General features: G+C 41.3%; 3 protein-coding genes across 4 annotated transcripts; 2 read left to right on the top strand and 1 right to left on the bottom strand.

The window, feature by feature from the left end:
- Positions 1-3,728: 3,728 nt before the first annotated feature.
- glg1a (golgi glycoprotein 1a) lies at positions 3,729-41,147 on the top strand. 2 transcript variants are annotated; one of them, XM_062389382.1, is made up of 26 exons: positions 3,729-4,096; positions 15,795-15,824; positions 16,267-16,353; positions 16,686-16,901; positions 19,142-19,345; positions 20,254-20,325; positions 20,589-20,775; positions 21,146-21,360; positions 22,925-23,046; positions 23,703-23,804; positions 25,562-25,715; positions 27,917-27,958; positions 28,743-28,967; positions 29,795-29,857; positions 30,172-30,285; positions 30,583-30,671; positions 31,599-31,716; positions 31,867-31,959; positions 34,221-34,358; positions 34,571-34,694; positions 34,793-34,935; positions 35,505-35,606; positions 35,863-35,970; positions 36,309-36,429; positions 36,993-37,099; positions 38,428-41,147. In XM_062389382.1, exons 1-26 carry the CDS (start codon positions 3,764-3,766, stop codon positions 38,593-38,595), a joined length of 3,477 nt encoding a protein of 1,158 aa, XP_062245366.1. In that variant the 5' UTR covers positions 3,729-3,763; the 3' UTR covers positions 38,596-41,147. The 2 variants fall into 2 exon arrangements, with proteins under 2 accessions (XP_062245366.1, XP_062245368.1); XM_062389384.1 differs by lacking the exon at positions 27,917-27,958.
- Positions 41,148-44,984: 3,837 nt separating this feature from the next.
- si:dkey-234i14.3 (fibulin-7-like) lies at positions 44,985-50,616 on the bottom strand. Its single transcript, XM_062389769.1, has 6 exons — positions 50,415-50,616; positions 49,806-49,976; positions 49,393-49,695; positions 49,181-49,318; positions 48,974-49,109; positions 44,985-45,345 (listed from the first exon to the last, which is right to left on the bottom strand). Exons 1-6 carry the CDS (start codon positions 50,614-50,616, stop codon positions 44,985-44,987), a joined length of 1,311 nt encoding a protein of 436 aa, XP_062245753.1.
- A 10,416-nt stretch (positions 50,617-61,032) lies between these two features.
- On the top strand, positions 61,033-123,393 carry LOC133955393 (RNA-binding Raly-like protein). Its single transcript, XM_062390216.1, has 8 exons — positions 61,033-61,164; positions 72,654-72,726; positions 89,023-89,073; positions 110,377-110,561; positions 113,014-113,127; positions 114,910-115,049; positions 116,733-116,784; positions 121,206-123,393. The coding sequence occupies exons 1-7, from the start codon at positions 61,128-61,130 to the stop codon at positions 116,769-116,771; spliced, it is 639 nt and encodes a 212-aa protein (XP_062246200.1). The 5' UTR covers positions 61,033-61,127; the 3' UTR covers positions 116,772-116,784; positions 121,206-123,393.
- The last annotated feature ends 20,786 nt before the right edge of the window (positions 123,394-144,179 follow it).

Raw genomic sequence — 144,179 nt, 5'->3', positions numbered from 1 at the left:
CACATCAAAAATTGTATTTAAATCATCCTGCAGCGCACATCATCCTGGGGCGTAGCCCACATCATCCTGCTGCGCACATCATCCTGCTGCACACATCATCACCGCACATCATCCTGCGTGCGGTGCATATCATCATCACCGCACATCATCATGTGGTGCACATCATCCTGGGGCGCATATCATCATCACTGAACATCATCGTCTGTGCTCCGTCGGCGCACATCATCCTGCGGCGCACATCATCCTGCAGCTCACATCATCCTGCGGCGCATATCATCATCACCGCACATCATCCTGCACACATCGTCCTGTGGCGCACTTCATCCTTTCGGCGCACATCATCGTGCAGCGCACATCCTCCTGCGCAGCACATCATCACTGCACATCATCTGCAGCGCACATCGTCCTGTGGCGCACTTCATCCTTTGGCGCACATCATTGTGCAGCGCACATCATCCTGCCACATACATCATCTGGGGCGCACATTGGCTCACATCATCACCACACATCATCCTGCAGCCCACATCATACTGCAGCGCACATCATCCTGAGGTGTACATCATCCTGGGGCGCATATCATCATCACCGCACATCAGCGGCGCACATCATCATCGCACATCAAAAATTATATTAAAATCATCCTGTGTCACACATCATCCTGGGGCGCAGCACAAATCGTCCTGTGGCTCACATCGTTTTGCGGGTGCACATCATCATGACGTGCACATCATCCTGGGGCGCACATCGGCGCCAATCATCGTGTGGTGCACATCATTCTGCGGTGCACATCATCCTGCTGTACACATCATAACCGCACATCATCTTGCAGCACATCATCCTGCGGCGCATATCATCATCATCGCACATTATCCTGTGGAGCACATCATCCTGCATCGCACATCATCCTACAGCGCACATCTTCTTGCTGCGAACATCATCGTGCGGGGTACATCATCCTGCAGCGAACATCATCACCGCACATCATCCTGCAGTTTATTTCATCATCACCACACATCATCGTGGGTGCACATCATCATCGCACATCAAAAATTTTATTTAAATCATCCCGTGGCACACATCATCTTGGGGCGCAGCGCACATCGTCCTGCGGCTCACATCGTCCTGCTGGCGGACATCATCTGCAGCGCACATCTTCCTGTGGCGTACTTCATCCTTTGGCTCACATCATTGTGCGGCGCACATCATCCTGCCACATACATCATCCTGGGCCGCACATTGGCGCACATCATCACCGCACATCATCCTGCAGCGCACATCGTACTGTGGCGCACATCATCCTGCGGTGCACATCATCCTGGAGCGCATATCATCATCACCGCACATCATCGTGGGTGCTCCATAGGCGCACATCATCCTGCACCGCACATCATCTCCGCACATCATCCTGCTGCATACATCATCCTGCCACATACATCATCCTGGGGCGCACATGGGCGCACATCATCTTGCAGCGCACATCATCATCGCACATCAAAAATTGTATTTAAATCATCCTGCAGCGCACATCATCCTGGGGCGTAGCCCACGTCGTCCTGCGACTCACATCGTCCTGCCGGTGCACATCATCGTGCAGTGCACATAGTCCTGGGCGCACATCATCGTGCAGCACACATCCTCCTGTGGCGCACTTCATCCTTTGGCGCACATCATCATGGCGCACATCATCCTGCCACATACATCATCCTGGGGCACACATCATCCTGCTGCACACATCATCACCGCACATTATCGTGCAGCTCACATCATCGTGCAGCGCACATCGTTGTGGCGGCGGACATCATCCTGCAGCGGACATCATCATGCGGCGCACATCGTCCTGGGGCTCACATCATGCTGCGGCACACATCATCCTGTGGCGCACATCATCCTGCTGCTCACATCATCATCGTGCAGCGCACATCATCCTGCAGCCCACATCATCCTGCTGCGCACATCATTCGGGGGCGCACATCATCCTGGGGCGCAGCGCACATCGTCCTGAGGCTCATATCGTCCTGGGGGTGCACATCATCTGCAGCGCACATCGTCCTGTGGCGCACTTAATCCTTTGGCGCACATCATTGTGTGGCTCACATCGTCCTGTGGCGCACATCATCCTGCTGCACACATCATCCTGCGGTGGACATCATCCTGCGGCGCATATCATTTTCACCGCACATCATCGTGTGTGCTCCGTAGGCGCATATCATCCTGCAGCGCACATCATCCTGCAGTGCACATCATCCTGCAGCGCATATCATCATCGTTGCACGTGGCGCAGATCATCATCACACATCAAAAATTATATTTAAATCATCCTGCGGCGCACATCAACCTGGGGCGCAACGCACATCGTCCTGTGGCTCATATCGTCCTGCGGGCGCTCATCATCGTGTAGCTCACATCTTCCTGTGGCGCACTTCATCCTTTGGCGCACATCATCGTGCAGTGCACATCATCCTGCCACATACATCATCCTGGGGCGCACATGGGCACACATCATCTTGCGGCGCACATCATCGCACATCAAAAATAATATTTAAATCATCCTGCAGCGCACATCATCCTAGGGCGCAGCCCACATCATCCTGAGGCTCACATCGTCCTGCCGGCGCACATCGTTGTGCAGCGCACATAGTCCTGCGGGCGCACATCGTCCTGTGGCACACTTCATCCTTTGGCGCACATCATCATGGCGCACATCATCCTGCCACATACATCATCCTGGGGCGCACATCATCCTGCTGCACACATCATCACCGCACATCATCATGCAGCGCACATCGTTGTGGCGGCGGACATCGTCCTGTGGCTCACTTCATCCTGCGGCGCACATCGTCCTGCGGTGCACATCATGCTGCGGCACACATCATCCTGTGGCGCACATCATCCTGCTGCTCACATCATCATCGTGCAGCGCACATCATCCTGCAGCGCACATAATCTATTAACTGCTAGAATTGCTGTCACTCTTTGTGACATGTAGGTGCTCGCAGGCTATTGGACAATTAGGCCTAAAGTATGCATTGCTAAATCACATTGTGCCCTTACATCTTGCCACTGGTGTAATTAAAAAAAAGAATTGAAGTTGGTGCCTCTCTGTCTGGCACATCTAAATTAGATATGAAAGTCCCTAAGCGTGGAAACTATAATGTACTGTTGTAGGTCCTTTATCTATAATCTGACCTTGGGTACTGCTTAGAAAGAGAAGGAACTATTTTAGGAACTAGAAAGGCACTCTTCTCCTAATGGTGTACAGATATAATATACACTTTATACATTATATATAGTGGCATTTATAGTAATGTGGGAGGATGGTCAAAAATACTTCAAAAACTGTGACCAGAGATCAGTAGCTGTAAAACAGGCCTCCAAACGAACCCTTCGGACACAAACACTATTATTACGTAAAATTAACTACATCTTCATTAACTTCTGTTGAAACCAGTTCTAAAATATTTTCTAATTTGCCTCATCTTGATTTTTTTCTCATGAATGACCCCAACACTGTTGTTGCTTGTCCTCACATTATCACACATGAAAAAGCTGTCCAGTTTCAGATTAATTTGCAGAACACGTATTGCTGGTGGTTATCTGACAGGGATGCCGCAGAGCACGAACCAAAAATTAAATCGTGAATTATTCATGAGCTGTCCACGGTCATACCGGAAGTAAAGAAAAAAATCTGAGTGCATCTTTATTCCTAGTTATCAGAATTCAGACAGCCCCTGAAGGCAGCAGCAGGCTGACTGGCTCTGTGAAGATGGCGGACTGTATACGTGTTCCTCTGCTCCTGCTTCTGATGTGCATCTTGTCGGCCGTGCATCATATTCGAGGAGACAACAGTGTTGTCTCCAGACTTAATGGTAATGCTGATAACCTGCAGAATCCCGCCGGTGGTCCGGGGCCAGTTGCGGTCATCCCGGTAGCCGCTGATAGGAGCCTGGCTGCTGGGGCCTCGCTGCCTCGGAGGCGCTCTGCCGGCTGGAAGTTATCAGAGGAGGCGGTGTGCAGGGAAGACCTGACCCGGCTTTGCCCCAAACATTCTTGGAACAACAACCTGGCAGTGCTGGAGTGTCTCCAGGACAAGAAAGAGGTAAGCTGGTGGGACTGGGACCTGTGGCTGCTGGGGAAGAAGCGGGGTGTGACTGACGAACGAACCTGCTAATGTTAGCTGCAAGTGTTAGCCAGTCGCTAGCCCTGGTATTGAGAGAACGTCACGACAAAAAGTCTTCCATTTATTACTTATGATATCATCCCCAACATGGCACAGGCCCCAGTGCAAGGCTGCAAACAGATTAAAAGTTGCCAGGATCCACTCTTTAATTCGTCATGATGCAACTCCGCTAAATGCGCTTGCCTTCCCAACGACTTGTGAGTTTTGAATCAAGTCGCCTCATATTTCTCGTCTCACCTCAATACATGGAATCTGAGAGGCGTGATACTGATCATGAGTAGGAGAAGTGGGTCCCACTGAAGTCGAGCTGCTCAGTGCTACTGTTGTCAGCCGAAATGAGCACAAAGGGCAGCTGATGACGAATGACTAAGTTCTGCTCAGCTTGTGGTCTGTCATATCGCTGTGAGTAAGATCATAACAAACTGGTACAGTATCAGGGCATTTTCTATCGTTGCAAGGCGACGGGCATCTGGACTAGAACTTGCCATGGGCTAAATGTCCAATTGTCCACATTTGTTGAAAACCTACAGGCGCGACAAATCAGAGGAACGATCCAACACCAGACGTTTTAGATAGACAGGTAACCTGTTAACCTGGTAACTTGGCTAGTTAAGCATAAGGGAGCTTATATTTATATTCAGTCTGTTAGCCATGCTAGTCTAGAGAGCCACCTCAGCCTCTCGCTGGGTGATGTTTGCCCAAGTGTAGAAACGGTAATGAGAGGGGTTCACTTGCGTTAAGACCATAGTGTTACGCAGCACTAACCCCTAATGACTGGTTGCTGACCATAGCTAGTTATTGATGACAGGCGGGATAGACCAGGTCTAGGTTGGTAGGTAGCTAACGTTGCTGTGAGGCAAACAGCAGTTTGAACCCATGTATCTGCAGAGGCTCTCTCCTCCCCCCGGGGAAAGGTGTCCTCCCCCTTCGGCCGGGGGCTGCACCACCATCTCTCGTTTACTCGTCATTATGGTTCAGGGGTAGTAAATGTTGCCCTGACATGTTAAGGCAATAAATGCCCAGAAAAAGGAAGATCTACACTGGACTTGCCCCCTCCCACTGTCGAAAGCAGTACCAAGGCTGTTTTTCTTTCTTTTTTTCATGTAAGGAAATCACACATTTATAAAGAAACCATAACAAATGGAAATATTGCACAAAGTGACCTATACCTAGATTAACAGAGTTGTGACTCGGCTGCAGAACCAAGTACCACCTCATTTGCAGAGTCATTTTTATCAGCAATCATTGCTTTGATTAATCAGCTCAATTTAGTCAGTGTACTCACACTAAAAGTGAAAAATATCTCTAAATACCAGAGGCTACATTCACCAGCAGCCTCACCAGTAAACAGCCGATAAGAGTTCTTTGTAGCTATGCCACATGTTCAACAAGCTCCATGTTAACTGGCAGCTTCATCTGCACTATATCTTGTCACATGTTTGTAAACTTGTAACCACAGGCTGAGAGAGCCACCGCCCCCGTTGTCGCAGCGTTACCTACTGGGATTTGATGACACTGGCAGAGGGAGGATGGAGGAGATGACCCACACTGACTGGTCTCTTTCCTCAGTTCAACTTCACTCAGTGTTTTCATTAGTTATTTAACTAATGATATCATTGAGTTTTTACAGTATAGAGACCCCACTGCTGTCTAGGTTATTGTTGCTGCTTGAGGAATTCAGGCATGCTGTATTTTTTTGAACTTGTAATGTCAGGACACTAGGTTGTTGTTGTGTCCTTTAGGCCCATTCAAGCACATCCTGCGGGATCAACCTTGTACTGTGGCTGATGGCTGGGTGGCAGCTGACCGCTCACTCACTTCTTTAAGCTCATTAGCCTCTTGTCCACAGCAGAACTGCAGCAGACCCAGATCTCTCTATACACTGCAGCAGGAGCTTACAGCAGCTAAGACAAGCCGCCTTGGTCTGTGCCCATTATCTGCTTAGTCATAATCACAAGACGGCGTCATCTCTGCTGGGAACAGTTTTCATGAAATACGTACAACTACAGAAGAGTAGCTGCTAATAAAAACTAGTATAAGTATATTTTTAAAGAAAGACGATTTGGGTCAATGAAAAATACAAACCTTCGACCAACCTTCGTTTGGTCAAACTTCTCAATGCCTGCATCTATGCCGCGTATAAGAACACAAAATGTTGTCCAAATGATAAGGAAAGAAATTAACAACAGGGCTTATTATGAAACATTGTTCTTTTTTTTTATATTATCAGACAATATATATTATCGAATTGCACAATCCTGGTAGTTTGAGGCTGCAGACTGAAGACCTTTCTTATTACATTTTGAATATTCATTCAATAGTTCTCTTGATTGTCATCTGATGTAGCCCCAAATTATTTTTCTAAACCTTGTCTATAATCTACAAAGTCTATTAACTGAAAATAACATTTTATTTCTATACTTGAGCAAAAGAAAAATATAAAATATATTATATTATTATATTTGTTATTGATTTAAAAGAAAAAAAGAGCCTAAACAATTTTAAAAGAAACTACAATAATAAATAAAAGACTACAAAAGGAATCAGTCCTTCAGTTAAACACCTGCCACCTCAAAAGGATTTTCCAACCTCAAAAAATTTGATATTACATGACTCAAATATATAAATAGGTTGTTCAGAGCTTCTTTTTTTTTGTTTGGGCCCAAAAAGAAAATTTAACAGGTGTAGTCACCAGACAAAAACCTTCAGTGGGTGTTGTTTTGGATGAGAAGTGTCATTGTGAATGCCCCGAATTACCCAGCTGGCTCTATGCTGCTGCTGTTCCCTGGTTCCAGGGTGAGATTAAGAGCTGCTTTTAGAATTGTAACATTTTTGTGTGTCTCCGGCCTGCCCACTGTCAGTTTTGCTGGTGGCTGTGGTTTTGTGTACGTGGTGCAAAGCCTCGGAGTCCAGAGGGTGGAGGCTCTGGAGATTGAAGCCGGTCGGTTACGTTCAAACCATTTTGTTTACAATTTAAGTAATTATCGATTAGCACAAGTTGCAGCATATTGCCTTTATAAAAACAGAGTTGTTTTGCAATGCTCAGCCTGTTGAGCAACACAGGGAGTGGAACCCCTAAAACTGGGCAGTGTCAGTGCCTTGCCTAAATCTCTCTTGGAGCTTTGATCCTGACTTTTTCTCTGATAGCCAGGAGTTGTAGTTTACATCCCAAAGAAACTGCATCATAAACCGCATCTGCCAAAACAGCGTAACACTTTGAATCTCCACTTCTGTAAAACTGTGAATAATAACTGAAGCAAAGAGTATGTGGACACCCTAACCTGGGTACCAAATGCAATCCTTGAACAGGTTACTCTAACACTATGAACATTTATATACAGCTTTCTCCTCTTGGCTCAGTGTTTTCATCCGATGTTTAACCTGCTGTAGGGATTAGCTCTCATTCAGGCCCAAGAGCATCAGTGAAGTCCAACGCTGAGGCTGGCTGATAGGCTCTGACTCACAGTTGGAGTTCTAGATCAACTCAAGGCTGTTAAATGGGTTGTTGAGGTCATGGCTCTGTGCGGGCCAGTGGACTTCTTCACATCAAACCTGGCTGAAACAGGGAAGTGCAGTTCCCAAACCGAAGTTGAAACAGCAGTGCAAAACATCACGTTAGAGATCTTATCTTATTATAAGAATTGTAAAAATGTTTTGGATATAAAACTGGTGGGCTACCAGAGTCAAGGTAGTAGATGGTAAACATGTTGTCAGTCTCAGAGTCAGTTTCCTGATCTGAAAAAACCTGTGAAGCAATGATTGAGCAACATTAAGCATCTCTGGGTCCTGAATCACCAAAAGTATACTGACCTATAATTTGTTGTGACATTTATTTTGAAACTGGGCCAAGAAGACAAAAAAATTGTTCCTGGTTGCTAAGCAACACCCCTTTAGCCTGACGTTGTCAGACCCACAATTCTAGTCAGAATGTGAGTCTGAGACCGCTCCATTGGGCTGTGATTATGGGGCGTGTTTCAATTGACCAGGAAATAAAATTCCTCTTCGCTCAAGACCTACAACCAATCAGAGCAACGTGGTATGTGACGTATGTTAAGCAACGCATTGGGAGTTATTTACTAACGCCGGGTTCACACCGGACGCTTCAGCGCAGCGCTAAGCCTTAAATAACAGCTGGCTCCCATCCACTCCCATGTTAAACCTTTGTGCGGGTCACATCGGAGGCTGAAGCACCGCGCTGCGCCAAGGCTGCCTTGCTCCGTGCAGCGATCGTTTCGGCGTCGAGTCTATTTTTTGCGCTTGACCCGAGTGTATCGCACCAGGAAACACACTGAAAAATGATTTTAAACTATATTGATGACATATCTTATTTGATATAAATGATCAAATATGCATCCCATACTTTGAAGTCCCCTTCTGTTGTCCTGGAGTTTTAATTTGACCAATGACATTATTAAATGTCCCCCTCTGCCCATCCACTACAACCACACAAGCAGTGATACAGAAAAAAAGAGAGGGGGGGCTACGTATTCTCCACATAGGCGTGAGTGGAGAATACGTAATTTACCCCCGACACCCGACATTTAACGGAGCAAACAGTGAAGTTCTTCAACATGGATGACATTAAATTAATAATTGAAGTGGAGAAGTACAGTGAGTTGTATAATCCTTGTATAAAGACAACACCAAGAAAGACAAATGTTGGGACGCTGTTGCTTAATGTTGGAGCAACAAGTAAGTATATGCTTTTAATCTACTGGATCAATGGGTGATATTATTAGCGCTGCCCGGCGGTTCAGCGTCGCTTCAGTGTCCGGTGTGAACAGCCAAGCGCCGGCGCGATATGGATTAGCGCGGTGCTTTGGCGTCGCTTCAACGTTCTCTGTTCCTCTTTCAAAATGAATGCGCTGTCGATGTCTTCTAAAACAGACTCAATGGCAGCATCTACACATCTCAGCTCTCCAGCGGCAGGCATGTTTGTTGAAAACGAATTCAACCCAAGGGCACTTTGATGACGTGGTTGATACGTTACCATTGATCATCTGTCCATCATCGTATAAAGCCCGCCCTGACAATCTGATTGGTCCGGATGATTTCGAACCGGGCATAAATTCTCCCCAACGGAGCGATTCCAGACCGAACTTCCCGACCTCAAATGTTGTGGGCAAGGCTATGTTCATTTGGCATCCAGGCTTACACCCCTTTGCATCCTCTCAGCATCAAGTGTTTTGGGGTCCCGTTTATCCACGCTTACTGTTGATATTTTCCAAAACCCGTTCAAGTGATCATCCAACTGCAGCTTAGTTTTAACACCATCATCACCAATATTTAAAAGAGAGGCTCAGACGCCTCAGTGCCTGTGGTTTAGCTTTATCGGAAGAAAGACACTCACTAGTATCTTCAGTCTAATATCACTCAACTGGATCGCTGCCGTTTTATTTTGTGACTCCCTCTCAAGGGTCTTGAGGATTTTCTGTTGTTCTGACTTGATTCAGTTTGAAAGTTAACTAATATACATTTGTTTGAAGGGATAACAGCTGCCAAAGCAAACAGGAACCTGAAAGATTATCACTTACCACAGGCATATGTTTTAACATGTTAGAGATTAAATGAATTAATTCAACAGAAAGTGATCAATTAAAAGGTGTATAATTATTGTGAGGCTTTATTCTGTGTTTGCGTCTCTGCAGTCTATTTGGTTTTCCTGGTTGTGAAGATTTATTATTTTTCTTCTGGATTTCACAGTTTGATGAAATGTCAGAATCACCCGCTCTTCTCTCTTCTGTGTGTGCTTGAGTGGGGAGAAAAGCTCACACACCTGAACTGAATACTGCCCTCTGCAGCTGTTGAGTAGGAAAAAAATAGCTGTGTTTTCTGGGTGGAGAGTCAAATAAAACTGGATAGTGTCAGCTGAAGCTGGAGTGAGGTACAGGCCGACCTGAATCAAGAAAAGCGGTTGAACACTTTCTGTTTGCTGATGTGCTGCCTCCAGTCAACCATGGGTAGTCTTTAATTACCTAATTGAAAATGAAGCATGCGTTGCTCAGCGTTTATCAGTGTGGCTGCACAAAGTTGCCCCGAAGCAGCTCCCAAAGACGATTTGCTGACTTTCCTGCTGCTTTGCTGTTCACCAGAGCGTCGCATATGTGGCTCTTTATTCTGCTCTGTTATCTTCATGCAAATGGAACAGATTTAGCTGAGCCTGCTCATTTTTAAATATATATAAATTATAAGGATTAGAATTGAGAAGTGGCTCCAATTGCCCTTGAGCTCATACATGTCGCAGTTTTTCCATTTGAATAACAGAACATCTCGTTAAGCCAGTGTGTGAAGCAGGGTGGAGAAGTAGACTTCCAAGTCAGAAGAAAAAGTTTCTTAGCGACCACCATCAAGAGATGAAGAGCAGTTTGTGTGTCATAAGGAAGCTTAAGAGTGTCTGCTGAGAATCCAAGGATGGCAAGATCGCAGCTTGGCTGAATGTCTCCAGAATATGCTGTTGAGAGCCACTGAAAAATGTTACTCCAAAAATTATACAGTTTAGGGCAAAACCAAAAAAGGTGCGCCAGTGAATCCCCAGCAGCGCAACACTTATCATATTGAGAGGAGACCTATGGGAAAATGCGGCTCAGCTTTGTTTTTGAATAGTGCAGTCTATGCAACACCTTGTACTGGATTAATCTATAACGTGAATTTATAGAAGAGTTAATCCGAGTCATTGCCACCTCCCAGAGCCCAGCTGATACATCTGAGTTCAAGTCCCTAGTCCAGGCCTCCCTAATGAGGTCAGAAGAAACATGATCAGCCAGTATTTTGAAAAGCCTTGTAAAACTCTGGTCCATACCCATCCGGTCCGGCTGCCTTTCCAGAAGGGAATGCGTTTATTGCCTCCTGTACCTCAGATGTCAGAAGAAATCCAAGTCCAAATTGTCCATGAAGGCAGCATCCAATTGTGGGAGTTGAAGTGGTTCAAAAAAACGATCTAAGTCTTCCTGTGTAGCTGTCGATTTGGATGTGTAAATATCTGAGTAAAACTCCTGAAATCGATTGTTGATATCCTCTAAGTCAGTAAGCATAATGCCAGATTTGGATTTAATTTTATAAATTAAATCTGTGTAAGTTTGAGAAGTGTTTTACCAATCTGTTCCCCCAGGATGGAATTGTACTCATATTTCAATTTAAGTATATTCTTATGATCTGATTCGAGCAAAGAGTTTTTATAAACCTGTTCAGCAACCAGCAATTCTCCATCTATCTCCTCCAATCTCTTTCTCCTAGCCCTTTTCAATGTAGCTTCATAAGAAATAATGTAGCCTCTAATATAAGCTTTAAGTGTTTCCCACAATGTTGAGTCACTAACCTCCCCGTTGTCATTGACCTCCAGAAACTGAGAGATATTAGTTGTTATGTATTTTTTAAATGCTTGGTCTTGGAGTAAGAGGTGATTGAAACGCCAGGTATAGGCTTGTCTGGGGAGGGACATTCGGAGGTTCAACTCAACCGGACTATGGTCTTATATTATTATATTGTGATATTTGACATTGTCAGCATTAGAGATCAGTCTAGAGTCGACTAGAAAATAGTCAATCCGTGTATAAGACTTGTGTACATTAGAATAAAAAGATTAATCACGATCAGATGGATGTTCCAGTCGCCAAATGTCTACCACCTTCTTTGACATCATCAAATTATTGAGAGTTTTAACAGCCACAATACTGGGGGAAGGAGCTGAGGATAGTCTGTCCAGATATGGGTCAAGATAACAATTAAAGTCACCTCCAATCATTATATGGCTCAAGTCGTTATCAGGAATTAAATTGAACAATTTACGAAAGAAGGCGGGGTCATCTGTATTTGGCCCATAGACATTAACCAGTGTTACGGAGAGTAGATTTATATATCCAGTTAGAATTAAATACCTGCCATTTGGATCAATTATGGATGACTGAAAACAGAAAGGTATATTCTTACGGAAAAGGATGGCCCGGCCTCTAGCCTTAGATGTGAAAGGAGAATGATAGACCTGTGAGATCCAGTTAGCCCTCAGTTTCCTCTGCTGGGTGGCTTTATAATGCGTTTCTTGTAAGAAAATTGTGTCGGATTTCATCGCCTTTAAGTGTGCAAATACTTTACCACGCTTAACCGGGTGACCTAACCCACAGACGTTCCGGAGAGCAAGGATATAGAATCAAGCATATTACTCATTTATGATACCTTAAACACAGGAGATTGAATAGCGACCAAGAAAATAATAATTAAGTGAACATAAACTTAGCACTCGGCCTGGCAGGCAGCATCAACAAACACAAAATACAATTAACAGTTAACAAGAACATGAACATAAACAAAACCCCCACCAAATGCTTCCCCAAACGAAGCAGAGCTACCCTCATCCTCATCTGGGACCACCGGCTGAAAAAGCAGGGAGAAATTCTCCAAAACACAGCCCCTCGTTGGCCCACACGGCACAGAACAAATTACACATTAAGAAGAAAAAAGCAAAAAGATCGTCGTGGTAACAGTTCAGTGATCGTTGAACATACTCTACGTTTGCATTTCGCATAGTAGCCTTTCAAAGTTTTTGCTCAATAAAGTTCTTCGCTGCAGCCGGGTCGTTAAATACCTTCACTTGCCCCTGATGATGAACGTGGAGTTTGGCAGGGAACCGCAGCGAGTGCCGGATCTCCTTCTCTCTCAGCACCTGTTGAACTTCGCGGAAGCCCCGCCGTTGCTCCATCACCTCCGCTGTATAGTCGGGGAAAATCAAGATTCAGTTTCCTTCGTATTCCATTGACTGCTGCCTCCTGATTTTAGTGGGTGTTATAGTCCAGGCAAAGTAGCTTTTTACTTAAATAATTTTTTCCAGCATAGATAATTTCTATTAGGTGCCCAAAACAACATACTAAAAGTCCTAAGAAATCCTAGTTGAGGAAACAAGTTTAATTCTCATCAATGTGTGCCAATAAGGCCAGGCAACAATACACCCCAATGGGGCTATTTTTCTCCTTTACTCCTATCAAAATGAAACTTTACACACTGAAAGTACCCATGAGAAGTAAACAATTTTGTATAGGGCAGCGCAGAGACAAGAGTTTGTCCACCAGCAGCCGCGCCCGACTCATGCAGGGGCCCAACGGGAGGCGCCCCTTCCCGTGAAGGAAGGAGTGGAAGTCTGAGGAGGCGGGAGGAACGAAGACCTCAGTCTTCAATTGGCTCAGGCACCGAAATGAAGCACCGAAATCTGCGTTGCATTTCGGTCCGGGTAGGTACTGGTTGTATTGGAGCCGGTGCCATATTAGAACCGGTTCTCGGTACCCAACCCTACTCAAGAGATTAATATTATCTCAGTATTTATATAAAAAGTGATTTAAAAAGTATTATGTAACTGTTATTACTATTTTGCTGCAATTTACAAGATAAGGTTTTCAATTCAAATATCTGACTACAATAGTAAGTCTATGACAGTGGTCACACTAATTTGACGTTCATTTAGTTTAGACAACCTAAGGCTTAAAAGGACAAACTCTGTATTAAGGTGTCTTTCTCTCTCTACTCCTCTTCCTCTCACCTACTTCCAGTTAAAGCTCAGCCTCATGGTTTTCCCAAGAGGAGAAACGATTAGGTTTAATTTAGCTGCAGCTATTAAATGAGAGGAAGATCTTGAAAGATTTTTCATGTTCACTGAGTGCAGCTGGAAAGATGGCTAACAAAAGGAGGCAGAATAACTGCCTGATATGAATGGGTTTGTCAGCTGTGTTGGTTTAATTTCCTCCTCATGTGTGTGATTACAGCTCCAACAGCTGGACAGCGATTTTGAGTTTGAACATGTTGGGCCGGAACAGCTAATTTAGCCAGTAAACTCAGAATTTTCTCAGTTTTCATCAGCTACTTGGGCAGACAAAATCTTGTTTCATCATTGTTTATTTGGGCTTTAAAATCAGTGTTGTATTGACTAGATAAGAAGTCTTTGTTTTCTTAAACGTTTACTTCCCCTGCCGAGCTGGAAACTCGACGTTCTTTTTACCCTCTTAAAGGTTTTTTTTTTTTTGGTAGATTTTCCTTACTCTGGTTGAGGGTTAAGGACAGAGGTTGTCACACCTTGTTAGAGCCCTATGAGACAAATTGTGATTTGTGAATATGGGCGAGACACACCAAATTTGATTTGATTTGACGCACGCCCACAGTAATGTTTTCTCTAAAGACAAGAAATTGAAAAAAATTATAATATCTCATTAATTTTATACTTTTTCATACACAGACATGAGAGCCCAATCCAATGATTTTATGGGTTATGTATGTAGGTATATGTATGTACGTATGTATACAAAGACATGCATACATCCATAGTTTTTTTTGTCCTTCTGCAAACAGAACACATGCAAGTGTAGCCAGCTGATCCTCCGCCATGTTGTATTTGTTTTTTATGAGGTCACGTTTTATCACGCCAGTTTTCCAGACCCCAGTTCAAAGTTGAAAGAAATGCACCTGAAAATTGTACTATAATAAAAGAGAAGTAGAAGAATCACATGAGTTTGTGAGATCCCAAGTCATTGGAATTGCCACTGTGAAATTGTTTCCTACAGACGGTAAGTGTCTTACAATTTCCCCAAAACGTCTTGTTTATGTGTTCTGAAGATAATAATATCCAAAATCAGTTAAATCTGTTATTATTTTGGTCTCATGTTTTTAAAATCAGTTAAGAGTTGAACATCCTCTCGTGTGCAGCAGTTCTAAAAGATCCTACTGAAAATTCACACAATAATGAAAGGCCCTTTTTCTTTTAGCACTGGTGGTGGCGGGTGTGTCAGCTGTTTCTGGTCACATTTCCAAAACCATTTATTTATTTGTTTCTGCCCAGTTGACCCACTGAGTCTGCTCAGTGCAGTTCATAACATCGGTCGGTCCTCTTTCCACCCTACTTACACCCTGTTGTCCTGTTCCTCGGTTTGACCAGGCTGAGACCTGCTCGTCACGGTGCGTTCACTGTCAGTATGAAGGGCATTGTAACACTAGTGTGTAAAATACACTGTAAATAGGACCTACTAAGCATGCACACTCACAGACACAAACACACACAGACAGACCACCTATTCCTGGCCCATGCTGTGGCTGCTACGTGGTAAACAGTCAGAAACTCTTCATCCATTTGCAGAGTTGTTATTTCAAAGACACTCACACACACACAGAAGTTGGCCCTCCTTTGGGAATACAGCTATGATTTGGGGTTTTCTCTGGTTAAGGGGGAGGGGAACCATTGGTCAACAGGGGCTTGGCCGCTGATCAAGGCAGAAAGCCAGACATGTCACCTCAGGTCAACACAGCACTGCATGAAAATAACACAGAGGCCACATTGGACCCGAAAAGCTGTGTCATGACTCAGGGGCTGCCTCACTGGGAGGTGGCCACCTATGAAGGTGGACTCGATGACAAACACCTAAACGCACCAACACTCTACAATAAGCTTGCAATGATGATGGGATGTGGGGGAAATTGATAACTTGCGAAATGGCAGTGTGGTTGACCCACTGCTCTATATTTAGTGTTCAACGACCCCATAAGACATGAAAGTTCAACAGAAATAAACTTAAACTTGAAAGTATGTCGCACGTTGCACTGTAAATCACTTTCTTTCTTTCTTTCTTTCTTTCTTTCTGTCTTTCAGGAAACTGAGATTGCTGCCGAATGCAACCATGTAAGTGACTTCTGGTGCCACACCCTAAAACACAATTCCCAGCATGCATCATGTTATCCTTTAATTTCCATGTGCCGTATATGTGTAGTCTAGAATATCAGACATTTCCAAATACATAAATATCGTACTTAGCTATTTGTTGTATTGCAGTCAGTGGATGTTTAGACAAGTGGGTTAAATATGGTGCAGGGTTAGGTACAAAATTAAGACTACTTAGAAGCCAGTTACTAATCTGGCTGATGCAGTGCTGGAAGCACTATCAATATTGAATTTCAGAACTTTACATTTGTATTGGTTTGAATGTTAACGATGATATGTCATCAACTACTACATTTTTTGTAGTAGTTGACAAATAAAATTTGGTTGATTGATTAATACTGGACATGAGAATAAGAAAAGTGTAATGAGCCTGCAGTAGTCTGATGTGTCATCTTTCCTCTAGCTGCTGTGGAACTACAAGCTGAACCTGACTACCGACCCAAAGTTTGAGTCTGTAGCTGTGGAGGTCTGCAAGACTATCATCCCTGAGGTCAGTTTTTTATTTTTTTTATTTTATTTTTTTGCAGGGTAGTGTTTGTCATTGAGTATCAAAGAATCACCCCTTATCTCAGTGATGTTTTCTCCCTTCACTATTAAAAGGAGCCTCAGTTTGTTTTCAGTTTTTATAGAGCTGCTATTTTTGAAGCATCTGAAACATGCCTCAATGGCATCTGAAGCTTTCTGGACACACTGTTTTATTAAACTCACTTCTGGGCTGTATCCTTTATTTATTATAAAGGATACGGCAAAGTTTATTTGTTCAGGACCTTTCACTAACAAGGCAGTTCAAGAGTTGTCACATTGTCTGCTCTCCTCGCACAGATTAAAGAATGTGCTGCGGAGGAGCTGGGTAAAGGCTTCCTAGTGTCCTGCCTGGTGGATCATCGCAGCAACATCAGTGACTACCAGTGCAACCAGTACATCACCAAAATGACCAGCATCGTCTTCAGTGACTACCGGCTCATCTGTGGCTTCATGGACAAATGCCGCGAGGACATCAACACACTGCGCTGCGGTAGCATCAGCATAGGAGAGAAGGTGAAATTTAAAACCTGAACTTAATGTGTTTAAAGATAAGAATTCGACATAGCACTTACTGCATGCATTCACTCTAATTATATTGGGGTGCTATATAGGTTATTTTCTGTTGAATTGACTACAGCTCTCATTGAACTGTTATGAATCTTTTTCAATATTTCTGATAAGGTATTTTGTCTTTTTGTGTTAATAAATGAAATATGTATATATTACTGTACATATACAGTAATGCTAATAAGTATGAGTATTATACTTATTTATAAAATACAGTGATAGCATAGCAATGATAACAAAAATAATAACACTAATATTCTAATGGTAATAGCATTAATAATGCACTAGTAATAATGTAATAATAAAGCCAGAAAGGGATTTATGACAAGCACCATATACAAACTTATGTAAGAGATTTATACATACATACACACAAGCAACAACATATTACTACATAGATATGATATATAGTATGGTAAATAGTCTGTATTTATAAAGAGCTTTTCTAGTCTTGACCACTCAAAGCACTTTAGAGTACATTTATGCTATTCACCCATTAACCCAAACATTCATAGATACAATGCATTTATGGGCAGCACAAATCATATCCATGTATACATATGTTGTTGTTTTTGTTAGTTTTTAGTCTTGTTGAGGTTTAAAGGTATAGGATGTTGCTCCTTGTAATCCCTATGAAGCGATTGTAATCTGTGAATATGGGCTAAACAAATACAATTTAATTGAATGATTAACAGTTGAAACTTGCTCCAGTTAGTTGTATTGTAAATAGTGTACAAATGTGTTTAGGCCCAGGATATGGGCAAGCAAACTTAAGCTTTAGTCTTAATACAGCTGCCACCATGATTCATTATTTGGCCGCATCTGTGATCCTGGATCTGGGACAATGAAGCCCAAGGCCTCAGGAGAAGAAGTCAAGTCAGAAACATGTCACAGGTCATGGACAAGTCCCTGAGTTGTCTGAAAGGATTCAGACACTTTGGTCAAGATGTGGTGTGCTGCTTTAGTGCAATTGTAAAAGATCTGATGACCTTCAACAGATTTCTGTCAAGGACCATTGTCAAAAATTGATGCACCAGTAGAGCACAATGATTTCTTGATGGGTTTCTGACCAAGTGACTGACTTGTAGATTTCCTCAGCAGGACAGGTGAAATGAAGTCTGAACCACAAGCAGTGAAAGTGTTTCGAGATTTTGTGATGGGTCTGATGAACCTTTGTCGCTGCTTCCACTTAGAAAAAAGCTAGACCGTGAAAAGAGAAGTTTGATTGCAGTTTGTGAGCGACCAGAGCAAATTAATCTTTGAACATGTTTTCCTTCTGCTGAGCCAAGCTAAACCCTGATAAATATGTTAGACATGCAGTTATTATGGGATATCACATCGTCACAATCAGAACTCAAAGCAAAATTACTCATTTGTCAGGGGGAGCGAGATGGTTTTCATTATCAGGAATTTGTCACAGCGGCTGACTTCTATGTGATCGAGATGAGACTGACCAAGCTCGCCCCCAACCACACTGAGAAAATGTAATACATATGGTCGTGGTGAAACTATAATCCACACAGTGGAACATTTGTGAGATTGTGTGTTAGGCACTTAGATAATTATTGTTTTCTCTGTTTTGGTTTTCAAAATGTCAGGACAATTGATGTATACAAACAAAAGATATTTAGTTTAAAACCACAAGGGATAAAGCAGACAACAGATCATGTGGCTGATGAAATGATCATGCAGTAGCTGCTGTTGTACCAGGAAAGATATAGACACATCAGAAATGTTGAGTTGAGTTAAAAATGGTTGCCTGGTGGATTTAAATGAATAATTTTTTTAAATAAAGGTTATTGAATTTGGTTACTAAAACACTCAAGTAAAACTTCAAGCCACTACTATTCCCCGGTGTTGCTGAGCACTAATGCATCTTAAGGACACCTTTTGTTATTGAATTTGGGAAATGTGACCCTATTAATAAGCCTTGTGAAGACGTCATAGTTAACAACAGAAGCTGCTGTGATGTACTGTAGCTGTTGAAAGTAATAGTTTAAAGAGTGTCTGTCTGTGTCTTTACACGAATCATGAGGCTGATACAAACAGGAGTGGATGAAATGGAAGAACATAACAGAAATGATAATCTGTTCTCCTAAAATGAATCCTGGTTGTAACCGAGCTAAACAACATGACCGTGACACTGAAATTTACCTGCTGTTCTTGGATCTTTGACCACCTTGCAGGACATCCACTCTCAGGGTGAGGTGATCGCCTGTCTGGAGAAAGGTTTGGTACGGGAGGTCGAGGAGCAGGCTGGGGCACACACCATCAAGGACGACTGTAAGAAGGCCATCATGAGAGTGGCTGAACTGTCTTCAGATGACTTCCACCTTGACCGCTACCTCTACTTCTCCTGCCGCGAGGACCGGGAGCGCTTCTGTGAAAATGTAAGGATTTATGCAAATCTCCACAGGACCACCTGATCTTGAGTTACAGCTTTGCAAAAGAGCCGACTACCACCATAGCATTAATTCTTATTTCCCTTCAGTTAGACTAATTTCAGCTTATGCTCCAAATAGTTCAAATTGTCTATCCTGCTTTACAATAATAAACAATGTGTTTCCCATTGTTTTTATAGTTTTAAGTCGCTTTTGGTCGCATCTTGTTAAGCCCTATGAGACAAAATGTAATTTATGAATATGGGCTATTCAAATAGAATTTGATTGATTTAGAATTTAGAAACTTTACCTTTTCTTTTTCTTATCACTTTATTTTTATAAACGAGTAAATCAGTTGCCTACATTTTGAAACTCATTGGTTTTTAGCAACTGTTCTGCTTCATTTTGTGCTTTTTAACTCAGATTTCAGGTCAGAAAAACGTACTGAATATATTTTTATGAAACGATCAGATCAAGTTGGAATTACTATAGAGTCAGTTCTAATCAGAAACTCCTAATGCTGGTGATATTTTTGTTTGTTAAAATTTTCTCTTTGACAGATTAGGTGATTATAGAGTCATGTCATAGAGATGACAGACAACAAATTATACCCCAACCAATCAAGAGAGTAATCAAACAAACACGCCATCAGAAGCAGTGTGTCTGGCTGTCTTGTGCTTGGAAAAGCCCAAAATATTGTGTGTAATCATTATTCCTCTCATTTATGTACAGTTTCTTCTCTTCCGGCAGAGCATTGTTAGCTTTGATCCGTTGGTTAACGTCACAGAGAGAACCCATCGTGGAACTTAAAAAAAAATCTATCATCATCTGTGACATCCCCCTCGCGTCTGAGTTATTGACTTAGTAAGAAACTCAAGCTGTGATGAAAGAAATGTTCTTTTGTTTTGATTTTCCAGACACTGGCAGGAGAGGGACGAGTTTACAAATGCCTCTTCAATCACAAGTTTGAGGAGACAATGACTGAGAGGGTGAGAATTTATTTTCTTCACTGTCTTTGAGAGAAATTTTGTTGATTAACCAGCTCTCATCTGTGAAGAGAACAGGGTGCCAGTGGCAGAGTGGCCATATCTGTATATCGTCATATATATATATATATTATAAGTTATTTTGTTATGTTGATCACCGATTGTTAACATCAGATTCTGTGAGTAAATGACCCACATTAGATTGTCTGTCACATCAGAGGCAAATCATTGTTAGCTCTGTTGTAATGCTGATGTTGGCTCCTTAGTGCCGTGAGGCGTTGACCACCAGGCAGAAGCTGATTGCTCAGGACTACAAGGTGAGCTACTCGCTGGCCAAAGCCTGCAAGTCAGACCTGAGGAAGTACCGCTGCAGCGTGGACACCAACATGCCCCGAGCTCGAGAAGCTCGCCTGTCCTACCTGCTTCTCTGTCTGGAGTCCGCTGTGCATCGAGGTGAGCATCTCTGCCTCATTGTGAACCTGTCAAACACTCTTAGTCCCAACCACCAATCACTGTCTTTGTTTGTTTGTTGGGCAGCCAATGGCCACTGTTAGCTGGATTACCTGTCAGTCACTGGTGTGTTTTCACCTGAGATTTATTTACTTGTAAAATAAACAATGACCATCTGTCTGTAAGTTTGGCTAATGTCTTATCATTAGTCAAAACTCTAAGAGGAAAAAAACCTTAGGCTCTGAATGTGAGCAGCTCAGAGACAGTGGAAAAGAAGAAATATTCCTGATAATCTGATAATTCTTTTTATTTTATACTTAAACATGCCCCCAAAGTCTTAAGTGCATGTGTGTGTATGAATGTATGTTTTCAGGTCGTGTGGTCAGTGGCGAGTGTCAGGGAGAGATGATGGACTACAGGCGGATGCTGATGGAGGATTTTTCTCTGAGCCCGGAGATAGTGCTGCAGTGTCGCAGCGAGATTGAGGGTCACTGCTCCGGTCTGCACCGAAAAGGACGAACATTGCACTGCCTGATGAGGGTCGGCCGAGGAGACATGGGAGCCATCGACCCCAACTGTCAGAGGGCGGTAAGTCTACATTAATATGTACTATAATCTAGATTGGGTTAGGAATAATAAATTACCTTCAGCAACAGCACTACTAGTCTGGTAAAGACATTTAAATATTTTGTTAATTTATATGTATCATATGGCTGCTCAATTATGGAAAAAATCATAATCACAATTATTTTGGACAATATTGAAATCACGATTATTCAAACGATTATTATGTGCCCTTATTCTGAACTCTATGCTTTATTCTTAAATTGACTCTAACCGGAAGTATCCCTCACATCCGGTTCAGGTAAACACCAATGCCGGCTGCATGTCTTATTCCTCCGTGAAACCAGGATATCGGTGCCGGTTATTCAAACCCTTAATAATGGCAACCCTAACATTCTCCAAAAAAAACACATTGTCACTGAGAACTTTGAAATTTCCTCTCATTATTAAATGTCCCCAACTTCCCCCCCCATTATAAGCACACAAGCAGACAGACAGAGAGAGAAAGAGAGGGGTGGGGATGGCTATGAGGACCATCATCATTACCCACGATTCCTACATTGAACGGGATACATACAACAGCAAGTGGTGAAATGCGGGCTGACCGGCGCGGGTCCGGTGTTAGCAGCCAGGCGGGAGTACGCTTGAGAATGGACGCGGCTCCTAGTCGGATTCCTTCGAATCCAAAGTGTTCATAGAAGAGTATTTTCTCTAACCTTCTTGTCGATCAGACGGGGCTGCCCTCCCTCAGCCATTTTCCACTTTTTTAAATACCGCCGGTCACCACACACACAACTCGCCTCCTTAACTCTACAGCTGCTTGAGAGAGAGTGCCAGGCAGCTTGGCCGCGTTGAATGCTTTGGGGGAAGGACTGAATTGCGCATGCGTCTCTTTCGAAAAAAATGCCAAATAATCGTTTCAACTCGATTATAGTAGTTTGGAGATCGTTTGACCCCATAAACGAAATCACGATTAAAATGATTAATTGAGCAGCCCTAATGTAGCCATAATGTGTCAGGATAAACCGATCTGTAACCACTGGACTGAAGCAACATTCAGTTAAGGCATGATGTATTTATCTATGTATCCAAGGAACGCCTTGAGAAAATTCCATTATTTGGCAGAAACAATTACTCGAATTCCAGCGTGACCTGATTAGAATATTGGGATCAAACGTCTAGGTCACTGTGACCTCACAACACACATTTCATTTCAATAACTCCTATGCATATTATGATAAAAATACAATATGTTTAATACATACATGCTCCTAAGTCATACATCTATAAAGTGAGTCTGGAGAGACATGGATATAAACAGAGCCTCCGTGTTGACGTGGCTAGTTCAGCAAGTCAATTCTGTGACATTGAAAAGATGTTTTCAGGAATATGTAAGGACAAAGTTAAAAACCATGTTTCTTAACAATTTTCCAGATGTCTTACATTTAGTCAGAGATCACTGGTTACGCTGCCTGTCTAATTTTAGCAGTAAATACTTAATTTCCCAGAATGTCTTTCAGCACTCCACAGAGCCGAACCCAAGCTGGTTCCTTTTTTTCTTGATGGGAATTTTCCTCTCTGTCCTTAGCTCCAGACTCTGATTCAGGAAGCCGATCCAGGAGCCGACTACCGCATCGATCGAGCACTGAACGAGGCGTGTGAGTCGGTCATCCAGACTGCCTGCAAACACATCCGCAATGGAGACCCCATGTGAGTCGTCCTGCCACTCTTCAATGCCTTAGTTTCACACTTTCTTGGTGCTGTGTTCGTTGTAAACCCGCCTGGGGGTGGAATGTGGGCTGTTTGCTTGGCCTGTGGTAATGCTCCGAAGCTACTTCAGAATTAAACCTATAAACAGTGAATGGTGCAGAGTAAAGTTAGAAAACATTGTGTTCATCCTACCTGTTTTTTCTTCAGTGAAGATTTTATGGTTAATGTTTTTCATAAAATGTAACTGTATTTGCTCTATAACACGTGTGTGGCCACCATATAGGTTTAAATCATTTACTTAACTGGTGTTATTGTTTTCATACATTGTGTGTCGGCTATTTCAGAGGTCTAGTAAGCAATTGACACTCGTATAATCTTCAGAGTTCACACCTTTCCATTTTATACATATATATATATATATATATATATAAAATCAGATGTAAAGAAACTATCAAAAGTTTAAATGTTAAGGTAAAATGACCTCTGTTCATTGCAAATAATCATGAATTGATGATCATTCAGACGAGCAGGTTATACTGTGTGATAAACTTTAGATTAATATTAAGCTTCTAATGATGTCTGACATATGAGTCTTCAATCTTGTGCTTGTTGTGCAGAATCGGTTAAACGTGAATATTTTGGTGTTGTTCCTACAGGATCCTATCATGTCTGATGGAGCATCTGTACACTGAGAAGATGGTAGAGGACTGTGAACACAGACTGCTGGAGCTGCAGTACTTTATTGCCAGAGACTGGAAGTAAGATGTGCTAAGTGTATTTCTGTTAAATTTTTTATTCCGTTCGGATTGTTTTTTAAATCAAGCGAGGTAAAACAACAGTATCTTTGCTGGTTGATAACCTTCCAACAGTAAATAGTCTGTCTTTAATAGGTATTAATGTATGTTTTGAGTTTATACTGTATGTGGTTATTGTATGTGCAGTTAATGTGGTAGTATGAAGCCGCATTACTACGTAACGTTAGCATACTGACACTTGAGGTACCCTCAGTGAACAACCCATCTGTTAATCATGGCATGTGAAGCAGAGGATCACAGGCCTTAATGACTACAGACCAGTCGCCCTGACCTCTGTAGTAATGAAGACCTTCGAGCGACTCGTGCTGACCCACCTCAAAACTATAACCAACCACCTCCTCGACCCGCTGCAGTTTGCCTACAGAGCCAACAGGTCTGTAGACGATGCAGTCAACATGGGACTCCACTTCATCCTCCAGCACCTCGACTCCCCCAGCACCTACGCCAGGATCTTGTTTGTGGACTTCAGCTCCGCATTCAACACCATCTCTCCAGCTCTTCTCCGGGACAAGCTGACCCAGCTGAGCGTGCCTGACCCCACCTGCAGGTGGATCACCAACTTCCTGACCGACAGGAAGCAGCGCGTGAGGCTGGGGAAGCTTGTCTCTGACACCCGGACCATCAGCACTGGAGCCCCTCAAGGTTGTGTGCTCTCTCCTCTCCTCTTCTCCCTCTACACCAACAACTGCACCTCCAGCCATCCCTCTGTCAAACTCCTGAAGTTTGCCGACGACACCACCCTTATTGGATTAATTTCCAATGGGGACGAGGCCGCCTACAGAGAGGAAGTTAACAGCCTGGCTTCCTGGTGCAGCCAGAACCACCTGGAGCTGAACGCTTCAAAAACTGTAGAGATGGTGGCAGACTTCAGGAGGAGCCCAGCCCAAACCGCCCCCCTCACCATGTGCGACTCCCCAGTTAAAACAGTGGAGTCATTCAGATTCCTGGGGACGATCATAGCACAGGACCTGAGGTGGACGGAGAACATCACCTCCATCACCAAGAAGGCCCAGCAGAGGATGTTCTTCCTGCGGCAACTGAGGAAATTCAGCATGCCGCGGAAAGTGATGGTTGAGTTCTACACAGCCATCATTGAGTCCATCCTCACCTCATCCATCACCGTTTGGTTCGCTGCCTCCACTGCCAAGGACAAGGGCAGACTGCAGCGGATCATTCGGTCAGCTGAGAAGGTCATCGGCTGTGACCTGCCGGCTCTCCAAGACCTGTTCCACTCCAGGACCAGAAAGAGAGCAGGCAAGATCATCGCTGATCCTTCCCATCCCGGTCACCACCTGTTCCAGAGACTTCCATCTGGGAAAAGGTTCCGGGCCGTCAGGACTAAAACCTTGCGTCACCTGAACAGCTTTTTCCCCATGGCAGTGGGGCTCACAAACAAGCCCCCCCCATCACACTGACTCTGCTGACCCCCCCCCCCCCACCCTCGCACATAATTTATAACACTACATTATTGGCACTACCACCAATCTTTGCACCTTAAAACCGCACACAACACATTTACTGTATATATTATTTTTTCGATATTGTTGTTTTTTATATTGATGTTTATATTGCTCTATATTGTTGTTTTTATATTGTTGTTTGTAAAGTGCACCAACCACACCAAGGCAATTTCCTGTATGTGAAAATATACAAGGCAATAAAAAGAATTCTGATTCTGATTCTGATCTGCTGCTGCTCAGGCTGGATCCTATCCTGTATAAGAAATGCCAGGGTGATGCAGCTCGGCTCTGCCACACTCACGGCTGGAACGAGACCAGCGAGATGATGCCGCCGGGTGCCATTTTCTCCTGCTTGTACCGTCACGCTTACCGCTCTGTGGAGCAGGGGCGGAGGGTAAGTCTCTACTGTGATCACTCCGGTACAAGAGAGACTTTTTGTCTCTTTGCTTTTTAAAATAATTTAAAAGGATTTGTTCACCCACATGATAATACTGTTGTCTGTTTATACAGATTCAAGTTTGATATATACCTGCTCACACAATTACAATTAATTGCAGTTCTCATTCTGAACTATTTTATCCCACAGAAATAAAATTCAGGATCTATTCACTTGGTCATAACCAATTATTCTGTGTTATAGGGACAAAATGTGTTTGAAACTGTCACAGTGGATCAACAGCAGAAATGTCAGCAATGGAGATCTCAAAAATCATTGTTGAATTTAATAAAAAAAAAAAAATCAGCTAAATGTTTATAACCAAAATATAGATATTAGGGTCTGGGACGATCAATACTAATTACTACAATACTAATAATCTATGCAAAATCTACTACAACACTATGTTGCAATTTGATATGACCATTTTAGTGCAATTGTTAGTACTTTTATTCAACACTAGACAAAGGCTAAATTGTAATCATACACTTCGATAGAACATCTAAGTCATATTTCTACTAGTGCTGTCAGTTTAACGGCGTTAATTTTTTTATCGCGAGATTAACGCAGAGCTGCCAACTCTCACGCTTTCGCCGTGTGACACACGCTTTTGCATGTTGGTGGTTGACTGAGTCACATACATTTTTTAAAACATCATCGTATCAGGCCGTCTTGAAGTACAAGGAGGGGGCGAGTGTGTCTGTGTGTGTGTGTGTGTGTGTGTGTGTGTGTGTGTGTGTGGTTCCAGATAGCGCCCCGCCCCCTGCCCCTGCGCACTCGCTCAGAGAGACACAGTGAGATCAGAGCTCAGTGACTGACTGCTTCTTAACTATGGAAACAGTGAAAACACAGTGTTTCTCTGGTCTCAGCTGATCAGAGATCAGCGCCTCAGCTTCTCGATCAGAGCAGAAGCTGCAGTTAGTTTCTACCGAGCTTCAGTATCTGTGTTCACCTGCAGTCTGACCTGCTCTCGCTTTTTGTTTTAATATTTCGCCAACTAAAATATATATTTATAAGCTATTAGGTTGCATCTATATGTTTTTATTTATTTCAAAATAGGGTACTTCTTATTTAATACATTTTCCACAAATATGGGGAGGACTCAAATAGCCCTACACAGTTCTGTGTTTATTTTGTTTCAAAGTAGGCCGACACTTGCCTGTGTATTTTGTTTGTTTGTTATTTTGTTGCTTGTCTGTTTGAGAGGCCTGACTGCTATGTTCACAGCAAACTTGAAAAAAAGAAAATATTAAGCAATGGTTTAACTGCGCTATAGGCTCCTTAGAGTCCTTGTTTACCTGAAATGTGCACTTTATAATTTTATTTTGTAGCGCCCTGTTTGGCAATGTTGTTTTTCAATAAAATAAAACATTTGCATGAATCAAGCCAATCCACTTTTCACGTTGATAGCGCATTAAAAAAAAAAAAATGATGGGGAAAAAATAAATGAAGGGACATTTAGAATAGATACAAATTTGCGATTAATTTTGAGTTAACTATGACATAAATGCGATTAATCGCGATTAAATATTTTAATCTTTTGACAGCACTAATTTCTACAAATAAATGCTCATCACATGTCAGTCAGTCTGTAGAGTTTCATTTAAGTAGCATCCCCCTTCGTTCTGGCCTCAAGTAATGTTAATGAACAATTTGGATGTAGGATAAACTATGAGGATGTTATTGACTGATACAGAAGTATTCTTCCTTTTAGTGAAATTAAGCACTTATAGTAAAATGTATTTCTTCCATGATTAAGTAAAATTTAGTACTTTTATAAGGAAGTAAGTGTTCATGTTGTTGCTGTGAACTTGAAAGTCTCAATCAAGACATCCACACAACAACAGTTAGTTGTTAGCAGAAGTCAAACTGTTACTGGTCAGCGGTGCTGTTTTAAATTGTCGATTCGATTTATTCTTTGACTGTTACAAAAGACAGACTAAGAGCTCTCCACTTCACATGCTGAAGCTAACAAGCTAATCAGCTAGCATCAGCATGGTCATTCTTAACTCTGGTAAGTTTAAGTGAATTATTGTTATTGTTTTTTGCCCCTGTCAAATATACATTTATTACAGCAGGTTGCTGTATGAAAAAGAAAATACAGCCAATGGTAAATACAGTTTTTGTGAGCTTTCTCACTGACTATAATATTCTCATAGCTCCCTGGTGGGCCATCTGAAGCAGGAAACCAAGGTTTTACTGTGAGTATGTCCTGTCGCTAACAATCACAGTAAACTGGACATCTATCAAGATGACTGGTGGTTTGTTGGGGGAAGTGATTATATTCTGGTAATTCTTCGCTGGTATTGGTGCATGTGGGAGCTGATTTTCAAGAGTAATTGGTAAACTGAAGTAATCTACTGCACTGTGTTGTGAAGAATCAATACTTAGCTCCAGATAATCTTAATGTGCTTATATGTATTAATCAATTGCAGTGAAACAAGTTCTTGGTAAATCATCAGTATTGCATTTGCTTTGAAATGATACTCCAAACCTAAATTATCAGCCTTTGTATAAAGGTCTGGGCACACCAGAATTTATACTCCTAGATTTTACAGTGAATTGAGCTAATTTGAGTGGAATCATGACAAGCAGTGGATTAATGTTTGTGTTAACGTCAATCTGTGCAATTCATTTGTTTGAAGTTGATGAACTTTGACATATCATTTTCATGTCATTGCTCCACAGAGGAATAGGGAGTTAACAAGACATCAATCACATGTCTTGTTAAAGGCGTACATTTTTTGGTTCATATATATATATATATATATATATATATATATAAAGCTTTTCTTTTATTATAAATCACTTAATAAACATACAAATCTGAATATTTGAAAGGGCGCCCTTTGAAACATGTCTTTGTAAAGGATGGAAATACAACAATTCTGGAGTGGAGTATCAGTATAAAGCTTCAGTGAACAGTTAAAGGGAGCTGTTTCTCTGGTCGTTTCCTAACTGAACATGGAAATCATTCTCTTACAGCTCTCTCGGGACTGTAAGGTGGAGGTGCAGAGGATTCTCCACCAGAGGGCACTGGACGTGAAGCTGGACCCTGAGCTGCAGAAACGCTGTTTGACCGACTTGGGAAAGTGGTGTAGTGAGAAGACTGAGGCAGGACAGGAGCTTGAGTGTCTGCAGGACCATCTAGAGGACCTGGTGTCCGACTGCCGAGATGTCGTGGGAAACCTGACAGAGCTGGAGTCTGAGGTAACTACCACAGCTGCTGCAACTGCTGCTGCATTCCATAATATTCTGGTTCAGTGGCTATTGACACATTAAAACCTTTGGGTAGAGCAGGCAGGAGGCTGAACGTAGCATAAATTATGTTGTGGAAGTCTTGTTTTAATTTACTGCTCCTGCAGCAGCCCTTATTGTCCATAGCTCATTGTCTTTCATAGTTGACATCTTTGTCAGAATATTCTACTTGTAAGTCTCCAATTTTTAACCCTTCATTGTTTTTCTGCTGTATTGTCACATTTCCCATTTGACTAGGGGATTCATTGCATGTCTAAAAGCAACTTAAATTTAGACTACATAATCATTCTAAGATGGGTTTGTGCCCAAAGTGTGCAGTGCTTGTATTGGGAATGTGTCAAAATAAAGTAGATCTAATAATAATAACCAGTACTCTACCAATACAAACATGTAATGTTAACAATAAAATGTATAAGAAACTGCTTTTGAAAAAGGTACCTCATGATAAAGGGCTTGCTTTTCAGAAAAATTTATTAAAATTAGCTGATTTTAACTTTTATTTACCATTTTCACTTGCAAATGTGAAGTATTTCATATATGTTTCTCTTCAGTTCAAATGATATTTATAATTTACCTTTTCCACTGAAATCATGACTCCTCCCAATCACATTATCTGTCAAAATAATCATACTACGATTAATGCAGACCCCCGGTTTGAAACTTCCTCTAACCAAATCTAATTCTTACAGTGACTATATATCAGCATCATCAGAGCTGACTGATCTGATCTTACTGGATATTTTGTGTTAACTGCATTGCTCCATTTGTTCTGTGCTCAGGATATTCAGATCGAGGCACTGCTTATGAGAGCCTGTGAACCCGTCATCCAGGCCCACTGCCACGTGAGTCTTTTCCACCGACTACTGATAGCAGTTCTGAAATCCATTTTAAGTAATAGGAAGAATTTTTGAAATTTTTAGCACCTACAGAAGAGATATGCTCGCTTGATATAAGGAAGTCCACCGTGTTAAAACTGGCCTCTAAAGCCAGTGTACTGAAGAAAGAGTATCAAGCAGGAAGGATTTCAAATTGACTCTAAATGCATGATGAATAAACATTTTATTACACATCTGTAAGAGATTTAATTGTTGCAAATGATTCAGTTCTAAAAAAAATACTACCTCTTTTTGAAAGTCTACATGTCTCTGTTTGTCAGGAGGTAGCTGATAATCAGATCGACACTGGTGATCTGATGGAGTGCTTGGTTCAAAACAAACACCAAAAGGAGATGAATGAGAAGTGTGCAGTGGGAGTGACACACTTCCAGCTGGTGAGCAGGCCGGTCAAATTATGTTAAGTCTTAAAGGTTCAGTGTGTAGTATGCAGTGGGTTTGAGTGGTGAAGCGTATAGCAGAACCAAAGGTCCTTGAGTAAGAACAAAGGCAATAATCCCTTTCAAGAGCAAGTTTTTGGTTTGTCCGATGTTTGCTGATAGATCCCCCTAAATCCTCCACACTGGACGTTTAACCCAATTCTCAGTTATATCACTTACAATGAAGATGCAACTGTGTAGGCACTTGTTTTCCATTAAATCTGTCACTAATAAATACTGTGTTTCTTTCCTCAGATTCAGATCAAGGATTTCCGTTTCTCCTATAAGTTCAAAACAGCCTGCAAGGAGGATGTCCTCAAACTGTGTCCCAACATCAAGAAGAAGTAAGACCCACATACTCAATCATGAGAAAAAAAAGAGGCTTCAGACAAATACAGCAGAACTTTATACACACACACACACACAAGTTATTTCTATAAAGCCATCAGCTCAGTTATAAAGTTTTGCTCATGAACAACCTGTCATTAGGATTGACTGAGCACGTAGATCATGATATCGAGGTCCTCTACCTGTCTCTTGCAGTACTATTTGAATTAAGTTATGTAAAGTACTGTTTTACTTAACTTAAATATGTTATTACAATAGCTCAGTGTAAACTATAAATGGAACATGTATTTAGGAGTAAGGGTGATGAAATAAACAGAAACTGTTAAATATGTGAATTATGCGTTGAGAAAATCTGTCTGTTCACAGCTCAGTCTCAGGATTTCATTTTGAGCCACTACATAAAAAACAGAAATGTAAAACAAGCTTGGTGCAGCTTATAGCAGATATTTTTGAAAAACCTGAATGATGTTACAAAAAATCTGTGAAATGTCCGAAATCCAACTTAATTTCCAGAGGCAGATCGTAGCTCAGGCGTTGACTCCTATCAAATAGCATTGCCTAAACCAAACTCATACATAAACAAATGATGTTGTAGTGGTTGGAATTAATGTAGAATTCAGACGGTAAAGTTACAAAAGTGATGTTTTTAAACACGTGCGCACACAACACGAGAAGCGCACAGTCAGGACATCAGGGTTAAAGTGAAGTTTCCCTCTCCAGTTATCTAAAACAGCTCATAAACACTCAAAACCTGGGATGAAAGGGACAACGGTTAGCTCTTTATGGGCTCACAAGACAAAATGGTCGGAAGCCAAACACTCTCTTTTTGCTGTTATTTCCACAACTTATTAACAGACTCTCCATAGCGAGAAGTAAAAACAATCAGACTGAGGTGAATAACCCTATGTCTTTCTGTCATTCAGGGTGGACGTAGTGATGTGCCTCAGCACCACAGTGAGGAACGACACGCTGCAGGAGGCCAAGGAACAGCGGGTGTCTGTCAAATGTCGTAAACAGCTCCGGGTGGAGGAGGTAGAGATGGTACGTTCACTGACACAGCAACATCACAGTCGGTCACCTGATGTCTCACTGAGACAAAACAGCCGCACAGAGAAACGGATTAAATGTCAGCTTTTGTTTGTGTGTCCATGTTTTCTCTATCTCTACTAAATCCTCTTTGAATCTCTGCAGTCGGAGGATATCCGTCTGGAGCCGGAGCTTTACGACTCCTGTAAGCAGGACATCACCAGACTGTGTCAGAATGTGGCTTACGGCAACGCACAGGTCAGGAGACATGCATACAAAAGCACGAATTTCTGCACGTCCACTTCAAAAAGACACATTTTACTTTTAGTCAAGTTATCAAACCTTGACATCTTGCTAAAATGTGTGTACAACATTTGGTAGTTTCATTTCAGTTGAAAAATGTTTCAGTCAGTACAAGTACTGTGACAACATTTTTAGCATTGAAGAGCTGAAACAGTTGTGGATACTGTCATTTCCGAGCAGATGGCAGGTCCCTCCCTTCAAAAATAGTTTGTTTGTGAGCATTTATGTAACATTATTTTTGGCTGTAAATAGGTATATAGTATGATATGGATTTTTCCTGCCGATAGCATAACTGATATTGGCCTGTTTAGAATGGCTGGTACACATATTAATTTCACATTTCTGTATGATAAATAGATGTTCATAGCGTGTAGCTTATTCACACCTGAGGGTTAAATGGCTAAGATATAGTAAGCAAATATGGATGATTTTGATATTCCTTTGTTAACGCAAAAAAACTGTTCTGACTCAGATCTGAGTTTTTTTGTCGATTACATCAGAAAACTTCAAACAAATTTAGGTAAGAACATTTCCCCTTCAAATTAATTTAATGTACTAAAATAGTAGTTTAAATCAAAATACGTGCATTAAAAACAAAGGCTATTATAGACTGACAATATCTCTGAGCAGAAATGTAAATTATTAATCACAATTAGTTGAAACAAAATATGAAGCGCACCCTTCATTGAAAACATAAAGGGAGCTCTTTACAACACACTGTAAAGTGTGCGCCATACAGCCCAAGCTTGCAAGCCCACAGTCCTCCATAGCCATGGTCATAGTGCAAGCATTGTACCAAAGTACACAGTGAGCCCTCTCCTTTGTTATTTTCCAATGCTTGAACATAGTTTCAAAAGCTTAACAACTGCTGCTCAATGTGACGCGGAACACTCCTGCGCTTGAGAACACATCCGTTTCATTTTTAAATCATCATCCAGCCACTGAGCCGTCAAACTTCGCATACTCACTGGACTGACGACTGGGGTCGATATGTAAATAGTAACTTATGCTACTTACATTGCTATCTATCAGAGTATGAATGTGTGCGACGAGCACATCATATAGTTCCGGCAGGGACACATCTGAAAAGTAGTGGCGACTGGGCCGAGTCTGCGCGAATGTGCCATTACCGGCAAAATCCTTGGTCTTCTAGCACGGAAAATGGCTGGTCAACAAGAGCGATACATTCTGTGATTTTGTTATTAATTTCTTTAGCCTTTGGACTGTCTCTAGCAAACCTGCAGTTCTCAAATGCCTGCTGGATAGGCACTGCCACACTGACCCTCGCTGTGGCCTTTTTCCTCGTCATGATGATGGACTCTAAGGTGACTTATGAGATTGGTAGTGATAGAATTTGCAAATGTTTTTCTCCCTCTCGGAACCTTTGTAAAACATTTATTGCAAATTGTAAAACTACAGTCACTGTCAGAAACTGTGAAAAACTAATTTTCAGTTCCTATGTAGCACGGGTATGGACCGGTATGGACGGGCGCGGTATAATGTCATCATGACCTTCGTTTATCAGACATTTAATCGGCTGTGATTTCATTAATCATCAATAAATAATAATATAAACTTCCCATTATCAAGCAGATAACTTATCGGGTTGATATTTATATTGCGCATCCTTAGTTTTAAATGATTGACCAGGGAAAAAATATTCTCGATTTGTTCAGTATTTATCAAGTATGGTGAACCAGGCAGCTGCAGAACGGTACTGCATTGTAAACAGCTTTTGTCTATTTTACAAGATGTGGATTGTTGTTTTTTGATACTAACAGACTCAGATTATAACAGACAACATAATGGACAGGATTACTACAGTGACATGATGTTATGTTGGAGAGAGGGATTTTCTTGTTGAACCAGAAACGGCTGTTGTTTATGTTCAAAGTAATTAGCCTCCACTGATGATACCATTAAACTGTTTTGTTGATATTATTATTATTATATTATTTACCCAACTTATATTGTCCCATAACACAATTTGGATGAGGAGTCAATCACCTGATTGCATTTCATTTGATGAAATAAGTACATTTGATCAGCAGTGTGTGCATTATACACAGTTAATACTTCATTATGTGCATGTACATTTTAAGGTTTTAAAACCGCTTTGCCTGTCTGCTTTCCTCATCAGTCCACTCTAAGGAAATTTCTGTATTAAATACAAATTACTCACCAGTGATCGAATCTGTTCATGTGTGTCCCTGTAGGTCATTGAGTGTCTGAAAGAGAATAAGCGTCAGTTGACTTCTCGCTGCCACCAGCGGATATTCAAGCTGCAGGAGGTGGAGATGGTCGATCCTGAACTGGACTACCAGCTGATGAGAGTCTGCAAGCACATGATCAGGGTAGGTCCACTAAATCTTTGCCAAAACGATGGACCTGTGATACCACATCTGCTGCTGGTAATTTGTCACTTCCCAGTTAACACATGTCAATTTGGGTGAGCTGAATATTTTTGTAAACATTCCACCAAACTGCATGTGTAACCTGACTATTTTTGGTCCTATTATGTTTGTTTTTATGTACGTAACATGGGTGTTTTTGTTGTTGTTTTCAGCGGTTCTGTACAGAGTCAGAGGGGAAGAACGTTCTTCAGTGTCTGAAACAGAACAAGAACAGTGAGCTCATGGATCCTAAATGTAAACAGATGATCACGAAGAGACAGATCACCCAGAACACAGGTAAACAATCTCACAATTCTTTTCTCTCTGCATCATCAAGACCACAAGTAGGACTGCTGACTTTTTCTGAATGTGTACGTGTACGTGTCCCTGTCTAGACTACAGGCTGAACCCGGTGCTAAGGAAAGCCTGTAAAGCAGACATCCCTAAGTTCTGTCAGCCCATCCTGAACAAAGCAACCGCAGACAGCGAGCTGGAGGGTCAGGTCATCTCCTGCCTCAAACTCAAATATGCCGACCAGGTCAGAATCAATATCTATAAACTATACAAACATTAGGACTGTGGTGCGGGTTGTTTTTTGAATTGTAGTTTGTACAGTGATATTTTGAACATCCAACAGTAAAATGGTTTGTGTGGACATGAATTAATAGGGGGAAAACATCCCCTCTGCCTGGGAGAGGCGGTGGTCTAGTGGCAGAAACTTGGACTATGGGCAGAGAATGTCTCTAGTTCGTCTCTGGTTCGACTCCACGGAGAGACAACAAAAGATGAACCTGGATTGATCTGTCCAAAAATCCAAGAGAATCCCTACCCTGTCTAGTGCCCCTGAGCAAGGCACCTTACTCCCCCAACATCTGCTCCCCGAGTGCCGTACATGGTCGCTCACTGCTCCGTGTGTTCTGCACCAGATGGGTCAAAAGCATAGATTAAATTTCCCTACCTGCATGAGTGTGCCTTTGCATGTCTGTGCATGTGTTTGGGACTAATAAATGCATCTTAATCTTAATCTAGTCACAAGGCTCTATTATTAATTCTTCAAGTGATATTTACCACATACGTATTAATGCCTGTATTTGTGTGATGTGGCAGCGTTTGTCTACAGACTGTGAAGATCAGATCAGGGTCATCCTGCAGGAGTCAGCGCTGGACTACAGACTGGACCTTCAGCTGCAGATCCATTGCACACAGGAGGTTTATAAATTTCTGCTTTCAAACAACACACTGTGAAAATGCTGATAATTCTGAGCATATGTTATGGTAATTTGATTATTCAAAATTATAAAATTGAATAAAAAAATGAAGGCTTTCAGTTCTTTAATGCACACTAAAAAACTGTGCTACCGATCATACACAGCATTTTGACAACAGAATGTTGACGTAAAATAGAAATTCATACAAACAATGGCACCAATGTGAAAACAATGACAAGATGTCATCTGGTGTGTAGATCTCCAGTCTGTGTCCGGAGGAGGCAGCAGCTCAGGAGCAGACGGGGCAGGTGGAGGAGTGTCTCAAGGTCAACCTACTAAAGATCAAACAGGACCCCTGTAAGAAGGTAAATCAACCCACTGCTGCCGTCACTGAGTACTGAGCAGAAACGTTTACCCCAGCAACATGACGTTCAGCCAGCACAGATGCTGATTTATTATATTTAAAAACAATTCCACATATCAGCTTTATATAGAATAAGAGGAAACACATTTAAAAAATTTTACCTCTCTGGATTTTAGTTCTAACATATAACATTTTCCTCTTTCTTACTCATTTACCACATGCTGCTTATTCCTGCTGACCTTCCATTTCCTCCTCCACATCTTCATCTTTTTTGGCCTTTTCAAAAATATTTCACCTTCCTTCCCCTCTTATTCCCCTGCCCCCTTCATCGTCCTGCAGGAGGTGTTGAACATGCTGAAGGAAAGTAAAGCGGACATCTTCGTCGACCCTGTCCTCCACACAGCCTGCGCTCTGGACATCAAGCACCACTGTGCCGCCATCCCACCTGGCAGGGGGCGCCGTGAGTTCACAAACTACCAAACACCTCAGCTGTGAAGTAAACACGAAAAATATAATGTCCCCATTTTATTACTAATATTGAAGGTTCTGGTGATAAAAGATCTAGATTATTGCCCCACAAAAAGTCTCCTTTTATAAATTGATATTATTTCAGGGACAAGTTATTGATCCCTTTAATTTAGAGTTCTCCTATCCTAAATAGCCATTTAGAATAGAACTCCTACAAACATCCAAACACTATGAAAGTGGTTTAAAAGAAAAACTCCAGTTCACATCATCTTTCCAACTTTCTGGTTATACTACCATATTCCACAATGCCATATTTGGTAGTCATAGGGAAGACAGAAACAGGAGATGCCGGGGAAAGACGAGGAAGCAACATGCAGCAAAGGCCCCAGCTGAAACTGTCACAAGTTTAATTATATATAATTACACATAGAACAATTTCAAAAGTGAAGACTGAGTGGGTTGTAACCATAGACTCTAAATCATTTAAGCTCAAACAATGCAGCTACAAGTCAAGATAACACATCCATGTTGTTAATGTTGGGTTTGTTTTGTCAGAGATGTCTTGTCTCATGGAGTCGCTGCTGGACAAACGCATTCGTCTGCAGCCAGAATGCAAGAAGAGACTTCAGGATCGCATAGACATGTGGAGCTACGCTGCCAAGGTACGTGACCCCCGGCTTCCTCGCACTGTCAGCGAAACAGTCCAAACACTGAAAACACAGGCGCCGGTAATGTGACAGAGCAAGAGAAAATCTGAGCTTCTCACACCACAACACAAAATAACTACAAAAACAGGAGCTTTGCTGTTAGTTTTCTCAAGTCAGTGGAGACAAACTTAAGTAACAGTATCTATTTATCAATCCATCAGAGGAATTGCCGAAGTCATTCAGCTTCATTAACCTCACTCTCAAGGCTCATTGTTTCTGAAATTGCTTGATGGAATTAGCTGCAGAAAATCTTAGATTGCATTCATTGAAATAAAGTGAACAAAATAAATATGTATAAACAATAGAAATAGTGAGTAAAAATATATATATATATATTTATTTTTTTATTGCTTTTCTTATGTGTGTTGTATTTATTGGGGCTTTTATGTTTCTATGTTCATTGTTTGCACCAATAATCAGAGCAAATTCCTGGTAGGTGTAAACCTACTTGGCAATAAATACCTTCTGATTCTGAAAACAAACATTTTGAAATTGATTTAACAAGCTGCACAAACCTTCATTAGTTTTTTCGTTAGAGAAACTATATATTTGTTTACAGCATATATTGAGACTTAATATACAATATAGTACAGCTGCGTTAATCAAAATATTAGTTATGAGAGGTACCCCACTATCCCCCACTCTCTTCCATCCCCTCTTGTTCCCTTGAAGTCCATGTCCACCAGATTTACAATGTAGTGCAGTGACAATTTATCGGGGATAAATGAAGCAGTGCTATTATAATACAAACAAACAGGTGAGAAAGAACATTCAAATAGAAATCTAAATAAATACATACATAGTGGAGGAGATACAATTTCAACGATATGTAATAAGCTGTAGACAAGCTGGTGAAAATGGTATTTCATTTTAAAGTTGTTTTTAAAACATCGCTTTAGGGGGAACTTTCATTTAGTTTTTTTACTGAAATTTGTTGTTGTTGTAAAATTGGGTCTTTTAGTTTCCTCAGTGGCAGAGATAAGGCAAAGCATTTCCTGTTCCCCAGTTATTACAAGCTCCAAACTTTCTCCATGTTTACCTGAAAAAAATCCTGAGTGCTAATTTGTCAACAGGGCAGCTTCTTTTGTCCTTGAACATTGTAAAGCCGCCACGAGTTTTAAATTCAGAAATCTTGTCGCCTTCTGTTTATAGGTATTCTTTTAATGTGAGAAACTACATGTAGTATTGAGGTTTTTTTTTTAACAGGAGCTTAGTATGAAGACATTATTTCTGTATAAGAGAGTATGACATGACTGTGCTGTCTTGTCCATATGATCCACCAGGTGGCTCCCGCTGAGGGTTTCTCAGACCTGGCCATGCAGGTGATGACATCACCATCCAAGAACTACATCCTGACTGTGACTGGTGCAGGTGTTGCACTGCTCTTCTTGATGGGGCTGCTTTGTGGCCGTTTCACTAAGCGTGTCACTCAGGAGCTGAAGGACAGGTAGACCACGCCAACTCTGGGGTCTGGACACACCCACAGGAGAAACGACCGCAGCTGAAATAGGACCACCCCTCCCCATCATTTAACCCCCCTGACGGCCACAGCTACTCTATCTCCTTCTCCATTTTGCACCCCTGTTTCATTTCAAATCACTTCCTGCTCTTCTTGAGTGACATCACTCACAGTCTCGCAAATGAAAGTGGAAGTCCACATCCATATGGATTTTTCTTCAGATCTTTTCCAACATAGGGCGCTGGGTCATCCTGCTGTTTTAAATGCGCTCACCCGATGTAGATGCAGTATTACTTGACTTTTTTTTTTTTTCTTCCTCCCCCTGCCCCCATTACCATGGTTGGAGGGGTGGGGTAAGGAAAGGAGAGGGAGGGGGATGAGTTAGTCTGGGGTTTAAGGATACGGGGTCAAAGGTGAAACTTAAGGGGAGAGGGATGTGGATGAAAATGTAAAGTGTAAATGTGTAGAAAGTGGGATGGGAAATGCTCATGTATAGAGACTACAGTGTATGTGTGTGTGTGAGATTCTATGTGTGAGTGCAGGTTTGTGAATGTGTGTAATGTAAACTGTCTTTGATCCACCAAATTATTTTAGTTTGTCCTCCTGCTTAAAGGTTTTTGGGATTGTTTGGTTCTGGATATATCAATTTGATACCTTTTTTTTTGGGATGATGTGCTAGAATTTATTGCCATGGGACTGCCAGGCGGGTGGTGCCAACCAGCCAGCCCTCCACCAAGCCACAAAGATGAGAAAAAAGGAGGGTGGGAGCCAGCTCGCTCAAAGCGGCACTACAACAGGGATGACTTGTTGATAAGTTTTCTTTCTTTTTTTTTATTTGAAACAACAGACCTGGCAACCTCGGCTCTCCTTTGATGCAGTTTTTAAAAGCCTAATCTGTGCCGTAGCGCACCACATCCACCTGCCACTCCCAGTTTAGCTGATGTCACAGTCTTAGCAGCTGCTTGGGAAGTTCTGGCCTCGTTCCATCACGCCACCGGATAAATAGTGATCCCTGACTGAATCTGAACTGGCTGGAGCAGACATATTGGAAAAACAGGCAGAAGCTGAGAGCAATGCAGGAAAAAAAAGAAGAAAGAAAGACAAAAAAATACTTTACATTATCATGAAGATGTGAACATTTTGTGTAACGATGATACTGGAATCATAGCACATTCTTAGTTCTTTTTTTATATCTATAAATATATATATATATATATATATATATATATATTGTTTTGTCATAGCCTTATTTATTTGTTTACTAATGGACAAACTTTTTTTTAATGATTTGAATGTTCTCTGGTTGCCTTTTCTCCAGCGAGTAAGTGTGGGATGGAGGGGGGAAGGTGTCTGCGTCCTCAAGGTTTCAACTTACTCCAGCAGACTGCTATTTCTTTCCCACAGGGGGCAGCAAACGCCTCTTTGGTCAGCAGGGTGAGTTGTCACAGTAACCAGAACACTCAGTGACTGTTGATCAGTGAGGCTCCACATAATCTGAGCTTGTGACTGAACTAGACAAATCCAGTCGTTACATGGATGTCTCGAATGTGATGATACTTTGGGAATGACCACTGCTGCTTCACTTTTGAAACCGATCGGTGATTTGGACATTAAGACCAAACAGGAAGTTTGATTAAACTGTTACGTATTGTTCGGATCATGTAAGAGATGTTGATTTGACTCTGTACGAAACAAAACAACTGGGCTGATTCACATAATAGAAAATGCAATGTTCAAGTTTGAGGCGTTAAAGCAAAGCAGACAACTGTGTGATATTTAGCATTTTAATTCTGAGTCATTAAATTCATTGGCTGTTTGGCTGTGTATTTGATGCATCATTTGAAATATGACGGTTAAAGTTGGCGGAAGAAGGCAGTCGAGGTTTCGCTGTCAGCTACTTTGCCGACTGTAAAACCACCAGAGGGGAATGTGTCCCCTCCCAGCTCGAGCCTGTCATGTGCACTCGTGTGCACTGTACTGCGTGACAAACTGTAAACTACTCACCCTGCAGTTAGGCTGAACTGCAGATTTTTGTCTCTAGTTGTTGCAGCTTGGTGAGGTGAGCGCTGCCCTCCCTGCTTGAAAGTGAGATGCTCCGATTCATTCAACTGCCTTTGCGGTTTTTTTTATCCCTCATTTGACATCCGTTTTATCAAAGCGTGCCTACTCACCGTCCCGCTGAGGGATCCCACTGTACAGAACATCCCAGAACCCCCTGAGGCACCAAGCAGAGGGCCTTTGAGTGTGTGTTGGTGTTTGATGGATGATGTGCGTTTGTGTGTGTGTGTTGCCCACAGATTTCAGACAGAATGCTGCGTGATCTCTAGTCGATTCCTTGCGGTCTTAGTTGTCCCAGGTGATGGCGACCAAAACGTTTGATTTAAAGTTTGTGATGATAAAGATGTTTTTGTAAACTATATTTTGTGTCTGAATCCGTGGAGCTCCTCAGTCATCTTCTGATTTATTTTCTCCCTGTACAAATTTTTTGTTCTGTACAGATGAAAATTGGAAAGTTTGTTAATAATAAAGTCTGCAAGGTTTCTATTCCACTGTCATGTCTGTTTATTTCATTTTATTTCAACGAGAAGTATTTTGCGCAAGTGTGTATTAATTATTAAAACCGAAAACTTGACACACTTACCTACCTAAGGTGTATTAATTCACCTCTGAAAATATCCCTAACAATATCATATAGTTTGATTAAAAGCTACAGCGACAGCTGCTCACTGTTAATGACCCTTTTAATGAGCTGAAAGAAAGAAAGAAGATAAATAATATTACATATATTAGGAGACCCTAAGGTTTTGGTCTCTGTTGACAGTGAGAAAATTGAGATGCCGGTGTTGTTCACTAAAAGAAAATTGTTTGTTCTTTTACTGCAAGTAGAATGACTAATGATACAAATAAAAACATAATTGTGCTATATCACTAAAAATGAAGCCAACATATCATGAGCGCTGCCATATTGAGCTGAAAAAATATCTTACATTTGGAGCCAGAAGGTGCACAGTCGTGATCAGGAAGTGAGGCATGTATACATGCTGATACAACTCAACATCATACATGACACAGGTCTTGGTTGAATGTGAGAAAGTTTCATATCATATCTTCAAACAACTTTCTTATTCTTACCAACAGTGAAGGTGTCACTGGTGTTACAGGTCAATGGGACACCATCTGATGTGGAGGTGGAGAATTAAACACTGAGTGAAAACTCTGTCATCAACATCAAGAGTCTCATGTTAAGTCTGCTGGGCAGCGTGATCTCTGATGTAATAACTAAATATATGTTTATATAACACATTTGAGATCATGTTTACCATCAACATATAAGTTATATTTAATCTCTAACTCAGTTCATATCTGTTATATGTTTTGCACGAGTGAACAGGTCGAGTGTCTGGATTCCTTCCTTTTTCATCCTCTGGCATGTGAAGGTGATAAGTGTCTTGTTAGCTCGTGTTGGCTGCGATCCTTTACAAATATTGACTCACTCATATGATGTGGTCTCTGTATGCTGACATGTATGGTTCGCTTTTTCTCAGAGGATTTGTCTAAAAATATAGATACCATATGTATGTATGTTCTCCATGCAGCCATACATGCGTGTGAGATGGTATCTGCAGACATTCAGTGTAAACAAATGTGTCTGTATGTCTGGTCTGTGCCTGCTTCAGGCCATCTCACAGATCTGTGTTAAATTCTTCAGTCCGACAGACTGAAGCGCATCGACCTCACAGCTTCTGTTGAACACAACAATGTAAATGCCTTAAAACATCCAAATTTGCATCCATGTGACACGATGTTGAAAAAGGTCATTTTAGCAACATAAGAACTAGGCGAAGCACAGATTCTCAGCACTGTGGGGAAAAAAATAAATATTCATAATTTGTGACGCTAATGCATTTTCACATTCATCCGCGGATCATACAACTCACTAATAATAATAATACATTTTATTTGTAAGGCACTCTTTATCCGAGAATGTCAGAGTGCCACAAGTACATAGTCAAAAATCAAAAATCAGAGACCGTTCCATAGGCGGGGCGCTGCTGAGCAAAAGGCCCGGTCGCCCATGGTGCGGAGCTTGGTGTTGGGAACCCGAAGGAGCGAGCTACTGTGCTTCTCAAATTCAATTATAAATTTAATGTCATCCATGTTTAAAAATTTCTCCGCTGTTTACTCCGTTAAATAACGGGTGTCGAGGGTAAATTACGTATTCTCCACTCAAGCCTATTTGGAGAATACGTAGCCCCCCCCCCCCCCCCCCCCCCCCCCCCCCCCTCCTCTCTTTTTATCTTTATGACTGCTTGTGTGTCTGTAGTGGATGGGCAGAGGGGGACATTTAAGAATGTGGTTGCTAAAAGTGGTAAAATAAAAAACTCCAAGACAAAGAAGGTGATCACAAAGTATGGGATGCATATTTGATCATTTATATCATGTAAAATATGTCATCAATATCATTTAAAATAATGTTTTAGTGTGTTTCCCGTCGCGATACGCTCGCGTCAAGCGAAAAAAATAGACTCGCTAGGCAGCCATTTTGCCAGGCCTATTCCATAAAACAATCTGAATATCTTCAAGGGGGGGCTGTTGATACACATATGTAGTTTGAGGGCGATGGACCCATGATCACGGAAGTTACAGCGATTTTGTGTGTCATGGCAAGCTGATGAACTTTGAGCCACGCCATTAATAATCCGTCTGATGAAAAGTCACAGTTACCTTATGCCTACATTATCAATGTCCTGAGACCCATTTGACACAGTTTGACATGGTTTTTCAAAGTGGATGAGGAGAAATACATCCAAGTGTAAGACGTACCAAAAACAAGACATTTCCTGCTGCCACCAGGGGGCGCTTTGATTTTAAGTCACGATTTCTGTATAGATGTCTTCAGGTCGCGACTCTTCTCTTACATGTCTAGTTTGGACTCGATTGGACCAAATATGTCGTGAGGATCAGTGGAGGCTAAATGAGGGGCATTTCCGTAGGTGGCGCTGTTGAGCCATTTTCGCACGCCCATTTCCAAATACTCTAGAATACATACATTTTAACCACTTTCGAATTTACTGCAAACTTTTAAAACTTTATGAAAACGTTAAAAAACGCTCAGAATAATCTTTTCAATTTAAATTCCCTTTAAAAAAAATTTGTGACTTATTATAACAGTAAAGCTCGCCTGACAATCAAGTTTTCCTCAACGTGAGAATAATGAGACACTGCAGCAAACAGCTGCTAATTCAGCAACTTACATTTGGAGCCAGAATCTGAGCATTGATTTCTCAATCCAGAATTAATCATTTTTAGGAGTCTCTTTAAAACTGTCCATCGTCAGCTAGGGTTCGTTTCTAATGACGAAAGAAAATCTGAAACACTGTGACTTCTACAGAGAATATGATTAATAGAGATTTCAGACCGATCTGAAGAGGGCTCAGTGACTTAGACAGAAAAGAGTGTAGCATGTTTCCTCACTATGATTTAGAATCGAATAATTATGAAATGTATTTATTTCATTTCTCCTCTTGGTCCTATTGAGATAAAGTTTAAAAAATAAATACAAGCAGTGACACATTCAACCAAAACACCCACTATAACACAGAAGCACAGAACAGACACAGAAACACACAGGCATTCAATAGCAAACATCAATGAAAATACAAATCACAATTGAAAACCATTCTAAAAGATACATGAGTCTGCGTAACAAAAGAACTTAACCCCACACAATTATAAGATTACAAGAGCATAAGATACTGAAGTTGTCGTTAAGGAAATATATTCTTTAACATGTTTCCGTACCATAGTGCCAAGATTACATGAACATGTAAGAACTCATCTGTCGATCCCAGCCTCGACCAGTGGAACAATTTACGAACTGGTTTTATTGAGGTCATGGAAGAGAAATCTGGAAATCCTCACATTTACTCACCAGTGAATTCCTCCAAATTTTGGCTAAAGATTCAAATATAAATTCTATATTGATAATTGAATATGTAAGATTAAACAACTCATCATTTGAGCTCTGCCAACAATGTCCCTCTTTCTGTTTTCCAACCAAACAAATCTGTCTGTGTGAGTTTGCTGCCTGGACTTCTTCAGTTGTAATCGCATCAACTGATCAAACAGAGACACTGATGCACCTCTAGTGTAAACTGCTGTTGCACTGTGGGGACTGTCTCTCGCCCTGTCAGTCTCACTTGGACCACCATGGGCCCTTTCACTGCTCTCGCTCTACATTTCAATAAAGGCCAAAAATATCAATCAAAAAGAAAGAGAAAGAAAACAATCTGGTCTGAAGAGTTCAACAGATACAGTAATTACCTGCAAAGGGGACGAAAACACTCAGTGGTTTGACACCCCCACCCATCTATGCTCTACTTAGAACTCGTACGGAGAAACAAACAGCGTGACCTTTGTGAGGTAGCGGCCCAGCAGGGCGTTGCGCTCCAGCTCACTCATCTCCACCTCAGCCTCCAAAGTGGCAGGACCCTTTATTGGCGTCACCAGGAGGAGGGTGCCTGTCTGTCGGCCTGAGCGCTGCACGCTGAAGTGGCCCCGTCCACGGCCGCCCGCCAGGCCGAAACGCAGAGTGTCGCCCAGCACGCGTGCCGCCGAAACCCGGAAGAGGACCCGAGGGGCGGACATGTTGGACCCCACAGAGAGGAAATGGAAAGAGATTGAGTTTGGTGCCTGAGTGCAAGCCTTGTCTCCAAGCATGCACGGGTTCCTCTCACAGCGCCTGGAGACAGTGAAACATTAAGAAAGGTTGTTACAGAGGAATAAAACAATCAAAGCTTTAATGACATAAACATATCTGTCAGTGACAATGGTAGTGTAGCTGGAGCAGCGACAATTACACTCAGAAAATGAATACACAAAAAAAAAATATACACATAATAATAGTACTAGCATGCCAAACATTTACTGGTTTTAGCTACGAAAATTTGATAATAACTTTCATGACTGAAATATACCATAGTAATTCAGCTGCCAGAATAAATCAAAACTCAGACGACTATATTTAGTTGCCATCCACGACGATTATGCTTTATGCCTCTCGACCAATCATTTGATCACCTGACTGGACTCCCAGCAGGGCGTCTGCAGGGCGCCAAACATCAGTCTGACTCGCTGCTCGGTTACTGCTCGTGGAGGGAAGCTAAATGATGGGTGTAGAAAGGAGGTGGCCGACAACAATGTGAAAGTCATTGTTTTCTTAACTTCTCTCCATATCTGTCATAAATTAGATCTGTGTCTTTGAGATGACAGGTTTATGGTTTTCTATAGCTCCTCTGCCTGTTTGCATTCTTCACTAGTTGCTTTGTTTGCAGTTTCATTGTTACAGTTTATTTTAAGGTATTTGGGCTGTCAGAGGCTTACATGTTGTCGACCACTGTCTCCAGGGTCAGGGGATGACTCTTGTAGACTTAGCGAAAGCCTCAATTCTTATTTCTGTGTAATTAACAGTGACTTGACATTAGACAGTTTACTGAAGGTAAATGGTCTGTATTTATACAGAGCTTTTCTTTCATGTTCTGTCAGTTTAGATTGTGTATTTCTGCCTCTGTGTTTTCTGTTTCCTGTTTTATTTTGTAGTCTCTGTTCCTTGTGGGTTGTTTCTGTGTTCACTTCCTGTCTTGGTGATCATCTTTCTAACTACTCATGTGTTGCACCTGTTGTCAATTACCCCTGCCTTCCCTGTGTGTATTTAAGCCTCTGTCCTTCCCCTTGTCCGCTGTCGGGTTGTCTGTTTTACCTGCTGTGTTTCATGTTACTGTTCTCGCTGTCTTCCTCTTCTTGCTGTCTTGTTGTTCTTGTTCTGATTCCTCTTGTCATTCTTGTCAATGTTCCATGGTTTGGTCCTTTCCTGCGTTCCTTCCCTGTCCTGAACTCCTCTTGTAAGTTTCCTTGTGTTTTTGTCCTCTTGTTCTTGTTCATGTCTTTTCAGTGTTTCAACTCCTTTAGTTTTTGTGTTTGTGTAGTTAAAGCCTCTTTTTATATTAAATACTCTTTTGTTAAACTACCTCTGCTCCTGGGTCCATCTAACTTCACACAACCCTGACATTTTCTAGTCTTGATGACCACTCAAAGCACTTTACATACAGTTTATTGCCATTCATCCATTCACACACACACACTCATACATGGCATCTATAGGGGCGGCTGTGGCTGAGGGTTAGAGCGGTCGTCCTCCAACCTGAAGGTCGGCAGTTCGACCCCCAGTCGGACCCATCTGCATGCCGAAGTGTCCTTGGGCGAGATGCTGAACCCCGAATGGCCCCCCATAAAATAACTAAGTGCTGCTTATAGATGCACTGTATGAATGTGTGTGTGAATGGTGAACCTGAATGTAAAGCGCTTTGAGTGGTCATCAAGACTAGAAAAGCGCTATATAAATACAAAACCTTTTACTATTTATCTATGTGTAGCTCCTTCTCTATCATACATCAACCAGGTTGTTGGTTCAATTCCCTGTCTCCCCCATCCCGCATGCTGAATTCCTTGGGCAACATAGAGAAGCAATATATAAAGATTTACCATGCGGAATGGTTTTTTGGCAAGTAGACAACATGCCCCAATTTATTACTGGTTTCTTTTGGAAGGAGATGGAAGGGATTGGGTCACGGTATCATCAGATCAGCATGCTTCGTATGAACGCAGATTTTCATGATATTTAAGGAGTGCTGTGAAACCTACCACAGGAGCATGCTGGGTTATCTATCATATTTTAGGGTTGACCTTACTATGTAAAGCACCTTGAGAGACTGTACGTTGTGATTTGGCACTACTCAAATAAAACTGAATTGAACTGAAATTAATTTCTTTGTTTGGATGTCTTGTGAATCCGTTTCGATGAGATGTCTTGTTTGTAACTCTGAAATGCTGAATGTTGCACCGACACTGAACCCCATATTCCCACGGAAGTGCAGCATACAGGCAATGTAAGAATGTGTGTGTAGATGGCTGAATGAGAATTGTACTGTTAGTTGTATTTACTATATACAAGAGTGAGGCGGACTGCCAAATATAACATCAATCATCAGAGTAGGAACTCTACAGAAACTGAGCCAAAGTTGTGATAGAGGACGAGATCTGTGTTCTTGGAGTCCTGGTTACTGAAAGCTATATTTCAGCCTTTTTACTGGATAAAACCAGTATCGCTTATTTACCATAGTTGTAGACAGTTCAAGATACAGGAAGTTTCCATCCAGGACTTTGGGGCAACATTAGCCATTTTCAACTCTGGAGAATGTCCACAGAATTGGATTCAGATTGGATTCAGACTATCTTGGACAATGAGCACCACCCAATTCACAGAACTCTCATAGTACAGAGGAGTCTATTCAGTGCCAGACTCCTGTCACTGTCATGCTCATCCGAAAGGCTGAGGAGGTCCTTTGTCCCCAGGGCCATTCGGTTTCATAACGGCACATAGAGGGGGGAGGGAGATCTTCCCCGCATGAGTCAACCGATGAGTCGACCATATTTGTGGCATCTATTGCACTTCTGTCCGTCCTGGGAGAGGGATCCCTCACATGTGACTATCTCTGAGGTTTCTATGTATTTTTACCCTGTTAAAGGTTTTTTTAGTAGTTTTTCCTCACTCTTGCTGAGGGTTAAGGACAGATGGTGTCACACCATGTTAAAAGCCCTGTTAAAGCCCTTTGAGACGAATTGTAATTGTGAATATGGGCTATAAGAACACTTTCCTACTGGACACTGACACAATCACATCATTGCATTCCATTCCTGTATCTGTAAATATGTTCTCTGTATGTGATTTATGTGATTTATGTATGTATGTCAATGTTGTGTCAAGTGTACAAGCTACTGGATGATCTGAATTTCCCTCTGGATTAATAAAGTATCTATCTATCTATCTATCTATCTATCTCTGGAGTTTGCCTTTCACATATGATGAAGACAACGAGGGTTATTCATTAAGACGCGTTCACAACAACACAGACATCTACAGAGCGTTCAGGTGAGGGGTGGTGCAGCAGGCTGGGCTGAAGCAGGACGTAACGTATTGATTCCACTGCAGAAATCAGGTGTTTTTGTTCAGTTCAGTTCGACACCGGTGTTGGTCCTTTTATTTCCTCCGCTCTGAAATTTATGTTTCATATACAGCGCCTCTGGTAAATGACAGGATGATACACAATGATTGGTTTAAGAAATTGACAAAACTCAAAGGTTTTTTTGAGCTTTCACTTGTTCTGTGATACAGTACGTAGTTCATCGTTGTTGGAAAAGACCTTCCTGTCACCTCTGTGGGTGTTGGTAAAGGCCAGAGAGAAATGAAGAGCTCAGATGAGGTAAAGATGATTTGATCCCAGAAAGTGTGTGTCAGAATGACATGATCTTACATTGGTGATGTCTTGATGTACGTGGCATTTTTCATGTGAGGACACTCCACTGTCACGCATTGGAACCCCCCGTATGTGTTCACACACAACTGGTTCCCTGTGCAGTTGTGAATGTGGTTTTCACACTCGTCGATGTCTGGACAAAGAAGAGCAGAGATTACAACCACAACTAACTAGTAACTGATAAGATCATCAGTGAACGCTAACCTCTGCAGCTACGGCCATCAGCGGCGAGGTCATATCCTGCTGGACAGAAGCAGTGGAAGCTGCCTGGAGTGTTCACACACTGATGGACGCAGAGCCGGCCGGGCTGACCGAGAGGAAACAGACGACACTCGTCGATGTCTGGAACATGGGACACAGGGCGGTTAGTGGTAATTAAGAACAAATTGGTTGTTTATATGAAGAAAATATATCACCTGTGCAGATGTTGTTGTCGCGGCCTGATATGGTGAAACCCACATCACAGGTGCAGCGGGTGGAGCCCAGGAAGTGGGTACAGTGAGACGGTCGTACAGAAGAGGAGGGAGAGGAAGATGTGGGTGATGAGGAGGAGAGAGTAGAGGCTAGAATTGCTGAGTGGGAAGAAGAGGTGGAGGAGGACCCTGACAGAGCAGCAGAGACAGGGAGGGATGACGAGGTAGATGAGGAGGAGGAGGAGGAGGAGGAGGAGGGAGCAGCAGGAGAGAAAGAGGCCAGGGAGTTAGCGGTGCTGTTGAAACCTAAGAAGAAAAAGAGAAAGATAACTTTAGAGAATCAAATTATAAAAAATAGCTAAACTGCACCCATGAAACCAGAGGGAGTTGTTAATTTAGCTGATCGCTTGACTCACTTCTGCACTTTGGCTGTTGGCCGCTCCAATTCAGAGACTCCAGACACACCCGGGTCCTCGGGCCGATCAGCTCATAGCCGGGTTTGCAAATGAAGTGAACCTCGTGTCCAACGCCAAACACCCTGCCCAGTCTGAGGCCGTGAGAGGGGGGCTCTGGTTTTGGGCAGGATCCTGGACCAGATAGAGACATATTGATTTACATCCTGATTATTGTTGGTTTGGTGCAGAAGTAAAGTGGGTCATCCACTAATCCGGAGGTCAATCAATCAATAAATACAGTTTTATTTATTTCGCTAATATTCACAAATCACAGGTCTTGATCCCAGTTTCCCCAATTCTGTGTGCCGAGGTGTCCTTGGGCGAGGTATTGACCCTAAATAACCCCTGGCAGTGTGTGAGTGATGTATGATAGAGAAAGTGCTGTACACAGATGCCCTGTATGAATGAGACTGTAAATGGAAAGACATATATATAAAGACCAATGCGACATCAACTTCCTCCTCCTCATGGGTCACTGAAATGGCCTGAGATGAAGTTATTATCTGCACCTCCTCCTACCAGGTAATCCCCAAGACAAACCTAGTCACAGAGTGTCACCGTATTTCTCACCATTCCTGGTGGTCTTAAAGATGGCGATGGTGCTGTTGTGCAGGGCGCTAATCTTTTTCCTGAGGGTGCGGAGGCCCTGCTGGTACGATGCCTCATGGACTGCCAGCATCTTCTCCACCTGTTGCAGCGAGGTCAGCAGGTTGTGAGTGGACGCACACTCCTGTGGGATGAGGACAAGATGACTGATTCTCTGATGATGCATTAATTGGTTCTATTAGGTTGAGAGAACTGTGAACCATAACAGCAACAGCTGAAATTGGTTGTTAGATCCACCATCAATATAACAGCTTTAAAGATAAGGAATCATAAAACGAACATGCAATAAAAAAAAAGTCTGAACTACAACAACACAAGAGTGTCGCTACATTGTGTTATTAAAGGGACTCACACTGTCGACATGTATTTCTCCACTACTCCAGCAGAGGAAGAGGACGATGACACCAGACTAACTCCAGTCTGTCTCCAGTTTCAGGTGTGAGCTCCAAACATAGAGGTGAGGTTTTCAAATGCACACTAACACCCGGGTGAAAACTGGCCCTGAGCCCGCCGCTGACCTCAAACTACACAACACAACACACCGCTGCCATCAACACAACGTAATGCAACGCAACACACCACTACACACTGCTATCATTAAAGCAATGCAACACAAACACTGCTGCCATCAACACGACATAACGCAACACACACACTGCGGCCATCAACACGACACAACACACTACTGCCATCAACACGACACAACACACTACAGCCATCAACACGACACAACACACTACTTCCAGCAACACGAGACAACACACTCCTGCCATCAACATGACACAACACACTATTGACATCAACACAACACAACACAACACACTACTTCCATCAACACAACACACTTCTTCCATCAACACGAGACAACACACTACTGCCATCAACACGACACAACACACTACTGCGATCAACACAATACATCACACTGCTGCCATCAACACAACACAACACTATTGCGATCAACACAATTCCATGTTCATTTAAGAATGTACTGTTTTCATGTCTGCATACAAAAAACTGAAACTTCTTCCAACTTCTGACAAAGTCTGTCAGCGAAATACTTACATTTGTGTATCCTCAATTATAAACGGTGTGCAGCACCAAACACTTTGATGTCTCCTTGTTCCCCCTGTTCCTTTTCTGTCTAAAGCATATTTTAGTATTCGGTCAATCATTTCCTTATTATTATTTATCATTTTTAAACCAGCTCGGACTGATTTAATCTTTATCAAGTATCATTTTCAGAAAATCATTGGATTCAACTGTTTTGTCCCTTTGATAATTTGTATATCAGACATAAATAAAATATATAACATATACAGCATATATCAGCTACTACAATACAGACTCGTGTGATGTGTCATTTCATTTTTCAGTCTTCAGATTCAAAATCTTTACTGAAAAAGAGATTTACATCTCTTATAGACCTTAAGACTCTTAAAAAAGCTTGCAATTAGAAAGACATTTGCATTTAAACATTTTAACTCAATTTTATACAGAGTATGTATTTTCTCTTGATTTAAAAGGCCAGTCTGCTCTAAAATAGTTTTCTTGTGAAGACAAGACCATAACAGCATTACACCAGGTCAGTAACAACAGTATTACCCATTCAAAATCGATTGGGCGATCAAGTCCCCAAAAACGAAACTCTGTTTATTATCCCTCTTGGCATATGATAAATTGTTTTATTGACTTTATTAAATTAAATGTAAAAATATTAAGAATTTAATGAATAAAACTACACTTCCAGCAAACAGCACTGGTGTGGTAAACATTAATATTCAGAGTTGCTCTGTCATGTCGTTCCCATGCTTCTGGGCTTTTGACCCATTACAAGAAGAAGAAAGTTTACCTGGACCCCATCACATGTTACAAGCATCTTGTGGACACAACTAAACTTTCAACAGAACATGACACATAAAGCATGGTATAATTAAAAGGATTGTTAGAGGTGTGATTAGCAGAAAGGGTCCAGTATTCCACAAAAACAACAAACATATACAAATAATGTAACGAAGAGCAGACACTGCTGTTAGACACGTCTGCACACTGAGGACATGATTATCCAGCCTCAGTAGAGACACCAACAAATGATCTCATGTCACCTGTACTAACCTGAGCAGAGGAGGAGCACACATGATGAAGAGTCAGAAGCAACATAACAAGCCCAGCGGCCTTCATCCTGATGAACCCTCAGCAGCACGGAACAGGACAAGCAGGAGACTGGCTCTTTGTCTTCAGCTCCTCCACTGCTGCTCCAAACCTAAATCATCTCCTCTCTCTTGCTCTGTTTCTTTTTGAGGGCACTCATTGACAAACACCCTCCTCCACCTTCACTATGTCAGGTATTGTAGAGGCTGGAGGAGGAGGAGGAGGAGGAGGAGGAGGAGTGCGCCTCCCACATCTGAAACAGACTTTCACTAATTTTAAGCTATCAGCATGAACCCAAAAATATACTGGAAAATTATAAGGAGAGTCAGCTGGCAGTGGTGTCTTTTAATCATCATCTGCACAACAAAGCAGCTACATTGTGGTGACTACTTCAAATTCAGGAACTGCAACTTTAAACTCCCACCTTTTTGAAGCCTTAAAACATGCTGTCTTGCAGGATAATGCCGTGTGGGCTCCTAAATGACAGGGCGCCAGTTGGCCCCGCCCGGATCGCTTGTCCCTTAACCCCCATCCCCCCAGAAAAGAAACTGCTTGATTTGAATAGATCCTAAAAGATCCCCACAGCAGCTAGAAGTCTGCACTTAAATCTTATGAACTCAGAGTCATATGTATATAAGGCATGATAATGGCAGAGTACGAACACACACTATAACTCCTATGAGCGTTTCTACACACGACTCTTTGGAAATCCTTAGTAGATGGTGGATTTGAGAAAAACAAATAAAACATTACAATTGCTTGTTTTAAACGTCCCCAAAAAGGTCTGATTTTTGTGCCTACACATTCCAAACTAGATCTTTCTTCTTTCTTCTTGACACACACCACTGAGTGTCTAATTAAGGCCATGACCAAGCCCCACAGACATGCTATAGAAAGGTTCTGTGGAATTGTCCCATAGTCATTAAAGAATTGTGAAAGTGTGGCTTTTCTAGGAATCATGTACCCAAACAATGTTTTATTATTTCCATACTATGCATTTGTATATTTGTACATCGTATTTGTTTGGGACTGCTTTTAGTTTATTTGTGCCTACGCCTGAAACTCATTACAAAGTGTCCTAAAATAGATATGTTAGTTCCCCTTGGGGAGTTTAAATGAATGGTTGATGGCTATTTAGCTTTATCCTCTAATTGTACGTTTTTCCTTGAATTGCTTTCATGTTCTGTATTTTTATGCATCTTAATTACATACTGTGTTTATTCATTATCTATATCTGAATTTTTTTGTATCCAATCACTCGACATCATTGTGTGTGAAGGCTTCCCTCAAAGATTCATCGAGTATAAATTAAGGTTAAAGATAATTATATTAATGTGCACAGGCCTTCAGTGTCAAAGACAGTTTGTTTATTTAAACAAAAATAAAAGGTGATTCAATTTTCTGTAACAGAAAAAGTCCCATTAAGGTTTCTTGTCCATCCTGAAACAGGAGGGAATATTATGAATGGCCTGATATAGTCAGCACTAAATAAAGAGAACAATTGACCTTATGGATGGTGGAGTCTTTTGATCCACCAGTGATATTCATGGTCTCCAGAGGATGAGGTGTGATGAATTTGCTGAATCCCTAACCTTTACCTGTAGCGTCACCGTGAGGTTTTGTGTGATATATTTGTCAGATTGTCAGGAGCTCTGGATACCAATCCTCCTTCACCTAATTCATAGGACTGTGCCCATGTCATCCTTCTAAATAGTGGGCGTGTAAGCAGCAAATTCAAATGTATTTGTTTTCCAGTGTTTCTCTACAAGTTACTGCTGGTTAATATGGCATTGGCAGTATGTAAATAACTCTCCAAACCTGTGCATCATGAAAACTTTGAGCTGCTGAAGGTTCTACAAGAAAAGACAGAGGATCACATCATCAGGCGTCATCCTCTGGGAACCATGAATGCCTGTAGATGATTTCATGACAATGCAGACTATAGTTCTTGAAATGCTTCAGCCTTGAGAAACAATGATCGACAGAAAGACAAACTAACGTTGGCAGCTATAAGCACTACTGCCTGTTCTTATTCTAAAGAGGGAAAAAGATAAGACATCGTAGAGTAGATTTTTGAGACTTTGGTTATTTCTGAAGTTGTGTGGGATCATGGGAGTCATCACAATTGCAGTCAATTTCTTCAGGTCATGATTTCCTCAATCTCCATCATTCAGGTGTTTTTTTACTGCATGGGCATCATCCTCTCTAATAGACCCGCTGATTAAATATTGAAACACAAAATAAAGCAGCTTCATGTTAAACATCAGTTTTTCTCTGACTCTGTTTCTATCTACCTACCTACCTACCTTCTCTCTCTGATGCTATCACACTGTCCTAATAATGACAAAGACAGATGTGGTACTGCATATAATAATACTAACAATCATAATAATACTGAAACATGTATTTGGACACTGATTTGGACATCAGCAACCATGGGAGCTCTGAGACACTGCCCTGTGTTATACAAATAGAACTTGTTATATGACTGTGATCACTTCAAAGTTAAGCTGAAGAGCACAGAGAAGGGGCCACTTTATTAGGTACACCAGGAAAATTCAATTCAACAGCCCTGCATTAAATTTTACAAAGATTACAATACTCCGTTTTTATTGATATTGTCAGATACGTGTAAATTCAATGAACATGTAACTGTACCTATAAGTGGCCACTGAGTGCAAAGAGGAGAAAAGAAAAATATAGCCAAACAAGTTAAATGTACAACAAAATGCATTTAATTCAAAAACTGCAGAATAAGAACAGAACTGGGTGAATCTCTGAATGACTTTGTGTGAACTGCTGTCTGATGGATAAGCTCTCATTGAAATGCACACTGGAAGGCTATTTGGTGGCTGCTGAAAGAAGTTGACTCAAAGACAATGTCAGGGCTAGCAGAATGGCCAGGCAGTCAGTCCGGTACAAACAAATCCAACAAGGAGCAGACAATAGGGAAGTCCAGGATTAAACGTAGAAGGGGTCAGGAGCCAAGTGGGAAAACACTGGAAGGCTAGGCACGAACTCACTAAACGATCTGGCAGAGGACAAAGGAAACAGGCAGGCAGATATACTGGGGGAACTAATGAGTAGATGGAAGACAGGTGCATCTGTGGGTGGGGCCGGTGAAGGGATCTGTGGAACGAGGAAGTGCAGAGCAGGAGGGGAGTGGCTGAGTTCTGAAATCACAAATGGATTAGTATGCAAAACTTATGATAGGACAAATTAAAATATTAATAAGAGGGTGAATTCGTGACAGATAAATAAAGAGGCCCGGGAGATGCCCTAGCACTCTTCTTTATCGTATCTTAATTAGATAGGAATCTTAATCTCTAATTAAAATGATATCATGGAATGGATTTGTGATTAAAACAGAGTTAGTGGACACAGTATGAAGCCTGATGGCACCTCACTCCGACATCACTTAATCAAATATAAACTATGATGACACCATGAGATCTAAGGCAGGTTCAAGTCCTCAGGGCAGGATGTGTTACTCCTGGTAGTCCCCAGATGATTAGTTTAGATGTTGGATCAACAGCAGGACATTGGGTGGAGACAATCTACTGGACGATTCTGATTGATGACTCTCTGAAATCACTCCCTAACACTCAATACTTCCATCTGTTGTGAGCAGTATATTCATATTTCAAACTCATTGCAATCATCATCGTCATCGTCATCGTCATTGCTTGACTTCATCATTACAAATGGAGTTACTCCACCTTAATTTTCACTTTATAGAGCATCACATTGCAGCATTGTAGAAAGTAAACTAACCTTTAAACATTTTAAGGTTGTGGTTGAAAGATACAATGTTAATGTAGCTGTGGCTCAGGGGTTTGAGCGGTCGTCCTTTAACCAGAAGGTGGGTAGCTAGATCCCAGTCTTCTGCATGCTGAAGTGTCCTTGGGCAAGATATTGAACCCCAAACTTTCCTCTCTCCCCCATTTTTCTGCGCTCACCCCAGCCTGTCGAGGCAGATGGACACACATCTAGTCTATTTCTGTTAAAGGTTTCTCCCAATTAATCCACGGTCCCCAAGTGTTTGCACAATGTGGGAACTGTTGGGTTTCTCTCTAATATTTGGGGGTCTTCTCCTGACTTTGTAAAGGGCCTTGAGTTGAATACATTGTCTCTGTGCTGGCTGAGCCTGGCTTCAGTGGAAGCTCTCACAGGTCCTCACTACTGGAGTAAAGAAAGAGGGAGTGATAAGGTAGCTGGTGAAAGTTGTGCTAAACTGTCTTTGTTCCTGTTATACATTGCCCCTAGATGGTTCCTAACAATAAGTTACTACGGGGGTCGTTTAAAAAAATAGACAAGTGTTATTACAACCAACAACCTGTATCTTAGATCCCATTCCTACCAACTTACTTAAAGACATTCTGCCCCTAATTGATAGTTCGTTACTTAACATTATCAATCTGTCATTATCATCAGGTTATGTACCACAGTCTTTTAAAATAGCTGTCATCAAACCCCTACTCAAAAAACCCACCCTAGACCCAGAGGTTTTAGCCAATTACAGACCAATATCTAACCTCTCCTTCATTTCTAAAATCTTAGAAAAAGTGGTAGCCAATCAGCTGTGTGAGTTTCTCCAGGAAAATAATATATATGAAGACTTTCAATCGGGGTTTAGAGCCAATCACAGTACAGAGACAGCCTTGGCAAAAGTCACTAATGACCTTTTAATAGCCTCAGATCAGGGACTTGTGTCTGTCCTCGTTCTGTTAGATCTCAGTGCAGCATTCGACACAATTGACCATCAAATTTTATTACAAAGACTAAAACAGTTAATTAACATTAATGGAACCGCCCTTAACTGGTTTAAATCGTATTTTTCTGATCGCTCCCAATTTGTGCAAATTAATGATGAGTCATCTGTGCGCACCAAAGTTAATCATGGTGTTCCACAGGGCTCTGTGCTCGGCCCAATTTTATTCTCATTATATATGCTTCCACTAGGAAACATTATCAGGACACACTCTGTAAATTTCCACTGCTATGCGGATGACACCCAGTTATATTTGTCAATAAAACCTGAACAAAGTAATCAATTAACTAAACTTCGAACATGTCTCAAGGACATAAAAACCTGGATGACCCGCAATTTTCTCTTATTAAACTCAGACAAAACAGAGGTTATAATACTTGGCCCCAAACACCTTAGAGATGCATTATCTAATGATATAGCTGCGCTAGACGACATTGCCCTTGCTTCCAATGAAACAGTCAGGAACTTGGGAGTGATCTTCGATCCTGATTTATCCTTTAATAGTCACTTAAAACAAATTTCTAGGACCGCTTTTTTCCACTTGCGTAATATTTCAAAAATTAGACATGTCCTTTCACAAAAAGATGCAGAAAAACTAGTCCACGCCTTTGTTACATCGAGACTGGACTATTGTAATTCATTATTATCAGGCTCCAGCAGGAAGTCGTTAAAGACTCTACAGCTTGTCCAAAATGCTGCAGCACGTGTCCTGACGAGAACAAAGAGAAGAGAGCACATTTCTCCAATATTAGCATCGCTACACTGGCTTCCAGTTAAATCTAGAATAGAATTTAAAATTCTCCTCCTCACCTTCAAGGCCCTTAATAATATAGCGCCTTTATACCTTAAAGAACTGTTAATACCTTATAAACCCACTAGAGCACTCCGCTCCCAGAATTCAAGCCTACTTGTCGTCCCTAAATTCTCTAAAAGTAGAGTAGGAGCCAGAGCTTTTAGCCATCAAGCCCCTCGGCTGTGGAATAATCTACCACTTTCAGTTCGGGAGGCAGTCACCATCTGTTCGTTTAAAAGTAGGCTCAAAACCTTTCTTTTTGATAAAGCTTATAGTTAGAGCTAATTAGTGCGCCAGAACGTTACTTGTTCTATTTTATGACACATGACACACGGAGCTTCTCTTTCCAGCTTCTCCTTCCTCTTCTCCATCCCTATCCCCCTTCCCCGGAATCCCTTTGCTTTATCACCCGCAGATCCAGGGCCTCTGTGGCCGCACCATGGATTACGGTTTGTGGATCGCGCACCGGGGGTCGCGGTGTTGGATCCAGTGTGGCGGATTCTGAGTCATGTGGGCTGATCGTGGTGCTGGTGGCGGACCCTGTGTCGCGTTGGCATTGGGCACGGGCGGTGGACCAGGACCGCAGTGGTGGCTTGTGATGGGTCCTCCTGGTGGGCGGCGGTGGACGGTGACTGAGGACTGAAGTGGCGTCTGGTCTGGATGGTGGATCGTGGTCTAGATGGTTGCTGAGCATGGACTGTGCTTCATCAATGCTGCTAGAGACTTTGATTATTGCTGATGTTCTCCTGCACGTGGCATCTATTGCACTTCTGTCCGTCCTGGGAGAGGGATCCCTCACATGTGGCTCTCTCTGAGGTTTCTACATATTTTTACCCTGTTAAAAGGGTTTTTTGTAGTTTTTCCTTACTCTTGCTGAGGGTTAAGGACAGAGGATGTCACACCCTGTTAAAGCCCTATGAGATGAATTGTAATTTGTGAATATGGGCTATACAAATAAAATTTGATTGATTGATTGATTGATTATTAAGTCTTAATCTGTCGGGCAGTTCTGATCGCATTAAGAAAGGGAAAGTCATCCAAAGATGGAAGCTTGGGCTAGCCCCTGCAGCCCTGTAATAAGTAGGATCTTAAAGTGACCACAAAGCATAATTATATATAATGTTGCCTAGTAATACACTTTCTGCTTAGTTAGAAGATTCCAGAATGGGAGTCATTCTGCCCCTGAGAAAATTCTGCTCCCGAAGAGGCTGAAGTACATTCCTTCATATTTTTTAATGTAAAGCTTTTATGTCTCATAACAAGTCCCATTTAACATGTCACACATAACAAGCTAGTTTGGATTGAATTGCTACGGCAGGACTGAGCCCATCGTTAATTGGTCACAGCTGGGTCTCCAGCTGATCAACAAGACTGAGTGAAGAATCGTAACTCAGATTAGACCTGAGCAGCGATGACTCTGCCTTGGACTTGGACACGAGCATTGATATTTTTCTGTTTAGCTTAAGTCCAGGTAAACACAGATCCAAGAGATGCCAGACCAGAACCTGACCTGGATTTTCTATGATTTAAAACTACTACTGGACCCATGAAGAACCAAGAAACCCTTCATCAAGATCCAGTTCCAGTTGTCACTTATTTCACATGGTTGCTATTAAACAGTTGTCAGAACAAAACTTTGTATTCCTCTCTCCTGTTCCTGACTATGTCTGTATTTCCTTCCTTCTGCCTGGCGCATAATTGCATCTCACAGGCATGCATGAATCAGCTTTTTTTTGCTTCTGATATAATACAGAAAACTCTGACAGTTTTTTTTAACAATGCCAACAGTTGCTTGTTTCTATGCACAAATGACCACTGCTGTCTGACCTTTCACCTAATGAGCACTGAGATCTTCTAAAGTCATGTAGCACCACCTTGTGACCAAAGATACACTCTGCAGTTTGCTTACAGTTGCTTACACTCTCATTGCAATTATTGGCTGTAATAATAATGTAAGTACACACCTCAGGAGACCTGGATCTGACTCTTCTTTGGTGACTCAGATTTGCACCAGGATTCAATCGGAACAGAGGCTTTTGCAATTCAGATCCAAAGAATGACCAAAATCTTGTAACTTTGAATAGGATCAATCGACCCGACATAAGGACTGTTAAAGAGGACTGATGCAGTTTCTTTTCTTGCTCTATGCCAGAAGTGGTTTATGCGACATAACAGGTCATGACAAAGCTTCAATCATGAGTAAATGAAAGTGCACACAATGGTTTCAAAGTCAAACTTGAAAGCTGAACCCTGAACATACCTTTCCTGTGTTCTCTGTGATGTCAGGAAACTACATTGGATGACATGGTTATGAGTTGCTCTACACGGTACAACAGCTGAATATCACATCCTTTTCCAGCAGAGGATATGTGCAGAGAATGGACCATTCGTGGATCCAGATGTTGCAGATGCCATGCTGAGCTGAAGAAAACAGCTGGAAGACAGTCACCCTCCTCCACTAGGGGGCATGGCATCTCCACAGGTCACACATAAGGGATTTCCTGTATGGTGAGTCAATGACAGAGCATCTTTAACTTCACAGAGGAGTTCAGTGGAGACAGACCTCAGTGTCCAATTTAGCAGCTTGAATATCTTCTATCACTGGTCTCTCTCTCTCTCTCTCTTCCCCCTGCTGTCTCTTCCTCTCACGCTCACTGTCACGATCGCTCATATCCCAACCCCCTCCACCCCCTCGTCCTGTAGATAATGATTCAGTCTCCCCCTCCTCCAACCCTCTCAGCGGAGTGTTGGATGGTACATCCCGCTGCCATACTCAGCGGTCAACCCCCCCTTCTCAGCGGAGTGTTGGATGGTACAACCCGCTGCCATACTGAGCGGTCAACCCCCCACACTCTCTCTCTCTCTCTCTCTCTCTCTCTCTCTCTCTCGCTCTCTCTCTCTCACACACTGTCTGAGTACTCAGGTTTTATTTCTCTCCTCCTCTTCTTCTCCGGCTCTTGTTATGACCCATTTCAGGAGTGACTGCTACCGAGACAGACGTGAGTACAACACACATCAGAGCTCTTTGAGACACTGGAGACACTTGTGGTGATGTTGCACTGTGACTGGACACATCCTGCGAGACATGTTAAGGTGTGTGTGTGTGTGTGTGTGTGTGTGTGTGTGTGTGTGTGTGTGTGTGTGTGTGTGGGTGTGTCTGTGTGTGAGACAGCTGAGATTTGGACCGCTGATGCAGTTCAACATGAGGAGCATGTTCTCTGTGTAACGTCTCATTGAACTGTTCCAATCGGACACGAGCACAGTTGTGTACGTGTGTGTGCATGTGATGTGTTCCTGCCTCTGTACTTGTGTCTCTGTGTGGACCAAGTTGTGAGTCCCTAGGACACTCAGCCTGCTGATGTAGAAATATTGAGGTAAATATGTCATTATGTAGAAACATTCTGGCATACAATAGTTTTATTTAACAACAAATATTTTTTTCAAGAATCCCTTAAATTAATGAAGAATAAAGACCAAGAAATGGTGTTTGATACACTTTACAGCTGGTCAGTGCTCTCTGGTGTACTTTGTGAGTTAGTGGCTGTTGACACGTATCAGCTGGTTTATCAGTCACATTCTATAAAGGAAATGTCTTGAGAGTCAGGATATCTTGTCCAGTTTCTTCTTTAAATAGTTGTTTCAAAATAAGATTTTTTAATGTATCAGAATCTCGGATCGGCTTAAGATATGTCCGTGAATACAAGGAGTTTGACTCTGGTTTGCTGTACGTCTCGCTCTTAACACAGGACCATTAACTCAAATGACATTCAGTAAGCGCATACCTGTGTCAGCGCTCACCTGTCCTCTTAAATTCATTAATGCAAAACAACATATCACACAATCATCGATATCACTCCTCCAAATATGCTTGATTTTTATTCATCAAGGTACATCAATTATTCCTTGGAAAAATGCCTAATCTTGCAATGTTAAAGAAAGTGATGAATACAAAAGCCTGGATCTGCCCTCTGATATGGATCTGAACAAAAATTGAACAATTTCTTCCCTGACCTATTCCGGCAATGTTTGTAGATATCCGTAAGTTGTTTTATGTAAATCTGCTTACAAGCAAACGAATCAAACACTGAGATGAAAACATGACCTTATTTGCGCAGGTAAAACAATTCAGAGATCATACAAATGTTTAAATTGTAAGGTGAAGACATGGTTCAAGGTCAGGGTGAGGGCTGGTTAGAGTAGTACTCTTGGAATTGAATGCAAGTCTATGTCAAGGAGACAAGTATCTGTTCGTGTGTGTTAAAATCTATTTTTTTTAAGAAAGTAAAAAATGTTTGTTTGATGAAAACACTGCTAACCATGTTGGACATCAGTATCCACTTCAGCCTACATATACATTATTGTGAGTCAAGTTTAAGCTTCGGTTTATTCAGCTGTAAAATTGTTGAAATGTCAGAGCTCATATCCTCGCCGTTTGTGGTCACAGATGAGAAATAACTTCAGCATTAGACTTTCTAAAAGGGACTTGAACATTTGAGCAGCGGCTGTGATCAGCAGGGTGTGAAGAAGTGACCCTGAAATGCTCATGTTATTTTCCTGCAGTGAGAATGGATGCAGCAGGGAAGTAAGTCTGACAAGTGCCTCCTGTGACTAAACATCTGCTGGCTCAATGGAACAAATGTCTCAGGTGCATCGAACTGATGTGTCAAGTTCATTTCACTCGGTGACAAGAGTGAGGGTGGTCACTCAGTCATTCCCAGAATGCAACAGAGGTCACAGGAACAAGCTTTTGTTCATGAGTGAGGAGGATGACGGTGTAGTGAAGAAGGCAGCCAGCAAATACAGGGCTCAGCTTCTGAATTGAGCTGTGAGACACTGGGCCTCGTGCAGCAACACATCACAAAAGCTCTTGTGAAGATGGAGACAGTGAACACCAACAAACTAGAAAACCTGTCAAAAAACAAGTGTTAGTGTGAGACAGTGTGGTTACTCTGCACCATGTTCAAGAATTCATTAGGTGAATGGAGGCTGATATATAGAAAGATATATAGATAGATAGATAGATAGATATAGATATTACTTAGTGGTTGAAATATTTAATTCTGGACCAAAGAGACTGGTCGCCCAACCTGTCAGAGTTTAAGGATTAAAACATGAGAATATTTGTAAGACACCATTTAACAGCAGAACATTTTTGCAGGATGAGCATCATTCCATTCTGAGTCATCAGTCGAGTGAAGAATGACAGGCAATAATGCAACCAGGATGTGGTGGGAATGAAAGTGTTATGCAACAGGAAACTAAATGGATGTGTTATTTCCACTTTGTTCATCCAGATAGTCTGAATGAGAAGCTCCCATTTGACTGCTTCCTGTCAATCATTATGCAGCAGACGGGTGCTGACGGATGTGTGTTTATGTGTCATATAGGTAGTAAACTGCAATACAATTTCAATCATTTATCAACCCAGCAATGTTAATGTTTTGACTATACAACATCTAATCCCTGTGTGATGACTTGGTCATGTGACCAGCTCACCTGGAATTAGTTCCTGCCCAGGCAAAAATAGAAGAATCTGTATATCTGAGTTGGTTTCATAAATCATTTATGTAGCTAGGATGCCTCTTGGTGCCATCTGTGTTTTACCACTTCAGAATGACAGAAACAAGAAATACAAGAGAGAAGTTAACGAAATCATTTAGCAAACATTGGATTTAAAGTATCCTGTCTTCTCTCTCTGTCTCTGCTGTGCTGAGACCAAAGAGGATGTGCATGACAAGAGAGACAAATTATGGTAACCAAAGCTTTAGCTTCAAGTTTCAATGGATTACGACTTCATTCGGCTTGCCCAATATCTTCAGCTTTTCGGCAATGAAGGGCACAGCCTATGATTAGTAATTTCCCATGTCAGAAAAATACCAACACAAAGTAAATTTACACCCATATTTGATTGCACCTCAAAGCTCTATTTAGAGTGATTAACCACATACAACAGAGATGAAGTGGAAGTTATTCTATTCATGTCCAGACACAGATTAACGCCAGAGTAGGTCTGGGCTTCAAATCGATATAACGATTACATCTAACTTTTACCTTAATAATGATTTATCTTTAAAACAGAAATAATTTGATACCCCCTGTCCCAACACAAAGACACACCCAAGGCACAACAGTTAGGACCAGTCAACAAGCCATTCTGCTTCTCTGCTCTTTTCTAATCACTCACACATAGGACTGATCTTATCCTGCTGAAGTCATATTAAAGATAAACTGGGCATCACTTCTTCTGCAGCAATGAAGTTAAAACGTGCAGATTAAGTCTGTAAGAGATTATAAATGTCTGTGGCAACAGGTGAAGCAAAGTCATCCAGATGTTTGTCTCCCAATACAATTTTCCTGCCCCTGCTGGCATATCCCGGGGCACTTCGAGAGCTGATCAAATAATCCTTCCAGTGTATTCTGGGTCTATCGTTGGGACCTCCTACCAGTGGAACAGACTGTACCTAAAGGCCTATGTATGCTTCTCCGTTTTGATGGACACAGAGCTTTTCGTGCACCTCTGATTTATATATATAACTATCCGTCGGCATTTCGGAGAGCCTAGGGATAGCCCTTGGCTGTGATTGGTCCGCTAACGTCCGCTAACTACATTTCGGACCTCAAACTTCCTGTTTCATTCCCTATAGCACAATAAACCCAAAACACAGCTACGACTCTAGGATTAATGTGACAAGTGTGTTAAGCCAGCGGAGTTGTCCGGCTGATGGTGGCTGGTTAGAGCACTAACGGCATGTGTGTACGGTCACATACGGTTATAAGGCCCTGTCATAATGGCGCTAGCGGGCGGAAGCTATGGGGGAAGCTAGCTGCCTCCGTGTAGCTTCAAGCTGTTGAATTAGCAACGCAGTTTGGAAACAAGACTGGGGAACCGCTGCGCTAAAAAACAATAACATAAGCATTTTGACCCGCTGGGTGTCACTGTCTTTTCTACGCGTCATCAACAGCCTTTTTGCCATCTTTCACTGTGTGTGAGGAGCCGGGAGGAGGTAAATAAATCAGCATGGACTTCTTCTACATACCTCATGAGGTAGGCTTCTCTAAGCTCGTCTTCCGTTGCGCAAACTACTGTTATGGCTGTGAATTTTTTTTCAGCACAAACAGCTCGTAGAACCATAAATGAAAAAGAGTCCGTCCGATCCGTCCGAGCGTATCGGAGAAGCATACTTTAGCCTTAAGACCTACTATGGAAGCCGTAGAGGCTCTGCTGACCTCCACCTAGACAATGGAGCTCCTAAATGGGATGGCAGAATTCGTCAAGGGGGATGGATATTTGGTAATTTTGAATAAAGGGGATGTGATTCCTCCTTATACCCCTAAAAATAGCCTACTGCTGTTATCAATATCATAATGTTCAAATGGTACGTTAAGTTATAGATTATCTAAGCTGAAAGAGGATGCATGTTGTGTTTTCACTTCCAGGCCTCATAATCAGGATTATTCCTCAGAAACAGGAGCATTTAGTAAAGTCTGACTATGTTCAAGAGAAAAATCGATTTAATAGGGTCTATTAAGTGCTGCCACTCTGATCTGATCTAACAGTTGTGTTTGTCTTTTAAATGTTTTGAATTCCTCAGGCACAGTTTTAGCCAACGCTTGATTATGACCTCATGATCAATCAATCAATCAATCAAATTTTATTTGTATAGCCCATATTCACAAATTACAATTCATCTCATAGGGCTTTAACAGGGTGTGACATCCTCTGTCCTTAACCCTCAGCAAGAGTAAGGAAAAACTAAAAAAAACCCTTTTAACAGGGTAAAAATATGTAGAAACCTCAGAGAGAGCCACATGTGAGGGATCCCTCTCCCAGGACGGACAGAAGTGCAATAGATGCCACGTACAGGACAACATCATCAATGATGATCTGTTTCAACATGTTCAGTCTCTTTGAATGTTTTCAACACAAATCTGGCAGACCACATATATTCCCCATCACTGTACACCAAACAGACAATCCCTGACAAGTGGTGAAAAACAATCCTGTGGATGGACAGAAGTGATCATTGTGGAGTCAGCCAGTCCCCTGCTTTGGTTTTCCTGCCAAACTTTGAATAGCCAGTCCCTGAAAACCAATAACCAGGAGAGTGTGAAATTGTTCTGTCATCACTCTCCTCCTTCTCTCCTCTCTCATTGTCCCATTTTTTCTTTCTTCTTCGTCTTTGCCCACCCCTCTGTAAAGGTGATGTGCCTTAAAAAAAAAAATCTGAAGCAATAAGAAAGCAAATAGCTGTAATCTCTCAGTCGATGATGCACAATCACCCATTCAGCACGCTGCAGGCACGCGGCTACCTGGCAGCCTTATCGGTCTCTGGTGGGGAAAACGATTAAAGGCACCCCGGCAGTTAACAGATGGTGAGTGCCGGTGCTCATAAACCTTGCACTAAAAGACTGATGTCCTACAAGCTGAAGCCGTTGTGGCAGACATAAACAACCCTGCTGCCAACTGTCAGCGCTGCAGTAGGAGAGAGGGCAAGCTGCTGCCTCGCCAAACACGGCCTGACATCCAGGGGGTCCTCTGAGCTGCGCACTGATGGAGGTCATGGAGAGACGCACTGCTCTCAGCTTTCAATTACAAAACCCACATGGTGACTGAATAGGACAAGTCTGAATGAAGAGAGGGAGGGAAAGTTGGAAAGTTGTTTTAGTTTGTTTGTTGCTGTGGCTACAGGGAAGGGACTTTTGAGCTCAGCTAACACAATGTGATGTCTTATTCTCACAATATCATTACGGGGTTATCACAAGGCAACACTTATTTTTTGTCCTGCTAGCAGCGAGAGACGTTATTGTTGGGTGGACCACTTTGGTTTAGGCTGAAATATCTCAACAAGTGCTGGAGGCTTAACTATAATTTCAGGATCACAAGAGGTGCGAAGAACCGGAGGACGGCTGGCGAGTCTTAGCGAGAAGACGGCTTCGGAGTCCACGGTGAACAGTGATTCGCAGGGCAGATTCAAGTGTGTTACGCTCTCCACGCTCTTTCCCCCCCTCCCCTCGTGTCTCCTCCCGTGAGTACACTGCCGTTGACTTTCTCCACGGCAGCACTTGGCTTGAAGTTAGCTCCTGCTACAGCTCCTGCTACGGCTACAACGAAACATCTCCCCTACCGGGTGCCCGATAAGTGAAATGGACACTCTTGACTGACTATACAGAGCGAATTGTGCGGCACAAACTCTATTGACAATTCCATTGCGATATCTGGACTTCATGCTCACCGTGGTGCAGTGCAATTAAATGACATGTTGAAGTAATATTTAGTTAGTCTCTGTTCGCTGATACTAAATTCGAATATATACTGAAGTTCTATTTTGTTGCTTGAATTGAATTGTGATAAATAAATATACATATATACAGTAAATAAATGTGTTTATTTTTTGGTTAAGGAACCCTGGTCTGTTAGTTTACGGGAAGGGATGGGGTGGTTGAATACATATTTTCTGTAGATGTACACATCACTGACCTGACCTATTAGTCCGTTAAGATATCTGACGGGGATTTAGCACCCGTCACATTCATCTGCTATAGGAAGTCGCGCTTCATTAGGCTTGGATTTTTATTCGCATTAATTCTTAATGACGAATAATCGAATACTACATTACATTTCATTTAGCTGACGCTTTTATCCAAAGCGACTTACAATAAGTGCATTCAACCCCGAGGGTACAGACCCAGAACAACAAGAATCAAGAAAGTAAAATTTCTTCAAAATAAAGCAAAACTACAAAGTGCTATAAGTAAGTGCCATTTAAGTGCTCCTTAAAGTGATAGTTTCAAAAGTTGTCAGTCGAATATATACGACTGCCAAATGCCAGTAGATATTAGCTGATCTAAGAGACCACCAGCGGATGGGAGGATATCTTCAGTTGTGCACCTTAGCATTAACAAGTCTTTGCCTTTTAATCACAAGTCCTCCTCTTCTAATGCAGGCCCCTCACAGTTTGATCAGACCTGAGGGAGTGTCTCTAACATCTTGGGGCCCACTTGAGGTCTTCCCTCCTGATCCAGAGCCATTAGCTGTAGTGTTCTGCAGACCTTAATGTTTCTTTATGGTCTGGCGCAGGGCTTGTCCTTGAATTACGAGATCTCTAAGTAGCCTGATCTCTGAGCAGCCTGATGGTGGTTGTTGCAATGAAACCCCATTGTAACCAGCCAACCTCCACAGGGTGAACTATTGCTTTCCAGCAACGTTGTTCGGCCTCAGATGCCATGTCTGCATATCACAGTGCAGCGTTTTCCTTTCAATCTCATATTCAAAAGCATCTCACACAGTATCAGGTCTGATCTCTGGGTGGTGATGATGACACATATTGATAAACTATCCAGAAAACAAACCATTTCAAACTAATAACACTCAACAAAACAGCAGTATCAAACTATTCTCACAGCGAAAACCTTGTTAGATTGTTAGCTGCCTGCATCTGTTTGAAATACATTAAAACTTGAGCTATCACAGAGGAGAGAGAGTGTTCTAAAATCATTTAACTTTTTTAGTTGTTCAACATTATTTTTGGGAAATAAAGGCTGGATCCACTTGTTACCTTAATCTTAAACGATTGTGAGCTGGCTCCCATTGTTCACTAAGGAGCCAGATTAGAGGTGACAGTTAGTGACCCACGCATGATTAATATTACTTAAAGAAATTCTGCCCCTAACTGAGAGTCTGTTACTGAATACAATCAATGTCATTATCATCAGGTTATGTACCACAGTCTTTTAATGTAGCTGTAATCAAACCCCTTCTAAAAAAAACAGCCTAGACCAAGAGGTTTTAGCCAATTACAAACCAATATCTAATCTCCCCTTCATGTCTAAAATCTTAGAAAAAGTTGTGGCCAGTCAGCTGTGTGAGTTTCTCCAGGAAAATAATATATATGAAGACTTTTAGTCTTCAGAGCCAATCACAGCACAGAGAAAGCCTCAGCAAAAGTCACTAATGACCTTTTAATAGCTTCAGATCAGGGACTTGTTTCTGTCCTCGTTCTGTTAGATCTCAGTGCAGCATTCGACACAATTGACCATCACATTTTATTACAAAGCCTTTAACAGTTAATTAACATGAATGGATCCGCCCTTAACTGGTTTAAATCTTATTTTTCTGATTGCTCCCAATTCGTTTAAATTAATGATGAGTCATCTGTGCGCACCAAACTCAACCATGGTGTTCCACAGGGCTCTGTGCTCGGCCAAATTTTATTTTCATCATATATGCTTCCGCTAGGAAAAATTATCACGACCCGCTCGGTAAACTTCCACTGCTATGCGGATGAAACCCAGTTATACTTGTAATTAAAACCTGAACAAAGTAATCAATTAACTAAACTTCGAGCATGTCTCAAAGACATAAAAACCTGGATGACCCGCAATTTTTTCTTATTAAACTCAGACAAAACAGAGGTTATAATACTTGGCCCCAAACACCTTAGAGATACATTATCTCGTGATATAGCTGCACTAGACGACATTGCCCTTGCTTCAAATGACTCAGTCAGGAACTTGGGAGTGATCTTTGATCCTGATTTGTCCTTTAATTCACACTTAAAACAAATTTCTAGAACAGCCTTGTACACTTGCGTAATATCTAAAAAATTGTCCTTTCGCAAAAAGATGCAGAAAAACTAGTCCATGCCTTTGTTCCATTGAGACTGGACTATTGCAATTCAAGAACAAAGAAAAGAGAGCACATTTCTCCAGTATTAGCATAGCTATACTGGCTTCGGGTTAAATCTAGAATAAAATTTAAAGTTCTCCTCCTCACCTTCAATCCCCTGAATAATATGGCGCCATTTTACCTAAAAGAGCTGTTAGTACCTTATCAACCCACTAGAGCACTCTCCTCCCAGAACTCAGGCTTACTTGTCGTCCCTAAAGTCTCTAAAAGTAGAGTAGGATCCAGAGCGTTTAGCCATCAAGCCCCTCTCCTGTGGAATAATCTACCACTTTCAGTTTGGGAGGCAGACACAATCTGTACGTTTAAGAGTAGGCTTAAAACCTTCCTTTTTTATAAAGCTTATAGTTAAAACTAATTAGTGCGGCAGAACGTTACTTGTCCAATTTTCTAAAATAGGAAGCGTTTAGTTTAAGAGGCAAAGAGGTATTGATCGCTGATCTACTGAGTGGGCCACATGGTTTTCATCATACTAACATACAAACCAGTAGCCAGTCAGATTTACATTGAGCCTCAGTGTACCCCCAAGTTCAGCCTGTATCATTGATTACAAGGCAAAAACACCTGATGACGCTAAGACGCAAAGGGAATTTATGACACATTACACACAGAGCTTCTCCTTCCTCTTCTCCATACCTATCACATCAAAGTAATTCACATCTCATCATTACATGTTACTGACTTAACCTCTTCCCCGAGTCCCTTTGCTTTATCGCCCGACGCCCGCAGATCCGGGCCCGCTGTGGCTGCTCCATGGATTACGATTTGTGGATCGCGCATCAGAGGTTGCAATGGTGGATCCAGTATGGCGGATTCTATATCGTGCGGGCTGATCGTAGTGGTTATGGCGGATCCTGTGTCGGGTTGGCTTCATATAATGGTGGTGGACCGTGACCGAGGCGGCGCCTGATGATGGATCCTAATAAGCGGCAGTGGACAATGACTGTGGACTAAAGTGGCATCCGATCTGGATGGTGTATCATGATCTTGCTGGCTGCTGACCATAGCCTATGATTGCAGCAGGACTGCTTGATATATAGTTTTGAAGTTATACTTCAAAATGTTTGCCCTCATCAATGCTGCTAAACTCTTGCTGATGTTTAAGGACAGAGGATGTCACACCATGTTAAAGCCCTATGAGACGAATTGTGATTTGTGATTATGGGCTATACAGATAAAATTTGATTTAAATTTGATTGAATATGCTGAAAGCACTGTGAACTGGGAAGAAACTATGAGTGCACAAGGTAAACATATTTCAAATTGAGCAAGGCAATTGTCCATTGTCTTCATAAATGTAGGAAAAAGAAGAAAGGAGGGATATAACTGAAAGAACGGCTTTCGAAGGAAAGCCGTGTTGACGTTGCTGACCTTTGAGGGGGACAGAGAGCTGAAGGGTAAAAAATAGAGGAACCAACTAAAGTGCAAAAGCAAATCTGACAGATTTATTTTTACATTATGAGGATATGTAAAAGTGAATTCATGCATTTGTCAAGTCCCAAATATCCAGAATCAGATGCAGAGAACACATAGGGCACCAAGGCTAGAGATACAAGTTATTTTCACTCACTGTCTCCTTAAGCAAGAGATATGTCAAATCAGAAGTATAAAAACTCTGGCAAGGATCATAGATGAAAAAGCAACACAACAGTGCTGGAATGCATGTACATGAGGGAAAGATGAGCCAGCAAGATTGCCCAATCAGCAGTGAGGTGTATATAAATCCCGCCGTTTTTAAAAAGGCATTTTAAAAATGGATTTTTAAAGTTCTCTATAAATGTGTCAACTTCTGCTTGGTGTTCAAATCAATTGGAGATGAAAGAAGACACAAGTATTTCTAAATGAATTATTCAATAAGCCCATAGATATTTAATTGTATCTTATTTTATTGCAAATGGCAGAGACTGTAACATCCATTTTAAATAGTAAACATGTATAAACTCATTTTATCGACCTCCAGATTCTCTTCCACAAGAACACCAAGAATGACTGCTACCAGTTAAGTTGCCATGCTTGCGTAATACAACAAGATGTTCATTGCACTGCTGTTTACATAAACATTTAGCTGGACTTGTCCAGGTTGAAGACAGCCTTAGACTTATGAACTGAAAAGACAGGAAATGTTAGTAATGACAAAATAAAACAGGAAGTGGAACATTGTGCACGGGATGTTACAGATACTTAACATTTTAGTAAATGTTCACACCAACACTTGTGCATAACCCGTTTAATGACAACAACTTCATTTAACTCTTCCATGGTTGGGTTGATGTGCTCACAGAACCCAGACACTTGTCCACTGGTTGTTTGGGGCTAACAAACAGACTACACAAACAGTCCAGAGGTCAAATTTGTGCATGTGACAACACTCGCCAGGAGTTGTCAGTGTTTTCTAAAATTAATATCAGAACTCTGGCATGGAGACCCTGTCTGAATCTCTCTCAGGCTCATAGACAGGTACATGCTTGTTGTTGCATCGAGCAAAGCTACAAGAGTGTGGGAGAAAATTATCTCTGGTCTGACAGATGGAGGCCGCCTTTTAAAGAGGCCGGATGAGCCTGCTGGGTCTGTGTGTGAGTGTGTGATTGTATGTATGTGCAACATGCTGGGCAGTAGCCTATATTTCAGTTTGTTTTGTGTGTGTGTGTAAGGGGGTTGTTTATTAGTGTGTGTGTGTGTGTGAGCGAGCCTGTAGCAGGGTGAGACTGTGTTTCTTGTCCACCTTCATTGCTGTCTCCCTCCGGTCAGTGGGGAGGCACCCAGCAGGCATCAGTTTCTAACCTGAATTGACGGTTTGTTTTTCAGACACTGGGATGAACACCGAGCAGAGAGCTGGTCGCACCGCGTCAGCCAAGAGAGGAAGCGATGCGCCCATCAGGTGAGTGTGCATCTGTACACTGAAGGTCTCATCTATCTGAGTTTATTATTATCATTTATTAACATTATTACACGCACCCTTTTTTCCACTGGCTTTCGTCAACAATATTATTTCGTGAACGCCTGACTTATTGGTAGCATGAGGAGCTATTGTTATTGGTGCTTGTGTTGGAACATGGTTTTTGTGCAAACCACAGGCCTCCTCTCAGTCAAAACTTGAAACAAGATTAGAACATGTCTGGAGCGAACTCAATCTCCCAAGATGCAACATGTTCTCTTCGTTCTGAGAAAGTCAATTAACACCGTCTCTCAGTGGGCAACAGGCTCCTTTTGTTTCAGCAACTTCACGCATAGGTGTGAAAAGTCACAATGCTCAACTCCTATTGGTCACTCTGGCCCTGGACCTGTGAGGTCAGGGGGCCAATATAACTTATGTTATGTTAACATTAGTGGGCCAAACCACCATTTTGAAAGAATGCTGACGAAGGTGTGAACTTTGGTTAGCCATTTTGAAAGCACCTTGATTTACATACTCACACACACACACAAACTCACATACACATCCTTGTTAGTTAGCTTGATTGTTTAGTAATTTGTTTTTATACTTTATTATGTTCATAATGAATGTTTTTCTTTCACAAATGTTCTGTCATTAATGTTGCATAAGTGAATTTTGCCAACCGTTACACTGTTAAGAACTCTATAACCTTCACTGTTCGTTATATAATCTTTAAAAGTAAAATATTGAGATTTCTAATTGGACTAGATCTAAATGAGACTGATCTTAATCAATAAATTGGCTTTCTTTTCCCTTCTTTGAAGGGTGGTGCCCCGAGACAACTTTAACCAATTGTTATGATCAAGTTATGATTAAATATTAATATTTTAATTATTAATGTTTTATATTTTATTTTGAAAACTCAATTTATTGAAGGCCTAAAGGCACACCATTCTATGGTAACACTTTTTAAGCACTATTGCACAACACTTGTGTGTGTGTGTGTGTGACTGTAGATTCAAATACATGACCAACATTACCATCTACCCATTTCACATACACAAAAGCTTCTACTCAGGGTTAGGGTTAGGGTTAGGGTTGTAATAGTTATTGCAAGATTAAAACTGTAGTATTTTAGAGGTTCATCTATTGTTAATTTAATAAGATGACACAAGTAGTTGGAAAAGTAGAATTTAGCAGGAGATGAGTAGTTTCGGTTGTGGTTATTACTCAGTGGTTCCGTTGCTGGTATTTTATTTGAAGCTGACAGTGAGTGACGGTCCAGCCGTCACCAGCTTTAACCTCAATTTCTGTTTACATGGAAACTGAAGCCAAACTGTCGTACAAATCCCATCGCCTCCCGCCGCTGGATGGATTAAAGTGAACAAGAGTCTGTGCCAGCCAGAGCTCAGATTTACAGCCAGGCATTTGCAACAGCCAGCTCTGTGGAGAGATCCAGTGAAAACAGTTCACTCAACATGGACGGTGCTTAGAGGTTTAATAAAATTAATTTAGCACTGAGAGAAAGCAGGCTCAAATAAGATTTAATTCTCAGATTACAACTTCAAATGGCACATGTTGATACATAAACACAGTGAATGACACATGCATTCAGCACACAGTTCAATGGCTATAGCTAACTACTACTCATGCATGTAAAATCACACAAATCTAACTAGTTTGTGATTTGTGTCTATGTGAAAAATTAATTGGTCTCACTGTGCATCCCATGGGTGTTTCTCGGGACAGAATACCAGCAGTTGATTCTGTATTCATGGATCCTTTAATTATGTGCTACTTAACACGATGGCCCACAGATTGTACAATTCTGAGGGCATGTGGGGCTCTTGCTTTAATAGCAGCAACCTTGTTGTCCAATTCTTGATCGGACATAGAGATGTAAATGGTAAATGGTTTCGTATTTATATAGCGCTTTTCTAGTCTTTGATGACCACTCAAAGCTCTTTACATTCAGTTTTACATTCACCCATTCACACACACATTCATCTATTCGTGGCACTTTGTTATTCTATGGGGGGGGGTGGGCATTTGGGGTTCAGCATCTTGCCTTAGGACTAGGGATGTCACGAGAACCGATACTTACGATACCTTTCGATACTAAAATAACAAAACACAGACGATGCCCTTTTTTTGAAGCACCGTAAGAACCGTGAGCGCCGATGCCAGCTGTTAGCATCGGTGCTGCGCCTCTTCTGGAGCTGCGGCGCTGATCTCTGATCAGCTGAGACCAGAGAAACTTGGTGTTTTCACTGTTTCCACTGATAAGAAGCAGCCGGTCAGTCAGTGAACGACTGCTTCACGTGAACGAGCTGAGATCTCACTGTGTGCTCCGCTCCCCGCCCCGCTCACTCGCTCAGAGACACAGTCTCTATCTCGGAGCGCGCACGCACACACACACGCACACGCAAACATCGCCCGCTCCTGGTATTTCATGACGGCCTGATACGATGATGATTTAAAAAATGAACGTGAACGTGACTTTCACTCACGTTCGACATATGAAAACTGATTCGTTAAGTTCGCCGTTTGCGAAAAATATGCTCAACATGCACAACACTGCACAGGGAGCCACTGCAGAGGGCCTGAAGAGCTGCATATGGCTCCGGAGCCGCAGGTTGCCGACCCCTGCTCTGGAGGATGACGTGAAGCGTTTTTACCGTGCTATCGAAATTGGCATCGAGAATCGTGTTATTTTACTGGTATTGGTACGGACTACTGAATTTTTGGTATCGTGACACCCCTACTTAGGACACTTCGGCATGCAGATAGGTCAGACTGGGGATCGAACTGCGGACCTTCAGGTTGGAGGATGACCACTCTACCCCTCAGCCACAGCCGCCCCAAGATGTATGATGTCTTTGTTATAATGCCATTATCTTTCATTCTCCTAAAAGAAGTACTATGACTAAGACCAAGTAAATTGGCCACACACTTGTCGGGCAATGGTAAGGATTCTCCTTTCCCCTTGACGTTTTAATTGTTGTTTTTAAAATCATCAGGTATACACCATTATGTGAAATACACACAGTGAGGTAATAGGAGCGTGACCGTGAAGCATCCGGTCAGTGACTTTGTTGAAGAACAGTGGAAACAGTGAAAAACAAAGAGTTTCTCTCTGATCTCAGCTGCTCAGTGATCAGAGCAGAAGCTGTAGTTGGTTTGTACCGAGCTGGAGTTTCTGTGTCCTCCTCCACTCTGACCTGCTCTCTTTCAACCTTCACTATCCGGACCTGATCAGTTCAGGTGTAAACACGTAAACATCATGAAAAATGACGCTTTCTGCTCAGTACAACACAAGACGTGACGCACATTCAGGACTCAGTGTTAAAGGGACCGGAGCGACACACAGACATGATCCGACACCATAGATTAATAATTAAACACAAGATTTTAACTTAGTCATCTAAATCATCCCAATATATTCCTGATGACCACTCAAAACGATTTACAGTATGGTTTGCCATTCACCCATTCATACAGTGCATATATTAGCAGCACTTTGTTGTTCTATCAGGGGCAATTCGGGGTTCAGCATCTTGCCCAAGAACACTTCGACATGCAGATGGGGAAGCCTGGGTATTGAACTGCCGTCCTACTGGTTGGAGGACAAATGCTCTACCACTCAGCCACGGCCGCCCAGGCTGGAAAACCCTTGGTGAAGCCATTGATGAGAAAGAGCACGAACTGTCTTTCTGGATGATTTTGTAAAGCTACGGCTAGGACGTTTACCTTAACGGGTGTGCTAGGGTGCAGTTCTATTCGATCTGCTGGTGTGGTGAGATTTTCGGTGGCAGGTGCCTCCGCACATGCAGGAAGCCGCAGCTAGAAAATGTGCCGCCTAGGTCATTAAAGTTTTTGCACATGATCCTGCCCCCCCTGTAGAGAGCTGATCTACCACGTTTACAACGTATGCTGACAGGTCTAGGAATGATGGGAGGTGGGGTGACAGATGATTGAGAACAGGGGCCTCACACGATAAAGAGGGTCATGATCGAGGTGGTGGAGCAGTAACTGTGCAAGCTAAGGCTGGGTGGGAAGGGACCCTGCATAGCTTGCAGGAGAGGGATATATGGGCCTCAAAGATGCTGCAATAAAGCTCAGAATCTAGAGTGTTCCAATATGTTCTGCACGCTGCGGTGGAAGGGAATGCCTTCCCCTTTCAGGAACCTCTGGAGGTGGAGAGCTTGGTTTGAGAACGAGGAGGCGGAGTCGTTGATGGCCGTTTACTGAGTGAGAAGTACTTGAAGGTATGATTCAACTGTTTTCCATAGTCCAGTATTTAAAAAAGTAATCGTAATATCGAATCGCAATACTTACAGAATCGCAATACATATCTTATCGCCACCTAAGTATCGTGATGTAATGGTAGGGCCCTGATGATTCCCGTCCGTAGTGGTCATGGCGTGATCCAGCTCCCTAACGTAAGTTAAACTTTAAACTATAACGGAGAAGTTAAGCTTGAAAATTACGGGCCACTGTTTTTAGCAGACAATTCTGCAAATAACAACCAAATGCCTCCAGTGTTCAGTGGAACACACATGCCTTCCCCATGCCTTTTATTGTGAAGAGTAGAGGGAGGTGGAGGATGAGAGAGTAAAACATACCCTTTTCAGACATGGAATAAGATATTGGCAACTTTAACTTAATTATTATTTAAGCAACTTTTGTAAGAGTTGACAAGACAGAAGACAGTAGTTATTTGGACTGCAAATTTTAGAGGAGTGACCTTTTACATTGTGAGAGAGGAGCCTGACTGATCTGATATTGACTGATTATTAAAGAGATTTTTAGGGAGTAAAAACTTTTCAATTCTGATATATAGACTGATTTATACAACTGAAAAGTAAAAAATTGCATGATTCTAGACCTTCATGACAAAAACATTTAACTGGGGCCTGATAGCGTGCAGTTTAACCATACATTTCACTGTAGAGAAATGTAAATAATATAAAACAACTTGTTAAAGTGATTCCATCTTTACGGTAATCAGTATAGGGTTTAATTCCAGGAAATGAATCCTCTTCTAACCTACTTTAACCTAAGTATCCAACTTCTAATTGTGAATATCCTCCGTAACAAATATAAGAAATATTTCTATTCCCAACTGAAGTATGAGATCCTTTGACTTAAATCATTAATATCCACCCATGTGGCTGTAGGAGTTGGAAGTGGCCACAGATTCAATACACAGCAGAACAGTTTTTGCCTACAGCTTATCTTAACAATAGAGTTCTTTGACCTTAATTACAATATTGTGTGTGTGGGTGTGTTTGTGTGATTTTTGTAATATTTTCCTGTTAGAACACACCAGGTTTTGTTCCAGATGGATTCAACCTCCTTCTGTGTGTCCCAATCAAAACTTATTACACCAAACCTGCTCTGATCAGCTGAACAGTTGCTTGAGATAAAAACAGGAGCTCAGTGAACATCCACCATTTATCAATAATTAAGTTTTCACCAGTAACAAGGGAAACTTAAAGTAATAGGACTAGTTGGAACATATTGTCCTAAGTTGAATCATGTCCGGAACATTTTTCCCATAATTTTTTTTCAAATAGTCTGTTTTTGGCCTTTCAGCCTTAAAGGTGCTCGGGTTAGATAGCCATATTTTGTCTTTATTGCTGTATCATTTCCCTGAAGAGTCGGCTGCTTAAACTCAACTGGTACACTGAGTATGTTTACTGCTCCATTAGTTTTGCAGTGTCTGATTTTTGCATACATAGTAAATGGTCTATATAGTGCTTGATATATAGTTTAGTCTTGATGACCACTCAAAGCGCTTTACAGTAGAGTGTATTGACAATCACCAATTCACACACTTTTTTCTATTAGGGGCAATTCCGGGTCAAGAATAGCAGTTGTCAGACATGCACTGACATTTTCACATGTGACAGATGCAGAACAGAAATAATACAAATATCTCAGCATGAAAAGAGAAGTCATACAGGTAAGATGCTGATAAATATGACAACTTAGAAAGACAATGAGATATGGGAACCTTTGTTAATGTGGGCTGACACCAGTGTGGATGTGTTGTTAACAAAAACATGTGATCTCCGCACCAGAATTAATACATTATGCCCTTCCTCTGCCTGCTTCTTCACCCCTCACATGAACACTCCAGAGATTTCATGACCTAAGACTGGTATATGTGCATGTATATAATCTAGATTAAACCTGGAACAATATAATTTCCAGTATAGCCTTATTTCACATTATGTTTGGTATGAAACCAATTATTATATAAATATAGATAAAATATCAGACATGACTATACATGTTGCAGAAAGTGAAGAGATTGGCTAGCTGGGTAACTAGCTATGTTGCAATAGCAAAATCATATAGTACCTTAAAGATGATGTTGTTATGTTGCTATTTGACATCTGAATGACAGCACAGTATGAGTGTGTTTAATCTGTTTCTAGACATTCCCCTTATTGTTGACAAGCCTGAAAGTGACTGAGGCAAAGTAATCTATTTCCATTATCTCTTCACCTGCCTCCTTTGAATTAAAACTCTGAACCATTACACAAAGACACAAACATTTTACAGATGTTACTTTTTATTTTGTCATTCAACATTAATATAGGGCCTGTAGTTACATTTTCTGTGAAATTAACTTAGTTGTCTCTGGTGTCACTGCTGAGAGTACAACAACAGTACTTCAAAAAAAAAGGTAACGAAGAATAATAAGAAGCAAACAAAACCCTTTTGGCATTGGCTTGTTTCCTCCAGAGGCCCCCCCTGGGGGCTTGAGTGCACCTCTTTGCCTTGACGATCACGTTTCTTTCCCCCTCTAGTTTCCTGCAGAATGTTTTGTCTTTACCAACAGTTTCTGGAATTTTCCTTCAGGATCCATCTGGGAATTTGTCAAGTTGTCATAGAACTGTCTGTTGAGAAAGACCTGTTCCCAGTCTCTAAACTCAAGCTCATCCATATTTCACAAGACCAATTTAGGACAAAAGATATGACGCAGTGCGATGGCCTGCAAGTGGAAGTAATTATAAACTTATAGACCAAAACACACCTAAAGCACTACTATTATAGTAATATTACTTAATGCCAATGTGTTTCATAGCCATGGTGGCTGTGGTTCAGGAGGTTGAGAAGATCATCTACTAACCAGAAGGTTTCTACTTCAATTCTTGGCACCTGTACCCATGAGGTGTCCTTGGGCAAGATACTGAACTCTTAGTGCCCCTGATAGCTGTGCATGAATGTATAAGTCAGACTTTATGTTGGAAGCACAGGAGAAGGGCTGCATAAATACAGTCCATTTACCCGTGAAAGGTTAAAAAGCTCAAACTTTCCAGACTTTTTAGCCCTCAGGTCTGTGGAAATTTTGGCTCGTCAGAATTCAGTTTGTGAGTTCAGTGTATGATTGGTTTCTAGTTTTTGGAAAAATACTATTTCACTTCCTGCTTCACTTACTTAGATATTGTGATCATCTTCTTGCAGCACAGCACATACTGTATATAAAAGAATCTCCTGATCTGTGACCCTGTGACTACCATTGAACAAATATCTGGATACTGTCATGTCATCTCTTTGATTGTCTGCTCTGTGCCCACCCCCCAAATGCTTCGTCTCTCACACTGTAGCCCTTAGGGAGCCTCCCCTCACTCTGACCTGCATTTTAAGTCACTTCTCGCACCACATATGTCCTTTCATGTAATAAGGAGAGGCTGTTTAAAGCAGCTAAGGCATCTCAGTGCTTCAGTCTGACTCTGAGCTTCAGAGAGAGTGACTGAGCTCTGCTCTGAAGTGAAAGAAACAGAGCTGTGTGGACGTGTGTGTGACACTTTGTTGTTATTTCACTGTTCTGGTACAGTGAAGGTGCACAGGGTTAGAGAAAAACACTCTACATCCTGCAGCATTAGGGGAGCTCAAAGCTTCACCCGAGGCTCCAACATGTTTTAATGTTTTGATCGTTGATAGTGAAACAAGACGATTGACTGCTAAGGTGTCTCTAGATGGCAGTGCATTCAACATGAAGCACTGGTGGAATGAAACTCCTCTATTGGTCACTTGAAATGAGTCAATTTACAGGTTTACCCACATTTAAAATACTTGCGATGTAGTTTTTCATTAATACATTGTTAACATCTTTGGCTTCATCCCTTTAAACTCGTAATCCCCAATAGGCAGTGTGGGATACAAACCCTGTTTCTGCAGAACTCTCCCCCACTTCAACTGTTTGGGTGGGGCTGTCATGTTTCTAGCAGAAATTACACTTTTGTTCAACAAAGAAGATAAATAAATAAACACTATTAGGGAGTCGTGATGCATCTCAGGTGCTGCAATCGTCTTCTGCTATGTCACCATTCTCTGATAAGACTAATAGTTGATCCTAATCTGATTCCTGATGCTCACATCGTTTGGATCAGCTGTTGCTCAGATTTTGTGAATCAGTTTCTTCCTTAAAAACATTAAATTAATTTGATGGTTCGTATTGAAGACTGTGATGGTAACATGAATTTACTCAACCAAATGAGATTTAAGTGATTGTTCAACCCCCACCCTGATGGTTCAGATCTAATTAGTTTGAAAATGGCATTTTCAAACTTACATGAGCATTTTGGCTCCCGATCAGTTTTAATCCTAATTCATACTAATACTCCTGAAGATGAATATCACGTGCCCACTCAGGTACACTGGGCATGCGCTTGTTTCAAACTTGTTGTGTGCACAGGAAATGATGCTCGACATGCCGCAAATTACTGAGATTGCTTGTTGCCAATATATTTAAGCATTTGTTTCATTGAAGAATGCAGAATTTAACTGCTGTTTAACAGCTGCTAGCAAATACAACAAGGTCAGCAATGCTTGTAATTGATTATTAAGGCTGTGTTCAACACTGCTATCTCAGGCTGATGCTGGATGTTTTTTGGCTCACGTGATAAGAGACTGATAAATTGGTAAAGGCTATGTTGTGACTGAAAATAACCAATCAGCAAGCGGTTGTGAGTGTCTGCTTATTAGTTTCCAATCATGTGCGTTTCTGCCCTTCCAGACTAAACACACTAAACTTAATCAGGGCTAGCAGTATTTCCAAACGTATCTGCTATTGTGGCTCTAAAACTCCAGTGTAGTGGAGGCCCCAGCAGAGTTTAATTTGATGAGAGTGGATACATGCCAAAGTCCAGGAGCCTAGGTACACCTGTAGAACTCCTGAAGATGCCATGACCTGGATGACTGAGAATCTTCACATATAAGACATATTGTCCAAGCATATCTCAGACCGTCAAGTTACTTTTGCTTAAAGGGCCCATATTGTGTAAAATACATCTTTCTGGGCTTTTACCATCTCTAATTACTGGAATGGGGTCAGTAGGGACCCTCAACGTATGAAAGCAGTCACTCCATGTACTTTTTCCATTCTAAAAAGCATGTTATCGAAACGTCTTGTTTCGTACTTCCTCCCCCATATGCGTCATGCAGGATTGCACTCGTCTCTCAGCACCACCCAGGCGGTAAAAGTCCAGCCACCGAACACACCAACCCCACTGCCCATCACCTCTTCGACTGTAACCCATTGATATATATCATCTTAGGGATACCAGTACCTCAAATTACATCCCAGAAAGTTGTAAAATATTGGCAATTTAAGACTCAGAACAAGCTTCATCCAAAAGCCCCCTGCCGCTCCGACACACAAGGCATGCTGGGATGCCCGCGGTTTGTTTCATGCTGAACCCATGATCTGTGTGTAGTTAACTGATGAGAAGGCGCTCCAGACAAAAATCAAAGGAGAGACAGAGGACAAGAGAGAAGATAAAGTATTTATGGAGGGGTAGAGAGATAAATGGAGAGGGAGCGAGAGTGCACTATGCATAACATTGTAATTATGTGTTCTTGTCCCTCGATTGCCCTGCTGAGATGAGTGTTGAGTGGAAAGAGACGAATCAGCGTTTCCTTTGAGGAAAAAAATAACAGCTCAATAAACAGGCTGCAAATCCCCACCAAAAGAACCAAACCAATTTACCCATCATACACACACACACACACACACGCACACACGCACACGCGCACACACACACACACACACACAAACACACACACACAGGGAAGATAACCTCCTTGTTTAAATTTAAATTTCGCCTTTGATGGAGCTGTGATGGCGACTGCTGTTTTCCCTTCTCACCTCATCAACTCTGAAATGACTGAATGTGTTTACATGCAGACAAAACATGCAATTTAAATATATTTAAGATAATAGTGCACGTTGACCAGCAGATGCACCGTGCTCTTGCTGATTCACTCTTATTTGGTGCAAAGTAAAGCTGCTGTAACATTTCCCACACCTTCCTGTTCTGCAAAAAAGGAAAGAAAAGGTTTGCTTACTTTAATGATTTTATTTTTATATTTTTTAATGTTTTTAACTTTAATTTCAGTGGAAAAGAAATGAATTGAATGCAACACAACACAACATCATGTTATTGACATCACATTAATATAATGTTTGTTTTTTAGTGTTCACTGCAACTAAAGTAGAAAGACATTGTACTGCTACGCAGATCTATATCCATTATGCCTGGAGGTTTAACTGATAGTCGGTCAAAATACTTATTGTCAGATAATGGTTTAACAGCCCTTCTTTTAAATTATTCTCATGTTTCCCACACTATATGAATTTCAGTTCTCTCAGCTATGACAGCTTTAGCCACTACAATAACCATGAGTCTTGACTGCACTGCACTGCAATGAAGAAGAGTTTTTAATAGAGTATTGGAAAAACGAAATGCTTCCTCGCCACAGTTGAGAACAAAGCCTGGTGACATATTCTGTGGGTTTCTTTGAAAATGAGCTAGGAATTAAAAGAGAAAGTATTTAAGCTGCAGATAGTATATTAAGGTTTCTCAGTTTTTCTTAGTTTTCATCTTGAGGTGATTTAATCTTGATGAGTGACTGGATGATTATTTGTTGAAGTGCACCTCAATGGGACTTGTACTTTGGAGTTATTAATGTCCAAATACCTTTTTCTTTACTCTTTGTACGATAGACTGGTGTTCTCTAGTGTAGTTTTACATATTAAGTGCTTTTGACTCATGAAAAATAATTGGCATTTTTACTTTTGAAAACCAGCGGATCCAAAGTAACCTTTTCAAGGTTATAGCCCTTTTTGTACACCATTTCACTCACTCAATCTTACTTAATCTTTTTGAAAAATTAATCATTTTCTTGAAGTTTCAAATTACTATGAGAAAATGGAAACTTCAAAGTAATTTTCCTATTTTGTTGGCAAAGAAGAGACTACAATCAAGGCAGTGATAGTGTTATAAACCGTAATAATTCCACAAATGCTCATCTCTGTTTTTGTCCGTCTGTTAAACATATTTTGTGAACTGCTCATTTGAAATAATAATTGCATTAACAAGCGAACAGTGCTCTGTAGCAGTCGGTGGGGACGGGACAGTGTGCCTTCAGCCTGCAGACCGAGTTGGACATGTCAGGTCATCTGATAAACCTGACTGGCAGCCTGTGACCATAATATTTATTCGGCCAGAACATTAAGATTATTGGAGTATTTAACTGTCACAGACATTCATGGGTGTCATTGGTCCTTATTTACGCCATGGCAAAAACATTCGACAACTCCTCTTTAGCAAGTCGTCCTTAAAGTAAGGTATAACGTCCGTATTGTTGGTGCGATGCTTTTTTGTGAGATGAATTATAGCACTTTTATTTAAAAAGAATTGTGAACTTGGGTCCAAAATTTGTGTTTGTTCCTTAAAAAACTTTTGAATTAACTGACATGTATGAAAAAAATAACACCAGTTAAGTTAATCATTCAAACCTATATATAAACCATACATAAACAGTAATAATGCAAAATCTTCAAACTGCACCATAGACTGTTTATAAAAAGCTCTGCACACAGCATCCAGCACACAAACAATGAGAAGTGACATTATATTGTAGAACTGGACTCACTTATGACTAGGTATAATTTTGAAGAAGCTCCAGAACATTAACACAGGACAAGAGAACAGCCCACTACAACAGGCAGGTTTAGAATCAGAAGTGTATCCATATCACCAACACTGTGTATGTGTATTGTGTGTTCAAACCTGTTCTTTGAGCTACATTATGGATGAAATTTGTCGTGGAATTTAAGTTCATCCATATATCCATTAAAAGTAGATACTGGTTAATTACAGTAACTCTCTCAAGTTTATTAACGGCAGCATAATTTCCCATCTCTATTTCTACCCCGGCCCTATATTGACTGATTGACCTCATGTTGACCTGAGAGCTTGTGGCAAACTGAGTCATTGCTGAGAGCCGTTGGCTTCTTAACCACCTCTCGGTCCGAACAAGCTGAGGTGGCAAGAACATGGCTGAACGGCCTATTTACCTCCTTCTCACCACGGTACGCTACAGTACACCGCCGTTGATTAATGACACTGCAGGCTGGTGAGGGTGAGCGGTAAATCAGAATGAATGGATATGGAGGTGTGGGTGTGTGTGTTGTGTGTGTGTGTTTGTGTGTATGCTTGCAAAGATGACAAAATGGACATGTGGACTCAACTGCTGCCATACACACACCCAAGAGGACATGAATATGTATAAACACAGAGACACACACACACACACACACACACACACACACACACACACACACACACACACACACACACACACACACACACGCACACTCACTTTGCTGTCTGGTGTGTGAGGGGGCAGGTGGGGGGTTATTAATGCTGAATGCTATCATTAGTGTTGGAGAGAGAGAGCAGTAAGTAGTGGCTATATAAATGTAAATCCCTCATCATTCCCTTGCTGCTTCTTTGTGCAGCGTCTCGCTGCTGAGACGACCCTCCTGCTTCAGCTGACTTCTCGTATAACTCGTTGCTCAGCGATCGCTCTCTCTACGTGTGTGTTTATTGACGTTCCTCGCTGCTGTGTAATAATTCCCATCAGGAGAACAGCCTCTGAGTTCTCTAATAACACCATTAAGGTTGGAAGCAGTACAGTGCAGAGCAAGTTAAAAGCCTAATTAACACCTGAAATCTGAACCCCCTTAACAAGCTCCATTTTGTTGACCCTAGTGTTTTTAAATCCCTGTTTACAGCCATGCCAAACATAATTTGCAGGTAATGTATTTGTCTCGTGCGAGGCAGAACCCAAAAGCTACCAGCTCAGTGATAAGGTACAATAAGTTTGTATGTTTAATGGATAAAGTAGTAGAGTGAGGTGCTGGCTGGCAGGTGAAGTCTGAGTAGGTTGCTGGCTTGCTGACTGAACTCCTGACAAGGCTACTCCACTTCATACCAGATACAGAGAGCAGTGCAAGCTCATCTTACTGGTTCACTTTGGCATGTGTATTATCAAGGGGCCAGGGAAGTGCAAGTATCAAATTTTAGCTTATTGTGTCAAATTGGAACTTATTGTAATTATGTAATAATATTTCAATGGGGCCTAAATCAGCTAGTCCTTGGGTCAAACCCCTGATCAAAATTGCCAACAGATATTGATAAGCATTTTTTTTCTTGCTTGCAATGCTTTTACATTAAGCTGAAAATTTGGGTCTGAAGATTGAGTTGATTAATTAATAGACCTATGAAATAGCACACATGCAATAAATGGAAAAAAAACACCAGTTAAATATATTTTTCAAATTTATATAATTACGTAGTTTATATAACATGAACAGTAAAAAAGTTAATACAGTTTCATTTGATGAAAAACATTGAACATAACATCTTCACAGAATCACAATCAAGCCTTTTACTGCTTAATGGTGCTCACTAATGAATTCTACTTCAGGTGACTGACTGAGCTGCTCTGCATTTGTGTAACCTCACACAACCTTCCCTTTGTTTGTGTTAGTAAATGATAACATCATTACACAATCTATAGATCCTTGCTCCATTCAATAGTGATCAATAGTTATTTTCCTTTTTCGAAATTGGAACAGCTTTCAGTGGTGAGGAGGGGGGAATGTTAGGGTGTGTTCATTTTCTTTATTGCACCACTGAACAGTGCTAATAGTTTGTATGTAAATGAGATCCACAGCTGATGGACATTTTCTATCTGGGATTTGAAGACTCCAGGAGTCGGTTGTATCGCCTGTGATTAACCCATAATCACAGCGTGGAGCGTCCTGTCAGGTTTTGCTGCAGCTATAATTTTCAAACTAATTACGCAGGTAAACAAAAGGCTAGAAAGAGTTATTTGTTGTGGTCCCGGCTCAGAACAGCGGAGCTGTCCTGCGAATCAATAGTCATGTTTAAAGGTTTGCTCCGACACAGCACATTAGGCAACGCACGGCTGAGCCAAAAGCACCACTGTCGTTAATAGCTGATTCGTATCCATATTGAATGATGAAGGTAAATGCTGGCAGAAACAGAGCGATGGATGATACAACTTTTTACAAGACTGGAAGGATATGAATTTGGCTCCAAATCCCTTGTTTCTCTTCCTGAGTCATTACCTATCTGTCTCTCTTTACCTTTATCTGTTCATCCCTCAGTCTAACCCTAACCCTTCTCTATATTAGAGGATTTGTTGATAGTGTGTGTGTGTGTGTGTGTGTGTGTTTCTGTTAGATGGTTATTGATCCCTTCCCAGTGGATAAATAGTGCAGAAGTTGGAGTTCAGTCTCCTTCTTTGTGTTATCTATCGAGCTGAGAAAAGGACAGATTCTTCCTCTGTCATTATAACTTTAAAAGATAATGATGAATCTGATGAATGTAGGGATGATATGCTTACACCAGCACAGTCGGACATTTCCTATCTGCTGTATGTTCATTTTGACCATTGCGGTTCACAGTCTGGAGAACCAAATAAAATCTTGACCTGATGATAGATCCGATGAAGGTCCAAAACTAGATCCAAAGGTTATTATGGAACAAAATAATAGATTAAGTAAGGAAGTAGTTTGGTTGTAATAACAATCTCACAATCCATACATTATTACTTTGCCCAAAGGTTGTTGTTCACGATCAAGTCAGAGGGTGTAGAAACCAAACTATCAGCCTTCATTTGACACCACATGCTCATTGGCAGGCTCCCATGCAAATAGTTTTTACCCAGCATTAGTCCGAAAGTGTGAAAATGAGAACTCGCACCAGATCTCTGTGGTTTGTTGACCTACTAAAATTGCCCAGATGCTCTAAGTAGGTCTGAATACCATCTGCTTAGTTCAGCCTGTGGAGCTGCTGTCAGTGCTTTACAAAAACATGTGTCTACACCCAACTACAAGCTAAATGTGTCTTTTTAGAGCTTTTTAATACCACTTAAAATGTATTATACAACAAAACATGCATGTACACTCCAAAATTTACTTGTATAAAAAACACATTTATATCCTTCTCACGCGCTTTCAACAAGCAGCTCAGCTTGCTTCATCAGCACCTCAGGGCGCTGGCTTGGATCACCACAAGTACTTGTCCTTCGGGCTGGGGGATTAATTCAATTTCAATTACAATTACGATTATGTTCTCCAACGATTATGAACCAAAGTAATCGACATAAAAATGATTATTATCCGGTGTATTGTTTTGCAATGAGGCTCTCCTTGTTCACTAAGCCATCGATTCTGCTGTGTGTCTGCAGTGCAATTTGAGGTTTCCTCGAAAAAGTCAGGCTATATACTCAACTAAATGCCGGGACACTACAGGGACCCGCCGCTGCTTCAGGATCAGGACAGACACGCATTATAGACCCAGTGTCCTTGTACTGTGCTTTATTACTGTGTCGCATGTCCTGTCTCCTCCCCCCCTACGCTGATATGAAGTTAGTAGGACACGTACAGTACTTGAAGTCAAATTAATAGAAAAATCATTTTGCGGGGACGCAGTCCACCTGCCACACAACACGAGATGTAACGTCATGGGTTAAAGGGACCAAAACAATCCGGATTGATGATCTGACAAATCAATTAATAACTAAATACATGGGATTGTCTGTTTGTAGGGAGAGTGACAGAGACTAACACCCCCCCGCCCCAACACACACATAGACACTCTAATCTGTTACTTGAGTGAAGTAATCGTATTAAATAATCTCGATAACAATATTGACCAAATGAATCATGATTATGATATTTTCCATAATCTAGCAAGTGCTACTCATCATTCTCAAACAACTTTTTCCACAATATTTCCCCAAGTTCATAAATGAGTCTTCAGACTGGCCGTCAAGGTATTTGCATAATGCATAAACGGAACCCGAAAGAGTATTCACCTAAAATCTTAATCTGTGATAATATGAATCAATTAATTAAAATATACTGCTGTGTGTTAACTTCACTTCTCTTTCTCCCTGCAGATCCGACTATGAGATCGAATATGACAGATACCCTCAGGACTACTATAACAGGTACGGCAACCATCTGTGGAATGTGTCTGTGTGTCATTCTAAAGGGTGCACTCAGACAATGTATTTTGTCATCTAACTATGAAGAAAGTGTGTAAGGAAGCTGAGCAGGTTACAGTCTCTCTCTAGGGCAGGGGTGTCCAAACTACGGCCCGCGGGCCATCTCCGGCCCGCCATCCATTTTAAATTGGCCTGCCTCAAAAAAAAAAAAAAAAAAAGAAAAAAAAAAGTAGTTTTGCTCTATTTTTGAAGAAATTGTACTTTCTTGATTGTTGTTGTTCTGGGTTGGTACCCTCGGGTACCCTTGAATTTGTCATCTCAACACGTGTTCCCTACATGGGTTTTCTAAGTGGCCCAAACTTAGACTGAGAGATGAAATTGGTATGAGAACATTCACACCCTCCACTCCCAAGCTGCCTGATGGCAGTGTACACTGAACTCTGAGGTTAGGAAGATACCTGCCTCTGTCTAATAGCTGTTTGCACATTCAGGAAAAGATGAAAAGTAAGAGTGAATCCCTGTTTGACCTTGTTAAGTTCAGCTTTCAGCCATTTGAAGATCCATTTTATGATCCATCTATCCATTGGTCTTTAAAAAGACAGCGACAGATTTCCTCTATTTGACAAAACAGTAATTTAGGGACATATTATTGAGAGGAGAGAAGCTTTGGCTGTGAATTAGGAGGATTAAAATCCCATCACTGGGATTTACTGAGGGTCAAGAATGTAAGAAATAGATGGTGATGGCAGCAATGCTTTCCAGAAAAATAAACTTCAGACATAATAAGCGGGCAAAGAATAGAGATGCAAATGAATAATCAATGAATATTTAATTAAAAGAATGAAAATCTTAAATAATATGGGAAGCTATGACTCAGGAGGTAGAGCAGGTCATCCACTAAGCAGAAGGTTTGATCCCGGCTAATCCAGTCTGCATACCAAAGTGTCCTTGGGCAAGATACTGAACCCACATATTACCAATGACAGCTTTGCCGGCAGTGTGAATCGTGTGTGATAGAAAAAATGCTTTGCATAGAAACACTGTTTCAATGTGTGTGTGAATATGAATTGTAAAGTGCTTTGGGTGGTAGATATGACTACAAAAATGCTATTTACTGCAAACACAATCCATTTATCATATTGACAAAAGGTTTTTAAATGTTCACATTGTTGCAGAAGAAACGTTTGTTATCATGTTTGTCCTATCACAGCTATTATGTCACTTATTTTGATAGTTTTGATCAGGCCACAAAGTAGGTGTTGTCAGGCGTGTTGGTTTATCCTAAATATGAGAAGAGCCGGACTGGTCCAATTTAAATATTTATTGAGATGCAATGAAAGTTGAACAACATAGCTATGGACAATTATCACAGCCTAGGCTAATTAAGTTAGCAATAGGTAGTTAATAATGGCCCCGAACAAAAGGGGTTTGATATAGTTATAACAGTAGATATAATATGATTGGTTATGAAAGATTGAAGGGGAGTCACCGCAAATCAATTTGGGTCTCCCTTGTCGGTGCACATGCATGTCCACGCCTCTTGGCACAGAAATCCAGGAAGTGACAAGAAGCGCTCTCTATGACGCGTCTACTACTCTGATAGTTGCTAAGCAAAATGTTCTCTTCATGAAAGGCCTTGACACAGCTGATGCCATGTGGGCCATTGGAGAAAGGAATATGATGTTCCTGCTATATTCAAACAATGTCCTGTTGATGTAAACATTAGGATCCTCGAAACCAAAACAACAAGACAAAACAATATCAACAAAGTCACTGTGTCCGACCTCCAGAACTTTATCAGACAGCTGCTTGAAATATATTTGGATGAGTCTAAGGGAATAATGGTTTAATACCAAAAGTTAGAATTCAGAACAATTATAAGATTCATTATTAACAATATGCAGCAAGGGTTATTTAAAAATCATTTGAATAAAGGCCTTATATCTGGTTCAAACTGATCATGCTTCCCCCCCCCCCCTTTAGTTGCAAATAGTTTCAGTCAGACCCAAATACCAGCTAGAATTTGAAATCCTAACAGTGTTTACATTTTATAATCAAATCCAAAACGTTTTTTGAAAATGCAAGGACTGGCCAGTTGGGTCTCCATTAAATATACTGATATTTCTAGTATATCTGAAACCCTATAAGAAACCAATAGGGTTGCATACTATTTTCGGGGAAATTACAGGTTCATGCACTGTTCAAACACTGCAGTAGTAATAAGTGATAGATAGATAGATGGATACTTTATTAATCCCGAGGGAAATTCAGATTATCAAGTGTAATGTCTTGATAACTACAATCGCAGAGTATTCTCAGTTCTGTAACTTTGAAAGGCAGGTTGAGGAATAAAGACATTGCCCTTACCTACAACACTGCTTCCAACATATGGAGTTGTGGTTGCTCAAAAATCAATTTGCCCACCAGTGTTTGTAGCAAGTATGTGATAGCATAGGTCAAGCTGATAGTGAGTTTTAGAGAGCTTTCTGCTGGATCACGAGTAAAACCTATATAGTATATGTATATTACATAATTCTTCTAAATATATCTGCACAAATGGACTATAATTATTCAAACACATTTTTAAGGTTAAAATAAAAAGTGACATCCTGAACATGAAGTTTCCTGAAGATGTACTAAATTATTGCTGTATTACAGACCTATAAGCATATGACAATCCGCCTAATACCCAAAACAGAAAAGTGAACCTAAAAATAATGACGAAAGCAGGACCAACCAGAAGTGATTGATTTATTACTATGGAGAGAAAAGAGGAGGAAGAGGGTGGTGACAGAAACTGACAGATCAACCATTTCTTATACAAATATCACTGATTTCACATTTAATAGCATTCAAACAGATAATGCATGTTCATGTTTACAGAGATGAAGAAAGATTTAGATCATCAATCAATATTTTTTATTTTATTTTTTATTCACTTGATTTTACAAAGGTTGTGGCTTAAAAAGTTCAACAAAAAAAACCTCCACAGGCTGAAAATACAGATCACTGCAGGCAGCCAAGAACAGCAGGAGGAGGAGAACTTTACGGAAGCTGTAGAGTAAGAGACAGGAGATGAAAGAGAGGAGCAGAGGACACCGAAAACAACAGACGAGTGCAGAGAGACAGAGAGTGGAAGAGGCTGACGGCATGAAAAATGAGCATGTCGGCACCCGGCAATCGCTCAGATAATGTTCTAATGGTATATTCTGTTTCCTAATCGCCTAAGAAGACTAATGGATGAATAGAAAACCCTTGTGCAGTTATGTTAGCTCAAATGAAAACTGTTTAGCTGGTGATAGGAGCTATAAAACTGGGCTTCCTTTGAGCTAGTTGAGTAACTGGAGCATCATATTTGTGGGTTCGATTAAACTCTCAAAATGGCCAGAAAAAGAGAACTTTCATGTAAAACTCGCCAGTCTATTCTTTTTCTCAGAAATGAAGGCTATTCCATGCGAGAAATTGCAAAGAAACTAAACATTTTCTACAACGGTGTGTACTACTCCCTTCAGAGAACAGCACAAACGGGCTCTAACCAGAGTAGAAAGAGAATTGGGAGGCCCCGGTGTACTAGTGTTGTGTCGTTCGTGAACGATTCGTTCGTGTTGAACGAATCCTTACAAGGACTCGGGAGTAACGAGTCCTCTCAAAGAGTGATTCGTTCATGTTCACGTGGCAGTGCATTGGGACTGTTGCATAGGCTGCTGCAGGTCACGTGAAAAAGGATCCAAAGACTTGTATCCGGCAGATGAACGAATCACTGATCTGAAGACACGGTCGTGAGGTGAACGATTCGTTCATCTGCTTGGTAAGAGTCTTTGGATAATTTTCCACATGTCCTCCATAGGCTTAGAAGAGGAAACAGATACCTCATTCCCTATTGTGGGACCGCTGTTAAAAAGCAGCCATGAATGACAGCTTTTGTGTGGCAGATCATATTTTTTTCTAAGAAAACCTCCATATACAGTAAAACATGACAGTTTGTATGGTTTTAAATTGTCATTTATAGTCACACTGGCATTTAATTATCACATGAAATAATTACACTGCACTAAACTGTACGTGTAAATGTAAAGTGAAAATAACAAAACCAGTCATTATGACTTTTGAATAGGGCTGAACGATATGGGGAAATAATCTAATTGCGATTCCCCCCCCCCCCCCCCCCCCCAAATATTGCGATTAAGATTTAATATGCGATTCTTTTATTTTATCCTCTCTTTCCCCCCCAAAAAAACGTAATGAATGATTTAAATATGACCAACACAAAATTAGATACCGGTGTGCATTTAAGTAATTTAATCAAAGTCATTGTAAGTATAAACACAAGGCATGCACTTTTTAAAAAGTGTGTGCAAATTTACCATCTTGAGAATTTTTTTTTTTTAAATATAGGTGTCTGCTCTCAAGTCAGTAACATTTGCAGTGTTGGGAAGGATACTTTCAAAACGTAATCTGTTACAGAATGCAGAATACATGCCAAAAAATGTAATCTGTAACGTATTCCGTTACATTAACTAATCTGAGTTATCCAGCTTGCGGCGGGCAAGCTGGATGTGCTGGCAGCTTGCGGATCAGCAGCTCTGTAGATCCCCGTTCATGTCCGGGTGGTTCGTGCAGCGGTATGGAGGCGCCGGGCCGCAGCAGGAACTCCCCCATGCTGAACACCTCCGTCTCGCAGATGTGCATGTAGGTGACCGGGGGGCTCTGGAGCCCCGCCGCCCCGGAGCTCGGCTTGCTTTTCCGAGGAGCGATTTTCCCGTCCGCCGCCCGCACCGCAGTAACCGGCGAGATGAGCTCGCTCTGTGTGGCCGACACGTTGGCCGAAGACTCTGTGGGCAGATGAACGAAACACGTCGGGAGTTGAATGATCCGTTGAAACGAACGAATGACTCAAAAAGAGATTTGTTCATTCTAGTGAACGAGATTCAAAGAACCGACACGGTAAAAAGATCCGAACTTCCCATCACTACGGTGTACAACTCAGCAAGAAGAAGTATATTAGAGTCTCTAGTTTGAGAAATAGACGCCTCACAAGTCCTAAACTGGCAGCTTCATTAAATGGTACCCGCAAAATGCCAGTGTCAATGTCTAAAGTGAAGAGGTGACTCCGGGGTGCTGGCCTTCTAGGCAGAGTGGCAAAGAAAAAGCCATATCTGAGACTGGCCAATAAAAAGAAAAGATTGATAATGGCAAAAGAACACAGACATTGGACAGAGGAAGATTAGAAAAAAGTGTTATGGACAGACGAATCAAAGTTTGAGGTGTTTGGATCACATAGAAGAACATTTGTGAGACGCAGAACAGGTGAAAAGATTCTGGAAGAGTGCCTGACGCCATCTGTCAAGCATGGTGGAGGTCATGTGATTGTCTGGGGCTGCTTTGGTGCTGGTAGAGTGGGAGACTTGTACATGTTAAAAGGGACTTTAAATAATCAATCAATCAATCAATCAATCAGAAATAAGGAAGGCTATCACTCCATTTGGAACACCATGCCATACAATGGCGACTGCGCTTGATTGGATCCAATTTCGTCCAACAAAAGGACAACGACCCAAAGCACACCTCCAAATTATGCAAGAACTATTTAGGGAAGAAGCAGGCAGCTGGTATGCTGTCTGTAATGGAGTGGCCCGCGCAGTTACCAGATCTCAACCTAATTGAGCTGTTGTGGGAGCAGCTTGACCGTATGGTACACAAGTGCCCATCAAGCCAATCAAACTTGTGGGAGGGGCTTCAGGAAGCATGGGGTGAAATTTCTACAGATTACCTCAACAAATTAACAGCTAGAATAACAAAGGTCTGCAATGCTGAAATTGCTGCAAATTGAGCATCCTTTGACGACAGCAAAGTTTGAAGAACAAAATTCATATTTCAAATAAAAATCCTTATTTCTAACCTTGTCAATGTCTTGACTTTATTTTCTACTCAATTTGCAACTCATTTGACAAATAAAAGTGTGAGTTTTCATGGAAAAAACGAAATTGTCTAAGTGACCCCAAAATTTTGATCGGTAGTATATGACAGAAATTTACAGACAGAAATCAATTGAATTACAACATGAGCTTGTATCTCTGTTACTGTCCTCACCTACCACCAGAAACACATACATAATGAACATCTGCCATTGTGACTTTTTTTACTCAGCTATTTGTTTTGTGCAGAGCACCTTTACTGTAGAATAACCCAGCTTCAGTTGGTGAGCATCTCTGAAGCGTCAGCCTCTGTATGAAATCAGACAGGATGAAAAGCTGTGGAGCCTGGCTGCGTCAACACTGCCATCCTGTAAATATTTATAGGCGTTTATCTGCTGGGCTGCGGATTATCAGCTTAGTGAGGTACAGTAGCCCCCATCGACCAACCCTGCCCCACACACGCACACACATATGCTGATCATACAACAATCCAAATCAAAAAGTTGCTGATGGTATGTTAATCCTCTGCTGTGCTCTTGTAGTTCTCGGTCACGGGAGAAAACTGGTTTGTGTGACACAAAACAGCAGACCTAACATTAATCTTCTAAAAGACGTTTGAATAAAGAATTCTGAACTGTAAAAGATGGAGATAAAATATCTCTATAAGGAGAATTCACAATACTGAAGCTACACCTGACCTGCTGCATGACATTAAGAAGATTGTCTTGTGCTTTTAATTTTACTTTTACTTTCAACACAAAAATTTGTCAACTTTATCTTAGTAAAAAAATCTAAGAAACTGACTGCCTTGAAAAATGTCTGTCTATGTATAGTCTAAAGCAGGGGTCACAAACTCGCGGCCCGCCGGCCAATTGCGGCCCTCGAGTAATATTTTGTGGCCCCCACCTTAATATGAAAGTTTAATGTTAGTGTGGCCCGCAAGTTTTATATTGTTAGCTTCTGTGTGGGACAATGTTATGATGTTCTGGTTTCCTACTGTGTGCCTGTCCAGTGAATGCAGCATGCATGTGAGTGACATGGGGGGCGGGGTCGTGTGTGTGTGAGACTGAGTGCGAGAGAGAGCCGGAAGAGAAAAGAGTGGCTTTGGATGTGCGGAGAGCAGGAGGGTGACATTCATAGTTTTCCGCCCTCTTTCGTGCAGGTCATGATGTATCCAGTGTTTCATTTGTAAATCACAAGGTGCCAGAACGCGAAGCACATATGACAGCACAGGTACAACGAGCATAGGTCCCGGAACGCACATAAAACGACACACACACACACACACACATACACATACACATACACACACAAAGACACAATTTGTTAAATTCTAGGCAAATTCAAGGGACACCATGGCTCCTTTACGCACACGCTGCGCTGTGAGGTTTTGGGAGCTTCTTTACGCAGACGGATTATTCTAAACCGCAGCAGTTTATAACACGTCATTGAGCTAATATCTACATTTTACAGTCTGGGCTGTTTTACATTATTATTTACACCTGATATGTGTGGATGAATTTTAATGATTTAAATTCCCTCATCCTCTGCTGGTGACATTTACGCACCGAGCCACAGACTGTACATGACGATGTGCATAATTATTTTGGTTCATCTTAGAAGTCTGCATTTGTTATTATTTTATGAAATTGTGATGCTGTTGTTAAGAAAGCTTTATATATTGCTTATTAGATTATCTTGTTATTGCGTGGCCATAAATTAGTAATTTATCCACCGATGTCAACAGGGGCTCCGTAATTTTCTAGTGATTACATTATATTGTTATATTTTATTTTAATTATTTCTTTAAAATTTTTTTTTAATATTCATATTAATATTTGAAATAACTTTCAGTTAAAGTAAAACAAATTGAGTAGTAATTTTAAATCTACCCACTAGTTCCACTTATCTGTCTGCACATGGAACGCATAAACCAGTGAACCGCTCATTTCATCAGCTTCACACTTGGCAAGTGTATTGTAAATTCCCGGAGAAAGTGTGATGCAATTTGGACACGTAATATGTTAAGTTATAGCACAATTTAAACAGGCTACCAGCGCTCTGTATCTCACGGTGGGGGCAGTCAATAACTGGTTCAAACCTAAAAATGTCAAAAGAGCATCGTTTATCAAAACGATTGATGCACGGTGAAATTAACCCAGCAGTTTGCCATTGCTGAAAATGATTGTGAATGTTGTTCACTCTCACAGGACTGAACACTCATGTTTTTACGACACAGTAAAGTGAAAGATTTTACACTTTTAGAGTGAACAGAATAAGGTGAATATCCCCTATGAAATCATGCAGTTGTAGACCAATAACGTTTGTATTTCATTGCTTAACATCTAAACATTATCTGTGCAAGATTCTATTCTAATTAAGTGAAGAAGAGCGAAGTTTAGCCAAGCTTCTACCAGTTCTACTGAGGTATACAATATAACAATATAACATGAGTTCATATATTTTTCTTTCTAACCGTCTGTAAATGGAAGATATGGCCATGAACTAATTGATATTGAGGACTGTGAATTTCGTTTCAAATTCTGAAATGTGAAATGTGAACATGACCTAGTTTGTTTTCATCTTTATGAATGGAAAATTGACCTTACTCAACACTTTATCCGATATTGTCTTAGAGCATTCTGGGAAGCTCAACACATTTTTCCTCAACACACTATAATACTAAGAGTGCAGGATTGTTGTACTTCAGGAGCACAAGTCCAGTTTACTAAAGTGAATGTAGTTTTATACCTTTTTTATACTTGTTATAGGCAAAACAAGCAAATTAATCAACTCAAGTAATACGTTGAATCAACTGGATAGTGAGGAATAAGAAAAGAACACTAAAGTTACATAAGCATTGGTTTTACCTTTTACTATGTACTATGCCTGTTTAAAATATGCTTCCTTAAATTATATTTAATGTATTATACAATCATCTAATCATCTTCTAATTTCCACATCAGTGCTATGTTATGATATTTATATATATATATATATTCATACCCTACTCCAAAAATTAAGGGAACACTTAAATCATACAGTAGATCTTGATGAGCGAATTAGTCAAGTTGAAAATCGTTCTGTCTGTGGCAGTACTTGGCGGTGTTGATACACTGTTACATAACGTCCCATAGGTGCTCAATTGGATTTAGGTCAGCGTAACGAGAGGGCCAGTCAATGGCATCAAGGTCTTGTCATGTAGGATCTGCCTACACACTCTGGGCATACTACAGAGGGCAGATATGGCTAGGGGGTACAGTGATCAGAAGGTCAGAGGTTTGATCCCAGTCTTCCCCATGCATGCCAAAGTGTCCTCAAAGCTGCACCTCATAGAAATAAGTGCTGCCCATAGATGAACTGTATGATTGTGTATGTGAATGGGCAATAAACTCTGCACCAGCATAAGGTCTCACAATCGCACTGAGGATTTGATCCTGGTACCTAACAGCACTCAGGTAGAGTTGGCTATGACATGGAGGTCTGTGTGACCCTCCAATGATATGCCTCCCCAGACCATCACTGACCCACTGCCAAACTGGTCATGCTGGGTGATGTTACAGGCAACATAACGTTCACCACGGTGTCTCCAGACTCTTTCACACTTGTCAAATCTGCACAGTGTGATCCGGCTCTCATCTGTGAAGAGAACAGGGAGGACATTGGGCCCTCATGCCGCCCTCACTGAGTCTGTTTGTGACAGTTGGGTCAGAAACATGCACACCAGTAACCTGCTGAAGGTCATTTTGTAGACTTCTGGCAGTGCTCCTCCTGTTCCTCTTCGCACAAAGGAGCCCTGTACTACCTGTTCAACCTGATTGGGCTGCAGGTACTGCCTCTTGCTACCAATAGTGACAAGGACACTAGTAGAACACAAAACTAGAGAAGAATCACAAAGGAAGCATAACTATCTGTGGCCACCACATGTCAAACTGTTCCTTTTGTAGGGGGTGTCTTGCTCTTGATTCTCCCCTGCACCTGCAGACTTAAAGATAACCTTTATTCTCAACAATTGGGGCATCATAGCCTTTGCTCTGTTTGATTTTTCCAATTACAGAATGGTAACTTTTTTCTTTTCTTTTTTAAATCAAACAAACAACCAAACTTGAGGCTGGACTGGTACCGGCTGAGTGGAGCTGTGAGACCAGTGTGATCCCTTATGACTCACACGGGGGAGGAAGTACCAAACAAGACGTTTCCATAAAATATTTCATGGTGACTGCTGAACATGGACTATGACTACAACAAGACTGCTTGATACACAATATTTCTCTTCAACCATTACTGACAATAATCCGTCATTTAATTGACCTTCCATTATGCTACAAAGTCTTTATTCTAATCAATGCTGCAAATACCCTTATCTTTCTGATGTTCTCCTTTACACGTGGCATCTATTGCACTTCTGTCCGTCCTGGAAGAGGGATCCATCACATGTGGCTCTCTCTGAGGTTTCTACGTTCTTTTTATCCTGTTAAAAGTTAACCCTTTTTTTTTTTCCTAACTATTGTCGAGGGTTAAGGGCAGAGGATGTCCCACCTTGTTAAAGCCCTATGGGGAAAATTGTGATTTGTCAGTGAAAAAGTCTATGTTAAATTTATAATAATGCATCATATCTACAGTTCTGTCAGACAACTCACGCTTGATCATGTAATATATTTATTACAACAGCTTTAATGTTAGGCGTCTAGGCTCCAACTTTATCACTCCCCCATATGATTACACAGGATGATGAGTGGGAGTGATGAGCAAATACTTGTAACCCCCCAAAACTGCACATAGTCGGAGCCTGACGTACGGATCGGTATCTGCTATGTGTGTGCCATTCACCGCCGCGGTGTGGCCATTCTCCGTAGGGGCATTAGCCTGCAGGAGAATATGCTAACTAGTGAACCTGTTATGTGAGCCATTCACCGCCGCGGTGTGGCCATTCTCCCTAGGCGCATTGCCTGCAGGAGAATATACTACCTAGTGAACTGTTATGTGTGCCATTCACTGCCGCGGTGTGGTCATTCGCTGTAGCCAAATTGTCTGCGGGGGAATATACTACCTGGTGAGGTTCCCTATACGGGAATATAGTGAACTTGGCACATGGCAACATATGCACCGGAATTTCACCTTTAAGCCCAGCAAACCACCTGAAATGCAATAAAATAATCAGTCTGCAAAACACATACAAATTATTCATTCACATGTTTTGTTTGTATCGCCAATATCCAAAACATGATTCGTTTCATCGGGCTTAACAAATACGACATCCTGTCCTTAACCCTCGACAAGAGTAAGGAAAAACTACCAAAAAAAACCCATAAACAGGGGAAAAAGTAGAAACCTCAGAGAGAGCCACATGTGAGGGATCCCTCTCCCAGGATGGACAGGAACAGATGTATGCCATGGCAAGGGTGCAATGAATCCCTTGGCATCGTTCGCATTGTATCGTCACCATTTGAGGGGATAAAGGCGCGCCGAAACATGCCTGTGACTACCCCGGACGCGGATACGTGATGGATCCCGAGATCTGACATGCAACAAAGGATTTATGCAGCGGTGATTACATATTAAAACATCAAGGCTGCAGATGATGTTTTAGAGTCAATATTCCTTCTTGTGGTGTCCAACATAGCATGAGTAGCATTGATGATGGAGTGTTGCAGTCATAGCGGTGCAACATCTTAGTGAGTGAGGGGACAGCATCCAGGTGTTAGGCCTCAGCTCTGGCAGGGATGGCGAAGCTTTGAGGAGATCTCGTCATGCATTTTCGACCATTGTTGGTAGGCAAGGGTGTCGTCAGATGGGTTGAAGAGGGATGCAAGCGTTTGATCATAGAGCAGAAAGAACAGAAAGCAGTATTATTCTTAGCAATGATAATTCAGAAGTCTCGACAAGATCTATCAGACTTGTTGTGAACATGTGTTCTTCTAATACTAGAGAGGATAAGGTCATGTAGAGGATTAAATAAGCGTCCTTGTCAGATTTCCTATTATACTGCTTCCGTTATCGTATACTCTAACTCACCTTGACAACAATTCCTTAATAAGGAAATATAAAGCCAAGGTAAATGTTAGGTAAGACTGTCATCATTGAGGATTCATAGCTTTTCTATTGTAGCAGCGCGCAAGTGAAGTATGTCACCTGATATATGTCACATGATTTATGTCACCTGATGTATGGCACATGACTGAAGCAGCGCAGCTCGAGTTGCCTGCCAGAACTAGCTCGCTGGCTTCGCTCCATTTCAGTCAGACAACTCACGTTTGATTATTTATCTTATTTATTACGATATTTATTATTCATAGTAGAACAGGTTTGTGTTTGGCGTCTAGGCTCCAACTTAATCACTCCCCATATGCTAACACAGGAATGATGTGAGTGATGAGCTAATACTGTAGCCCCCCAACACTGCACAGATTTGGAGCCTGACAGATGAATCAGTATCTGTTATGTGTGCGCCATTCAACGCAGCGGTGTGGCCATTCTCCATAGGCGCATGCCTGCTGGAAAATATGCTACCCAGTGAGCCTGTTATGTGTTCCACGCCACTGCGGTGTGGCTATTCTCCAAAGGCGCATGCCTGCTGGGGAATATGCTAACTAGTGAGCCTGTTATGTGTTCCACGCCACTGCGGTGTGGCTATTCTCCATAGGCGCATGCCTGCTGGAGAATATGCTACCTAGTGAGCCTGCTATGTGTTCCACGCCACTGCGGTGTGGCTATTCTCCATAGGCGCATGCCTGCTGGAGAATATGCTACCTAGTGAGCCTGCTATGTGTTCCACGCCACTGCGGTGTGGCTATTCTCCATAGGCGCATGCCTGCTGGAGAATATGCTACCTAGTGAGCCTGTTATGTGTTCCACGCCACTGCGGTGTGGCTATTCTCCATAGGCGCATGCCTGCTGGAGAATATGCTACCTAGTGAGCCTGTTATGTGTTCCACGCCACTGCGGTGTGGCTATTCTCCATAGGCGCATGTCTGCTGGGGAATATGCTACCTAGTGAGCCTGTTATGTGTTCCACGCCACTGCGGTGTGGCTATTCTCCATAGGCGCATGCCTGCTGGGGAATATGCTACCTAGTGAGCCTGTTATGTGTTCCACGCCACTGCGGTGTGGCTATTCACCATAGGCGCATGCCTGCTGGAGAATATGCTACCTAGTGAGCCTGTTATGTGTTCCACGCCACTGCGGTGTGGCTATTCTCCATAGGCGCATGCCTGCTGGGGAATATGCTACCTAGTGAGCCTGTTATGTGTTCCACGCCACTGCGGTGTGGCTATTCTCCATAGGCGCATGCCTGCTGGGGAATATGCTACCTAGTGAGCCTGTTATGTGTTCCACGCCACTGCGGTGTGGCTATTCTCCATAGGCGCATGCCTGCTGGAGAATATGCTACCTAGTGAGCCTGTTATGTGTTCCACGCCACTGCGGTGTGGCTATTCTCCATAGGCGCATGCCTGCTGCAGAATATGCTACCTAGTGAGCCTGCTATGTGTTCCACGCCACTGCGGTGTGGCTATTCTCCATAGGCGCATGCCTGCTGGAGAATATGCTACCTAGTGAGCCTGTTATGTGTTCCACGCCACTGCGGTGTGGCTATTCTCCATAGGCGCATGCCTGCTGGAGAATATGCTACCTAGTGAGCCTGTTATGTGTTCCACGCCACTGCGGTGTGGCTATTCTCCATAGGCGCATGCCTGCTGGAGAATATGCTACCTAGTGAGCCTGTTATGTGTTCCACGCCACTGCGGTGTGGCTATTCTCCATGGCGCATGCCTGCAGGAGAATATGCTACCTGTGAAACTGTGATGCGCACCATGCACCCCCGTGGTGTGGTCATTCGCTGTAGGCACATTGTCGCGGGAGACTATATACTGCCTGGTGAGGTTCCCCCCAACTGCCCTGGCTGTAGGAGAATATATTGTGAACTTGGCACATGGCAACCTATACCCCAGAATTTAACACTCTAAGTCCAGCAAACCACCTGAAATGCAACAATTTATTTTTTCCCTCTGCTTCAACTTCTACAGACCTCAGAGTGACAATGGGAGCCACAACAACTAGGGCTGCACAATTAATCGAATTGCATGATCGTCAGCGATATTGACATTTAAAATGCGTGATTTGCTACATATCCAATCAAGCGCTTTTTCGACTAACATTCGCTAACCACCAGAGGGAGAACAAGATGGGAGTTGTCATGCAAGCACCATGCAGAGATAACCAGAACAAACGTTTTGTCTGCAGCCAGTTCCGATATTTCTTAGAAGAGTAGAGACAGAGAGTAGCCAGTCACGGTGTCGTGTGAAAGGTAAATCAATTATCAGGAGCAGAAGGTGAGGAGCTAGTCCTTCGAAAAGGATCATCATCCGTTGTTTGGTAGTTTTGGAATTTAGGGCAAGTGATGATAACCAAGAACAAATCATGCCAGAGTACGTTGAGAGTTGTGTTTGCGCCGCATAGCAATACAACTACCTTGTTTAACCACCTGAAAAAAACAACCCACAAACCATAGTACAAGTGCATCAAGGCCAAAGCTAACATTACCTCCCTGAATCTCCGTCCATGTCCAACGTCAACATATAGCGTATCCATCCCCTTCCCGAAGACAATAACGGATGCGATCACATTTCATTTGGCCAAAGACAGGTGTCCCATAAATACTGTGAGCAATGATCAAGCACAACAATGGAGCCATACATGTCCCTGACAATTCACTGCATCGATTGTAATTTGCAATGAAGAGTCGATGCTTACAGACGTCATTTTTTCCCATAAGAACCAACAGGAGAGTCGATTGCCCAGGACCTAATGAAAGATGTGTACATTAGCTGGAATGTAGCACAACATGGAAGTGAAAGCAGTGTTCTTGTGCATTTAAACATAGAAACGCTATAAAAAAATATTTTGTTCCTAAAATGTATTAATAATCATGATATTAATATTGATCTAAATAATCGTAATTATGATTTTGGCCATAGTCATGCAGGCCTTACGACAACGCTGCGCACAGAAGTGTTGTGGTGTCTTGACACAACAGTAAACCACCACTCTCTCACATCCAATGAAAGATGTTCAGAAATTTTCAAAGAAGGTTTCCCGAGACGGACATCGCCAAGACGTTAATCTGCGGAAAGGAAAACCCGGGTACTGCTCAGTGTGTCTATGAACTGTTTCTCACACCACAAGTAGATTATGACCACCAACAGTAGATTCTGACATATTTACTTCCTCAAAGTGCACCAGATTGTAGTCGACAATCCGAAGACAAAATATTTGCTCGCGAATTTAATATTCGATCATTCGTTAGTTACCTCATAGTGCGTGTTATTCGCGCAGCTGTAATCAACTTTGTTTTACCGGAGGTGCTGATGGAAGTAGCTGAGGAGTGAGCCATCTCACTCCCTTCCTATCCCTGAAACTCGGGCATGTGCAATGGGACAAATATAGCACATGGCACGTCCGTTGCGAAATCATCGCATGCCAGAAGTCATAAGAAAGTCATATATACAAGTTATTTACAATTATTGCATTCAACATCTATGAGGGCCCATTTGAGGGTTCAGTATCTTGCACAAGATTGAACCCCAACCTTTGGTTGGAGGAAGACCACTCTACCCACATATATATTATATTATATAATTGAATGTTTCCGGAATAACAAAACATTTTACCTGCAGCATTTGATACCTTTGGGAAAGGTACTGTTGTCAGGAGACAGGAGCTTCAAACCCATGGCTGGAGATTGGACTACAACTCCCATAATCCTGCTGGAGTGACGTACCAGGAAGTACTATAGCACGAGCCGGTACCGTTGTTTACATCACGTACAGGGAAGATGGCGTGTGATTCAAGACTGAATTGTTTCATTCATAATGTTCAGTGCAGACTTCATTCAGCAGAGGAGACAGGATGAAAGCCCCAGCGGATCCAGTCGCGCTTTCTTTGCCTCCGAGGGACAACATCCCGCGGTGAGGGAGAAGTTGGTAGAGCAGAGATGTTCCGGGAAGAATCCGTCAGCAAAGCTGCCGTCAGTGACGCTGCCACCAGCATTTGTTCGGCCTCGCGGAACCACCTTCAGTCAAGAAGTAGTTGAAACTAACTCGTGGCTCAGACCGGATGAATTAAACGCTTCGGGTGCGCAGCTCCTCCAGGATGTGGTGCGCGCTGAGAGGCCCGCGGGAGTCGTGGTGCAGACGCTTGACGGCCGATTCACACGTAGTGAATCTTGAAGGACCGAGCCGAAATTTCGGAAATAAAGCTAACTTTTTCAGAGGAGGAATCACGGATTAAGAGAGACCCACGGAGGAACAACGGTCACTTGGTCAACGGCTGAGACGCTGAAGCAACAGGTAGCAATACTGCAGCAGCAGTGCGAGCAAGAGGGGTTGATGGGAAATGTCTCTCTGGTTAAATAGACCACCTGATAAGGTGGGTGTGTATTATAGATGGTTGTGGAGATTGAGGTATGTCACATGATGTATGTCACGTGATGTATGTCACGTGATTGGCGCAGCGCATCTCGAGTTGCCTGCCAGAACTAGCTCGCAGGCGTCGCCATATAACTGAGACTTTGTTACTGAAATCCTATCCACACTAATATGTTAGGATATTTTTGCAAAAACAGCGTTTTGTCCTCTTATCCAAACACTTTCCAAAGTGCAGATTATTATATATTTTTTTTTGTAAAACGTAGCATTTTGAAAATAACATCACACCTACTCTACACACATGCCCACTGTTGCATAATGCTCTACACTGGTTTCTTAATGTTTGGAAAACACTGCTTGTTCTAATTACAAGTTTGCAGCTAAAGTTTGGATCATCGCACCTCATTAACAGCATTCACAGGCATCTGCCCTGTCCAAATTATTTGAACCACAGCCTTCTCTTCTGGTAAATGATGGATCATTGATATAGACTTTGTCACTCACCACCTACTGGCTGAAAATGCTTGTTTGATAGATCGTCACCTAACCTGGACAGAGATATTTTGTAAATGAAGGTTGTATTGTGAGCAAATCTTAAAATCCAGCAGAATCCAGACTGAATCAAGCTCATCAAAAATCTATTTTCATGAAACCGGGCAAATGGAGGATTCCCAATACACAGAGCATGTAATCTTTCATTTCAGGTGTTAACCTGAAAATCCCCTCGACATATTTTTCATGGCCTATACCTTAGTAATGCCCAGGCCTTTGAAGTGTAAATCCAGTTTCCATGCCACTAACTCATCTTTGAAAATGAAATGAGTGGGTGCATTCAGGTGTGTTTTTAGTCATTTTTAAATGTGTATATGTGTGTTGGTGGAAGATATGAAGTGAATTCATGTGTCCCCTGCAGTCAGTCCTCCTCCAGCTGGAGATGGCTATCTTGATAGACAGCAGAGGTTGCCAGGGAGAGGAAAGACCTCCTGATCACCTCCTCCATCGCTCACTTCTTCAAATTGGAGCTGTCAATCAGCTCTCCGCCACTGCACATCACACTCTCTCAGAAAGAAACAACCGTGGGAGAAAACACGTCCCCAACACGCCACTGGAACCTGTTCGAAAAATGACTAAATGCAGGAAGCAATGAAAAGATGCAATGTGGGGTTTCTCAATGAAATTAAATCAGTAGGGGTTGTCTCTTTTTTTGGGATAAATCATTTTCACACCAGGGATCCAAATACATTCAAGCAGTATTCAAATATCGACGGTTGTTGAAATTAATTAGTTTCATCTTCCTTGTGCTCACTAAAGTCAAAGTCCTTAAGTACAGTACGTGGGTATAATTTATAACAGTAGATACTGTCCAACACTGATAATACATAAAAGAAAAGTTTTATCTCTGCCAAGAGGTGATATTTTCATCATCAACTGCTTGTGTGTTAGTTAGCTGTATTACCCATAAACTACTGAACCAATTTCAATGAAAGTTCCTGGCAGGGTGGAAGGTGGCGAAATAAGGAACCTAATAAAGATATAATAATGAGAATTCTTCAATAAAATGTTTAAAACAGACACTGGGCACTGCAACTAACTATCAAATGCAGCAACAGAGCAAAACACCAAATTAGAGCTCTCTTGTGAGAAGGGTAAAAAAAGATTTTGGTTCATAATAAAAAGGTAGCTGGACAAATTCCAATATTACACAGTCTAAATAATGAATGGGCAACACTCTTTTGACATAGTGTCATTGGCAATCATCTTGGCGGAGGAATGCTTGTTTAGTTTGCCCTTTTAGTTGAAATGTAAGATTTTTTTTTAAAAAAGGTTTTGGATTTCTTTGGGTGATTAATATTTTGAAAAGTGATCATAAAAAACGTTGTTATACTGAACAAAAAACTTTAACAAAATGTTTTGATGAACAGTAAATTAACTTTTCACTTTACTCCTAAACAATCATCAATCAAATTGTATTTGTATAGCCCATATTCACAAATCCCAATTTGTCTCATAGGGCTTTAACATTGTGAGACATCCTCTGTCCTTAACCCTCAGCAAGAGTAAGGAAAAACTACTAAAAACCCTGTTAACAGGGTAAAAATACTTAGAAACCTCAGAGAGAGCCACATGTGAGGGATCCCTCTCCCAGGATGGACAGAAGTGCAATAGATGTCAGGTGTAGGAAAACATCATCAAGATTAAAGTTTTTAGCAGCATTGATGAGGGTAAATATTTTGAAGGATAACTTCAATACTGTATGTCAAGTAGTCCTGCTGCAATCATAGTCTATGGTCAGCAGCCAGCAAGATTATGATCCGCCATCCAGATCAGATGCCACATTTTCAACTGCCTGGGCTCTGAGTATTAAGATCTCTGCCAAGGCTGATTTCCTATCACGTCACATATAATTTGACTTGCCACAGTTTCATAATTAACCAAATATTATTTTACACTTCTCATAGTAACATAAGAGATCTTTAACTTGGTGTTTTGCTCTGTAGCGGTATGTTATTTGCTGTGCGCTAGCTCGAAGCTATCATGAGCTCACGCTATCATCCCATTCGTTTTTGCCAACCATATAGACTGCCAGACCTCATAATTCCAGCTGCAGTTGTGCATGTATACGCTAGTGCAGGCCAGGGGTAGGCAACCTTTACTATTGATGGGGCCATTCTGCCCCCTCTTCCCCCAAATTAAATCTGCATGGAGCCGCAAAACATTTTTGATAACACAGCTTTAAAGTTATATATATATATATAGTTACACAATATATATAAAATCTATAGTTTGCTGCATTTATTATATGATAGAACGACAATAAAAAAATCTGTTGACAATTTATTGCTATTTTTACCTGTTACAACGAAGGAAAACACCAAACTCTTATGAAGAAGAGAACTAAATACATTGGTATTTGAAGGCCTACTTTGAAATAAATGAAACACAGAACTATGCTTTTTCACTCTTCTCCAGTTGCTTTTCAGCAAATGCTATGTGCTTGCTCTAGAAAAGTCTTTCGACATTACATTTTTTGTTGATTGCTAATTCCTCACCATATATCAAGCATACAGATAAGCCAGCAGCGTTGGGCAGCGAAAGCAAATGAATCTGTCCACACATAATTAATCTCTCTATTTTCGGGGTCAGAAACTATACCACCAGCAGGGAAAAGCACCAGGCCAGAGACATAATAGGATGTGACGCATATTTAGGTTGACGAAATATTTAAAAAAAAAGTGAGAGCAGGTCAAACTGGAGGCAAACTAACTGCAGCTTCTGCTCTGATCAAGAAGCTCCAGCGCTGATCTCTGAGCAGCTTTGACCAGAGAAACTGTGTTTTCACTGTTTCCACTGTAAAGAAGCAGCCGGTAAGTCACTGAATGAGCTTTGATCTCCCTGTGTGTGACTCTCTGAGCTAGTGAAAAATATGCACAACACGCACAACACTGTACAGGGAGCCACTGCAAAGGGGCTGAAGAGCTGCATGCAGCTCCAGAGCCACGGGTTGCCGACACCTGCTATTGTGGCATGGATTGCAATTCTCTCTCTCATTTTAGAACTTCTGTTTCACTGTCATTCGGAATCTGTTGTGCGTGACAGTGATATTCATGTGCTCGCATGTGCATCCCCTCATCCCCTCATCAATGATCATGAAAATCTGTCCAGTATTTTTTTGTTATAGATGTATGGGTTTTCCCAATGTCTTTATTCAAGAGCGTGGTTTGATATGGCGTATTGATTTGACAATCAGATTTTGTTATGCTCTCACATACCCTGCTTGTGCTTGGATCTGCTGATTTGCAACAACTCTGTCAAAATTCCCCAACCAATAGAATGCCAGTTACTGTGATGACAAATTAAATTGCCCCAGTGATCTTCCTTGGCCCACCATGTTTTTTTTTACATGTTTTATTTAGGATTTCTAGCTCTGTGGGGCTTTTCCCTCTCAGGTAAATATAGTCATTAGTCATTAATGGGGCTTTTGGCGACCCTGGGCAGTTGCTTACTTTGTCATCCAGCTACGGCCACAGAGCTCCATGCTTGTTTAAAATCTATTTAAAACATCTATCTATCACAAACAAATGGATGACATTTTCTTTAATCATCATGAACAAATACAGACACTGTATGGTTTATTTGACCTCTCACCGGCCTTCTGCCGCAATTTCGCAGGAAAGGACAAAATGTTGATTAATCCACCACTAAAACAGACAGTTACAAAATCTTCAGTCTTCAGAATTGGATAAAGTAGGGACATCAGAAAGTGTTGGAGAGCTGGACTTTTAACACAAAAACAAAGTAACAACAGGCTTATCTGTATTGGTATGTATGGTATTAATCACTCATGCCTAAGAGAAAAGAAGTTACACACCTTGTATTCGATTTATATGTCTTTGAGTAACAAAAAATGTCCATAGTAAAAGCTAAAAAACTTAAATTATTTATTATAAAACTTTTAATTTTTTTTGTATAAATAACTTCACTGGCTCAGCCACAAACCAAACTGCTCTTCACTCTGTTACAAACATAAAGCCCCACTTCATTACAGTGATAAAACAGTCAAAATACAAACAAGCACAAATGGCAGAGCCTCAGGCAGAGGCGCATTAAAAAAGTTTGTCTACAACCTGTTTGTGTGTGAATGTGTGTGAGAGAGTGTGTGTGTGTCCTTGGCAAAATAATTGGGACTGACAACATTATTGCAATAAAGGTGACAATTGCACAATGGTGCAATAATATTTTGCCAAGGACACACACACACATACACACACACAAATCACTTAACCTTACATTTTGGGAAGAAACAAATGTGTTCAAAAATGTTGGCATGTTCATGTTATCCTGATGAAAGAAAGATATCATGATAAACTTATTGTGAGAGTTTTTTAGTGATGTGCAGTAAAATCATATATCGTCCCATTCCTATTGTTTGTCTGTGTGTTTCCAACTTACATGTGGGTTTTTTGCAGGGTATTCGACTACCAGCGTGTCCCATCCTCTGTCCCAGTGGATCCCAGTCCCATCAAGAGGCCCCGACCTTCCTCCTCATCTTCCTCTTCCTCCTCCACAGCAGCTCTGAGGATGAGGAGAAACAGAGCATCCAGCAGGTCCAACAAAACACTCAGCCCTGCCTCCAGCAGCAAAAAAGCCAAACGTAAGAGATGCTTTATTCACACTCTCCACCTGTTCAGGGTCAGGGTCGCTGCAGTGTTCAGCACCAACACATACAGCTCACATCTTTCTGACAAATGGAAACATTTGGTGTGACAAACATTTTTGGTGGAAAGTAAGATTAATTTTAAACTACTTTGAGGTACAGAACTTGTATTTGTCTTTAGTCGTTCTATTTAAGATACCTCATTTTAAAGACAAATATTGCATGTTTTTCTCGCAATTCACTAGTTATGTTGCGGTTTCATACTATATTTCAAACTAATAAATGTAAAGTCATAATATTCAAGATTATGCTGCAGAGCAATATATAATGTAGCAACATAAGTTATCCCTACACAACAATGCCAGGGTGAGGAGACACTTACCTATCATTGTGTATAATTAAAAAGCCTTCGAGGACCATCATAAATTATCGAACACATATATCAAACTAAGCTCTCTGATGCGATTGCTGGAATTGAATTTTTCTTATTGCGAGTAATCTGATGTCAGATGGCAGTGATGATGATGATGATGTCTCAAACAAATCCTCCAACCAGAGAGAAAAACTGGAAATGTCTTGTAGTGTCTTTACAGTCTATCTTCAATATATCATGCTATATATGCTATAAGGGGCGGTGTGGCCAAGGGGGTAGAGCGGGCGTTCTCCAACATGAAATGCTTGCCGGCTCAAACCCCACTCTTCCCCATCTGCATGCCGAAGTGTCCTTGGCAAGATACTGAACCCCTAAGTGGCCCCTCATAAATGTTTAGTGTACTAAAAATGTAAGTCGCTTTGGACAAAAGCGTCAGCTAAATGACATGTAATGTAATGTTATATCATTAATCTGGTCTGCTACGGTTCTCTGTAATTTTGTCAACTCATGGACACTTCGTAGCCATTTAAATTTTTCTGGTTCAAGCAGGGCCACAACATCAACAATACTCCTTCATAAGCGCTGCATCTGAATGAGGCACTAAGTGCCAAATGTTGCTGGAGGCCAGTCAATCCCCAACCCCCCCGTATCCATAGAATCCAATAATAAACTATCCCTGTGCATTTTTTTCTGAAACCACAGCCATAACCATCCACTATGACTGCAGGAAATCATTAATTAAACCCAATAGAAAGCACCCCCTTGATTGTTCAAAAGCCTTAAAATGAAATGATTACTTTATACTACATTCTTGATTTTCCGGTTCTCTTCTCAAAGTGAAGTCTTATAAACAAGTCTAAATTAATCTCAACTTTTAGCCACATCTTGTCCAGTGATCACCACGATAGATGGAGTCCATTCTGTCAATTACAAAATTTTGCACTTTCCTGATAATTGAATGGATCATATCAAAGCTTCACACCGAAGATTTATATTTTTTGGTTATGTTTTTGTATTTTAATTAACCTTGTCCAGTGGCTTTTAAACTTCAAACCTGTACAAGAGACTGGGATCCTGTGTTCACATATATAAACACTTGCGACTCTAATATTATATTGTCCTTTTTAAAATCTTAAATCCGCAAACCTGAAGCACTCCAGGATGTTTCCTTTTTAAAATCCCTGTTCATGTAATCTCCTGCCTGTATAGTGGCTCGTCTCACTGGTAGGGTCCCCAGGGTACTGGAGAAAAGGCGGATTGGGTGGGGCACCAGATGGTTTCTTCATTAAACGCTTCTCTACCGCCAGGCTCTCCACCTGGCTATAATCCAGTTCAGCCTATCAGCGCTCGCAATTAGAGTTAATAGTGCATAGCAAATAAGAATTGTTTATACTAGTTTATTACAAGCCTTAATAGTTTTTACTGCACCCCATCACAAGGAAATTAGAATGCCTTTGCTAGCTTCTGAGGTCGAAAAGCTTTCAGTGGTGATGTAGTTTTCAGGGTCGTTTGGTGAGCTGTTGGTGCACTGGTGATCCATTAGAGAGCACAGCGAACGTGAAGGCTCCTGCAGTTGAAAGAGGTAGGTGTGCAATGCTGAGAGTTGTTGATGGTGCAGGGCTACAGGCTTGATGAGTGCAGGGGTCACTGGATGACATGGCATGTTCCATGTTGTTTTGGGGTATTATGGTCCCAACTATGATAGACATGTAGACACAACTGTATGTGGTTGTTGAGGCCTTCCACCAGATGTTGAACCTCCTGCCGGTATTTTCTCTCATTTAGCCTCTTTAGAGCATTACTGGGGTGCAATGCTGCTGGGGGGGAGATAAGGTCTGCCTCTCAGTTGGTGTTACAGTTCTTCCAAAAAGGGACAGTTTGCTGGCCAATCAGCATGATCCACACTAAACTGACCAAATTTTCGTGAATGACTTGATTTTGTCATGTTAAAACAGAATAGGGACAAACTGCTGAAAATGGAAGAACATGATTTTCTAAGGGGCCGCAAATAATGTTGTTTCTATATTGTCTATATTAATCCACCATATATTCCCTTCTCTTTCTGTCCCCCTGCAGTGAAGATGACAGAGCTTCTGGCCATAAAGAGGGAGTTGACAGTGATCAAGGTTCAGATCGACAGCCTGTTGGACCGTGTGGACAAAATGGACAGACAGAGGAAGGACTGCTCAGGTACAGACTGAACGTGATGAATTATTATTATTATTTATCCTCTCTGTCAATTCGCTGTTGCACTGGATTCAGTTTTGTTTGTTAGTGTCACTGCTGTTGTTTTTTCTGGACAGTTCTTTAGGCATCCCCATTTCTTCTGTTTTTAAAAATAAGCTACTCCTCAAGAAAATGTTTTTCAACAGACACTTCTCCCACCCTTCTATCCCCAGCCACCCCTTGACGATAAAGTCAGCTAAACCAATGTCTCTGTGTAACTGAGAAGTTTCCATTTATTTTTCAGTTCCAGGGTGACATTATTACAGCAAAAGAGGTATTGCTCCCATTCACGCTCAACAGTTGGAAACTGATCCGTTCAGTTCATCGTTCACCTAAAAACTATGAGCATGGTCGTGTAGTTTCACACTGAAGTTAAGGGTGAAAAGGGCTATATATAAGGGGTGGCCGATATATTGAATTTACTCATTGAATTTAATATTTGTACAGCGATTTAGAGGAGATTTCAGAATATCGAGATATATCGTTAATCACAATATAGCCAAAGCATATCGCGATAATCGATTTAGGCCATATGGTTCAGCCCTACATGATATTATTTCTTACAGTATATAATATTAATGCAATTTAGTTTTATTAAAAAGAACAATATCAAATTCATACATTAGTCTGATCCAGGTTTAATCCAGCCAGAGACCAACTGAACTTTAAATTAAAGAGTATTATTGCAAATGCTCTGCTGGGGAGTAAGTGTCTGTACCATCAGATGTGATACTCTATCGTAGTGCATCTGTGACTAATGGTTCAATGACAAAACTGCTACCAGTGGAGCGTGGATTATGACAGGCCTCATAACCTTTCATAAGCTTCCCTTCAAAGCTCAGGAATTATCTTGTTGTCAGTCAACTGTGTGTGTGTGTTCGTGTATTTCACTCTGGAAATAAAAAATAGGGGAATTATCCAAAATGGCATTTTCATGATTTTTAGTCATTCAGATCAATACCCTCTACGACTAAAAGTATAAAGCTACTTTAAAGTTCAGTGACAGCCTAGTGACAGGTAAATAAACTCAGCAGCGTCACAAGTTCCATCTGAAACCCAGTAGATATTGGTTTGTTAATTTGGAGAACATAAGAAGTGTCGATGAGGATGATGACAACACTAAATACCAAGATGTCCTTCTAATCAATCATGTCACAATCAGAGACTGTATATAAAAAGGTCACAATGAACTGAGTTTAACCTCAACCAATAATAACAATTGCAAATTTTATTTCTATAGCACCTTTAAAAAGACAGTTACAAAGTGCATTGCATCATAAAAATAAAGAATTGAAGGCCAACAATAGGAAAACATTTAAAGCAGTTTAAGAATTACACATTAGACAACATTAGGGCAGAAATATATAAGAATTAAGAACATTATAGATGGAAAAAGAGTCAAATGAAAAGAAACAAAATTATCAAAATAGTCAATAAGATTAGAGCCAGGATAAAAACCGGTAAACTAAAGGTTAAGTCGTTTTTTTATTTTTATTACCAGTTTAAAGAAATACTGTGTGTCAAAGAAAGCATCTGACTAAATGGAAATGCTGCAGAGTGTGTGTGTTCGGATGGACTGAAACCTTTGTATTTATTTAGAGTAGTGCATCACCATACGTTCTTTTCATGGCAAAGTCAAAACCCCTGCAGAGCTAACCACACTAAGGCTTTCTTTCTCAGTCAAGGTCTGCAGGATATGGTCCTCACAATGGTGCTAATCCTTCTGTTTGTATCTGTGTTTGTCAGAGTGTCCTCAGAGCAGGGAGCCCAGTGTGTCAGGCTCTCCTCACCGGAGTTCAATCAGCAGTCTAGAGAGAGAAAGTCCTGAACCAGGAGAGGCCAGCGAGGACGACCAGCTGCCTTACCACCACTACTACCCCCACAGGGTAAATACATACCACTACTACCCCCACATAGTAAATACATACCACTACTACTAACCCCACAGCGTAAGTATATTCTTCCGACCACCCTCCAACCATAAGGTCGGCGGTACGATCCCAGTCTTCCCCATCTGCATGCCGAAGTGTCCTTGGGCAAGATGCTGAACCCTGAGTTTCCCCTCATAGATGCACTGTATGAATGTGTTGGTGAATAGGTGAATGGCAAACTATACTGTAAAGAGCTTTGAGTGGTCATCAAGACTAGAAAAACACTATATAAATACAAACCATTTACCAAAACCATACTACCCCCACAGGTTAAACATATCACTACTACCCTCACAGGGTAAATACATACAACTTCTACCTCCACATGGTAAATACATACCACTACTACCCCCACAGGGTTGGTATATACCACAACTATACCCCCACAGGATAATATACAGTACATACCACTGCTACCCCGACAGGGTAAAAATATACCTTAAGTCAATACTACCCAAACCTCTACAACTACTAGTACATGCGGTATTTTTCCACACAGATTTTCCAATAGTTACCTTCAACTACTCCCCCGCGGGGTAAATTATTACCCCAACTACTGCCTTGTGGCTCTCAGCATTGCTGTAGAAGCTGATGTTAGTCTGCACTCTAGTGGAGAGTCAATTACTTACACCAGCTTCTTGTAGCTCATCAAAATCAGGAAATGCTGCTGTTAGTTGTGTTTGTATGTTTTAACTGCAGGGCACAACTGTGTGGGACATTTTTATTTTATATTATAAATTAATTTGCTGATTATTTTCTCAATAAAATAATGTAGATATTTATCAATATACAAATGTCAAAGAAAAGTGTAAAATGCCTGTCACTGTTTTTTAAAGTCCAATGCATCTGTATCTACTGACCAACAGGTGAGGATGTACTAGCAGCATGCCTACGTTTGCTGAATCCAGACAGGATTAGTAGTTCCAATGAAATCCTTTAGCCTTAGGTAGAGCTTCAAAAAATATATTGCGATGGACTGTGTGATGTTTGGTTCAGATTTAGTAGAAGAACAAGGACAAGTGAAGAAGACTGTAGCTAATGACAAAGTACAATTTGAGGAGATCCTTTTTAGCTGTCTGATACCATCCCTTCTCCTGTCTTTACAGTAACAGCATGTTTCACACATCTCCACACACCCACTGTCCCAAAGACAATTTGTGTAATCTGTAGTGGCTGAAGATGTGTTTACTGTTGCCTTGTAGGTCTTTGTATTCAGCACCTCGCTGGAATTATCAGCCTTGTGGAGCACGGTGTGTTCAGTCTTTCTGTTTCTTTACAACGAAACTTAATTGATATAGAATTAGCCTGCAGGCTTCCTACCTGCCTGACAGAGCGAAGCTGCCTCATTATTCTGAGCAGACGCAGAGAACAGACCATCCCTCTGACAGGAGTGTGTGTGGATAAAGTGTGTGTTTGCAATTACCATTGTATGTGTGTGTGTGTGCAAATTAGAATTTTTTTGAAGGATAAACAACTATGTGTGTAATCAGCAATGTCATTGTGAAGATAAGGCTGTGGTGATGATGATGATGTTGATGATGGTGATGATGATGGTGATGATGATTGTGATGAAGTCTTGCTAAATGTGTTGTACCTGACCTAGTGTCTTGTTAAGAGCGTCTTCCTGTGTGTTTCCAGATAAAGCGGCATCAGTCTGATCTGGAGGACGACCTGTGATGCTGCAGCTCAGGTAAGAATTCTCAAACTGAGACACCGAGAACAAAGAGTGCTGTTATTAGATGTTTCAATGCATTAAATACATGTGTTAATTATGGGTGCCATGCAATGCACTACATATTACTATTCCGTGGTGCTTATTATGGGTGCCGCCTAGTGGCTGCCACCTAGTGCCACCCGCCATGCAATGCACTACATATTACTATTCCGTGGTGCTTATTATTCTTATATCTTCTTCCGTCTTTATTTCGGTATGCTTCTCCTCCCACAAATTTTGACGCACATTCACGAGACCTGGAAATAACCTTGCGGAATTACGTCGAATAGTGTGCTATTACTTTTATAAGAAATTCGTCCAACAGTTACCTCAAAGATCGCGATAACGCGACCAAAAACGACAAATGGGACTCAAGGTCTCTCGCCCTAAAGAGCGAGAGTGCGAAAATGACCTGTTTTGAGGTACCCCGGGTGCACTAAAACTGCTCTCAAATCCCCAAACGAAGGTCCTCAGACATGATTTTTAGATATTTGAGGTGGTGAGATTGTTTCCTTCGCAGACATGTCACTCTCAAATCTCTCGGACCTTTGCTTATATACACATCGAAAAATCGAGGAATTAATTCCGGATCCTTCTCCCATTGGAGCCCCATGTTAATTCTGAAGATTTTTCTGAAAAGATTAAAACTGAAAAATAAAACGTAAATCGCTCCCACAGCTCCATTTCTCAGCTCTCACGAATAAAAATATATATCTGGTTGTAGTCTAAACTCTTGTGATTCTCAAAATGTTTTCATTTTCCAGATAGGACTTATAGTTTTTGAGTAACAAGTATTTGTTTGATAACGGTGCTAGAGTGTGAAAAAATGTCTCTTCCATTAAAAGTAATGATGGAGAAGGAGGAGAATTTATGAAATGAGAAGTACGTTTCTAAACTGCTCGTACGGCCTCATTTTTTTACTTCAATCAATAATATAGATATGTACTTGTTCGTCCAAGTCTCGTGATTCTCACGGTCTTTTCATTTCATGGATAGGAGTTATAGATTTTGAATTAAAGCATTTTGTTCGGGACGTTCTCCAGAGGGCTGATATTCCCCTCACTGTCTATCGCACCTGGCGTAATCAGAGTCACACACACAGGGGGAGGGGGGACAGTCAGATCTATTTTTAGACTTCACAGGTGGTGTAATCAGAGTCACACACACACGCAGAGGGAGGGGGGCCAAAAGGGACAGTGAGATCTATTTTTAGACTTCACAGGTGGTAATCAGCACTGCAGGTCGTTCAGTTAGTAGAGCAGAGGGACAGTAACCCAAAATGGCGTGTTGAAGTCCAGGTGTGGGTAAGACACAAACATTGAATTTTTTCTTTTCCTTTCAGGGGGGAACTGTTGAATTCTTTAAATAATCAACTGTCAATGATATCTAAAGTCAATGTGATTGGATTAGTGGGTCTGCCGCTGACTCAGTGATCCAATGGTTGTGACTTCAAAACCAACAGAAGGCAAAAATTATTTTTGAACAAATATATTAATATATCTGGTTGTAGTGTCAAGCCTTGTGGTTCTCAAAATGTGTTTATTTTCCAGATAGGACTTATAGTTTTTGAGAAACAAGTATTTGTTTGATGACAGTGTTTGAGTGAAATGAGAAGTAGGTTTCTAAACTGCTCGCATGGCCTCATTTTTTTGCTCTAAATAATGATATAGATATGTACTTGTTCGTCCAAGTGTTGTGGTTCTCAAGGTGTTTTAATTTCTCTGATAGGAGTTATAGATTTTGAATTAGAGCATTTTGTTCAGGACGTTCTCCTGATGTCTAATCTGTCATTCACTCTCTCCCACACCTGTTGTCATTAGTGAGTTACACACGCTGAGGGAGGGGCCATTGGGGAGAGGGGGACAGTGAGAGATTTATATTAACCACTTCAAAGGTGTTGGTCAACAGCATAGGTAGTCTAGTGGTTACAGAAGAGGCTTAGTAACTCAGAGGTTGAGGGTTCAAGTCCAACTGAGTGCAGAACTTTACCGATTGCTAAAACTTCATTTTCACACTGACCACTAGATGGCGCTATCCCTATCAATGAATACACCCTAATATATCTGTTCAGGTCTGGCATCTGATGAAGTGTGTCCAATTTGGGACAGATGGCTCAAACTTCATTTTCACACCGACCACTAGATGGCGCTATCACTATCACTGCATACACATTAATATATTTGTTCAAAAGTAATTTTTGGTTGCTAATGGTTTTGAACTCACAAACAGTGGATCATTGAGTCAGCAGCTCAACCCACTGATCCAATTAAATTGACCTTAAACATCAATGACAATTGTGTATTTAAAGAGTTTAAAGTTTCCCTTCTGAAAGACACAGAAAATGACAATGTTAAAGTTCTGCCCTCAGTTGGACTTGAACCCTCGACCTCTGAATTACTGACCCCTCTTCTGTAACCACTAGACTACCTATGCTGTTGACCAACACCTTTGAAGTGGTTAATATAAATCTCTCACTGTCCCCCTCTCCCCAATGGCCCCTCCCTCAACGTGTGTAACTCACTAATGACAACAGGTGTGGGAGAGAGTGAATGACAGATTAGACATCAGGAGAACGTCCCAAACAAAATGCTCTAATTAAAAAAAAAACTCCTATCCAACAAATGAAAACACTGTGAGAATCACAAGGCTTGGATGAACAAGTACATATCTATATTATAGTTTAGAGTCAAAAAATGAGTCCGTAAGAGCAGTTTAGAAACGTACTTCTCATTTCATAAATTCTCCTCCTTCTCCATCATTACTTTTAACGGAAGAGACATTTTTCCACAGTCTCTCTCTCTCTCTCTCTCTCTCTCTCTCTCTCTCTCTCTCTCTCTCTCTCTCTCTCTCTTGGTCTCTCTCTCTACTCTGGGTCTCTCTCTCTCAAATTTACACAGAGTGTCTCTCTTCCCTCCCCAAAATAAAATATTTAGTCTGGAACCGGCAGATTCTAGGCACCCATTCGAAATTTCTCGGCAGGAGAAATTTTCAAATCATGTCTGTTTGCTTCTGTTCTGTATATTCACATTATGTTTTCTTAAGGTGCAACGCATTGAGCTCTCACAGCTATCTCCTGACTTTTTGACTTGTGCCACTAGCAGCTTCACTCATTTAATGAAATAGATCAACATCTTCTGCATGCATTGCCACAACCTTTTGGTGCCCAATGGCTTTGGAGATAGTCTGATTTATCCCATGCCTCTATGAGATTGACATTTTTTATTTGGCAATACATTTTTCAAAGACTAAAGGGATGGTCCAGAAATTTGTTCCACATTTAATGTCCATGTTGATAAATTGTGATAACTTTCCTGATCATATAACTTTTCATCCAGCGCCACCAAATGGTCAAAATCTCAATTTGTTCAGTGCTTCTGTTTATGACAAAATACTTGCTAAACTAATGACCTTCTCATCAGCAAGTGCTGTACAGATGTTATAATACAAACATGCTAAGCTTAGATGTTGGAAATCATTAACTTCTAAACATAAGCATGCATTTTTATTTCATAGGATGTTAGTTCAAAGCACTAAGCCAAAGATTTGATGTCAGATCTTGCAGCTACTGGTAAATAGTTTCAGTTCATCTCAGCACATCTAGACATAACCTTTTTGAAATAGTTAGGACATATACGAAATTGTTAAATGTCCGATGTCAAAGTGTTCTGTAATTCACTAAAATACATTATCCAAACAGTTCCTGCAACTGTTAAAGCGAGAAATTACATCACAGCATAAATAGATGCCTGAATGAGCTCATGTGATAACACAGCAGGAGATCTCCTCTGCAGGATTCACTGCAAGCAAGTGGAGGTGTCAATGACGTTTATAACATGGGACAGTCACAAAACTTAATAAAACTAAAAGATACAAATATCTCAGGATGAAAAAGTGGAATCATACACATAGAAGACACAGGCAAAGTTGTCTAGAAAGCTATGGCTGATAAGAACTGGGACAGGGATGTGTCATAGAGAAGAACATGTGATCTACATAGTCAAATGTAAATGTTACAACCTGCCTCTGTCTGCTGCACCAGCCCTCACCTGAACACTCCAGAGATTTCTGTGCTGAGAAAGTGTCTGAGCGGAGAATTTCCCGCTGCGTTGCTGGTGTCCACAGCGTATGTGTCTTTAAATCATGAAATGGTGAACTGATCTGTGGCTTGTAGCATCTTTGAAGTCGAAAAAGCTGCTGATAAGCTTTACCAATAGTATGGTTAAGAGCAATTTACACTTGATTTGATTCGACAATATAGCTCCTTTCCCACTGAGATTCACATCCTAATAAGCCAAGAGAAGCAAGATAAACTATGTTGTTATAGCTTAGCTTGAGTGTTTGAGTCCTGCAGATCTATAGACGTTTACTCACTCACTCTTCTTTTGTTTGCTCTCCAGAAACTGACGCTTGAATTGATAACAGCTGGGATAAAAATGCTACGAGGAGGCGCTGGCGTTATCAACTTCAGATCGACCCCACTCCACATCTGAATAAGTCACAATCATTGATGCCTTCTTAGTTCTCGTCTCCATTCCACAGTACAAACAAAATCCCACGTGTACCTGATCTGATGCTCCATGCTAACATATCGACACATGGGACGCAGTAACTAAATGTATATGTTCCCTGTAAAGCACCATAGAGGATGTCCTACCTTTCAGGCAGCCATTAAGTCAACTACAGTATTGGCAGTTATTTTATTTCCCCCTTGCATATTGATGCGATTAAAGATGATCCAGCATCTTAAAATGTTTACCTTCCCAAAAGTATCGAATTCATGAGCTATGTTTGCCAGATTTTCAGTTGTCACACATGCACCTGATTATAAAATCTGCTACAGCAACCCATTGAGGCCAAAAGTATGTACTATACAGTACACACATAGACTATACGATGTTTACAGTATGACCAAAAAAACAACAGAAAATATTCAAATTGGTCTTGTTTATTCCTCTAAACAGTTGCTGCCCATGTTGTGCTCCATTCAGACCTATGTTAATAAAGTAATTGTGGCAGCAGCTGGCAGCTGGCAGCTCCTAATCACAGTTTATTTTCATCAGATCTGTGGTTATTATGTGTAACCAGCTGTGTACAGGACTGCTTTACCGTTCTGGAATTAAGGCTCAGTAAGCACGCTTTTACAAATCCACTCAGGAAATCAGTCATAAACTGATAGACTATCAATTTCCAATAAGGATAACTTTACCACATCATTTTTGGCAACCAATATATTGCTCTATCCCACTGTCAAATGATGATGTACTGACTGCACTGACAACTTAAGCCTGTGTACATACACATACATATTCTAATCTCAAAACACTATTATCTTTTGTTGAGTTGCTTCTAGGGTTGCAAAATTCCAGGAATATTCAAAGATGGAAACTTTCCATGGGAATTAACGGGAATTAACATAAATATAAACATTTGTTTTGTCATAGGCTGATTTGAGCCCTGAGGAAACTTTGGGCACTTGACTATATGATTCTGGATCTGTGTCATTCTTAACATAGGTCTTTGCATCGTATTTGCAAATGTACACAGCCTTTCCTTCTACATTGGCTAGGGTGAAATGTCTCCACACATGAGATAGTGCACGTAGAATTGTTCTGTAGAATAAGATGAGAAAAAAGCTTGTAAAAAAACACTAATGCAATGCCAGAGATATAAATAGTTGGCCAAACAATTGGATTCGTCTTTAAAAATATTTTACAATTGATGGATAAATGAATAGAAAGAGGGTAGATGGACAGATGAACAATCCTCAATCAGCATGTTAATATATTTTCCCCAGTAATATCATCGAAGCTTACCTGACTAGTCCTGCACACTACAGCTGGCCTCAATAGCGCTGCTGTAGTGTGCAGGATGCTGGGAATTATCTGCACAAGTGATGGAGAAATGCACAGTGCAGGGTTGCAATTCACCGAGCAGCATGTGCTGCATTCCATACATCTTTAATATAGAGTTTTGAATGATGTTTTTTTTGCTCAGCGTTTAATTTGCGTATATATATATTTTTTTTTAATCCCCCAAATTCCCGAGCTGAATATTCCCATGGAAACGTTTCTGAAAATGTACCGGAAAGTCTCTGCCCCTTTGCAACCGTAGTTGCTTCCAATATATTTGATTTGCATTGTTGGACATGATTTTATTTTCAACAGATTGTGGGTGACTGACTTTGCGCCGAGCACAGCCACAATACGATGTGTGAAACCATACAAAGTCCTCTAGCTTCTTTACCCTGCTGGATTATATGGACAACTGTGACCGACTGTAAACCGAATGCTCATGTCAAATATTTGTCAGTTGGATAACGATACTTGAAAATATTTATGTGTACAGTAGTGGCTCTTTATACTTACACATTATTTCAAACTTTAAAAATATGATTATAAAATGTTTAATAAGAAATTATGTAACTGGAGGTACTCCATCAGTTTGGAAATATGACAACTCTTCATTTAGTTTCATTGTAGTTTCTGCTGTTGATGTATTTGTGTTTGTTCAGTTTATGAATGTGATGTATTTTAATGTGAGTGTAGGAAAGGTATTTTTCATAAAATAAAGGTGTGTTTTGCCCTTTGTAACTATATGAATTATTTTTTTCCAGTTCAGTGTGTAGTAATTTAAATGATTTTAGTGCTATGGTTTAATTCAACACTAAAAGCACTGTCCTGGTGCAGAGTGGGACATCAGGAGGATCATGGATGTGGTGTCGACAGGACGTTAAGTTTAGCGCTCTGACGAGATGAAATCGAGCTGTTAGAGGTGAAGCAGATGTACCTGGATGCAGGATATGTGTGTGGTCCTTGTGCTCCAGATGTCTCCTATGCGCTCATGGTCCAAGATTGGGAAGTTCATGGTGTCAGGGCGACCATGAACACCTCCAGCAGCCGCAGGATGATGTGCGCCACAGGATGGTGTGTGTGATGATGTGTGGTGATGATGTGCGAAACAGGATGATGTGCGCAGCAGGATGATGTGAACCGCAGGATGATGTGCGGTGAAGGATGATGTGTGCCGAGCAATGATGTGCGGTGATGATGATATGCACCGCAGGATGATGTACACTACACGATAATGTGCGCAGGACATGTGTGCAGCAGGATGATGTGCATGGCAGGACGATGTGAGTGATGATATGCGCCGCAGGATGATGTGTGCCAAGCGATGATGTGCGGTGATGATGATATGCGCCGCAGGATGATGTGCACGGCAGGATGATGTGCGGTGATGATGAGCGCTGCAGGATGATGTGCGCTGCAGGATGATGTGCGGTGATGATGTGCGGTGCAGGATGATGTGTGCCGAGCGATGATGTGCGGTGATGATGATATGCACCGCAGGATGATGTACGCTGCACAACGATATGCGGCGCAGGACGATGTGCGCCACACCATGATGTGCTCCACACCATGATGTGCTCCAAAGGATGAAGTGCACCACAGGAAGATGTGCGCTGCAAGATGATGTGCACTGCACGATGATGTGCGATGTGCGCCGCACGATGATGTGCGGTGATGATGATATGCGCAGCAGGATGATGTGTGCTGCAAGACGATGTGCGCTGCACGCATCCTGTGTGATGTTAATAAAGTTGTAATTGCATCGTCGTGGTCTTGTGAGTGTGTTTGTATTTGTGGCTGGGAGCGACTTGCACATGAATAATGAATAAGTGTGTGTCTCTGAGAGAGTGAGCGGAGCGGGGGGCGGAGCATATTGATTATATTTTTATCAATATGTAAAAAGCTGAAGAGTGAACAATATAACACAACATTTTGAATAACTGACTGATTGTATTCTCTAATGAGTCTAAAATACAATAGACTCAATCAATCTCGAACAATTACTCAAGAGAAATTTAATAATTTATTGATAATTAATAAATCATAAGTATTTCTAATTGGAAATGTCTGATACCACGTTCATATTCACTTGATCTAGATTTGTTTTTGGATCTGCACTAAACTCATAAATATTTATAAATATATAAATAGATTCTGGACCACTGATATTAAATAGGTTATTTCCTGATTCATAAAGCAACATTCTACGTTTAATGTTCATCTGTCCAGTAGTTTTTTAACAGACTGACAGACAAATCCAGATAAATACATGACCACAGTGACAGAGTTAATAATCAGATCAGCCCTGAACTACAGCGCTACACAACCCCAGCTACAGCTACATGATGGCAAACTGGTTAAAAGCTCAACTATAACTTTGTTGCTTGAATTCGTTGAAAATGGTCTGTGTTAAATACAGGTACATATTTGTTTGCCTTGATGACAGTTTATGTCCACTAGAGGGTGCTACAGCTCCACAAACGCCACATCCCTCAGCGAGACGTACAGAGCTTCATTGTATGATAGCACCAGACTCACAGGGAGTCAGTCTTACCATGCAACTGTGGATCCTCTGTGGAGATATGAGAGTAATTGTTACTTCAATTCCAAGACTTCACTGTCGAGAATTGCAGTTTTCCAAAATATAGACCATCAATATCCTCTGTAAGAAACAAACATCATGAACTTTCGTCTAATTGTAATGTTGAATAATGTTATTGGCAATATTATTCCTGATGATACAAACCGAGGATGTATTGAGAGATATTGCCATCCTCTGTTTGTATCATCAGTAATTGTAGTAATCTGACAGGAAAGAGGAGAGAGTTTTTTAAATCTCAATATATATTTTGGGTGTCAAGACTAAGTAATAAGGGGACTATGTATATTGCAGTGGATATGTATGTTTATGTAAGGGGAACTAATATATAGCCCATGTTTTATTTGATGTGTTATTTGTGCGGTTTATGTTCAGGGTTGTTATTATTTCACATATCAAATTTTTGGGATATATAAGATCATATAAATGTTGTAACCCCTTGTAAAAAAGTCAGTGAACTTAAGTTGAAACATACTAAATGTGGAGGATAAAGATTAAGCTTCAAAACAATTAAGTTTCTTTAAGCTCTCCATCTGAGCGCACATGTCACACACACATTCTTACTCATACAAATATAAATGCCTTTGCTTTCCTTCCATCATTTTTTCTCCTGTCGCTGTCGCACTGTTTATAGCATCCAATGTTCGCCCCCTTATGTAAAAGTGTGAGAAGATTTAAGATGTTGGCTGGGTATTGTTTTAAAGTGTGTGCTGACACAATGCTGAAGATTTGTTGATGATACTGAAACAGTACAATTTCGAAACATTACCCAGCGAAATAAACACTCAAATTAATTTTTTTCTCTCAACACAGACAAAGAATGTACAACAGGAATTTTTCTAAATAAAATAGTCTTTCTTTCCTGTGATTTACAGAGAGAGGATGATTTATGCGATAACCCCACTCTTATTTCCAGAGCAGGAAATAAAGCGGTCCAAGTCCTGTTTTACTCTTTGCTGTTTCCAGCTTCTCAAATGTGTGGACTTTGCTGGTGTCTCTTGTTAAATGTTAAATTGTGTAAATTATTGTTAATGCTCAGATTGTTGTGACAAATCTTGATCATTAGCAAAACATTGCAGTTAAACACCAAGCGCTGCGGAAACATGATCCTATTGAGTTTCTTTGTTTTCAAATGTTGTCCACATTTATATTATGATGTAGGTCAAGGCTGGTTTGTTTCCTGCTCTGAATATAAGAGTGGGGTTGTTGCATAAAGCATCTTCAGATTGCAGATCGCAGGAAACAAATAAAGCTGCTCTTCAGAAATATCCCTGTGATAGGGCTAATCCAAGCAGAAGAACTCGAGCAGTAAATGAACTGGAGAAGAGATGGTGGTAAATCTGCAGGCTCAGGAACTTTCCTTCCCCATCAAACAACTTGACAACGAGCACTTAACGCTGACAAGATTTGATACGAGTCTACGCGAGAAAAGAAAAACAGTTCCTGAACATTACCTAGAACATACCAGCTTTTAAAATATCCACTTTTAGATCAGCTCCCCCTCTTAAGATCCCCAACTAAGTTAATTCACTCCATCCTCCCTCCGTATCGTGCAACAGTCGTTAATTTGAGGGAGACGGGACAGACCAAACAAACACACACAAAATATGTTCCCAAAAATCTGTGGTCCAGATGCGCTCTGCACATACCACAGCTGCACTAACATGGCTTTATGCAACAAGATGGCCTGTCATTAATGCAGAGTGCCGCGCCGGATGCGCTCCGTCAACCCCCCTGCCTCCCATTCCCTCCCAGTTCCCCCCACAGCCCCCCCCCCCCGTAACCCCCAGCAGCGTCTGTATCCCATCATCCTCCTCTCTTTTAAACATGCTCACACTCATCAGCCTGAGGTTATGAGGCTTGTGGCACGCGTGGCGCATTCCTGGGACGTGATGCGAAACAGAAATGCATTAAATTCCCGATCTGGAATCCATCGCAGGGGGTGTGTGCGTGTGTGTGTGTGTGTGTGTGTGTGTGTGTGTGTGTGTGTGTGTGTGTGTGTGTGTGTGTGTGTGTGTGTGTGCGTGAGCAGCAGCAATTTTGCAAGTGAGTGTGTGTGAATGTGGGGGTGGGAGGGTTGGAAAATGAGGATAAGGTGGGTTTAAGGGGTCTCACTGCCCCCTTGAGTACCACAGCATCTGAGATACACAGTGTCTAAAGGCATCGGAGGAATTCACAATATATAGGGTTAGAAAGTTTCAGAAATCTTGGGTATTTATAGCGAACAGGGTTTTCAAGAGCCCAGGGGTTTGTGGAGGTTTACGGAGCAGAGGGGGACTCTTGGGACAGTAGAATAAAATGCCTGCAGATCATTTACCTTCTTTCACAGTATCACACATGACAATTCATCGACCCCAGGGGTATGATAGAGCCGCATTAAGAGTTCAGGGAAGCATCTGGCGAGAGAGTAGACAAAAATAGCAAATCACTGCATCTTCATATTATAGATCTCTACAGAAGATTTAAAGGTCCCCAGAGAATTCCAGTAAGGGTCAACGGCACAAACAGATGTACTCCTCCACCTCATAAAAATGAAAAACACCAAAAGTTGGTCCAGAGAGTGAGGAATTAACAGCAGCATTCCACTTCACAACAACTACGGTGACTATTTCTGTTAAGAGCGGCTCTGCCTCACCGGCGGAATTTCACCTTCAACCTTATTTTACCTGAATGTCATCTCTCGTCCACCAGCACATGTTTCTCCACATCGGCCTCTTGACATTTCACAACATCTCATTAGAGTTGGATTTGTGTAATGTGTGATTTACACCAATAACTGAAGGTTTTAGTTTAGAAATTTCGTGAGGTTCAAGGGTGCAAGGCGGAATTTGGGACAAAGGATCTGGCTCTAATCATTGCATCTGACTGAGGTTGACTCTGCACCCACAGGAAGGCCAAGCCCGAGGCCACAGCAGGGAAATCAAACCCCATCTTTCTCAATTGTTCATTCCAGATATAAATATCTTTTGACAACATAAACAGCTAAGCTAAAAGTGAGCCGTGTGCCATTCTGATCTCCCATCACTATTTTTACCCTCATAAGTTAGGGGTTACTGTGGATGCATGTAGAAGTACACCTGGGTGCACACACACATTTAAAATGCATGCATCAACAATCACTACACCTCTAAATGCTAACGCTCTAATGTATGAGTGCTGTATGTACACATACAAACTATACATAATTGCAGTGAAGCAAAATACAAACCTGTGCAAACACAGGTGCATGACAACACACACACATGTAAACAGAGATTCTAAAAAAAACTCCAACTTGATATGAACTGTAATGAGGAATCAGTGAGTGACTAATCATCTACTCTATCTGAAAGGAATGCTTAACGTGACAAGACAGAAAGACTTCAAAAGTCAGCTTCTCATCCTCTTCCTCCCCCATGAACACAAAAGAATATTTGGCAAGGCGCAAATATAAAACACAAGTGTTTCTTTGAAAAAAAAAAAAAAGACCTGCAACCCCCATGGACTGTGCAGCACTCCTGCCAGCAAATACAGCTATTCATTTCTCAGTGAAACCGCCTGAGTAATGGCTGAGCCAAGTTTAGAGCTGGCTCCCTACCAGAGCATTGTTTACCAGCATCGCAGTTTTATATAGAGTATATGAAATGGTGCTAAAAATACCCAAGGCTTAAAGGAAGCCAGTCGGCGAGTCAGAAGAGCTCTTCTTTACCGGGTGCAAGGCCAAGTCCTTGATGAGGCGATGCCAAGGGTAGAATTACCTACACACTCCTGTATAATCATCCCTTCAATAAACACACAACCTGCTATTCCTGCAGATCAGGCTATCATCAAGGTAAAAAGGCAACTGTTATTCATGACAACATAGCTAAACAAACGGCCCTATTGTCTTGTCAAAAACAATAAAAAAACTATTAATCCAGGGGAGGGACTGACACCTGATCTAAACTGTGTTGATCCTTCAGCAGTTAAGACACCAACCTGGAGATTTGCCAATCCTCTACCTCCACACCACCTCCCTGACTGACCACAGTAGATGTTCCACATCCCTATTGAGTGATGTGACTTCCCAGAATCAGAATGGTAATGTCTTGTTTTTAGAACATTTCATAATGGGAAAATGTCAAACTATTATCAGACCTCTGAGCATCCTATTCACTGCACATTCCAGTCATAACAGCATTCACACTTAAGTGCACTGTAATACATGTTCATTCATTATCTTGTATTATCTTTTACAAAGAAAATGTTATCTATCTATATAATCAGCGACACGCTGAGAAGTGTATTTTTTGTCAAGTGGGGAAAAGGAAACAACACCACACTCTGCCTATATCTGGTATTTATATTCATAACAACTCGATAAATTAATGAATGTCCAGTATGAGATGTTTTTTAAATGAAATTACAGTTCTCACTTTTTGCCAGTTGGTGCTCTTGTTATTTTGGACTGGAACTGCTCAATTACTTTGATATATATATATCAGTTGATTGAAAGAAAATGTATCTGCAAATTGATTCCTCATCTTTTCAAGCAGATATATATAACAAAGAAAGTTCAAGGTAATCAAATGTTAGGATTTACTGCTTTTCTTGGTCTCATGGACAAAACAGTGTGATGATATTATGACGTTTTAAGATGATTAAGTGAGGAAATAATTGGGAAATGGGAGATTCGGACCAATTTGGATTTTTGGCAGCTGATGACGACACTGCTGTAAGCAATACAAAATTTCGGATAATGATATATTGGCCGATGAAAAAAAACACTTTGACAATGATTTCAAAATTTTCAAACCCTCATAACAAATAAATTAAACTCACAGTTTAACTATAAACTCAATGAAAATAAAATTTCACGTAAAATGTATACATTGTTAATTACTACCATTGCATTGTTAATTCTGTAGAATGGAAGTTTTCATATCGGCAAACATAATCAGTAATACAATTTGTGAAAGGCTCATGTCGGCTGATTTTTAACTGATTTGTAATGAGGCCAATGCTACACTCATTACTCACATTACAAATTCAGCACTGGGAAAAGAACGTGTCCTTTCAGGACGCAATGTCTCCGTGACAGCAGATGACTCATAGCAGAAGAATGTGATTGAGCAGGGAACATCAGTTGCAATTACACTGTTAACTTCACAGGGATTAATATTGTAAACATGCATTTTTGAAACACATATATGGGCCGCTAGTGAGACTTCCATCTGCTGGAACTGAGGGAGACAATGTGAAATAAAGCCCCAAAGCATCTTGGAAATGTGGTCTACGTTTGCTCAGCTTGTTGCCTCAGTACAGAAATAAAAGAATATAAATGGTAACTTTAAGATTTACACATCTATTCACAACAAGAGGCAGTTTTGAATGTACCTATAGCAAGATGGCAAATAGTTCAGACACCCTTGAATCCATATAAATGTGAATGTAAAGCAGAGTGTTGCTGGATGCCCTGAACTTCTCTTGAATAAATTGTCAGGCAATTTTCACATATTTGCCATTTTAAAGCCAATTTGTTAAGTAAGCGTTCTTTGTAAGTCATTGTTTTTTGTGTATGACTCATGTATCAGTCTTTTGAAACCAAGTAAATGCACAACACCCACAGTGAGAACAGATTGTAGTGAGGCTTCTATAAATATTTAAAGGACAAAAATGTATGATATCAATCAGCCATTAGTACAAAATGAAAAATATATCTTAAAGTGGTTGACAATGTTGTTGATCAGTATCAATGACTGCTCTGCCAGTTGCAATGATTTCTGGCTTTCAAACACACTTTTTCCGTTCTGCACCCCACCCGTTGGAATTTCAGGACTCTCCAAATCAATCCCTGACGTAGTTGCACTTCATTGCAACGATGCAAGACAAGTGATGAACCAATATCAGCAGACACTTCAGCTATAAAAAAGCAAATATGGGACAGTTGAAGGTCAAAAGCAAATTGCTGATATTTAACCCCCTTGTCCTTCTCTACTCAAGCAAATGAAAAAATAAATTCTCCACATTTCAAAAATTTGACTTCATGGTGTCATTGAGTTGATAAAACAGTTTCTAATGAACAATATAAATTCATCACTTTGCTGAACCTTCATACACGTAATACTAATAGCACTTAGACAGATACAGCAATAAAAGGATTCAAAACCGTGTTCAAGGTCATTCTATATTACATTTTATGGGCGTCTTTTTATTCTCTAAAATTACACCATAATAATAAAAAATAAATCCGTATCACGGTAAAACATAAACAATTTCTCTCTATAACATGATATGCATGTTTCTTGTTAACATGATAAAACCACCTTAGAACGTAAAAAGCTTCTCATTGTAATGTGATATTGTTCAGGATTACAATGGGATACGTTCAACTGCAGGCTGTATACCCAGAAATCGATGGTTTCCTTCCTGAGCAGAACATAGTACTGAAACTGGTTGTGTACATGACTCTGATTGGAACAAGATTTATCTTGTGTTTTGAGGACATTTAATTTATTAGTGAATTGATCTGAAATTTCTGAATCTGTGAATATTTCCCCCTTTTCTTCTACTTTCCACGCACATTTCAACATTTCATCATACCACATTATCCCAGGAACCTTTTCACTTTATAACGTTGTACGGATTTCTTATTTTTCTGGTATGACAGAAAATGCTTCCCTACAAACCAATAATTGATTCATCACGGCGATAATATGCAGATTTACCAATCGCGAACAATACCAGTTATTAAAGCCTCAGATGGAACTGAGAAAATATTTCTTCTGCCTAATCACTGCTTATAGATATACACTCACACACACACACACATACACACATAAAACAAAAACTAAAAAAGGGCTGAACCATGAATTGTCTTAACCCTCAGTCACTTGACGAATGAATAAATAAAATAAATAAACCCATGGATTACTGTGATACTGGAGAAAAGCTGATTATTTCCAAGGAGGTTCTGGAGTTAGGAGGAGAATAAGCTTGCAATGATTAAGAACATAATATTGCCTCCATTGGTGCAATTCTCCTGGTTACATTTATAGCAATGACATGCCCCTGGATCTTTCACCTCACAAAGTATCTTATCTTGCATGTCTTCCTCCAAATACTGTCTCCACCTGTCCTGTGTCCCCTCTGGGAGAAAGATTTCTCCTCTAGCATCATTATCAGGTCAACATTTGCTTAATACTTAGGTATTTGACTTAATGAATACTGATATCCCATCTGCCTCAGCTGTAATTGGTGTTTTGTGAAATGTGTAATGAAGAACATTCCTAGAAAACATACTAAACTCAGTCACTATAGTAAAACTCTTCTTCGTTTTAAGAACAATTTTTTTTCCCCTGATGTGTGACATGTAATTAGCAAAGCATGTGGTTGGTCTGAAGGTATGAAATTGCAGCTAATGCATAAACCTCTGAAATCATAACTACGTCATCTGTGTTTACGTCTGTGTTGCAATGATGCTGTTTGATATTGACGTTTCATAAAATGACACAGAAATGCCACAATTGAGAAATACTGACTGAGCATTAAAGTGGGAAATATCAAAACGTATTATAAAATGGTCAGGGTATCACATACTATTACATCTGTGGTTTAACACTGTTGAGATTTCTGGCCGCAAACATCACTTTCTGGTTTGTTTTGGAAAATTCTCCCCCACTGATATTCTAACACGCTATTCACTCACATTTTATACAGACTAATAATGGAAAACTGTGCTGTGAGACAGCTACTTCATCCTTGAATGATCTTAGTTTTCAAAATGTTAAATATTGTCAGCTCTCTCTGCCTGATTGTCAACATCTGCCTATTGCACGTCATCTCGGGGATATTCAGTTATGAGAGGCAATGTAATATATTTTACTGTCTAAGGTACCACCAGCAAGAGTCGATATGGAAGTGAGACTAGTACCAAATCTAAACTTGAACGTGAAAAAACGATTTAACATGACATCTTTGGTACAGGACAGGGTCAAGTGAGGCAAAATACATCAAACCTTTGAGTTCAGCATAGTGCAGCGACTGATTAAAGTTTCAAGTTTGGCATCTGGGCGCTCATGCACATTACAGCCCATGAGATGAAGGATAATAAGGCAGATATATCTTCAGATAAAAATCCAGAGTAGCTTTCACACAATCCCATTCATATTATTATTATTGCTCTCATGAAACAGAGAATATAACAGTGGATGTTTGGCCCCGTACACACCTGTTATTAAAATGTGTTTTTTGTGATCCAATCTCAAGTTGACAGCACTAAGTACAGGTGTGAACGCACTCAGATCCGATCACGTCAGAGCATATTTCAAGGTGATCTGGTCCACGTGACCACATTCTTTTAACAGTGTGAACGCATTTCTGACCTGGGCCACGTGAAGGATCTCCTACTCAGCTGCCATCCTCTGACCCACTGCAGTTTTACTATAGTTTTATTAACATGGTTCTTGTCTTCTTGCTGATGTGTTTGTGCCCACCACCACAATATCAACAACGATGAACAATACCTTAAATTGGTCAAATCTTTTTCCACAGCTCGCAGCTCTGCACAAGATTCATTCCTCTCTTTGACTTGTTGTAATTGAAATGAATGTCGATATATTTTAAAAGTACTTTCTATCTAAATTTAGCACAAAATTCTAACCCTTCAAACCTATTTGCATGAATAATTAAAGTCATGACAATCTCATCCTCATCCGTTTTAACCAAAAAGGTTGATAACACAGCAACAATTGCAATGATGTACTCACTGGACCTATGTTGTCCACGGGGAATTAAATAACATATTCCACTGTTGCGAAGTGGAAATGACACCTATGAATAATTGTCATATGGAGCACATGGATGTGGAGGGTTATGAAATAACATTAACTAATTAACTGTGGTCTCCAACAGAACCAGCACTTCCTCCACCACTGAGAGGTAATAAGGTAATAACATTTTGACCCATAGTGACAGGGAACCGCCCACACACACATACACGGAAATAGACACATTCTCATTATAAGCATTGTGCAGTTATTATTTCTGATTAGGAAGGACATATCATTGGTGCAGATCATGTTGGTGTTCCCCACTTCAGCTGCCTAGTGTGAAACGTTGTTTTTTTTGTGCCAAAAACCTAATCATGAATTTAACAATGAACTGCAGCTGAAGACTTATCTACTGGGAGGGGCCTTTAGTAGAGCAATCTGATCCCAGCTCAGAGTTAGTCAAACGGCTGAACCAGTGATACACAGCAGGTCGAAAAAGACTGAGCAAACTTTTAGCATTTAAAAACGAAGACCTATTCATTTATTTTACAGAGATTTTCCATTGATACAGTATGAAGCTAAAATAATTCAAAAACCTTGTGCACTTCTTGTAGTCAAATAAACAATTTTGCTTGCAAATGTTTCCTTGTATCCCTTTATTAAGGGAATTCACATAATTTGATAAATTCTCATCACACTCTTCAAGGTCTCAATACATATTTCAACTTAAGAGTAAATGTCTTCCTCCCTCCTCCTTTCTTCCTAGGGAAAAAATTAGAGTCAAGTCCTGGAGTCACCCCTTCAACAAATAAAAACAATGTGGAAAACGTGTGTTGGAAACGTGGCATTTCTCAATGTTTTCTTTCTTTTCGTGACATTTTTCCCTGTTGCATTTTTTTCTTTTTTTTGAAATAAAGTCTTTGACTGAGTCAAATACATTGTGCACATCATGAGTTATTCACCAAGTTTGTTTCCACAGCCCGTAGTGCTTCCATAGCAGAGTCACATAATGCTTTTATTAATCCATCAGCTCTTCCACCTGAACCAAAGGCATAAGTTACAGCAATATTACATTTCAAGATTCAAGATTCAAGATTCAAGATTCAAGATTTTTATATGTCAAATGCACAACAATAACATTAAGCAGTCGCTGGCAGTGAAATGTTTGAGTCTCAGGCTCTCTTCTAACAATGCTCAAGTAATTACACACTATACAATCAAATAAGAGAAATAGAAAAAAATAGAATATCAAAATAGGAAATAATGTACATATATCTAAATATATATGAGCAGCTGAGGAGAAAATAAAACAACAGAAGTACAAATATGCAAATATGTCACGGTGCTAGTTTGATGGAGTTATTGCAGTTCAGAGGAGTTTAAAAGTCTTATGGCCTGGGGGATGAAACTGTCTCTGAGCCTGGTGGTGCGGGCCCGGATGCTGCGGTACCGTCGGCCAGATGGCAGCAGGCAAAAATATTTATGGCTGGGGTGAAAGGGGTCTTTAATAATCCGGCTGCTCTTCTTCCTGCACCGCTGGGTGTAGAGGTCCTCTATGGATGGTAGCGCTGTCCTGGTGATGTGCTGGGCAGACTTCACCACCCTCTGTAAAGCCTTACGGTTCAGGGCGGTGCAGCTGCCATGCCAGGCGGTGATGCAGCCAGTCAGGATGCTCTCTATGGTGCATCTGTAGAAGTTGCAGAGAATCCTGGAGTCCATGTGGAGCTTCCGCAGCCTGTGGAGGAAGAAGAGCCGCTGTCTGGCCGTCTTTCTGATGGAGTCTGTGTGATGGGTCCAGGTCAGGTCATCAGTGATGTGGACCCCGAGGAACTTGAAACTGCTGACTCGCTCCACCGTGGCCCTGTTGATGGAGAGGGGGGCGTGTTCTTCTCCTCGTCTCTTCCTGTAGTCCACGATCAGCTCCTTCGTTTTGCTGACGTTGAGATGGAGGTTGTTGTCCTGGCACCAAGATGTCAGGGCTCTGACCTCCTCTCTGTAGGCCTTCTCATCGTCGCCGGTGATCAGGCCTATGACAGTGGTGTCATCAGCAAACTTAACGATGGTGTTGGAGCTGTGGGTGGCCACGCAGTCATGCGTGAACAGGGAGTACAGAAGAGGACTGAGCACGCAGCCCTGGGGGGCCCTGGTGTTGAGAGTCAGGGTGGAGGATGTGGTGCTGCCGTTCCGCACCGCCTGTGGTCTGCCCGTCAGGAAGTTCAGAATCCAACCACGGAGGGCGATGTTGAGCCCAAGGTCTCTGAGCTTGGTGACGAGCTTCAGGGGCATGATGGTGTTGAATGCTGAACTGTAGTCGATGAACAGCATTCTCACATATGTGTCCCTCTAGTCCAGTTGGGAGAGGGCAGTGTGGAGGGTGAGGGAGATGGCATCTGCAGTCGACCTATTTGACCTGTAGGCAAACTGAAGAGGGTCCAGAGAGTCAGCGAGGGAGGAGGTGATGAATGGTTGGACTAGCCGCTCGAAGAACTTCATGATGATGGAAGTGAGTGCTACTGGGTGGTAGTCGTTCAGGCAGAGGATTTTTGTTTTTTTGGGAACAGGGACAATGATGGTCTTCTTGAAGCATGCGGGGACTACAGACTGGAGCAGTGACAGGTTGAAGATGTCTGTGAACACATCTGCCAGCTGATCTGCACACACCTTGAGAGCTCGGCCGGGGAGCCCATCAGGTCCAGGTGCCTTGCGTGTGTTGATCCGGTTGAGGGATTTCCACACGTCTGCCCTGGATATGACTGGGGGGCAGCGGTCCTCCTGGGCCTCTTCGATCTCCGCAGCCGGTGAGTTACTCTCAAAGCGTGCATAAAAAGTGTTCAGATCCTCTGGGAGAGATGCAGACACCACATCAGCACTGCTGGTCTTGGCTTTGTAGTCTGTGATGGTTAAATACTACATTTATGTAATTTCCACTCAAGCACATACAACAGGCGGATCCATCAACAACTCCTGGGCGACAATGCACCAGGTAGGACATTAATCCTCTTAATGGCATCTGGGTCTGTTGAGAGGATCTCCCTAAACTTTAGGCCCCACATCTCCAGATCGAGGCATCCAGTTGGTACTCTAACCAGATGCCTGAAGAACCTTCCCATGCAAAGGAACAGTGGTTGTATTCAAACTTCCCACAGGGTGTCTAAGATCCTCACCCTTTGCAACACCCTACAACTGAAAACACATTTTCTCGCCTGTTTGTGCAACAGATAATGACGCCGGCTCAACCGGCGTCATAGGCCTGTTGGGCTCGGTCACAACCCTGTGACCGAGCCCAACAGGCCTATTGTTTTTTCTGTTCTAACTTCTAGATGCACTAGATGCACTGAATTTGTCCTCCCCTGTCCCTGACTTACAATTCTTCAGACATGACTTGTGTCGGGACCTTATCAACGATTTGCCTTTCATACATGTACAAAACAGCAGGAGATTTTCCGCTCAGACACATTCACGACAGCCACAAATCCCCTGCATAATTCAGGCTAGGGAGAGGCAGGACATTTGTATTTGTTTACAGCTCATAAAGCACAGGCCTCTGCTCCAAACTCTCTTGAAACCTTTGTCGGTGTGTTCTTTATGTGTGGCTCCACTTTTTCATCCGGAGATATATATATTTTTTATTATTATAATTTTTGCAGTGAACCCAGAAGGATCCCCTGCTGTGTTCTCACATTGGCTCCTCCAGACTTTCTGTGGACTCTACAGTAGGGGGCCAGGTAGAGAAAGTTCACAGAAACTCTGGAGGCTCATACTCTGACACATACACCTCCTTCGAAGAAACTCCGGAGTTCAGTGCAGGTCTGAAAGCAGCTTAATTGTATGCATAGGTATTCCCCACCAAACTAATGATGAATCACAACCTGAAACTGTGGAGGTGGTAGTGCCATTACCTTGATTTAAAAAAAAGTATGTTTACTTTTGAGTAATTGTTCGGCCAACATGAGCAAACCGACCCAACCCTGATCGAGTAGTGTAGGAGCCTGGTGTCCCAGCCTGTCCCAACCAGTCCTGTTGGGTTCTGTTAAGTTTGGGTCTCTGAACAAGGGAATTGTACACAACTCTTCCAAGACTCTTTTTTTGTATTTGTGTAGATAGGTCCTAGATAATAAGACAAATCAAAAGCTGGTCTTCTTCAGATCAGTCAGGCACAACATCTACATTACCACTGATAACACACACATTTCAATATGAAAATCCATCTGACACTCACTGGAGAACGGGCCCCTGAAATACTCAAACAACAACTCCTTCAAATCCATTAACGATTTGATTAAGGGCTTCACTCTCAGTCACAGCAACTAGTAATGTGGCCATATTGTGATAGGACATACAAGACTGTCTTTATACCAGTTTGGTCATCCTGCCACTATGGACAGCATAGTGTAATTCCATTCCTGTCTAAATTATACTAGGTGCAGTGAATAAAAAATAGCAAGACTCCCAAAAAATAAAGGTATTTCCACCATCCACCACTAAACAATAACCCCAATGTTCAGTGAGGCCATCGTTGGAATGATCTAGACTTTGATCCTCATGCCAAATTGGAATCTCTCTTTGACCTCGGTCGCAACACTGCATAACTATCACTTAACACAAGATTGTATTTATATTCCGACCAATATTTCTGCACCGCCTCATCCAGCTCTGATAAACTATTCTCTCAAGGCAGCTGTTGAAATATTGCTTTGAGTTTATGTGCTGAAATTCCCATGGCAAACTTTTCAGGACTAAAAGGTCTATCATAGTGTAAATCTGAAATTCAAAAGCCAGATTCACACTGGGCAGGAGAAACCAAATTGAGATCAGACTTTGAGAAAACTGGCAACTCTGAACCCAAGTGAAAGAGACTCCTAATTCAGTCAGTATGTAATTGTGCTAATGGCATTCACAGTAGGCTTAAGCTATAGCTATATATGTTGTTTTAATGCTCACCTACTCACCTTTACCAAATTTCAAAATATATCGTTTTTCTTGGAAGTTACATACTTCCAGTTCACACAAACTGCTTTCAGACATGCACTGGTGCTGTAAACAAAATCATGTGATATACGAAGCAGAGTTAATATGTCAATTCCTGCCTCAGTCTGCTCCACCTCTCACCTCAATAATGTGGAGGATTTAATTCTGTTGTGAACGTGTTTGTGCAGGGAAGCGTTGTGTTGTGCATGTTTGAAAGGCAGACTCTGGGTAGCCAATTCTCCGGATTCTACCCGGAGGTCAAGTCTAAAAAGGGTAATAATCAGTTCTGTGTTCTCTTCTCTACCTGCTTGGAGAACGATGAATGTTCACATCGATTTAAATGTAGGTGCAAACGACAATAAATACTGTTCAGACACAAAGTGAAGTGACATTATTGCATAGAACATAACTGGTGCATTAGATGCTAGTGAACTTACAGAGAATGTTCGGAAAGATGGTAGGGGAGAGCGGGGTAAGGTGGGACATTTCTTACATTTGCTCCCCTCTAGGCGAGCTAAAATGATATATCAGTAAAATTTCCCATTAATTCAGGATGTTTTCTAGCAATGGAAATGATCAGAATGTCTTCAGGACAAAGGGCAGTGAAAATATGATTGTTTAAAAAAAGTGGTCTTAAGATTCAGATGTATTTATTAGTCCCAAACACATGCACAAACATGCAAAGGCACACTCATGCAGGTAGGGAAATTTTACTTCTGCTTTTGACCCATCTGGTGCAGGACACACAGAGCAGTGAGCGACCATGTACGGCGCTCGGGGGAGTAAGGTGCCTTGCTCAGGGGCACTAAACAGGGTAGGGAGACTCTTGGATTTTTGGACAGATCAATCCAGGTTTGTCTTTTGTTGTCTCTCCGTGGAGTTGCACCAGAGACGAACTTGAGACCTTCTCTGCCCATAGTCCAAGTTTCTGCCACTAGACCACCGCCTCTCCCACTTTACCCGTGCTACGGGGTAAAGTGGTCCACTTACTTTTTCCACTCTAAAACTACCATAACAACTCATGTTGTAATAGTTAAAATCCCGACAGCTAGAACTGGTCAGCTAGTTGTTTAAGTGTTTGGCAAGCTCCTACTCCATCTCATCTGTGAATATTCTCTTTACCTCAGCTACTGCACCCCAGGCTACTGATTTTACCTCCCCTTTCTTGTTTTTCTTTATGAATATTTTGAGGATTGTCTTATCAATATTTCTATCCCTTCCAGCTTTTCTTAAGAATTCTTTCCTTGCATGACCACAGCGGCTGCACTCTCCATCTCTGTGTGGGGTGTTTGGCCCCAAGTTGTCTTCCTGGTGTATAGTTTCTTGGCATGATGGCTTTTCTACAATGTTTATAACATTAAAAGTAAAACATATATAATGTAATATATCACTAAAATATGTTTAAGACTAAACTGAACTCGTGCTTCATGGTGGGGTAAAGTGAGACACTGTCCCACCAGCATTTGTCCAACTTTACCTCACAGCCACCGTTTTAGAAAAAACAACATCTCTTAGCAATTCAGGCTAATCTTCAGCTAGCATCAATCACATGGTTTTATATGTTGGAAGTTCACCAACATGTATGATATTAGTTTTTAAACCTGAATCAATTTATCCTGACACAACAGTTGATTACGTTCAAAGCAAGAGAATTTACTTTTACATACAAAAAAACAAATTTTTGTGAAAAACCATACTTTCCACAGCACCAGCACCAACTTCTCCTTCATGGCAACGGGGGAATGGGAGGGACTCGAAAACATGTTGCGTTGCCTAGATACAGGGGGTGTCTCACATTACCCGATGTCCCACATTACCTCGCGCTCCCCTAAATTGGCTGATTGGTTCATTGGTCAAATATCACAATATACTGTATTCAAAAATTATTATTGGTATCAATTTAATAACACATATGATAAAGCGTATATTATAATCCAGTTCCTCTTAAATAATTTTGATCCCTTTCAGTTGTAATGCAGTAACTATCTGGTTCTCACTCCAACCTAATAAATAAAAAATATTATTTATGATCATTATTTCTTCCTTATGTGCTGAGCAGGGGAGACACGTTATAGAGACAGCTGTTTATGGCTCACAGCATGTGCTCTCTCTTTCACTTGCTGTCCATTTGCTCGGAATTAGTGCCAAAAGTTTTATTAAAACCATGAAAAATGAAAAGTCAGCAGACTGATATGTACTGTCTGTCTGTTTATTATCTCCTCCACTCCATTTCTGTTTCAGTGAGGCACTTACAGTACACACTGATGTTTGTGTGAGTCGTTGTGTCATTGTCACAAATATTTGTTATACGTGGTAGAAGCATAGGTGAGACTATAGAAAGTGAAATGATTGATCACAGACATAATCATCTATCTGCACAACTCTAGTAGGTGATAGTAATTCTTGGTATTTTGATTTTAATTAATTAGCCAGAAATTTGATATTAATTTTGTTAAGTGTGTTTTAGGTTGAAGTTAACTGACAATACCTGTGTTTTTCTGACATGGCTGAGCAATGGTTCTGTACTGAAACCAAAATATGGACAATGGCCAAAGACTATCATACACCTAATAAACATTCAAACAATGTGATTGTTCAGATCATTCTGTTATTTCTCTCACCATACCCATCAGTAATTTGTGGAACACTGATTTTCCCTTAGGAAAACAGACACCTGTAAATGGGAAAAATCAAACCATGTATTTTTCCACACAAAACAACACACAAATTGTTCAGAAGTGAACTAAGAGGAATGCCTACTTTTCGCATTTAGACAAGTTGCATATTAATGTGTTGATTGCCAGAAAGACTGGATGGGACTACCTACAAGAGCAGAAGAGTTAACAAGATCCTTATATTTCCTTCCTGTTTATCTCTGAATGTCTAATGACATCACACAGCCTATGTTGAGCTTATACTGGCTCGACTGACTCCTGACTGGCTTAATTCAACCGTACCCTCACCATACCGTCATGATCTCTTTTGTATGCAACATAAAAGCTACAACTGCAACCATTATACAGTTACACAATGTTTGGGGGAAGTTGTGAAATTGTGTCGCATGAGACAAGACATTGGCAGGTAAAACAGTTAAAGGGAAACCGATTTAAGTATAGGACAGGATTGTGTTAAAACACAGATTCCTGAATCATCTTTTGGCTTGTAAAAGGTGCAGTATTGTTGTCATGACAGCACTGGGTGTATCTAGTTAAGGTACTATGGTTTGTTTCTATGAACGCATCAATCTTTTGTGTGTAATTGGGTTTTGTTAAGTCATATCATAACAGGCCTGACACTTTCACAGGTGCGGAAATGTAGTTTACAAACGTGGTGAGGATGACGACTGTAGTTGGGGGAGTCCATCAGTTGCAGGCAGGTCAACACATGTCTCATATAAAAGTTTTTAGCAGACTGGGAAGAAGCCTGATTACTTTTATTTGCAATCTTTCATCACCAAGCATTTATTGTGCAAATCACTTTGAGCATTGTCAATCAGTTAATTTTGTCTGAACCAAGGGAAAACCTTTAAAAGGCATTGCCCTTGCCTTGAAGAAATTATCCACTTCCTTTTCAAAATAAACCAAGAGCTGCTCACGTTAGGTCATTTAGACTGACAAGTCACTCACTGATTGGTCGTTTTCGTTGACTATCCTCATATATCATCTGTAATACCTGGAACCATGTAGGTTACATACTGTATCTCCAGTCAAAAAAATTGTGCTTTCACACCAGATCCTGCACGAAACTCTGCCTGGAACTGGACTGAGATTCTCCTTTTCAAGCAATCTCGGCCAGATTTTTGGATTAACAAGCCAAACATATTGAACTTTATCTGCAATGGCAGCAGTTTGATTGAACCATATCAGACAGGAAATGGGAGAAAGTACCCTTTCTAGCCTTAACAAAAACATCACTAGACCTGCAGAGGTTTCTAACAAGAACATGCACTGAACGTAGATCTGTGCATGTGGGAGTATTACTACTGATGCCGCACTGATCTGCCTGTTCATCTCCTGCGTCATCTTTCTCTCAATCAATCAATCAATCAATCAAATTTTATTTGTAAAGCCCATATTCACAAATTCAGATTCATTCAGACTATTCTGACTCGTCTCTCTTTTGCTGACTCGTGCCGACACACACACATAAACACACATACACAGGAAACACTTGTGTATTCAGACTGCGTAAAAACAACATAATTTGGTCTTCGTGAACAGACATGACGTACGTGTTTATTTAAATAGAGCGGGGAGATCTGATCACGAGACTCATGTGGAGCCACATTTTAATGGCAGTGGTGAATGCAGACTCTGTCCAGTGTGTGTACTGGGCAACACTCAGCTCGTCCTGAACCAGGCAATCTCCTCAGTGTATGACTTGTGCCGAGGATGCAAACACAATTCTCCCTTTGGTTAAACAAGGGCCTGATAGCCCGTAGTAAAGGCCCCAGTACCCACTGCTGTCTGTACTCGTTCAGACGGAAATGTGAAGTTGCTTCTTATGGCATATCTCATGAAAGCTAGAACTAGCAATAGCACAGACCAAGTAAAAAGCCAAATCGAAATAGGCAAGTTTAGAGCGGGCACTCCACCAGCATTTAAAATAACTGGAGAGAGCAGGTCCTGGCTATCTAATCTGCATTTTAAAAACATATACATGTACACACATCTTTCACACACCTCTCAGTACTCAAAGTAGCTAGCTTTCACCATGCGTTCGGGTGGGGTCGAGTAACAAAGATTTTTGGTCTGCACATTAGGCAGGAAAAGAAAAAGAAAGATAACATGACTGCATCAACTAAACAAATGAATAAACTGTGTTCTTTCCAGTACCTCCAAAATGCAGGTCAGGACATGCTTGTAAATCCGTGCTCACCTTTGCCAGAAATAACACAAGGCTGCTGAAGGTGTGAACATGATTACTCATTGGTTTTCAGGACTAATGCCAATTTTCATAAATATCCCCTTTAACAGCTTTCATCAGTTGTATGTTGTACAAGGTCTGTGAGGTCTGTATATTTGGTTTTTAGAAATACAAACCCAACCCAATATCAACAACACCCTGCCAAAAAGTACAGCAAGAGTAGATATTATCTTCCAGGTAAATCAAATAGTATTTTTTGGCTAAGTATGACAGTAGAAGGTCTGAAACAAAAAAGATGAAAAGGCTTCATAAGATTAGATATTGTCTTCATCTTGTAAAAAATATTTTTAAGAACACAGT

The sequence above is a fragment of the Platichthys flesus genome, chromosome 6 (assembly GCF_949316205.1).
Source record: "Platichthys flesus chromosome 6, fPlaFle2.1, whole genome shotgun sequence".
In the NCBI taxonomy this organism is placed as follows: domain Eukaryota; kingdom Metazoa; phylum Chordata; class Actinopteri; order Pleuronectiformes; family Pleuronectidae; genus Platichthys; species Platichthys flesus.
The sequence above is the reverse complement of the archived record's forward strand: the minus strand, read 5'-3'. Positions and strand labels throughout refer to the sequence as shown.

What these genes read in the sequence shown, in the direction of transcription:
- glg1a (XM_062389382.1), top strand. Translation starts at nt 3,764, where the DNA reads ATGGCGGACTGTATACGTGTTCCTCTGCTCCTGCTTCTGATGTGCATC. An exon ending in TTTATTGCCAGAGACTGGAA is followed by an intron (nt 23,805 to 25,561) that starts GTAAGATGTGCT and finishes GCTGCTGCTCAG; the next exon opens with GCTGGATCCTATCCTGTATA. An exon ending in TCATCCAGGCCCACTGCCAC is followed by an intron (nt 29,858 to 30,171) that starts GTGAGTCTTTTC and finishes TCTGTTTGTCAG; the next exon opens with GAGGTAGCTGATAATCAGAT.
- si:dkey-234i14.3 (XM_062389769.1), bottom strand. Translation starts at nt 50,616, where the DNA reads ATGCATCATCAGAGAATCAGTCATCTTGTCCTCATCCCACAGGAGTGT. An exon ending in CCAACAGCCAAAGTGCAGAA is followed by an intron (nt 49,696 to 49,805) that starts GTGAGTCAAGCG and finishes TTTTCTTCTTAG; the next exon opens with GTTTCAACAGCACCGCTAAC. An exon ending in CGACAACAACATCTGCACAG is followed by an intron (nt 49,319 to 49,392) that starts GTGATATATTTT and finishes CCCATGTTCCAG; the next exon opens with ACATCGACGAGTGTCGTCTG.
- LOC133955393 (XM_062390216.1), top strand. Translation starts at nt 61,128, where the DNA reads ATGACCCATTTCAGGAGTGACTGCTACCGAGACAGAC. An exon ending in ACAGAGGAAGGACTGCTCAG is followed by an intron (nt 113,128 to 114,909) that starts GTACAGACTGAA and finishes TGTGTTTGTCAG; the next exon opens with AGTGTCCTCAGAGCAGGGAG. An exon ending in ACCACTACTACCCCCACAGG is followed by an intron (nt 115,050 to 116,732) that starts GTAAATACATAC and finishes GTGTGTTTCCAG; the next exon opens with ATAAAGCGGCATCAGTCTGA.